This window comes from Desmodus rotundus, chromosome 2, assembly GCF_022682495.2.
Source record: "Desmodus rotundus isolate HL8 chromosome 2, HLdesRot8A.1, whole genome shotgun sequence".
NCBI lineage: Eukaryota > Metazoa > Chordata > Mammalia > Chiroptera > Phyllostomidae > Desmodus > Desmodus rotundus.
This window is the reverse complement of record NC_071388.1, coordinates 106,200,939-106,345,117: the sequence shown is the minus strand read 5'-3', so window position 1 is coordinate 106,345,117 and position 144,179 is coordinate 106,200,939. Positions and strand designations below refer to the sequence as shown.

Below are 144,179 nucleotides of genomic sequence, written 5' to 3'. Positions count from 1 at the left end.
TCCACATGGCCCAACTCTCAAGTCTCCCCAGCCAGCGCCCACAGTCTCCGTGTGTTTACCACACTTTGTCCTTATTCCCCTCCTTGGGCCTTCAAGCAACCAGGTCTCTCTCAGTGCTACTCAAGCCTGTTTTGCAGGGGAGGGAGCTGTTAACCCGGCTCTCTCCCAGGAGTCCTGAGGCAGGCCCGGTGGCGCGCATTGGCCTGGGGCTGCAGTTGCCCTGGTCCCTGCGCTGGTCCCAGGGACCTTTTTGTTCTGAAGCAATCCCCTTACCTTCTGTTTTTTCAGTGTCCTCAATACTTTTTGGTCTCCTATCTTCCTAAATGCTGGGGTGCTATTGGCTGTTCACTTTGTTCCTCAGTAGATCAGCTAGGTGTTTCACCCATGTGCGGGGGGAAGTGGACTCTGCTCCCACCTATCTTGCCGGCATCTTTCCTCCGCTTGATGATATTTCGAATTGAATTGTTTTCTTTACTTCCTCTTTGGATTGTTTATTGCCAGTGTGTAGGAGCACAACTTAATTTTGTATATTGATTTTTGTTTCCATTAATCTTGCTAAACTCATTTATTAGTATTAATGGGTTTTATGTTGTGGACTATATAAAATTTATAATCATCTTGTCAGGGTCCCCAAAGAAACCTGTTGAAATTTTGATTGGAATTGGACTGAATCTATAGACAATTTGGAGTTGAATTGACATCTTTGTAATATTTAAATTTTCTTATCAAATACCTCTCTGGTTCTTTAGGTCATCTTAATGCTTTTAGGTTCCATTTTAATTTCTTGTGTACAAGTCTTGCACGTGTATTCTTGAGTTTATCCCTTGGTAGTTTTAATTTTTCTTGAGTTTACAAATTTGTCTTTGAAAAATAACGCTTTGAAATGTTTTTTGTTGGTATATAAAATACAATTGCCTTTCAATTTATTTCCAATTGTGTTTAGTAACTTTTCTATAGGTTCTATGAGGTCCTATTAATCAAATATTAAAATTAGTCCAATTCTGGACGTTTGAGACTGAAAGAAAGGAAAGAGCCAAAGCTGATATCAATGTAAGAAATATGTCATTTGTTCGCTGATAGTATCACTGAACTTTAAACATGCAAGCTGTGCAGTAGCATGGGCCATGCCATTGAAAACTTTATCTTTATTGCTTCTTTTACTGATCACGGGCTTGGATATAATTCAATAGGTGCAGGGTCTTATCTTCACCATGGGTGGAGATGGAGCCCACAGAGTGCTGGACAGGAAGAAGTGAAACATTAGTGGCCCTAAGCCTCTCCCAGTTAAAGTTTCAGGGGGCAGGGCAGTTAATGATGTTAGATGGGAAGTTTCATGGTGCCATGCAGTGGGGGATTCATTTTCTTTTTGTACTCAACCAATAAAAGACTCCTCCTCAAAGCTGTTGAAGATCCTTATCTTCAGGTGCAGAGATTTCAGGGGCTATAGACCACAGCCATGGGTGATTCTGAGTGAGGAGACATCATCCTTCACTCCTCAAGCCAAGACCCAGAACACTTGCATCTGGAATCAGCTCCTGGGAGAAGTGGGTAGAGCACTGCCTTGAATAGCTCCAGGACACGCCATCCGTGTTGCATTCCAGAATTACCATTTATGGGGCACTTACTCTGGGCACAGCACTATTCTAAGCACTGTCCTCCAAGAAGTGGAAGAACAGGATCAGTCACCAGCAGAGCAAAGGCAGATCCCAAGACCTCAGCTTTCAGGTGTGGTCTTCAATTCTCAACTGCTATGTCATCTGTGCCTTCCCAGCCGAGAACAGTGCATCCCTGGACAGAGTAGAGAGAATCTGCTCAGGTTCCCTCCAAATCAGGTCTTGGATCTTTTTATTTATATTTTTACTTTGGATCTTTTCAAAAAGTCACTTTAAATTAAATTTTTGAAGTTTTTTCTTTTTCTTTTTTGCTTAGTCTCTCTCAAAGGGGCTTCTGTGACTTTGGTCAAGATGTTATACATGTGAGCTTAAGGTCAGGGGTGGAATTCTTCTCTACCTTTAGAGCCCTGTGCTGGGCTTGGCATATGGTTGAGACTGACAATATTTATTAGAAGGATAAATTACCAATTTTCACAGGGATACTTCTGGAATAAAACCAGCTTACATTCACTGAAAGTTCACTACAGGTTAGGGATCACTAGTATTTAAAAATGCAGTAAGCCATTTAATCCTCACAACAACCCTGTGAGCTAGGTACATTATGATCCTCACTTTATAGACCCAGAGGCTGAGGCTCAGAGAGGTTATGTCCTTGCCTGAGTTCTCAGCCATAGTAATTGGGAACTGAGTCAGAACTGAACTTGGGCAATTGAATCCCAAACCTGTCTCATAGCCTGTACATACGGGCACATACTGTATGACTCTATGTGGTTCTATGTGACTCATGCCACATAGATAAAGATGAAGTCTTCTTCTTCATCTTTATCAGTGTCAACCAGCCACTGTTTGGATATCTCCAGTAATATTTCAGTACAGTGCTGCTCCCAACGCACCTTTCCTGCCCTGGTTGCACTGCTCCTGGCCTCTTCTCTGCCACATTGAACCAAGTGCAGTTCTTTGAGGCAGAACTTCCCCAAGTTCTTTCTTGTCCATCCCTCTTCATGATACAGTTTCATTGGAAATGTCAGGCCACATTTGCCTGGATAGAAAACTGACTTCAAAATCTGGTATATTCCACTGAATTGAAAATGTCACTGGTTGTAAGATAAACCTTTATTTTATGTGCACTTGAAAAAGAAAAATGCTGCCAGTTAAGCTTTTTAAAAAAAGATTTCATTTATTTATTCTTAAAGAGATGGGAAGGGAGGGAGAAAGAAAGGGAGAGAAACATCGATGTGTGGTTGCCTCTCATGCACACCCCACTGGAGACCCAGCCCACAACCCAGGCATGTACCCTGACTGGGAATTGAACTGGAGACCCCTTGGTCTGCAGGACAGCCCTCAATCCACTGAGCCACACCAGCCAGGGAATGACAGTTTATGCTTTCTTATCTCTTGGAATTCTTATTTCATTGTCATTGAAAGACCTCTTTAGACCAGAGTTTATCATTTTTTACTCTTGTGCATAAAAACATAAGAAAAATAAGTTGCTTAAATTAGTCCTAAAAGTTGTTCACTTTCAGAGTCTGTTTTGAATAATGTTTGTCTTGGTTGGAGATATCTGTGGTTTTCTAAATAATATTGTCCTCTGTGTCATTAAGACTACTGAGGTTGCAGCACTTCTAACAAGAGTGCTCCACTGTTATCTCTGGGGCCCTCTTCCAAATTTCTGGCACACATTCTGGGAGTTTTGATGCTGGTGTTTTCTCATGTGGCATGTGATGGCCAACCACCTTCCTGTATCTGTAACAGAAAGTGACAGCTCCATCTCTGTGCACAAGGCTTCTCTTTCTGGAAATGGTAAAACATTCAGTGACTGCTTTGCAAGAAAATATGGTTATTTCTCCTATGACAAACATTTGCTTTGTACAAAGGTCATCTTTATACTCCGTTCCCTCTTTTTGCATATACAACTTCTCACTTGAATGCCAAATCATAATGTAATCTTGTTGAAGACATTTTAAGTGGCAATTAAAAGCAACATGTGTAATTCCAACAATGCACAAGCCTCAACAGAGTGATGACAAACGAACAGCCTTGGCCTAGCTCACACAAGCCTAGGCAGTGAGAGCTGCAGGCCGGCTGCCACCTCGTGACAGGTACAGTATCCTTCTCAGAGAGCTCCCTGAGGGCAGGGGCGCTGGCTCATCCCTCTCTGTACCCCTAGGGCTTGGCACAGGGAAGTGTTTTTCCAGGGAGTAGATGAATTGAGCAAGACAAACTGTAGCTGGTGACAGTGATGATGTAGAAGGATTCAGGAAGACACAAAAAAGCAGATGTAAGAACTCAAATCAAAGAAGGCAGGGGTCAGGTAGTTTAGGGGCAAAGTGCCCCCCTTGCCAGAAGTATACCCTAAAAAGATCGCAGTTTCATGCCACAGGAAACAATTGGTTGTGAATGATGCAACTAAGAGAACTTGTTCAATCCCCAACAGCTAACTTACAGAGGAGTCAAGATTCAGACCTGAGGGCTCAGCCCCAATGTTGTCCTGCCCTGCCCTGCCTTTTGTTAGGATGGTTGCCTCAGGCAGCACGGAGCTCCCTGACACTTGAGGTTTATGATCAGAAGCAGGGAAATTGGAAACCAGACCCTGCTCCACATTTGGCACTGAGGAAATTTGTCTAATAGTCTATGGATGAGGAAACTGAGGCTCCTATCACCTCCTTTTGGAAGACTCTCCTTCTCTGAACTCCCCTCCATTCTCCAAACCCATTGCCACTGTGTTAGTGGTTTCTCTTCTGCCACTGTGTGTCAGTTATTTGTGTCTGACTCCATAATAAGCTTCAGTGAAGATACCATCTCCTTAGGGTGGCCATAGGATCTGGTGGAGAGAGTGTTGACCTTGAGCTACTTATATAGCTTTGGAATACTGGGAAAGTTATTTACAACACCTATGTCTCAGTTTTTCCATTTGTAAAATAAAGATGTTATCAATAGTACCTACCCCCAACTGTGGTAGAGAGGAGTAAATGACATAAGGAATGTGTTAATGCTTAGAAGAGTCCCCAGCACATGGTAAATGTTAATAAATGTCAAGTTTGAGTTATCGTCATCATCATCACCATCATCATTATCATCATCTAGACCTTCTCCATAATGGGAAACATGTTTGTGAGTTGAATGAATTTGTGTCTATAGAGTGGACACATTTGCTTGTTTCTACAGCACTCCTTCTTTGGTAAGAGCCCCATTCCATTTGTGAATTCACCCTCTCCCATGGTCCTGGTGGGCTCCACCTTAGTCCATGACCCTGGCCTATCACAATTTGTGCATCACCTGCCTACCCAGTGGTTCATTCCAGAATGGTCACATGATTGAGGTTTGGGTAATCAGAAATAACAAGACTCAATTCTAGGTCTTTGATCTCTCTTGGCCCCAGGGACCTAAAGCTGGAAAAGTGGAGCGTGACTCTCTAGCCCTCCTTCACCCAAATAGGAGAGCCTTCCCAAGAATAGAGCCAGTGCAGAGGGGGTAGATCCCATAGATAATGTGAGAGAAATCAGTACTGGTGACATAATTTGCCCTCTTGGGCTGAACTACACTAGAAGAGATGATAAAGTTGTCAAATGATTGTGCCTGTTTATAATGAGTGCGTGAGAGTAAACCGTGTGTTTGCACCCAGGCAGTGGACGAACCCCGGGTCTAACTGCTGCAAGTGCAGAGGGACACGGTTCTGCTCTATGGGGACTGGGGGCTGCTGGGGACATTCTGAAAGGGAGAAAAGCTTTTAGGAAAGTCCTGGGAGATAAAAAGCATTGCCTTCCCTTGAGCTACACAGTAGTTCCATCCCTGGCAAGTTCATGTGTGTTAAACAACCTTGCAAAAAATAATAAAACGACTTTGTGTTTAAGTGCAAAGTAGAGTGAGATTCTAGGCTCTGGTAATGACAAAGAGGGCTGCCGACATTCTGCCTGGGTGGGACAGTGTGCCATTGAGGTGTCCCAGCTTCCAGAATCTTGTCTGTCAAAGGAGACTCACTCCACCCCCAACTATGGCGATGAACATAAACACACTGTAAAAGTCCACATGTCTCTGTGGTGATAAAACTCCCTTTGAGAACCAGAACTGACAGAAAATCGAACTCTATGGAAGTCTGACAACCAGAGGTAAAGAAGAAACATTCATTACGAGGGGCAGAGATGAGCAGCCAGGGCAGACAGGGCACACAACAAGGCAGGGCTGGTGGAGCGGGTGATCCCACATTCGCTTGTGGATAAACCAGGAGGAACAACTGGAGAAAAAGACAGACCTCACAACCCAGGGTACCAGCACAGAGTAATAAAGCCTCAAAACCACTGACTGAAAAAATCTGTGGGGCTTGAGGTGGTGGAAGAGACTTCCAGCCTCACAGGAGAGTTCACTGGAGGGACCCACGGGGTCCTAGAACATGCACAAAACCACCCATTCAGGAATCGGCACCAGAAAGGCCCAATTTGCTTGTGGGTAGTGGGCAGAAGTAACTGAAAGCTGGCCAAGAGCTGAGCAAGCAGCATAGTTAACTCTCAGACCCCTCACCCACATACAGCACCACAACTGCAGCCAAGTGGGTTGCCTCACCCTGGAGAATACCTAAGGCTCTGCCCCTTACTATGTAACAGGCCCGCCAAGACAAAAAAAGTGGGGAGGGGTCCAAATGAAAGAACAGATCATAGCTCCAGAAAAAATACAACTAGGCAATGAACAAATAGCCAACCTAGCCATCTGCACCTAGATGCACAGTTCCAAACACTGGTAATCAGGATGCTCACAAAATAGGTTGAGTATGGTCGCAAAATAGAGGAAAAAGTGAAGGCTATGAAAGTGAAATAAAAGAAAATGTACAGGGAAACAACAGTGATGGAAAGGAAACCGGGACTCAAATCAACAGTGTGGACCAGAAGGAAGAAGTAAACATTCAACCAGAACAGAATGAAGAAACAAAAATTCAAAAAAAAAAAAATGAGGAAAGGCTTAGGAACCTCTGGGACAACCTTAAATGTTCCAATATCCAAATCATAGGGGTACCAGAAGGAGAAGAGGAAGAGCAAGAAATTGAAAACTTATTTGAACAAATAATGAAGGAGAACTTCCCCAGTCTGGCAAAGGAAATAGACTTCCAGGAAGTCCAGGAAGCTCAGAGAGTCCCAAAAGTTGGACCCAAGGAAGCACACACCAAGGCACGTCACAATTACACTAGCCAAGATGTAAGAGAAGGAGAGAAATCTTAAAAGCAGTAAGAGAAAAGGAGACAGTTACCTACAAAGGAGTTCCCATAAGACTGTCAGCTGATTTCTCAAAAGAAAACTTACAGTCAAGAAGGGGCTGCAAAGAAGTATTACAAGTCATGAAAGGCAAGGACCTATATCCAAGATAACTCTGTCCAGGAAAGCAATTATTTAGAATGGAAGGGCAGATCAAGTGCTTCCCAGATAAGGTCAAGTTCAAGGAGTTCATCATCACCAAGCCCTTATTACATGAAATGTTAAAGGGACTTATCTAAGAAAAAGAAGAAGATCAAATATACAAACAGTAAAATGACAACAAACTCACAACTATCAACAACAGAACCTAAAACAAAAACACAAATGAACTAAGGAAACAACTAGAACAGGAACAGAATCACAGAAATGGAGATCACATGGAGGGTTATCAGCAGGGAAAAGGAGAGAAGGGACAGGGGAAAAGGTACAGGGAATAAATAGCATAAGTGATAGGTAGAAAATAGACAGGGGGAGGTTAGGAACAGTATAGGAAATGGAGAAGCCAAAGAACTTATATGTGCAACCCATGGACATGACATGAACTAAGGGGTGGGAAGGAATGCAGGTGGAAGGGGTTGTGCAGGGAGGAGGGGAATAAAGGGGGGGAAATGGGACAACTGTAATAGCATAATGAATAAAATATATTTTTAAAAAGGGGGGAAAAACCTTCCTTTGAGAAGCCCTGGTTTAGAAAAGAGTCTGGCAGCTGTGGGGACCAGGATTGACTCTCTATGGCAATGAAAAACCACTTCCTGAGCCTCAGTTTTCCACTCCATTAAATGGGGCTTTTTGATATGAGGTAAGATGGTGTGGCGACACATGGCAGGTCCTCAATGGGCAGGAGGTCTCTCCTCACTACCCTATGGTCTTCAGTCAGGCCTCAACACCCACCCTTAATCTCACTGCAGTCCCCCCTAGGCCTGCGTGATTCCAGAAGCTTGTGAGTTGGCCTTGCATTGTATGTGAGCTCCTTTGCCTTCATAAAGCCTGTGGCATCCAGAAGCCTGAACTCCTGTTGGTCTTTAAATCTTTCACACAAACATTGTTTCTGCACCTGCTGTGTGCACTGAAAACCCTGTAAGGGTGTGAAAGGAGTCACGGACTGGGGCTTAGAATCAAGGCTCAGCACAAATGCTGTGCTGTCTGAAGAGAGCAGAGAGGGCTTCTTGGAGGAGGCAGTACCTGAGCACAGCCCTAAGGGCAGGAGGGGTTTTGACATGAAGTTCTGAGGAGAAAAGAGCATCCTGGGTAGAAGAAGGGTTAGAGGTCAACATCTGAAAAGCTGGGACATGGAAAATAATTAGAAAAGCATTTTGTTTGTCACTAGCCTAGTTTAGTTCCTATCTGCTCTGGCCGCACCACTGCACCAACACCTCCCTGATCTCCTGGCCTCCAGCAATGCTGCTCCAATGTATCCCTTCTGCCAAGAGGAAATCTTCCCCAAATTTACGTTTAACCTTACATAGCCCTGCTAAAACTCTCCCTGGCTCCTGGCTCCTGCAGGACGTTCCGTTTCTTGGTGACTTGGACTGCTGATTGTTAATGCCTCTACCTATTTACTTCCTGATCACACCTTCTAGTTTATTTCTTTCTTCATTCAACAGCTACTTTGTGCCAGATCTTTCTCTAGAGGCCAGGTAATTAGTAAAACGCAAACAGAAGTTCCTGATCTCATGAAACTGATATTATGGTGGGGAGGCAGACAATCAAGAAAACACAAAACTCTAAGATAGCAGTTGGAATTAAAAGCAGATAAGACAAATACAGCAGTATCAGGGAACAGAGACTAGGGAAAGAGTTTTAAGCATGTATTTTAAATTTTATGGCTTACCTTTGCCCTTCCTGGCTTAAAAGAATTCAGATTTTGTTCCTGTGGCAGTTTTGTGCCTAATTCTGATGAGGAATTCTGACTGGACTTGGCAGAACTACTCTCCTTTGCCTGGGATTGGTCCAGGGATGGGCATGTAACCCCACTGGCCAAAAGTGTTTAAGGGAATGACTTCCAGGAGCTTCTGGGAATAGTTTTCCTAGAAAGGGACATACACAGAGAAAGTCACTTCTGCCATAACTCCCCTTATCTTTTGCTCAAGAGGCTCTCATGAGGGGATGTGGTAGCCATCTTGTGGCCACAAGGGGAGATATCATGGCATGCAAACAGTGGCAGAGTGGGAAATTAGAAAACTGTGTCCTCAGTGACTTCAGTGAACTGCTGCATAAGTTCAGGGTCCTTCCCTTGGAACTTCATGTTCACTAAACACTAATGTTTTTAGATAAAATTTCCTTCGTAGAGTGCTTTACTGGTTATAGATGTGCTGAGACTTCCCTCAGAACTCAGGCAGCTAGAGAGGGCTGAGTGTCTGGAGCTCCCAGGCTGTTAGCCTCTGACCTCAAGCAGTGCCTACTCGTTCCCATAGCAGCCAACTCGTGCCATCATCTCTTTGTGTACCACGGAGGGATGGGGTGGAGTTTGGGGAAGCCCTGCTTGAGGCCCTGAGAGTAGAGTGTCCTGCTGTGGACGACCACACTCATCTTCAGCAATCACCCTCTGCTGCAGTCATTTAGAGTTACTCACCATTCCCCAGACACCCAGAGCCTGTCTATTTCTACGCTTTGCACTTGCTGTTCTCTCTGCCTGAATGCCCTATGTGCTCACCCTTTTCTGGTAAACTCCTACTCACCCTTCAAAGCCCAGTGAGAGATCAAGTGTTGCCTCTTCTGTGAAACTTCTCCAAGCCTTTGCTCCAGTGTCTTTTGTTCTTTCTTCTGCCCTGCAACTCACTCCCATTATCTGATTGTCTGTCTTGTCACACATTAGGCATTCCACAAGTCCAGTGACTAGGTTTCATTTATATTTGTGGTCTTTGTTCCTAATGCAAGGATTGGAGGGCTCAGACCAGGGGCTAACAAGTTTTGTTGGTTAGGTGAATGAGTAGAATTAACGAGTGAATGAATGCTTTAATTTTCTCAGCTGCCATACCGAAGGCAGAGGCAAGGTTGGTCTTTCCTGTGTTCAGGGCTAGCTAGACCAGGTGGCCTTGCTACTTGTGTGTGGGGGAGGGGGCAGGGGGTTGCAGGTGGAGACCTTCCTGCTTCCCATCCTCCCACTTTCCACTTCCTTTAATCTCCACTTCCCTCTCCAAATCAAATTGGGCAGGAAGCCTCCCGGGGGCCAGGCCCACCATTGTTTCTCCTCCAGGCCTCTGCCAGCTGAGTTATCTTCTCTGTCACCTGGGACTCAGGACTCAGGGGCTGAAGTGGGACTCTGGAGAGTGAAACAGGTGACAGTCCTTGATAAGTTGGGCAAAATTAATGTTCCACAAATCATTTGAAAATTAAAAAAAAAGAGAGAGAGGGAGGGAATACATGAACTTATCTCTTATGGGCAAGATTATTACCTTGAGGCCTACTTCTCCTCTTTGCTAGGGCAGGGTCTATCCCCATTGTACTCCATAGTCGTTTCTCTAGAAAATCCAACTTCTGAAACCCAGGTGCTTCTGTGCCCCGTGTGAGGAAAGGTGTGTGGGAGTCCTCTCTGGGCAGGTCCCCAGCTGGAAAAACACTGCTTCCAGGTTGATGCTGGGATCCAGGAATTCAGATGTGACTTAGGATCCTGAGCTAGGTGACCTCTGGCTTGGACCTACCCTCTCTAAACCTCCATATTTCAGCAAAATAAGGATAGTAATGCTTCCCTTGGGAAATGGCATACAACAGGTGTTCAATAAACAGAGTTCCCAGCCTCTTCTGACTTTTTTAAGATAGAACAGACAGAGCCCACATACCCCCCACATAAAGGCTAGGCCTGTTGTCTGGGCTTGGTTTCCCAGGTACCTCCCCAGGGACCACCCAGCCTGCCTGCTACAGGGCAAACTCCAGCTCAGAACCACAGAAACAGCTGACAGCTGCAAGGATGCCAGCTTCCTCCCTACAGTTGGAAGGGCCATTCCCAGCCGGGCAAGGCCAGGGGTGGGCAACGTAGTGGATCCTTGGCATCACACCCCCAGACTGGAATCATCTTGAGATGGCCTAGAATGTTCCCCCTGCCCTTTCCGGAAATGGAAACTGAGGCTCAGAGAGGTCTAGTCTCTGGTTAATGGATCCTCAGCTAGGCTGGGTGGGAGCATGGTGGCTGGCTGGCTGACAGGTGGGCATGAAGATGAGGTTTGGCAGAGGGAAGGTCTGTGAGCTTTTATGGGGCTTTCAAAGTTTGGCGTGGTTCAGCTGTAGTGGGTGATGCTTCCTTCTTGAGGATGCCTCCCCCTCTCAAGTTCTGGCATACCTGCCAGGCAACAGGTGGGCCTCAGAACCAGCTCATTTATGGCACCAGGTGAGTGACTGTGGACCCCCCACCAAGGAGTGGGGGAGGGGCCTCAGTATCCAGATGAAAGACCAGGGGTGCCCTCCCAACCAGCTCCATCACCCGGAGCTCTGGAACCTGAGTGAATTCTGGGAGACCAAAGTGGTTCTCTTTACTCCACTTCCCACACATGCCCCTTTCCTCTCCAGCTGGGTCCTTTCTGCCTTGAAAGATGTATTACAAGTGCCTAGTAAGTGTGAGACCTGTAAAGGGGGCCCATTGATAAAATGGGAGGGTGGGAGGGATGGGTGGAATTGGTCTAGAACAGGCCCCTCACCTCTCTGAAACTCAGTTTCTTCTTCTGTAAAATGGAGATAAGAATGCTCCCCCTCCACAGGGGTGCTGAGGAGTTTAAATGAAAGAGAGTAATCACTGAATCAGGGGGGTTCCCAGGCCATGGTTCACAGCAGCCATAGACCCATCCTATGCAAGGCACAGGGGATCAGAGGAGAATGTGCTTGGGGATGCCATCTCCTCAGGGCCTCAGGACAGCTGTTGTTAGTGTCTACCTACTGACAGATTTTGAGCAGGCCTTTGCCCTTGAGTAACTCTCAAAGTACCATGGGAGATTTATTTATTGAGTACCTACCATGTTCCAGCCCCTGTTTTAAATGTTTTTAACTCATCTAATGCTTTTAAGCATTAAATGCTTTTAATTCATGTTTTAACTCATCTAATGCCCTCTTACCACACCATCCCAGGAATTTGGTATTTGATGGCCATTCTCAGTTTTGGGGTGAGAAACTGAAGCACAGAGAGATGGGGTCTAGCCTGAGGATACAACACACAGGGAAAGAGTGACAGACTGACAGGTCCCAAAGCCACAACTTTCAACCACTGAGTCATGCTGCCTTTCAGAGAATACTGAGGATTGTTATACTACAAAGAAGAACAGATCACTATCATAAAGGAGAAGGGAAGAGGAATCAGGGAGATGCCCCATTGTTCCTTCTAACCATAGCATTCTCTTAACACCATTAGTGGCACCCCAGTGCCCACAGGAGCAATACAGCGTCCTGGGTCTTCTGACCCCTTTGTTATCCTCACCCTCCATCACCCTCTGCTAGCCACTCCTTGCCCAACCTGGTCTTTCTGAACCCCGTGCTTTCCCCCACATTGTTCTCTCCGCCCAGCCCTTCCTCCCTTTCCACAAGCTCAGTTCCTGGCCAAACTCCTCAGCCGGCTCATTCGGTGCAGTGGCCACAGCACCAAATGAGCCAGTGCTTCTCTGGCCTCATCTTTTGTCTACTCTGCTCCAGCTTTAGACACCTGCCCGCCTGGGGATCTTTGCACTTGCTAATCCTGCAGCCTGAGATGCTTCTCCCCTATTTAACTGCTTGGCTTACTTTCTTGCCTCCAGGTCCCTGCTCAGAAATCACCTCCTCTGAGAGGCCTTCCCTGACCACCTTTCTATGACCAGCACTGTGTAGACTTGCTCTGTCTAATACAGCAGCACCAGCCACATGTGGCTCCTGAGCACTTGAAAGGTGGCGAGTCAGAATGGATATGTGCTGTGAGATTGCTTCAAAAAGAATAAAATACCTAGGGATAAACCTAACCAAAGATGTAAAAGACCTATACTCAGAAAATTATAGGACACTGAAAAAAGAAATAAAAGAATATGCAAATAAGTGGAAGCACATACCGTGTTCATGGATAGGAAAAATTAACATCATTAAATGTCCATACTACCCAAAGGAATCTGTAGATTAAACACAATTCCTATCAAGGTTCCAATGACATATTTCATAGAACTAGAACAAATATTTGAAAAATTTATATGGAACCTCATAGCAACAGCAATCGTGAGAGAGAACAAAATTGGAGAAATCATGCTACCTAATATCCAAATATACTACAGGGCCATAGTAATCAAAACAGCTTGGTACTGGCATAAAAACAGACATGTAGATCAATGGAACACAGCAGAGACCCCAGAAATAAACTAACACCTTTATAATCAATATTCGACAGAGGAAGCAAGTACATACAATGCGCTAAAGATAGTGTATTCAATAAATGATGTTGGGAAAATTGAATGAGTGCATGCAGAAAAATAAAACTAGACCACCTTCTTATACCACACACAAGAATAAATTCAAAATGGATCAAAGACTTAACTATTAGACCAGAAACCATAAAAATCTTAGAAGAAAACATAGGCAGCAAAATCTCAAACATTACTTACAGAAATTTTTTATCAGGTATATCTCCCCAGGCAAGGGAAACAAAAGAAAAAATAAACAAATGGGACTACATCAATCTAAACAATTTTTGCTCAGCAAAGTAAATCATCAACAAAATAAAAAGACAACCCACAGAATGAGAGAACATATTCTCTGATACATCTGATAAGGGGTTAATATCCAAAATTTTTAAAGTAGTTACAAAACTCAACACCAAAAAAACAAACAACCCAATTAAAAAATGGGAAAAGGACCTAAATAGACACTTCTCAAAGGGGACATATAGATGGCCAACAGACATATGAAAAGATGCTCAATGTCACTAATCATCAGAGAAATGCAAATTAAAACCACAATGAGATACTATTTTACAACTGCCAGAATGGCCATCATCAATAAATCAACAAAAAACAAGCACTGGTGATGATGTGGAGAAAGGGGGATCCTTTTGCACTGTTGGTGGGAATGCAGACTGGTGCAGCCACTGTGGAAAGCAGTATGGAGATATCTCAAAAAATTAAAAATGGATCTGTCTTTTTAACCAGCAATCCCACCTCTGGGAATATATCTGAAGGAACCCAAAACACTAATTCAAAAGAACATAAGCACCCCTATGTTCATTGCAGCATTATTTACAATCACCAATATATGGAAGGAGCCCAAGTGTTCATCAGTAGATGAGTGGAAAAAACAACTATGGGACATTTACACAACAGAATACTATTTGGTGGTAAAAATGAAGAAACTTTTACCTTTTGCAACATATGGATGGACCTGGAGAATATTACGCTGAGTGAAATAAGTCAGTCAGAGAAAGACAAATACCATATGATTTCACTTATATGTGGAATCTCATGAAGTAACTGAACTAACAAGCAAAACAAAGACTCATAGATGGAGAGCAGATGGCATCTAGTGGGGAGGGAGATTAGGGGCTGGAGGGATTCAGCAAAAAGGAAAAAGGACTCATGGACATGGACAACAGTGTGGGGGGAGGGGTGTAGGGGAACTAAATGGTAATGGAAAAAATACAATACAGATTAAATTAAATATATTTAAAAAGGGAATAGCCAATAAAAAGAGAGAGAGAGAGAGAGATGCTGTGAGGATCAAATACACACTGGATTCCAGACCTAGTATTACAAAATAGCTCATTAATAATTTTTTGTGTTGATTATATGTTGCCATGATGATATTTGGATCTGTTGGATTAAATATACTATTAGCATTAATTTTATCTTATTCTCTGTACTATTTTCAAAGTGGCCCCAAGAAAATTTAGAATTACATGGGTGGCACCTTCACCTTGATCTTTGTTTCTTTCTAGCTCTCAGTCCACTGGCTGCATCACAGGTTCACTGGTCTGCTGTTAGCAGGGCATCCTCAAGAGGAGGACAAGGATGTGTGCCTGTCCCCACTGCTGGGCCCTAGTACATACAGTAGTTGTTGTCAGGTGAATGAAGTGCCTGCTCTGTGCTCATGTTGCACTAGGCTTTGTTCCTGAGTTTGGATCTTTGTGACCTTCAATTTAAATCTGTCTGGTGTTTTCTCACAATCAGAATGAGGACTTTTGGCAAGAATGCCATTAAGTGCTTCTGCAAGTATCTTATCAGAGGTATAAAAGGATATCTTCTTATGGTCATCTGCTATCATTTATATTTTTATCTAAATTGGTCCTTTTTCATAACTTACTGCCTGATTTAATCTAACCATAAGAAACACTACCCCCAAATTGTGATAGGTTCTATATGCTATAGCTATTAAAGTAAAGAGGTTTTTGGGGGTTTTTTTTCCCTTGTACCACTCAAAATCATCTCAGTGACCTCCAGGGCTCTGTGTACCACTTTGGACAAATGTTGCTTTAGATTATGTAGGCTCTTTGGAACTGCACAATGTTGATTTTCAAAGAATCAGCAGAACCATCAGAACTGTTCACTTGCTGAATTTCTCTTAGATTCAGTAGCTGAGAACTTTCAGAAGGTAAGGTGTGAATCTTCCAGGCTCACACTCCTCCCAACTTGGCTTCCTTAGTTTCCCATTTGCCTGGAGGGCCATGGCTTGTTAACATGACAGCTTTCTTGGAACTAAGAAATATTAGCTCACTTAGTAGCTTTCGGGTGAGGTCCTAGACTCAGCCACTTTATCAAGCCCCTGCCCATAGATGAGATCTCCACCCATGCTGAACTTTTCCTGTCCCTTCAGCATCCTGCAGAGGTGTTTATTATACTCAGGTGATATGTAAATTTCCATTTAGGAAAAGCAGAGAAATCTGAGAAACTACAGGATCTGGCTCCCAAAAGTAAACCATCAAATGCAAGCTCATGTTGGAATCTGTGGAAGCTGCCATGTCAGCCCAGGCCACCACTCCTGACCCCACCACACCAGAGCCACATCCACTCTGCTTCCCAGTGTCACAGGCACACCACTCACTGGAAACATCTTCCTGAACTGGACAAGAAAGAGATCCTGGGAAACACTGTTCCCAGATTTTGTGGCATGCAATCCATCATAGCTGTGTTTTATCCAGTTGGCATTCTGAGACAGTGTGACCATATTAACTTCTGAATAAAGACCATGATGTGACCTGATACAACTACACTTTGGCCACCTGAAGCCATGCTATACCTCTCCTGCAAAGTGCAAACATCTCGTGTGGCACTTGATCTCATCTAGCTGAGCCACGTGCCCCTTTGATGTCCACGACTTAAATGCCAAGATACAGGGTTACCACCATTTGTGTACCTTATATCTTGACAGGATGAAAATTGGAGGGGGGAGAGAAAAATAATGGATTAATATATACAAGTATATTTATATTTAAGCAAGAAAAAATACATAAATTGTACAGTCTTCATTTCTGCAACAGTCATGTGGCCTCAGCTGTATTTGTAATTTCCTTCTTCCCTCCCTGTCCAATATGCCCTTAGCCCTCATCTGACCTTGGTTCTTAGACTTGTGGCTGCATTCCTGAGGTGCTTGTGCCATTGGCGGGTCTGCCTCTACTGGATCACTGAAGTTTTCTAGTAACTACAGGGCAAAGGTGGACCCAGAGGTGCCCCAGAGAATCCTTGAGTCGAGGTTCCTGCACTGTGATTCTGCTGTCAGCACCCCAGGAGGGCCCTCAGAGACCCCTGCTTTAGAGGTCCCAAGCTGCCCTGCCACTCAGCCCAGTGGCAAGGCAGCTTGGGACCTCTGTATCCATATTCCACAGATACAAAGAGTTAAAGAGGAAACATTCATCCAGTTGGCAAGGGGTTGGGTGGGGAGCAGGACAGCAACCCAGAAGATGACCCGCTTCTGCCAGGCTTGAGCCCAGGTGTTCTGGAGTGGGGGAGGCAAGCTGGGCCCTGTGGGGACTGCTCTTGAGCCCTGCCAGTCTGATATCCATGAAGCCAGGCCAATTCTGGGGCTGGAGTGTGGGAGGAGGGTAGGCTGGCAGGGCCCACCGGAGGTGCTCTGTCTCTTGGGGATGAAGAAGGCATGCACCATAAAGTTGAGAAGGAACCAGGGCATGAGCACAGGGGCCTGAGCATGCAGCTGCAGGCTGTGGTCGAGACATACAGAGTCCATGCACTATCTCCCAGCAGAATCCCTCATCAGCCTGGGGGAGAGGGGAAGCCAGTTTCCAGCAGACAGCTCCATGCCAGTGTGGCATAACATCTTGAGTGGGGTGGGATTTGTGTAAGCTCCCCCTCTAGGACTCCCACACAGAGCCTGCAGCAGAGGCCCCTCCCCAAATAACTGTGCCAGGCACTACTCTCAACACCTTAGTTGTATGTAGTCATTGAATCTTCATAACAACTCTTATGATATTTGAACCCCAGCAGGCTGATTTCAGTCCATGTTCTTCATCCAAAAACTGTCCTACCTCCAGAAACTGTGAGGCACAATTTTGGCTCCAACAATGATGCTGGAACTATTAGAATGTGGAAACTGAGGCCCATAGAAGCCAGGATTCAAGCCTGTGAAGTCAGCCTGAAGAACTTGTGGTTTCTGCTGTGCTGCTTCCACAAACTGGGTCTCATGGAGAGTGAGCACTCATGGATCAAGAGCCCAAACCTCAACCCTGAGCTGGAATTTGCTACTCTGTACCCCATGCATGTTGCCCTCTACCCCTGCTTGCACCTCTTCTTCCTCCCTAACCAAGACACACACCTTAGGCAGCCCATTCGATCCTATCTGGCTCTAAGATGGAGGCATAGGTAGATACACTTTGCTTCCTGCACAACCAAAAGAAGGACAACAACCAGTTTAAAAACAAAAAACAACCAGAACTACCAGAAAATCGAACTGTATAGAAATCCCAACAACCAAGGAGTTAAAGAAGAAACATTCATCCAGACTGACAGGAGGGGTGGAGATGGGCAGCCAGGGTGGACAGGACATGCTGCAAGGCAGCAGCTGACAGACCAGGCAGGCCAGGTGGCAGCTGGCAGGCCAGCAGTCCCACATTCGCATGCAGATAAATGTAGGAACAGCTGGAGAGGGAGACAGACTATGCAACCCAGGCTTCCAGCAGGGGAAACTAAAGCTTCAAAACCTCTAGCTGTAAAAACCTGTGGGGGTCGCGGTGGCAGGAGAAACTCCCAGCCTCACAGGAGAGTTCCTTGGAGAGACCCACAGGGTCCTAGAATGTACACAAAACCACTCACCCAGAAATCAGCACCAGGAGGGCCAAATTTGCTTGTGGGTAGCAGGGGGAGTGACTGAAAGCAGGGCAAGAGCCAAGTAAGTAAGTTGTTCCCTCTCTGACCCCTCCCCCCACATTCAGCACCACAACACAGCAGCGGTGAGTTGCCCCGCCCTGGTGAATATCTAAGGCTCTGCCCCTTACAATGTAACAGGCACCCAGAGACAAAGAAATATGGCCCAAATAAAAGACCGGATCAAAACTCCGGAAAAAGAACTTAGCAACGAGGAGATAGCCAACCTATCACATACAGAGTTCAAAACACTGGTAATCAGGATACTCAGAGAAATTATTGAGTACAGATGCAAAATAGAGGAAGAAGTGAAGCCTATGCAAAGTGAAATAAAGGAAACTATAGAGGTAAATAACAGTGAAGGGAAGGAAACCAGAACTTAAATCAATGACTTGGAACAGAAGGAAGAAATAAACATTGAAGTGGAATGGAATGAAGAAACAAGAATTCAAAAAAGTGAGAAGAGGCTTGGGAACCTCTGGGACAATTTTAAATGTTCCAACATCTGAATCATAGGGGTGCCAGAAGGAGAAGAACAACAGCAAGAAATTGAAAACTTATTTGAACAAATAATGAAGGAGAACTTCCCCAGTCTGGCAAAGGAAATAAACTTCCAGGAAGTCCAGGAAGCCCAGAAAGTCCCAAAGAAATTGGACCCAAGGAGGAACACACCAAGACACATCATAATTACATTAGCCAAGATTAAAGAAAAGGAGAGAATCTTAAAAGCAGCAAAAGGAAAAGAGACAATTCCCTGTAAAGGAGTTCCCATAAGACTATCAGCTGATTTCTCAAAAGAAACCTTACAGTCAAGAAGGGGCTGGAAGGAAGTATTTAAAGTCATGAAAGGCAAGGACCTACATCCAAGATGACTTTGTCCAGCAAAGCTATCACTTAGAATGGAAGGGCAGATAAAGTGCTTCCCAGATAAGGTCAAATTAAAGGAGTTCATCATCACTAAGCCCTTATTATATGAAATGTTAAAGGGATTTATCTAAGAAAAAGAAAATCAAAAATATGAATAGTAAAATGACAACAAACTCACAACTATCAACAACCGAACCTAAAAAAACAAAAACAAAAACTAACTAAGCAAACAACTAGAACAGGAACAGAATCACAGAAATGGAGATCACATGGAGGGTTATCAGCGGGGAAGGGGAATGGGGGAAAACGTACAGGGAATAAAGTATAAATGGTAGGTACAAAACAGACAGGGGAAGGTTTAGAATAGTATAGGGAATGGAAAAGCGAAAGAACTTATATGTGTAACCCATGCACGTGAACTAAGGTAGAGGGGATGCTGGTGGGAGGAGGGTGTAGGGCGGAGAGGGACAAAGGGGAGAAAAAATGGGACAACTGTAATAGCATAATCAAAATATACTTTTTAAAAAATTTTTATTGTTATTCAATTACACTTGTATGCCTTTTCTCCCCGTCCCTCCACCCCCCCCCAGCTGAACCCACCTCCCTCCCCCACCTCCACCCTCCCCCTAGATTTTGTCCATGTGTCCTTTATAGTAGTTCCTGTAATCCCCTCTCCTCACTGTCCCCTCCCCACTCCCCCCTGGCTATTGTTAGATTGTTCTTAACTTCAATGTCTCTGGTTATATTTTGTTTGCTTTTTTCTTCTGTTGACTATGTTCCAGTTAAAGGTGAGATCATATGGTATTTGTCCCTCACCGTCTGGCTTATTTCACTTAGCATAATTCTCTCCAGTTCCATCCATGCTGTTGCAAAGGGTATGAGCTCCTTCCTTCTCTCTGCTGCATAGAATTACTTTTAAAAAACTTTTTTAAAAATCCTACATTGCTCTAACAATGAGGGTGCTCTTTCTTGGAAGGAGCTAGAGTCTGCCTCCTTATGACTTCCCTTATATTTCTGGCTCCTCCCAGGCTGGGGTCACCAGCCCATATCATCCTCTTTTCTGAACATACTCTAGGATAGCTCAGAAAACTATCTAGGATAGAGAACCTCCTGCTTCTCTGCTAGGGTCAGACTCAGTCCATTTCAGGGATACTCTCCATAGTACAGAACAAAACTGAGTAATCACCTCCCTTATGCTGGGTAGACATCTTAGTAACTATGACTGGAACTAGGCCTTCCTTCTTGGAAGCACTATCCCATTGTTGATTCCAATAAGTTCTCAAGTAGGACTTAAAATTCTTTTCACTTGACATAACATATGGCCTCCAACTCTTGAGAATTTTACTTTTGCCTCTTTTTAGTCCCATGATGTTCAAGGATATCAGGAGGACATCTTTGGGGGGCCTGGCTGTAATGATCTCGCCATAACAATAACCAAAGCCAACACCTGCTCTCCCTACTGGTATCTCATGGATGCCCCTTAACCACCACATCAGGAAACTAAGTCTGAAAGACACAGATGAACCCATGGTTACATGGCCAAAGACAGGCAGTGCTCATTATAAAGCTGACTCGCACTTTTTAATTGCTTACTTACTGTGTGCTGGGCATTGGGCTGAGTCGCTCTTACAACCCTCTGAGATAGGTGCTGTTTTACTCCCTTTTATAGGCAAGGAAACTGAGGCACAGGGTGGTTTATTAACCTGCCTAAGCTGCATCAGTGTGTGGCTAAGCTGCGATATGAACTCCAGCAGACCAGTTTGGGTCCATATTCTTCATTTAAAAGGTTCTTCCAGAGGCCGTGAGGTACAGGTTTTGGCTCCAACAATGACACTAGGTCAGGCCAGTTTCCTTGGAGACTTGCTTTTCTCACTGTGGTTTGCTTTAATAGCAGTTTCCCCATGTGGTATGAGACAACATCCACCCAGCTCTCAGCTGATCTCACAGCACGGAGGGACCACTCAGGAAATGAGAGTTTACAATGAAAGAAAAAGAAAAGAAATGTTTAAAAAGCCTTTTTGGGTAGCTAAATGGAATTAAACTGCCTCTCACTTTGCTTCCAGTTTCATCCATTCATTCCTTCAACAAGTGTTTTTTTTTTTTCACCTTCCTGCCAAAGTCTCTCCCTGGCCTACAAGCCCCCATGGTCTGGATCCTGTGACCTCTTACCTCATCTCCTTCACTCAGCTCCTGGTCCCTGCGTTCTGGCCGCAGTCTGCCCAACCCGGCACACTCGTGCTGTAGGCTGTTTGCATGGCTCTTCTTGCTCTAGGAAAGCTCTTCCCCACAAGTTCATTGGTGCACTGGCTCATTTCCAAAGAGCTTTTCTTTCTCAGGGAGACTTTCTCTGATTACCACCTCTAAAATTTCAGCACCTCTTCCATGCATCTTGTGCCATCTTCCTTCCCAGTTTCATTATTTCTCTTTAACCTTTATTGTGCTCTAACACACCAAATGTGTTATTCATTTTTGTGGTTGTTGTTATTCAACTATCAGCTCCATCAGAAGAGGGATTTTTGTCTAATACATTCACTGCTGTAACCCCAGCACCTGGTGAGTGCTTTGCACATAGAAGGTTCTCAATAAACACTTACAGAATGAACAATGAATGCCATGGTCTTGGAGTAGATATGTGTGGGAAGCTATCTCTGTTTTCGAGGAGCTGAATCCTTGTGGATGACAATGGAGGCCCACACTGGTTACCACCGCCTGTGAAGTGGCAAAGTCTCTGGCTGAAGTCAGCCCAGGGCCTCCGAAGAACCAAAGTTGGCCTTGGGACCCCGCTGCCAGGGGTAGAATTTAGAAATGTGACATTAATACCCCAGGACCTAATTTATAAAACATGTAATTATAGGGCGACAGTGTTTAATTGTAATTTTGGTAACGACCTGCAACTGCATACTAATTATAGGGCGATCACCTCAGACGTGCTCACAGCCACTGTACATGCCCATCAGTCCAACAAGGGAGCTCTCCAGCCAAGGTCTCTGGGACTCAACAAGGGCAGGGCACTGGGGAACACCCTCCATGTGGCCTGTAATGCCATGCCAAGGTGACTAGCATGAAGCAGGGCTGCAAACACTAGCTGCCACAAATTCCTACACCCCCACTCCCCATGAAGGGTAGCCTCCTCATAGGCCCTAGTTTAAACTGCAGCAAGAGGGACTTTGGCCACAGAAGACTGAACCTGGAAAGGGTTTTAGGGTGGGGTGTGGAAGAGGAAGGTAGGCTTCCTGCTGAGCTTGGGCTGGGTGGGGGGACCCAGAGTCAGGGGTATGTCTGGGTTGTCTTTCTTTGTACCTGAAGTGGGGTGAACCAAATTAGAAACTGAAAACTGGTGGCCCCTGATATGTTTTATTCAGGCTGCACAGTTGTCTAAAATAGGGAATCTGAAGATCCTTAGAAAGAGTATATGCTCTCCTACAACTGCACTTCACACTGCTCCCTGCGACTCTCTCCCCCGCAGTCCACTTCCTTTCATTTGTACTTGCACCTTTACCACCTGGGCTCGGTTGGCACCAATTTGCCTGCACCTTCCCAGAGGCAGTGTCCAATGTAAGATGGACATGGTCACTGGGGCTAGACACCCAGTGGTTGAAATCTATACTCTGTCCCTTGACAGCTGAGGGGCCTTGGGGGAAAAAAGGGATCTCTCCAAGCCTCCCCATGTATGAGAGATTATACACATGTATGCAATGCCCAGCTTGCAGGGTTTGGCCAACATGTTCTCCAGCTACAATAGGCAGCATAATGTAGTGGTTAAGAATGTGGGTTCTAGTGCCAACTTCCCAGGACCACAGCCCAGCCTGCTACCTGTGAACTTGCTCAACCTGCGTGCTTCTTCGCCTCTTGAAGTTCTCATTTCTTCATCTGTAAAATGGGGATAATTGTAAAGACTGCTATCTACATAAGAAAGTTTATTCAATGAGTTCAGAAATATGAGGACTTAGAATAGTGCCTGGTACACAGTAGCAATCAAGAAATGTTAACCATGAGTACCTACCATGTGCTGGGGAGCTGTGGATAGAGAGGAGGAGAGGAAAAGCCAAGTTCCTTCAGATACACACACATGCATACAAGTCACATCGCACTCTTTCTCTCCCTCTCCTTGAAATTCTCCCTTGCTGATCTATCTGGGGAACTCTTATTCATCCTTTCAGTTTCTCCTCTGTCTAGCCTTTGCTGCTCCCTTTCCTCTTCTGGAACACTATCTGTTGGGTGCTGACTGCTCTTGTGGCATCTCGCTCAGGAGGCCATTGGCTTTCCTCTGTCTCTGAGTGGGGGTGCTGGTGTCCTGTTGGTGGCTGGCATCATAACCACCAGGGCATGGACCTCAGAAGAACTTGCTATATTTTGATTGAAATGATCTTATTGAGTTAGTAAGAAGGATCCCCAGAGGACTTCTGTGCTAGCATAGGTACTTTTTAATTAAAAAATTTAAAGAAATGCATGTTAATAAGGGAAAAAAGATATAATCATAATGAAATACATATTATATAAAAGAAAAATTTCATTCTCAACCTCTTGAGTTTTCCAGAGGTAGCCAATATTAGTAGTTTCTTGTCCTCCACTGCAGACATTCTCCATGCATGTATCCTCACACAGTGTACATTCCTCTGCAAATGAACCCCTCTAAACAAGCTCTCTTGTCTACATTTCTTTTTATCATTTACTAATTTCTTGAACATCCTTCTAATTCAAATCTCTCAGACCTACCCCATTCATTTCAGTGTGGTCTGGTGTTCCAAGGTATGGATGCCTCATGATTTCTTTAGCTGGCCACTATTCATAGACATTGGATGGTTTCTGGTTCTTGCTACCCCAAGCCAGGCTGATTGAGCATATGTGTACATACATCTCAGCATTTGCACCTACTAGCAGTGACTTGGTCAGGTCCCCTGAGTGCTGGGCCAGGCCCCCACCTGGGATTTGGGTTGCTTTCAGTCTTTGGGTATTTTACATGTCTTAGCTGCCAAGTATTGATTCTAAACTGCTTTAGAAATATAGCCTTCTCTCTGTGGCTTCCCACCATAGGAAGCTCCATGGTGCTAATGGGAAACACTCTCGAGGGTGAAAAGGGGGATGCATAGGCACATCTCTGCCCCTACTCCATGCCTCACCACCACCAACAGGGCAACTCTGCTTTGGCCAGTTTTATATGGATTTTTTACTGTAAATGTGGAGCTTCTGAGGTACCGAACCACGTTTTAAGGCTTTCATTTACTCAGGAATTTTCTTCCCCACCATGTTTTAGATCCAGGGGAACTGAGGCTCAGTGAGAGGTGCTTTCATGGGTGTGAGGCTGGGCCAGGCAGCAGCTGACACTGGCCTTTGCAGGGTCAGCCCCCATTAGGTGCCTTCAGCCCTGTCCCTTGGCCTAATCTCATTTTCTGCCTTGCTGAACTTTGGACAAGGCTTATTTCTCATCCAATTTTAATGCAAAGGAGGCTGCCAGGCTGGCTTGTTCTGAGCACGGTGACAGTAGCCGTGAATGGGAACCCCAGTAACCGAGACAAAAATGTGACAGGGCCCTCCATCATGGCATTGCCCAACAATTGGGCATTATGGTTGCTACTGGAACCCTTTTGGGGAAGGGGAGGGGGTGTCCGCCTAATATGCTAAGCAGAAAGAGGCCAGGCTTGCTTTGGGCCACCTGGCCTTGGCCTGGTCATTAATTCCATTGTGTTAGGCACTTGGACCTGAGCAATTCAAAGGGTCTCCCAGCTGCCTCCCTCCCTCCACCTTCATTCACTTCCTGCCATCAAGGCCTGTATGTCCAGTGTATGGGTGCAGGGACCCCCAGACCTTCATCTTGGGGAGGCTGCTTATCCCACTGCTCTGCTATGTGACCCTAGGCCAGGTGCTGGATCTCAGCAAGTAATAATTGCAGAGACAAATGTAATAATCACCACACAATCACGAATATTTCTGAGTGACTGAGTTTGCCATAAGCAGTTGGCATGCATTCTCTCTGGTAATTCTCACAGTAACCTTGGGATGGGATTTTTTTCTGCCTCCAGCTTACAGAGGAGACCCCGCAGTGAAGGGACCAGGCATCAAGGGATATCTGTGGTTTGGGGGGTGAACCCTATACTGTGAAAGTCTGGAAGCAGCACAAGCCATCAGAAATAGAGGGCAAATCACGTGTGTAATCTCAAACTTTCTGGTAGCCTCATTAAAATATATATATAAAAGAAACAGGTAACATGAATTTTAATAGTATAAGTTATGTAGCTCTACTCCAAATTTCATTTAAACATGTAATCTATATTTATATTAATGAGACATTCTACATTTCTTATCTCATACAAAGCCTTTATGCTCTAGTGGGTATTGGACACTCAGCATGTCTCCATCCAGACTTGCCTCACAGCGTGTGCTTGGGGCACCTGTGGCTGGTGTTTGTCATGCTATGCACAGCTCCCAAGGGGACCAGCAGATGCACTCACATTCTGCCTGGGCTGTTCACCTACTCTGTGACACCTGGTAGACACCCCTGGTAGGCCACTTGCCTCTCTGGGGATCAGTTTCCCCTCTGAAGCTGCCTTCTTAGTCTGGTGATGAGGAGGAACAAAGTGATCCAGGAACCCTGGCTCATGGGTGTTCAGGTGTAGGCACCCTGGCAGGGCCTCTCTGGGACCCCTGGGTCATCTGGCAGTGCTCCCCCCACTGCACCCAGGGCCGTTTCCTCCAGACTGTGGCTGGGTGGCTTCTCCTCCCTTCAGGCAGCCACTCTCTTTTCATGCCAAGCAGAGCTAGCCGTTGCAGCCTCTGTACACTGTCCCTCTGGAATATGAGGGTGGGGCCATGTGCAATGGTAGGTCGGGGTGAACTATATAAATATCTCCTAGGCTGTGGAAGAATCTCAAAATGGCTTTCTTTTGCTAAACCTCTTCATGGTGAACCCATTTTTCAGATGTGGAAACAAAGGCTTGCTCACCCAAATACTCATGGAGAGGTAGTGGCTGAGTTGCTCTTCTACTGAAATCTTATGGAAGTTTAGCTAGGAGAGTTGTGCTTGCCCCAGTTTCTTTAAGGCTATGAGGCTCCTTCACTGCCCAGGGTGAAAATTCAGAGAGGCAGCTGAGAGGAGCTGTGAGCAGCAAACGGGGCTGCCTAAACTCAACCTCGGCTGATTTTCTATGATGGGCAACTTCAGGCAGTAAAATCACGGGATCTCCTCACAGGTAAGTCCTGGGTCTCTTTATCAAGGACAGGGAGACCAACATTTGCAAACTGTAAAGGGCAGTTCCCAGGTCAGGGGTGGAAGAGCAAAGAGAGCAGGTGTGGACACAGCTCCTTCTCTCACCCGCATTCCCCTCCCCAGACCCCACTGATCTAAGGTGGCTCCTGTCCTGAGAACCACAGACTCCCTGTTCTGCTGACCACCCCTGCCTCCCTTGGGTTTTGGGGTTTTTTTTTTTTCCATTTGCGACTGGACAACTTCAAGGGCTGGAGTCGGGACAGGTGGTAATGGACCACAGAGTGAGTTATGGAGTCTTGAGGGGCAACTTCTAAGATAATGGGGGCAGCAATGGGGGATAGCTAAAGTGTGACATGCCTCCTTTCCTCCTCTGTCTAGCTCCTCCTCCATGCCCCATACTCCTCTGAGCTACTCTCCAGCCCTCCCAGATTGGCTTGGTGACTCCATTTTTCAGAACTGGACACTGAGGCTTGGAGGAGGGAAGGGGCTTGTCCAAAGTCACACAATAAGGAAACTCCAGAGTCCAGGGCCTTCAATTTCTGGTCCAGAGGTGCCTGGGGACCCTCCTAGTGGCCTGAGCCATGAACCCTCCTCACACCTGCTCCAGTGCTATCAGCTCCAGCCTTGAGGCTCCCAAGTCTGCTCTCTTCCTGACTTTGGATTGAGTATGCCTGCTTTAGGATGCTGGTTCTATTGCTGCCCACCTTTACACGTGTGACTTTGGCCAAGTCACTTTTCACTGAGTCTCCATTTCCTCATCTATAGAATTCAGAAAAATGATTTTTGCACCTGGTCACAGAGCTGTCAGAAACAATGTGAGTATGACTATTAAAGCCTTGGGCCCTTCAGGACATGCTTGCCTGAGCCTTGACCCTGGGACATCCTGGACCCCAGATTCAGACTGAGGGTCCTGACAAGCCCTGGGCTAACCCAGAGGAGAAGAGTGTACCCCTGCCCTCTGAAACTTCTCTGGCCTAGAACCGGAAGTTGCCCTTGACCACAGAAACTTTATGGGCTCTCTGGTACCTGAAGGGTGAAGAAGCCACCCCAGCCACAGTATGGAGGAAAGGACCCTGGGTGCGGTGGGAGGAGCACTGCCAGATGATCCAGGGGTCCCAGAGAGGCCCTGCCAGGGTGCCTACACCTGAACACCCATGAACCAGGGTTCTTGGATCACTTTGTTCCTCTTCATCACCCAGCTAAGAAGGCAGCTTCAGAGGGGAAACTGATCCCCAGAGAGGCAAGTTGCCTGCCAGGTGTCACAGAGTGGGTGAACAGCCCAGGCAGAATGTTGGCACACTTACCGGTCCTAAAACACAGTGAGGATGTGGGAGCCACACACTCATTCTCGGAGCATTTATTGAGTACCAGTCATTGGGATAGACCAAGCACAGCAGTCCTAGTCCCTGCCTTCAGGAGCTCCCAGCCCAGCCAGGACCTCATCAACTAGGTAGGGACAAAGGAACAAATGCAGTGAAAACCTGTATCAGTGACAGAAGAAATGAAATCTATGCAGTGGTCATAGATTTCAGTGGTCATAGATTTAGTGGTCTAAATCACTGAGCGTGGGGGTGGGCATTAGGGGTTGGGGACAGCCCTGGGTTTGGGGATCAAAGAGGGACCCTCAGAGAGGAGACTTAAGCTGAGATTGGACAGCAGAGTTGGGAAAAGTGCATCCCAAGCAGAAGGAGCAGCAAGTGCAAGGGTCTTGCAGTGGGAGAAAGCTTTGGGGGGCCCAGAAACAGAAACATCCTGTGTGGCTGGGGTGCAGAGGTGAGGGGCAAGGGCAGAAGTAGATGCTGGGGACTCAGTGAGGCAAAGGGGAACAGTCACACTTTATTCCCAGTGGGCTAGGAAGCACTGGGCTGTTTTCAAGCAGGATAATAGCATCTCTGCTTACTCAGTGGGAAATATCTGTAGGAGGTATGAGAAGCTGGGGAGTTGCTAGGAGGCTCTTGCAGACACCTGCATGGGTCCAAGATAGTGGTGGTGGAGGGGAACAGAAATAGATGAATTCAAGATCTAGTTATGAAGGAGAAGCAGCAGGCTTAAGGATAAGATGTGGGAGGTGAGGAAAAAAGACAAGTGAGGAAAGATGCAGAAGGTTATGGTCTGAGCAGGAAGACATTGGGGGATAACCAGGAGTTCCATGTTGGCCTTGTCAAGTTACCTGAGAGACCCTCAAATGTACAGGACACATATGCAGGGAATGCTTGATCTCGTCGGGGTGGATATCTCAGAAATGAATAAGGTCACCTGCAGACAGACATGGAGAGAGGGAGGGCAGCCTTGCACTTAGGCCACTTGTACTCAGGTACCATTAATAAAGGTCTGTCCTAGAGTGAGGGAAATGACACCTGTATTTTATGCTGTTCAGACTCTTCCTGGATCCTGTGCCTGGGGCTGGTGGAGAGGAAGCAACTCGTATTGGGAGGAACCTGCAGACAGCATTTGTTAAACAGGCTGGGGACAGGCTGCACTCTGTCTAGGGTCCCTTCAGGCTACCCTCTGCAGGGGAAGGAGATGAGACTATGGGGCCAGAGGGCCAAAGCTCAGTGAGGCAGGCTCCAAATGGATGAGGCCATCATACAAGTAAGGAGGGAGCTCCCCTCTCAGGGAGCTATGTGAGCTGTGAATGGACAGCCTCATGTGGAAGGTGCTCTAGCATTGGGTAGTGGGCTAGACTCCAGAATCCACAGGGCCCATCCTGCTCAGAGAGGTGGCCTCCAGCAGGGACCAATGTTCCCAGGGATCAGGAGGAACCACCACTGATTACAAATTGCTCTGTGATTTTTCTCCTGTTACCAGGGTGACAGCAGGCTGAGCATCTTAAGTAGCAGTAGGATGCAGCCAGATCTTTGAAAGCCATTTAAGATTTCCCCTCAGGGTTCTTCAGTGCCTTTCTCTACTTCCTCATCCTCCCCTTTCCCCGTAACCCTGTCTCCTTAACACTGTTCCCCTCTCTCCCCCTCTGTTTTTCTTCCATCCCTTCCTCTCACTGAGCCTATACTTAGTGTTAGGGACCATACCTATTCCTTATTCACCTTCTAAACACTGTGCCTTCTCCTTATAACTCATGACAAAGCTTTTTGCTCACAATTATGTGGGCCTCATTTTCCCTACCTGTAGAACAGAAAGGACATGACCTGGTATGACCCTTCCCATTTCCACATGTCCAAATCCAGTTCACCCTTGGCTATCCAATGCCGATACTTCCTACCAGAGTAAGTCTCTTGATTTCTCTAGCCTGAAGTAACTCCTTCATTCGCTCATGTTTGCATTTGTTCATCACCCTGTGCTATCTGATGCAGTAGCCAGCAGTCACATGTCTTTTGAACCCTTGAAATGCGGCTGGTGCCAAGTGATGAAATAATATTTGGAATATATTGGGTTAAATAACATATGTTAATTAAAATTAATTGCACCAGTTTCCTTTTCCTTTTTAGAAAACTTTAAATGACCTACATGACTCATATTATATTTCTATTGAAAATAGCATTGAACTAACACTTGTGAAAGCTACCATGAACAAAGCACAGACTCACCCTGATGAAATGCTGCAGTGTGCATTCGTTGGTATTCCTTCATGACAGGGAGGGAAAGGAGACTTGGAGACGGGAATGACTTGTGAAGGGCACAGTGCTGCGGTGCTGGGAGCAGGTTCCCATCTCAGTTCAGTAAAGCCAACAGACATTGTGGTTGGAGCAGAGATGAGTGATTTCAGAGGTGGGAGGGGTAGGCCAGGCAACTTGTCTTGGCCGGTGTTCAGGTTGGTAGTAATGGCTCATTGCCTCCCAGGCCTCCATGGTTTTAGGTCATAGTGAGCCCTGAGGGGTCCTCACCAAACTTCTCCAACCCCATCACCAGCCACATTGCCCTGAAACTCTAGTGTCACCTGCTAAGCCAGGTGGGTGTCACATCCAGGTTCTACCTGCTAGTCTGTCCAGTTTATGTGGAGGTGACCTGGCCCACACGTATGCTGTCTCACTGCAACTTGTATGACACTCTGGTCTGTGACCAAATTTGGTTCAGAGATTCTACCCTTTGTCCCAAGGGTAGAGCTGCCGCCCAGATCCCATCTAAATGCCTCCAAAGACCTTGCTTGAAAACACTCTGCCTGCTGCCTGCTGGGCTGGCCGCTTTTCATTTACCCAAACCATCGCCTCCTCCCACCCCCAACCGCCCCAATACACACACTCCCTGCCCTTCTCTGCCCTGCTCAGCTCCAGAGGCTGACCTCTGTGCACCCTGTCACCCAGGCTCTCCAGCTCCCTGCTTCTGACAGGGCTCACCCATCTCCCTCCAGCCTGTGTCACAGTGAGCTGCCTGTGTTCCTCCACCTGCAGTCACAGCTCCTATGTGAGGCCCCCTTGCGTGATTCCAGATCTTTTCTGTGAACCAGTCCCTGCCCTGCCCTTTGGGGCCTATGGCATTCCTCTGCGGCTAGCCCCAACGCTGCTCTGTCCCCTGGGGCTTCCCAGGCCCTGCACACTCCCCTGTAAGTAGTGCCTCCATCTGATGCTCTTCAATCGTCTCCACTGAGAGAGGATGTCTGTGTCTTGTCTACACCTGCATGAATCCACCCACAGCCCATCCAAGGCCTAGAGCCCACTGGCCACCTGGCTCTGGCTGCTGGCCTTGGCCTTGGCCTTCCTCATCCCACTGTCCTCGGCCTGGCAGCCCTCCCTATACATCTAGGTCATAGCAGGCCACCTTATGATTATTGTTTCCCATAAGTCTTGGCCTTCTCACTGGGTCCTGGTCTGACCCACAGCTCATAGCTGATCATTGCTTGGTGACCTGGCTCCAGGGCTTCTCAGACACCATGGTTGTGTCCAGTTCTTTTTCCATCTTCTCTATCCAGGACCTGGCACTCAGATAATGCCTGTACATTTTGTTCAGTGACAGACTAAATAAAGTGATACAGAATATCCAGAGTCTGGTGTCTGTATGTATGTCTCTGTGTGTGTGCACATGTATGTGTATATATGTACACACAAACATGTGCATACATACACCTAATGTGTGTGCACACATCGGCATACTCATATATCCATATCTCTATACATGCACATAGACATATATGTATGTACATTGAGAACATCTTCAATCTGTAAATCTATTTTAAAGTGCCACATGCATGTCCAGACTCTCTGTCCATTCTGCACCCTGGCGATGTCAGTTTGATGACTGGGTAAGAGAACTTGTGGTGGATGGAGAAGCACAAGCTTCCTGCAGCCTCCACATCTTTTTTTGTTCACTCCGTGCCCAGCAAAGCATCCAGCATGAGGCCTACAGCCTACTTGGCATGAAGAAGAGTTTAGTAGGTGGAGGCACCATATGTCCATGGGACTTATTGTCATCTCTGTGGCCAACTCCAGACCTGAGCCCTGGGCCTGGTCCCCAGGCAGTGTGGCGAGATACTGGACTGATGAGAAGTGCATGTGCTCTGTGGGAGCCCAGGTTCAGGCACTCACCAGCTTCGTGGAGACCGTGGGCTGGCTCTTCTCCATCAGCTCCTCCAGAGTTATTCTTGGACTGTTCTGTGTGTCCTGGGGCCTGACTCTATGGCTGCACCCACCACCTCCCAGCCCTCTGGTTTCTGTTGACCTGAAAGGGGGTCAAAAGGTGAGCAGAATGCCCTGGCCCCTCCCTCAGGGCACGGGTGGCTGTGGCTGTCCACCAATGCCTGTGCTTCCTGCCCAGCTGCCTGCTCCTCCAGTTGCACCTGCCTTCAGAACCTCAGTAGGTTCAGGAATGGCTCTCTGTGCCTCAAGCCTTGGGAGAGAACAGCTCCCCACTGTAGCTAGACTGCAGGTGCCTCACCCTTTCTTGCTGATTCCTTTGAAGCCTGCTCATGTCTCTGTAACTAGCCTTGTTATTAGTTGCCCATCTGACTATACTGTCTATTTCCTGCCAGAACCCTGCCTGACTCACCAAGCATGTCACTTCCTAGAGCTGAGTTTTGGTTTCTGTAAATTGGGAGCAATGACAGTAACCAGCTCATAGGGCGGTTGAACAGGTCAAGTGAGAGGATTCATTTAGCAGATGGCTGGCTGTCCACTAGTGCTCAGTACGTGGCTGTCATTTACCCATGTCGTGGGGGAGGGGGATATGGTAAGCTAGTGGTTGAGAACATGGACTCCTGAGCCAGACAGAGCGGGTTCAAATCTCAGCTCTACCATCCATATCACAGCTGTGTGACCTTGAGCACATTTGTCAGCTTCTCTGTGCCTCACCTATAAAATGGAGATGGTAGTAATTATAAGACCTATCAAGGGGGACTAAGCACATGAACAACTTAATAGCAAGAGCCATTATCTAGTTGTTGGTTAGAAGTTAAATGTCAGCAGTGATGCTGCAGCAAGCACCAGCTGGCATTGTCACCACAAAAATTTGCAAAAACCACAAACTGGAGTCACCTTCATTCCCCACACACAGTTTAACACCTAATTTCCTCAGGTTTTCCTCCTCTTCCTTGTTGAGAGCTGGATAGATGCGGTCCTGGAGAGTGTGTTCATGTTCTCTACTTCCTCCTACGTGGGCTTCGAGGCTGCACAGGCAGCATGGCCCCTGCCCCCAGTATCACCACTCCTGTGGCCTCATGCTTCTCACCTTTTTACTTTAGGCTGGGCACCCCATCCCTTCTGCTGTGGACATGCCAAGGACCTTCAGCTGAGCCAGCAGCTCCACAGGCCCTTCCCAGGGTTGGCATGCCCCCCTCGCCTGCTCAGCACGTTATGTAACTGGAGCCGCAGCCCATGGAGCTGGTCCCAGCGGCCGGATCGCACAGGTATCAGCTGACCACCTGTGTCCCGTTTTTCTTCACGTGAAGTGCAGTCAACAATGGTCGACAGTCCTCACAGGGGGCCCGGGCCCCCCCAGGGAGAGGCCCAGGGCATGCTATCAGGCCACATAATCTTACCCCTTAAGAGGCCTGCCCTCCTTACTGACATATAGCACAAATGGGGCCTTCACTTGCTGCCAGCAACCATCTGCCGCCCTGGGAGCACGGGCCGGAACCCAGGCTCCCATGCCAGCCAGGCCTGTTGAGCTCCCTCTTTCCCTCCATGTGAACCTTCCTCCTCATACACCTGACCATTCTTCTCCCCTCGGCCTGGGTTACACCCCATGAAAGCCCTTTGTTCCTCAGCTCTGGTCGAAACTGGGCCTGGCATGACATGAGTCTGCCCTGCTCCTGCCAATGTAGCCATCCGCCTGTGGGCAATCCCTTGGGCTCCTGACCTGTCCTTGGTGGGACACCAGCTCCAAGGCCAGAAAGCGGATTGAGAGTTTTAGGAGGGGGTGAAGGGTGCTGCTATTGCCTCAAGTAGCCCTGATTCCATCTCTTTCCTGTCCCAAGAGGCTGGGCTCATTTGCTGTAGAAGTTTCTCTGCAGCTGCCTGGGTGTGTGTTCTAGTGCTGCCGTTCTTTCTGGATTAACTGGGGAAGTCGCTGGACCTCTCCAAACCTCCTCCCCATGTAAAAGATAGAGAGAGATTGGTGCTACCTCCTGCTAGCCAGGGTTGAATGATAGTATTCAGCACACAGTAGGCCCTCAGTTAATGCTGCCAAGGGTGGTGGTATACCTGTCATGGCTGGAACAAGACTGTGACTTTCAGCGGGGAGGCTTTTTACCTAAGGACAATAAGAAGAACCAAGCTCAGGTCCAAAAATTGGGATGGAGACCTTCATAACACAGGTGTGCCTTATTTTATTGAGCTTAGCTTTATTGTACTTGCAGATATATTTTATAAATTGAAGGTTTGTGGCAACCCTGTATCCAGCAAGCTTATTGGTGGCATTTATCCAACAGGCTCAGGTGATACTGAGAATTTTTTAGCAATAAAATATTTTTTAATTATTGTATGACTTTTAAAAACATAGTGCTATTCACATAGATTATAGCATAGTGTCAACATAACTTTTATATGCACTGCAAAACCAAAAAGTTCATGTGACTCTTTCTTTCAACATTCTCTCTACTGTGGGGATCTGGAGCTGAACCTGCAAGCTCTCTGAAGTCTGCCTGCACCTATGGGTGGTGGGGAGCAGACTGCAGAGCTACAACTTTGGCCGGGATCCTGGTCCTTGAGAGAGAAGTCAGCCCAGGTGGAAGCCTGGACCTGAAGCAGGGTCTGAGTTTGTAGGACAGCCCAGGTACCGGGAAGACTTTAGAGTTGCTCTTTCCAACACAGTAGCTGCTAGTCACATGTAGATACTTATATTTAAAAAGAAAACTAAAAATGTAATTTCTCAGTGGTTGCACTGGCCACATGAGCACTCGTGCATGGCAACATTCTATCATCACAGAAAGGTCTCTTGGATGATACTGCTGTATAGAGCTGGGTTACTTAATTTGATGCGCACTAGTGAAGCACCTACAACGTGCCAAACTCCACATCCTTTGCCTGCTCTCTCCACACACGTTTATTAGATGCATACTGTGTGCTGGAGCTAGAGGGAGGGCACCTGAGCTCGGCCCTCGGCAAGCCTGCAGCAGGCAGCGAACTGAAGGCTGGACCGCATATCACAGGAACATAAAACTGGGTGTGCGGAGCCCCTGGAGAAATGTGCTGGCCACCTGCTGGGGCCTGGAGGAGGAGAAGTCACCCTCACTGGAGTAAGGAGTCCTTCTGTTTCTTCATTCAGAAATATGAAATGGGTTGACAGTGAGTTTTGAGGCCTCCAAGTTCTAAGGTAAGCACCCGTAACTCCCACTACCAGAGTTTTGAGTGGGCCTAAAATGTGCCTTCATGCATCCAGGAATTAGGAGTTCAGCACCTCCACTTCAGCAAGACATAGCCTAACCTCACTGTGGTAGACAGGATAAGGCCTCCAGGCTCCCCTGGAGCCTGACCATATGTTACCTTATGTGGAAAAAAGAAATTTGGATGTGTGAATAAATTAAGGATGTTGAGATGAGGAGAGTATCCTGGATTATGTAGGTGGGCCTGATATAATTATAAACATCTTGGAATAGAAAGGCAGGAGGGTGATGTGATGATGGAAGCAGAGAATGGAGAGATGTGCTCTGAAGACGGAGGAAGGGCCCAGCAGCCAGGAAATAATGTGCCCCCTAGAAGGTGAAAAAAGCTAGGAAAGGGATTATCCTCTCAAAAGCTCCAGAAGAAAGCATCCCTGCCAACACCTTGACTTTAGCTTTGGGAAAAGAGATTTCTGACCTCCAGAACTATAAGAGAATATACATGTGTGCTATTGTAAGCCACTGAGTTTGTGATAATTTGTTACAGCAGCAAGAGGAAACTAATACACTGGCACAGCAGTTAACACCAGTTTTGGCACTGGACCAAAATAGGTTTGAATCCCAGGTACTACCTTTTCTGACTGGGTAATCTTGAGCAAGTGGCTCAATTTCTCTATACCTCAGTTTACCATAGCTGAAAAATAGGGTCCATAGTGATACCCACCTAATAGGGTCACTAAAGGACTTGAGAGAGATCATGCAAACAGATTATTCAGAAACAGTTCCCTATTGTAAACCTTATCATTATCTCTTGAAAGGCAATATGAGGTTTATTGAGAGTGTAGTGCCCAGAGCCGTTCTCTCTGGTTTGTTAAATTACTCGATCCTGCCCAAGTTTCTTTATTTGCAAAATTATGGTAAAATAGCCTGCTGTTATCATTATTGTTAGGAGGGTTAAATAAAATATTCTGCCTGTAGAACTAAGAATAGTGTCTGGCCTGCCCCTGGTAAGCATTTAGTCAATGCTAATGGTTATTATTGATGTTATTGTATTCCCAGCCCTGGCACTCCATCCTGGCCAGAGCCGGGCATAGGGCCAGGAAGGTACAGCATGCCCTGCAGAGAGAGCAGGCAGGACAGGGCTGAGGCTGGCCTGGCCAGGCCTGGCTCTCTGCACCTCTGCTTTCACTGCCCCTGCACCACTCAAGCTGTCCAAACACGGGCTGGGTGCCTGAGGAGGACTCTCAAGGAACAACCCTGGGAAATGTTGGTGTCCAAAGCTTGTGGTTGAAGGAAGTGGCCCTTGTTTGCTTTTCTGCAGCCCCAGGGAGCTTCCTTCTCTCTGCATGTTTGCCTTGCTTCCCAGCAGCTGCCTGTTGTGCAGGACTAGACACACGATGGACCCGAGCCCAGCCCGAGCCTGGGGTAGATGCTTCCAGACCCAGAGAGGCAGCTTAGAACAACAGCTCCAGCTCTAGCCTCAGCTCCCAGAATTCAATCTTGAAACCCCGGCTATTAAAACTAATTGAAGAACAAACATATCTCACCTTTGCTGTCCACCCATTGGGTGCCTGGCTCCCTTCTTGGTGGTCCATGTGTGCTTGAATCCTCCCAGGAACACTATGGACCAACATCATTCTATACCCATTTACCAGCCAGGAAGTTGAGGAATGGAAAGCATTGTGCCCAAGTTCTTAACACTTGTATGAACTGGATTTGATCTCTAGTAACCTCACTCTGAAGCCTTGTGTGGGCCCTCTGGAATTTTAATCAGAGGCTCAAAATTATTAGATTAGAGCATTTTAAAACAGTGTAGAATTCAGGGAACTGATGACAAAAATTTCAACAGTATCATAGGATCTTGTAATAAAATCAGAGATTCTTATTCTCAGGCTCACTACATGTCATTGCTAGGAGACCCTAAAATTTCCGTGTCCCCCTCCATTTAGTTCCTCCTGCAATGCACTTCCCCAGCCCATCCTGCCCATCCTCCTAGCAGCTGCCATTCCATCTACCCCTTCCTATTTGCTTGCATAAATTAGTACCCCTGCCTCCAAACACCTGGTGACACACAGTATCACTGATTCTACAAGGCTTGTGTGGACTCCACAGGGCCTTCCCAGGGGAGTATGGGAGATTTTTCACCCTTACACTGGGTGTTCTGCTGGAGACTCCCCTGGTTCTCCAGCAGGCCACCAGGAGAAGGAACTTCAGATCATGGCTATGAAGGAAACTTGTACAGATCTCTACCAGGATCTGTCCCCCAAAAATGTTTGTACAAAAATAAAATCTGCCAGTGGAAACAAATGAAATGTTGTCCAGGGCAACCCAGAATTTGATGGGGGAACCGCCTCTGCAGCACACTGGTGGGTGGTTGTTTAAAGTCCTTTGAATTCCTCTAGGAAAGCAAAGCTCTCTGGAGGGTTTATCCAGAGTCACTCTGCGACAGAATCAACCCCCTTCTCTGGGGAAATCTATCACAGCGTTAACAGCCACTACTGATTGACTCATAAACCCCACTTCTAGGACACTGTCTTGCAGCAAGACTCACACCAGTGCAGACAGGCAGATGTTCAAGGATCTTTGTAACGATGTTGTATGTGTTGGTACAAAACAAATGGAATTCTTTTCAATGTTCACCAACAAGAGGCCGATAAAATAAACTTGGGTACCTCCATGCTATGAAATACTCTACAACTGTTCAAAGAATAAGACAGGTCTACTTACGTGTATTGTGAAGTTCAGAAAACAACTTGCGAAGCAGGCATATAGCAAGGTGTACGTGTGTGTTTGTATTCACATGGACAAACTCCTGCTTCCCTCTGGAGAGGAGGCTTTTGGAGGAGACGTACCTATTTTCACCTTTTACTTTAGACCTCCTGTATACTTTTAAACTAGAGGGCATGTATTAGTTTTGTTGTTGAAATATATAAAAACATACACATTTATGAAATACAAAGAAAGAGAACATCTTTCCTTGTCCTGAGACAATCTGCCTGGAAAGAGCCCATAAGAGGGAAGGCTGGCCCACTTAACCAGTTTACAGGCTCCTTCACTGAGACTGAGTCAGGCACTCGCTTCTCGCTAATGAGGTGAACATAGCCCCAATCTTATAGTTCTAGTTAGTAATTCCAGTTGCTCTGGTAGTGAAATGTAGGCATTTCCATGGCTTAATGCAATGGAGGACAGTGCCTTGCTTTTCAGTAGTCTGGAAGGGGCCTGTGACACACTTTCCCATGTGGCAGGCTGGTCCTGGGCCCCTGCTACCTTGTTGCTCCTCTGTACAGGTGGCTGTAGGGAAGGAGCAGCAGGTGAGGCCCACTGACTTTTTCCTTGCATGGGTCTGGGTGGGATGCATGTCCAGGCTTGCTCCCAATTCCCAGAGGAGACTCAGTCCCAGGAAGCATCTCAGAGATGCAGGAGGACAGGGACCTGCAGGATGTGGCTCTACTCTGAGACAGTGAGCACAATACTCTGGGCCTCTCTACCTCTACTACCAGCATCTTTTCTTGGGCTAATTAAGCCACCAAGACTTAGAAACAGGCAGTGGGTCTCAGGAAAAATATTGGGTGGATTCTCCCCCTAACTACCCAAGTGGACTTGAGTAAAACCTGCCTTAGAAACTCAGTCAGGGTGGTGCTGCGGAAGGCACATGGGGTCCGCCCTGGGCCCTCGCCCAGGGGCTACTCTGTGTTTGTTGTGGACTTGGCATTCCTCAGCTTCCTCACCTCTAAACACCTCTAAGCAAAAATATGTATGACTTAGCGACCAATATTGATACATGCCAGAAAGAAAAGTAAAGCTGGGTTCAGGATTAGGGCAGCATATGGCGATAAGCTGACATTTTAGGCAGGGTGGTCTAGGGGTGCCTCTGTGAGGAGGTGACTTCTGAACAGGCACCTGCCATGTGGAGTCCCCCAGGTTGGGGATGAGCATGACAGGTCAGACTCAGCCCGGAACCCTTGGCCTCGGCAAGTAAGAAAGCCCTTCAGGAGAGAGACACCAGCAGAAGCCAGATCACGTGGATCCTCTGGCCACGGTGAGAAGTTTGAGTATTATTCTAATTGTGATGGGAAACCAGTAGATGAATGAACAAGGCAGAACAGTAAACAGGGGTAAGATTGCAGCACAGTCTGGCCCATCTCTGGAGGGAGGGGGAGCACAGGGAACTGCAGGAGTCCAGGGCACCCTGTGACACGAGGCCAATACAGGCTTCCTAAGGAGACATGCCTGGGGAACAAGGAGGCTGACCAAGAGGAAGCTCAGAAAAGTTTCTCAGGTAGTGGCCCCCATGGGAAACTGGGCCAAAAGATGCAAACAAGCCATTTACAGAAGAGGAGACAGAAAAAGACAAGAAGCACATGAAGAGACGGGCAAACTCATTAGCAACCAGAGAGATGCAGCACATCACTTTATGTCTCAATTAAATTGGCAAAAGTTGGAAAGCTGGGTATTGCCAAGTTCTGGCATGCTCATGAGCATAGAGGACCCCTGGTGCCCTGCATGGGAACAACAGCTGGTTGTCTATCTAGAGAACTACCTCCCAGGTGACACCTACTTGTGACTCAGCAATTCTGCTCCTGAATACCTATCCAAAGACATTCTCACAGGCCCCTAGACAATATGCAATTCAAGACCACAAGAAGACACCCTACAGTGCTATTTGGGGCAATCAGCTTTGCAGGCAGCTTGGTGTCTGTCACTCGGGGACTGCTGGGGTGGACATGTACTGAGCACCTGCAGGCACTGTGCAGTGGGCTTGACATCATTATTTAGTTGCAGAAAGGACATTTTATTATCACCATTGTACTGCTGAGGGGGCTAAGGCTCAGCAGGTGGAAGCCCTGGCTCAAGCCACAGAGAGTCAGGAACTGAGGCCTATGTGACTCAGTCTCCCCCTAAGTCACCCGTGCTGGGTGGTTTCAGCTCCCTACTCAGTTCCCCATCCCCAAAAGGGGCAAAGATGGTGGCCATAAGGCCAGAGGTATGTGGTCTTTCAGGATAAAGCCCTGGCTATCATCAGGAACCCACGTATGAGTCCCGGGTTGGTCGCACAGCAGCCCTGTACCTTCAAACAAATGGCTCCTTTGCTCAATATCTTCAGACTTCTCACCTGTGAAGTGGGCACAATAAGACCCACCTCAGAGGCTTTAGTGAGCTACCTTATGTCAAGCTCCTGGTACAACAAATATCTGTTTCCCTTCTCCCTACTCCTCAGGTACATAGAGAAAATTTAAATAGGGAAGGCTTCTTGGACAGGGTGTGTCTAATCATGGAAACTGGTTTTTCAAAAATCAAATCCAGGCAAACTGAGGTCTCATCCCTGCTGTGTGGCCTTCATTAAGTGCCTCCCCTTTTGGGGTCTCTGTGTTGCCCATTTTTAAACCAGATGATCACTCTCTGACCCAAACAATGTTACTGGTCAGGGCCAGTTCTTGGTACTTTCTATGAAAGGGAGGGAAAGCCCAAAGGAGTATAGGTTAATTCCCACACTGACATGTGAGGTATGCTGAGGGGTTCACAGCAGCCAGTCTGTGTCCTGGTGTGTTAGACCCCAGTCCTTCTATGACCAACAGACCTTCTCCCTCATAATTGTCTTAGCAAAGCCACTTGGACCTGGCATCCACTGCCTTCAGCCTGGGCTCAAGTATAACAGAGATGGCAGGCCGCGAGCTACACACCTTCCTCAAGCTGGCCACTGGAACCTGAAAAATGACAGAGGTGGGAGCAAGAGACATCTATGGTATGCTCACTGTGAAGAGTCCAGGCAGAGGAGCCTGTCTGCTTAGGGCCAAGCCCTGGTCCTGCCACCTCACAGCTTCCTGGGCAAGTATCTCATTTCTTTGTGCATGAGAGGGGAAAAGTGCAGTGCCTAGTCTGGGTTGTTATGGCCATGCAATGGGACAAGTTAAGGTCATTAAGCATACAACACTGATAAGCCACTGTCATTGTTATTGTTGCAGGCCCACCTCCCCCATCTTCCATCCCCCAGTGCAAAGGGGAGTGAGCCCTCAGGGTAACCCAGGAGCTGCAGAATCTGATTTGTCAGGACCATCAGTCAGGAGAGGCTAACTTATGCTGCAGTAACAAAAGCTCCAAATCCTAGTGGCTTAATATAATGAAAGTTCATCTCATTCATGCAACATGTCCAAAATGGGTCAGCTGTGGCTTTGCTCTTTGTCTCTGAGTCAGGCTGATGAAGCAGCCACCATCAGGAACACTGTCAACCACTGTGGCAGAGGGGAGAAGGGAGTGAAGAGTTGATATTGGCACTTAAAGTTTCTGCCTGGAAGTAAGATACATCACTTCCTCTTCCATCCAAATTGGCCAATGCAAATCACATGGCCAACCTCAAAGAGGCAATGAGCATGGTCCTACTACTATGTGCTTGGAGGATGGAAAGGCAGAATATTTGCAAGCAGTGCCAATGACTGCCATACCATCCAACCTTCTTTATTACTATTACTATTGCTGCTATTATTTTCAATTTGGAGCTCAGAGAGTTCAAGGAGTCAGCTTCAGACCACAGAGCAGTCATTGGCGGAATAAAAGCCATTTCCTTACTCAATAATTGTTTATCAAACAGCTACTAGGTACTAGACTGTCTTAGGCATTTGGGAAATGATGCAAAACAGTGAGTCAAAAAATCTCTGTGTATAAAAAAGCTTTTATTTTAATGATGATGGTGGAAACACAGATAATAAGCAATCAACATAATAATCAAGTGAATGACAGTGTAAGTGAGGAGATGGAAACAACAGTGCAAAGGAAGGGAGATCTGAGTCCTGGAAGGAAAATCACATTTTCTGTTTTAGGATCTTCAGGTCAAGTCGAAAAGATGACATTTGAACAAAGATTTGAAGGTGACGAAATGAGCCATGGGGATGTGGGGGCTAAAATAATAGCACTTTTCCTTTCACCTTCTAAGTTCTTCTGGCTGGGCTAATAATCAAATTATCAGAGTCAGAGTAACAGGAGAAAATCAAATTTTAATGCATGTGCATGGGGAAATCACACAAGCATGAAAATTCCAAAGACAGTGACACAAAATTGGGTACATATGACCTTTAAAATTTTTTTTATTGATTGATTTTAGAGAAAAAGAGAGAAACATCAACTGTTGTTCCACTTGTTTATGCGTTCATTGGTTGCTTCGTGTGTGTTCCCCAGCTGGAAATCGGCCCCGCAACCTTGACATATCTGAACGATGCTCTAAGCCAGGGAGCGAGCTACCTAGCCAGGGACTATACGACAATTTGAACTAAGGAGAAAAGGTTGGGGGTGGGTGGGATCTTAGATTTCAAAACTGAGAATAAATGATTTACAGGTAATTGGGGAAGAGCAGAATATACATGGCAGGTAAGTTTTTGCTAGGCAACTCAGAAACAATGGGACACATAGGGGGAGATGTAGGGGGACACATAGTAAACATATTGCTGTTTGACACTCCCCTGTCCACCATACTCAATTCAAGTTAGGCTCAAGAAAACATTGTAAGATTTTCTTCCTCTAGTAGGTCTTTCCTTCTTAGGCAGGAAAGCTGGGAGTTTCAAATGTTCTGAGTCCTTTGTTTCTTAGTAACCAGATTAAAATCAATATCCCAAAAGGCAGCTGTAGGGGGACAAAACTGTGGTCCCCTTGAGGGGTGTCTGGGGCGGGGAAAGCATTCCAGATGGAGGGAGCAGCAAGAGTCCTTTCCATTATTCAATCAACAAACATTTACTAGGGCCTACTCATGTTGGGCGGGTAATAAGAACTTGGCACACAGAGCAGAAGGAAATGATCTCTAACACTGAAGATTTCAGAGCCCATGGAAAAGAAAGGAAAGGCCTGGTCCTTAATGAATAAATTCATTCATCTATCCACCAAGCATTTATTTAGGGCCCACAGAGTGCCCTGCCCTGTGTGGGAAACTGAGGCCTTGGTGCAGGATCAGATGTGGCCCCTGTCCTTGAATTGCTCCCAGTCTGGTGGGGGAGGCAGCTACTCTCTACTGCGAGATAGAGAGCCCCAGTGGTCAGGGATGCCCAGAGGAATGTCTGAAGCTTGGAGAGTTAGGAGACCAGACCATCATATTGGGAGAAGAAGAGACCAAGACCTGAGTAGGCAGTAACTGTGGGCTGGGGAGGAGAGATTTAAAAAGGAGAGTCAGGAGCATCTGGTGAATGAATTTGGGTCTGGGAGGAAAAAGGAAAACCAAGGGTGACATTGGGGGTCCCACTTCAGGAGCCTGAGAAGCTTGAGGAGGGGCTGTTTTCTGTGATTAAGAATGTGGGATGCAGAAGAAAATAATGAGTCTAGACCTGGCCACAAGGGGAGTGACATGTCTGGTGGGAGAGTGTGCTGCTTAATAGTGGGGCTTGTTGGGCTTCAAACCTGGGTCTGCCCTTGCCTAGTTGTGTGGTCTGGGACAAGTCAGAAGCCTGTCCCTCTCTGAGCCTTATTTTGTCTCTTATAACCTGGGAATAAATATCATGTACTTTGGGAAGTTCTGGGGGAGGGAACAGTGCCGTGGCAGTGGTCCCCAGCCTCGGCTGCTCAGAACAGCAGGGAGCTTTGACAGGTCTCCACGCCCAGTTTGCCCCCCAGCCCCATTTAACCACAGTTGTCCGGCAGGGGCAAGGCACTACCTTTCCAAAGCTTGGTGGGTGATGCTGATGTGCAGCCCAAGTTGGGGGCCCCTGTGCTACGTGCTCTACCTGGCACATTGGGAAACCTGATAATAGAGTTATTTATATTTTTAGTTTGGATGCCATTATTTTCTGTACCACTATTTAGATATGGTGACATCAAGAGGCAACTGGAGAGCCTGCACTGAGGGGTTCCAGCTGGTGCTACAGAGCTCTGTCTGGGGCCAGCACATTTCCAAGTGGGAGTTACGCTGCCCTGGGGCTTCTTGACCAGGGTCCCTGTGGGGACCAACTTCAATAAATGAGTGAGAAAGGAAAACAGGCCCCATACCCCAGTGTAACCAGGGTCTTTATTCTTAAAGTAATTGAAAGTTTTTGCACCAAATAAAAATAAAGTAAGATTACAAAATACAGATAAGCAAAAAGAACACAAAATGCCTAAGTTCACCACCTGGTGTAACCACAGTGAATGTCCTTAAAGGCAAAATCCATGTAAATATATCCAGTATATAGGCATAGATTCTTATACCTACATGTCTGTGTGTGTGTGTGTATATATATATATATATGGATATATATAGGGGTGTGTGTGTATATATCCACATATATATATACACACACACATTTGTAACTAATATTTTTATTTCCAACAAAGACAAAACCAAACTCTAAAACTTCAGGCAGAGCTCCCCAGACCTGGAATCATACCTGCCTTCACCTTTGTTAGGCAGGTGACTTAAACTTAACTGTGCCACATTCTCCTCATGGAAATTATAACCCCCACAACAGATGGTTAGTGTTTTTTGTTTAGACAGTCAATTATTTTTTAAAGATATTTAAGTAACATGAACAATCACTTTTTACATTTTCCCATGGAATCATTGTATCCAATTGTCTTCATTCCTTTATGTAACCCCAGGTTTCCCTCTGAACCACTTTCTTTCTTCACAGAGGGTGTCCTTCCACATTTCTTGTATTCTTTGTTTGCTGCTGATGAATTCTTTTCACCTTCGTGTCTGTAAAAGTAACATGTTTTTCCCTCTTCTGGCTTCTTTTAAGAATTTCTCTTTATCACTGTTTTGTTTTGTTGGAGGGGCGGGGTGTTTTGTTTTTTAGGGAGGGGGAGGAAGAGAGAAAGAGAGGGAGAGAAACATCAATTGGCTGCCTCTCACACACCCCCAACCGGGAACTTGGACGGCAACCCAGGCATGTGCCCTGACTGGGAATCGAACTGGCGACCTTTAGGTTTGCAGGCCAGCACTCAACCCACTGAGCCACCAGCCAGGGCTCTTTATTACCGGTTTTGAGAAATGCACCTTGGTGTGATTTTATTAGTGTTTCTTGTGCTTCGGATTTGTTGAGTTCTTGAGTTTGTGGGTTTATAATTTTTCATAACATTTGCAAAGTTTTCAACCATTATTTCTTCAAATGTTCTTTTTTTCTGCCTTCTTCCTACTTGTCCTTCCACATTTCCAATTACTTGTGTGTTAGGCTGCTTAAAGTTGTCTCACAGCTCAAAAATGCACTTTTCATTTTTTTTAATTATTTTTTCTCTGTGTTTCATGTTGGATAATTTCTCTTGCTGTGTCTTCAAGTTTTTAACATTTTTTTCTGCATTATCTAATATAATGGACAGTTATCCCTGTCCACTATATTCTTTATCTCAAATCTCACATTTTACATGTCTAGAAGGTCTTTTTTATAGCTTCCATATCTCAACTTAAGTTTTTGCACCTATGGCATCCAGTCACAATAATTGTTTTCAGGTCCATCTCTGCTAATTCTAGCATCTGTGTCCATGGTGGGTTGGTTTGGATTGGTTGACTTATTTTCTTCACCATAGGTGTGTTTTCCAGCTTCTTCGAATGCCTGGTGATACTTGATTAGAGCCAGACATTGTGAATTTTTGGTTGGGTGTTGGATATTTTTGTGTTCTAATGAATCTTCATCAGAAATGCAGTAAAGTCACTGGGAAACTGTTGGGATCTTTTGAGTCCCATGTTTATAGTTTGGTAGAGGGGTCTGGAGCAGGGCTCAGTCCAGAGGTAATCATGCCTCAGTATTGAAGCAAGGCCTTCCTGAGTGCTCCACCCACTGCCCTGGGACCTGGGAAACTTTTCTGTCTGGCTGACATCTCTAATCTTTCAGATGCTTCTTCCCTGGCCTCAAATAGTGTCCTAACGTACATGCATTGGTTATGGTTGGGTGCTCAAGAGAGTCCTTGTGGATCTGTAGGCTTTTCTCTTTGAGTATTCGCTCCTTGTAGGTGCTCTTCCCAGCAAACTATAGTTTCCTCCATCTCCATGGACCCCCAGTGAGTTCCCTGGGCCCTGTGTAGTTCCCCTCCCCATGGCCCAGCCTGGAAATTCTCAAGACAGCAAGCTGTACAATCATAGGGCTCATCTGGTTTGTTTCCTACATCACAGGGATTGTTGCCCTTTGTGACCTGAAATCCAGTGTCTTGACAAGCACTGTTTCAACAGTTTTGTCTGTTTTGTTGGTTTGTTTCAGGCAGGAGGCTAAACTGGTCCATGTGGCTCCAACTTGGCCAGAAGCAGACATCCCCAATGATTCCGTGCCCTCCTCACCTGAATTAAACTCTATTCTTTTCTCCTTTCCCTCTTCTTCCCTCTGCCAATCCAAGCTGATGTGTGCCCTGAGTCAGACACTCACCATAACCCAAGGGAGGCCACCTGGAGGTGTGGTGAGGAGGTCCAGAGCACCTCAGACCTGGATGAGCCCCAGCACCTGAGGAGAAGAGGTTGGGGTTGGCATCCCAGCCCTCTCCTGGCACTGGCAGATACGCTCAGAGAGCATCAGGAAACCTAGCAGACACTCACTGTAGAGATCTGGGTAAGGACTGCTATCTCCCTCGCCTTTCATAGATGAGAAAACTGAGGCCTAAAGAGGTAAAGCCTCTTCCAAGTTCACACAGAATGAAAGGTCAGGCCAAGATTTAAACCCAGCCTGGCAGACCATTATATTACCTACCATCATGTGTTTAGTACTATTCTAAGCCCCGTTTCCATGGCTCTGCCATTTCATCCTGGCACGGCCCTTTCAGGTTGTAGCCATTGGCTCAGTCTTAAACAGGCTACACTGCTGAAGGGTTGTCAGCGATGGGGGCTCAAGAACCTGGAATCCTGCATCTAGCTTTTAAAGCATGTGTGATCTCAGATCAATCACTGAAATTCTTCACCTCAGTCTCCTCACTTACACCCAGGTGTTATAGGTTAAATTGTGCTTCCTCCAAATTCATATGCTGGAGTTCTAACCTCCAGTACCTCCGAATATGATCATATTTGAAAATAGGATCTTTAAAGAGGTGATCAAGTTAAAATGAGGTCATTAGCATGGGCCCTAAAATGTCCTTATAAAAAGGAGAAATTTTGACACAGAGACATGCATTGAGGGCAGACAATATGGAAACTCAGGGAAAAAATGGCCATCTATGAACCAAGGAGGGAGATGTAGAACAGATTCTCCTAACAGCCCTCAGAAGGAACCAATTCTGCTGATGCCTTGATTTTGGACTTCTAGCCTCCAGAACTGTGAGGAAATAAATTTCTGTTGTTTAATCCATCCAATTTGTGGTACTACATCACAGCAGCCCTAGGAAAGTCATATACCTGTGCTGATAACAGTATCTATATTATATTGTGAGGATTGCATGTGAGAATATGGGAAAGTGCCTAGAAAAGGGCGTGGGACACACTCAGTAACAGATGAGGAAGCTGAGGCCCAGTGAGTTTAAGCAACTTGACCAGGATCACACAGCTCACAGTGTCTGAACCCAAACTCTACACTCTTGACAACTCTGTTGCTCTGTGTGAACTCCATTCTTAAATTCTCTCCTGATGGCCATTCATTCGCTGGGGTTCCTGACAACCTGGTGCCTTCTTTGTCTGTAGTTTATGCTCAACCACTTTAATCGATCATCCTCAGAGGTCAAAGGAAAAACAATGAAAGAGCCAAGAAAGGGGCCAGGTTGGTGGGGAAGAGATCTTACTCAAGGAGGTAATTATATATTAAGTGAAAAAAAGTCCACCTCATGCTCACAGATTTAACACCACCATGTCCCTGGTGGATGTGCGGCCCTGGCTGCCTCCCAGTGGCAAGAACTGCATCAGAGTGTCTGCTATAAGTCACCTGTCTACCCCAATCCAGGTATGCTGTCCAGCAGGTGGGCTGGAGGCTGTTCTGGGCAGAAGACAGATGTTCCTGTAGAGAGGATGGCCTGACATTTCACAAGAGTGAAGTGGCCTGGTGCCCAATAAAGTGCTAAATGACAGGCCCCAGGAGCCAACCCTTAGTTTCCTTGTCTGTAACATGGGTGTCATTGTGATGGGGGATAGTCCCAGGACCTGCAGATGTTCAAGATCCTGTTGGTGAGTGACAACTCTCCAGCCATATGTTGCTGTAAGACAGAGAATGTCAGAGCAAGGCTATAGAGAATGCACCCCTTCCCTGTTACCCAGGGCAGGGTACAGAGGCAGAGGAAGAAAGGCTGCTTTGGGGGATGGCAAGGGGTGGGGATTGGGTAAGTAGATTGCAGCAGCTCCAGGGCAACCTCTCAAAGTACGACTGACTAGCTACAGGGCATGGGGAGGTAGCAGTGGGATGCTAGGTGAATTTGAATTTCAGATAGACACGCTATTCTTAGAACAGAATACCCATGCAATGTTTGGTACGCACTTGTACCACATTTTTGCTGTTGTTGTTGTTGCTGCTGCTTGTCTGAAATTCAAATTTCAATGTGTGTTTTGTATTTTGTCTGGCAGAGGTGGTGGGGTTTGGGGTGGGCCACCTCTCAGGTCATACTGCCTGGGTTTCAGTCCTGACTCTTCCACTTTCTGGCTCCACAATCTCATCAGGCTCCTGGAAACTCAGCCTAGGTTCCCTTCTCTGTCTCAATAGTACCTTTTTCATAAGGCTGGTGTAGGGACTACACGAGATGACCTTTCTAAAGCCGCTGAGAATAGGGCCTGGTGCACTGCAAGGACTCAGCATATACCCCCATTTTTATTATTTACCGACTTTGCACGAGTGGTGGAACTCTAATCAACTGCTCCAGTGCATCTTGGGCAGCAGGCCTCAAACCCTGGGGTCTCGGGAGCCCCTAACATTTTAACAGATTATTGCAGACCCAGAGCTGTCACGTATGTGTGCATCTATCAATATTTACAGTTATAGAAATGAAAGCTGAGAAAAATGTTTGTGTATTAGTTTATTTAAAATGATAATGAACCCACCATGTTTACATAAATAACATATTTAATGAAAAAGAGCTTCTTGTTTTAAAACCAATAAAATAAAACAAAACAGTGAGCAGAGTGGCATTGCTTTACATTTTCTCTAATTTCTTTAATTCTCACACCTGCCACTATGTTCAGTTGCTATGGTATCACTTGTTACATAACCTCTGGAAACTGCACTGCGCACCTGTGAGAAAATGAGTGTGAAAAAGGCAAATATCTTGGTGTTCCTATAAAATTAGCTTTGACCTATTGATCTCCTGAACCCCCGAGAGAGGTCTGAGGACTGTGCTTTCAGAAACTCTGTCCGAGGTGATTTTTAAGTAAAGGTCCCCCATAGCCCTTGGCACCCACTCAGAACCCGATGGCAGTGGGGACTGAACGCAAGCTTGAAGTTTTGAGGTGGTACAGGGTGCTGTCTAGTCATTGGTGGGTGCTCACAATTGCTGTCTGCTTTGACAGCACTAGGGAGCCCCACCCGAACTCACCCACACACTTTGCAGTGAGAGTGCAGTAAGGGTGGAAGGCCTTCTCTGATCTCTCCACAGTAGGAGGGGCAGGGCTATGACTAGAGCCCGGAATTTTGGGCTGAGAGCAGGGGCTTTTCTGGGGGCACATTGTTCTGTGTAAGGCAGGACTGGAGCCTCAGAAGGTACTCTCTTGGGCCTCAGAGGTTGTGTCTCTTCATATTCAACTATCTCCTGTTTGGCTGTGGCCTCCCTCTTGAGAGAGATGGCACTGGGTCTTCCTCCAAACTACACCCATGACTCCCACCATCCCCACCCCCCCACACACACACTGGGGGCCTGCAAGTGCCAGGACCTCAGATGAATAGTGAAGGTCAAGCCATGGCCTCCCACATGAGACAAGCTGCCCATTTTGTGGCCAGACTCTGGGTGGGTGGCATCTTGTAAGTGTGACCCTGGACCCCTTGCAGTGGTCTGTTTGTATTTCTTGGGGTCCCTTGTGAGGGTTTGTCTGAAGCTCTGGCCATGGCAGATGTGTATGTCTACACCGCCTTTGTGAGGGTCCCACCCTTGGCTATATGTAATGTTTTGGGTGTGTGCAGGCCCCGCAGGGTTTCTTGCTCAGTGTCCATGTGCAACCACGGGCTTGTGTGTGCATGCATGAGCAATGGTGTGACACTTTCTCTGGGTCAGAGGCAGCTTGCCATCCTGGAGGCTAAGCTGGGGATGACCATTGTCTCCAGCACATTCTTCCGGGGCCAGGAGTGTTGTTGTGGCAACCAGCAGCCACCTTATCAATGGAGCAGATGTGCCTGTGACCACGTCAAGGGGATTTGATCTGTCTCCACACCCCCCACCCAACCTTTTGCCTCTTGTCCCCCAGCTCTTGGATTCAGAGGGCCCCTTGAGCCCCCCGTCCCCCAGGAGGGGCCTGGTGATTCTGGAAATAGTCTCCAGCTCTTTATTCATTTTTATTCAACAAACGTTTGCTAACCCTGACTGTGTGCTGCACACGACAGACCCAGTGGCACCAAAGGCAGCCAAAGTCCTGCACTCATGAAACTTAACAAACAGTAGTATCTGAACCTCACACGTCCATGGCCCTTTCAATGTACCAAGCAGTGAATTCTACAATTTACATGGTTAGCTCATCTAACCACTGTGATGTTTTTCTTGCTGCCCCATTTTACAAGTGGCGATATACAGATACAGAAAGGTTAAGCTACCTGTCCTAAACTACACAGCGAGAAAAATAACAGAACCAGGTTTGAACACAGGGCATCTGGCTCCAGGGTTGATGCCCTTAACCACTGTACTGTACAACCTCTAATAAATGATAAATATCATTTTAGATAGTGATAAATGCTACAAAAAAGAAAAAATAGTGGATGAAAGGTGCTGGAAGCCTGGGTGGTTGCAAGTGCAAACTGAAGTGCTGGCACTTGAGTCAAGTCTTTTTAACCAGGAAAATCCAGCTATGCAAAAACATCAGAGAGAACAGGACATGCAAAGGTCAGTCCGGAGGCAGGATGAAACCTAGCATGTTGGAAGAACAGAAGGAAAGCCACCGTGGCTCGAGTCTAGTAAGAGAGGGGCTCTGTGCTGTAACAGATGAACTTATCTGTTGAAATCAGATAAGTTCTTATCTATTGAAAACAGATGAAATCTCAGTGGCTTTTCACAATAGACAGATTTTCTCACTCATGGGTGTTCCTGATTGTCGGGTGGTTCTCCTTCAGGTATTCAGGGATCTTGGGACCTTTTCTCTGTAGCTCTACTGCCCACACCTCACAACCCTAGTGGAAGGGGAAGAGCATAGGAGGTGTAGATGGGCTTGGAAGTGGAGCACATCATCCCTGCTCCATGGTGCCAAGCCCATGCACATGGCCACTCCCAACCACAAGGGAGACAGGTAATGTGGTCTAGCAGTGAGACCTACATGTGGTGAGAATTCGACCCAATTCGGACACACAGATGGCTGGTGGCTATGCAGACTGAGTGGTGAGATTTGGGTATATTTTGAAGTATACTCATTGGGATTTTCTGATGGACTGTGTAGAGGAAGATAAGACCCAAGATTGACTCCAGAACAAGGTGACTGACAGAGGTGGAGAAACTGAGGCTCAGAGTGGCTGTATCCCTGCCACATGATCAGTGCTGATACTCTGTCCTGCTCAGGGCAGCAGAGGTGAATGTCTCCACCCTGGTCCCGCGGTTAAGTCCCTTCCCTGTCCCATGCCCATTGCTATGTTGAGAAAAAGTCTCCTTCCTAACACCTTGAATCTGGGCTGGCCCTGTGGCTTGCTTTGGCCAATAGAATGTAGCAGAACTAACCTGGTGCCAATGCTGAGCCTGGGCATCGAGAAGCCTGGCAGCTTCTTTTCTTACATTTGGAATTCTTCCTATCTGGTGTGAACAAGCTTGGAGTAGTCTGTTGGAGGATGAGATCATGTGACAGATGACCCATTTGTCCTACTGAAAGCCATTCTAGACCAGCGCAGTAGCCAGCTGAACCCAAAACACATGACAGAATTTTGCCAAGATCGGCAGGGTTATCTACTTGACCCACAACAGACCATGAGGGAACTCAGCTGAGATCAGAACAACTGGCCGACTCATCCATAGACTTAGGAACAATGATATGGTTGTTTGAAGCAACTGAGTCTGGGAGTGGTTTGTTACCTAGCAATAGCTAACTGATACACTTCCCCAAGAAGGCAAAGAGCTCTGGTCATAGAGGCTGGCCAGTGACTTGTGTGGGTGAATTCCTTCATCTCCTGGCCTTTGGCTGGAAGATGGCTCTGGAGCACTGTGAAGGAGTGTGTGGTTCCGATTTCGGAAGGTCAGGATGAGAATAACAACAGGGCTCTACCTGCACACGGTGGCTCCAGATTCCATCTTTCCTGCAACAGCACAGAAGGGCTCCTCAGAGGAACAGGAGCCTGTAAGGTAGAGGGAAGAAAGGTGAGTGCTCCTGGCAGAGAACTCAGCAAAGGTACAAGATGTAGAGGGTGGTGTGAAGATAAGAGAGAAGCTATGAAAATTGCTAGGACCTTGCCTGGCACGGAGCAATAACTTCACAAATGGCAGCATTGTTACTGCTGTGCAGGGGAGGCAGAGGCAAGGCTGCCAACGTGGCAAAGGCCAGGTTGTAAGGGACTCATGAACTTGCTCTTCATCTGCAGGAAAATGGGGAGCCACATCTGGGTATAGGCAGGGAGTGGATGGGTCTAGCCAGACCTTGGAAGGCTGGTTTAATGGGGCATGGGTAGAAGCAGGGAGACCTGGGAGGAGGTGGTGGCATTCTCCTAGGTGAGAGACAATGGTGGCCAGAGTCAGTGAGGAAGGTGGATTGGCTGTGCGGTGCCCCCAGGGAAGAAGTGCCAGACCTTGGTGACCTGTTGGATGCATTCAGTAAGGTGGGAAAAAGTTGACAATGACAATCTGCATCAGACTTGGGTGCCCTGTGTGGCCCACATCGAGTCCTTTCTCTCTATCTTCCTTAAGTTTCTGTTAGAGGGCAGAAGGCTCAGAACAAAGTGCCAGGGGCTGATGTGGGACAGCCCAGATTAAAGCCCTTGTTTTCTCATTTCCTGGTGATAGAGTCTTGAAGAAGTCACTTCTCTTCCCTGAGACTGGCTCTCATATGGAAGTGGGAATAGGAGCCTTCCTAGGGTCTCAGGAAACACGTCGCAAACTTGCCTTGAAGATTATAGGGGACAGCTCCAGCTCAGGTAGAGAAATGTGTCAACCCAGGACTCTCCTAACCTGGGTCTTGCTAAGGGATTCCCTTAATTGAAGGGATGTGGGTGGGCGAATGAAAGGTTTGGGGCTCCCCTGGCTGGCTGCCAGGGCACCCCCACAGAGTGGTTCAGGGCAAAGGCCCATCACCCCACAGGGCCTTGAGCTAGCTCTGAACTTAAGTCCAAAGGGCTGTGAGTGCATGTGCACACACAAGTGAAAACACACACCGGGTGCGGAAAAGTAGATTTACGGCTGTTCATAAGGAAAACAATATACTAATTAATAACAATACAGGAATAAACTCTGCTTTGCATACTTACAACTGTAAACCTATTCTTGCCACACCCTGTATGTATGTTGGAACAAGTAGGAACTTCATCCTTCCCACCCCACCCCTCCACATTATTTTGTTGACTTAGGGTGCACCATGTTGGCCTTTCTAGGAGGCCCAAGTCCTGTCCTTGGCCTTCCCTCTGCTAGGCTTGCTGCGTGGCCTTTCATAAAGCCCTGTCCCTATCTGGGCCTCAGTTTCTCCATCTCTAAAACAAGAGATTTGGTCCAAGTCAGAGGCTGCACCCTGGTGGTAGAGATGCTAAGTTCAGCTTGCAGTCATGATTTGCTCCTTCCTTACGGTGTTTGTTAACATATCAAAAGAAAAAAAAAAGGAGCTCTTACTTTAAAAACCTGGATGTTCAGCCCTTCTTGAAAAATCAGAGGGTCTGGCTATGAGGAGGCCCACACTCCCATGCAGCTACGATGGGCCTGTGTTGAGCGGCTCACTTCCCAGTTGTTATGCACCAGGACCCTGAGCTTTTGACACTCTAGTCCCGTGCTTTCTAATTTTTTTTTTCCTCTTAAAATTTTTGCCTTTTTAATGTCAGTGTTATTGAAAATGCACTTTAGGAATAAAACAAAGGGGGCAAAATACCTTTGCCTAACACAGAGTGAAATATTTATTATCATAAGCTGTGTTTGATGAATCTTATCATTGTGGAGAGAAGAGTAATAATAGTAATAATTAATAATAATAATAATAAATAATATTTAACATTCATCCATTACTTTGAAACTCAAAGTGCCATGCAATCACAACAGCCGTGTAAGGTAGGTATTTTTATCCCACTTCTAAGGATGGAGAAACTGAGGCTCAGAGCACAGCTGAGCTCGGTACCTCAAAGGGAGGGCAAGCCCTTAGGTTGGAAACTAACACTTTGATAAGGAGCCAAGTGATAGGCCAGCAGCTGACCCAGCCATTCTCCTCACGAGTCCAGCTGCTCTCCTGCCAGGCCCACTCCTCATTTGAATAGCAAGACAACACATAGGGATGACTTCTTATCATGTTTATGTGATTAACATTAAATGGTCATCTGGAGAGGCTGATCAGAACCTCACTCATTCTCAGGTGCCAGGAAGCCAGCCTACAGCAAAGGCACTGAAGGCTTGGGGAGCCTCTTTGCTCATGGTAGACACTGTAGATTTTCCAAGGCAGAGATAAACTGTGACATGGGGGGCTTCAAGAAACTTCTGCATTTCTTCCTCCCTTATCCATTGACCCACCCACCCACTCGCCCACTCACCCATTCATCTATCCATCAATCCATCCACCCAGCTATTATCCACCTATATATCCATCCACCCATGCACCCATTATCCTTCTATCCATTCATTCATCCACCCATCCATCCATCCATCCATCCATCCACTCATTCCTTCACATGCCTATCCATCCTGACACCAAAGAAGAAAAACATGGTCCAAGGGAAGAAATCAACCAACTGTCCAGCCATTTTATTTGTCCATGCTGTGATCCAGGCCCAGTGCTGACACTGGAGTGTCCAATACAGCCTAGACATGGAGGGCTCTCAGGGCAAGGGAAAATGGGGCTGTGGTCTCAGAGGTACCTGAGTTTAACCAGTTTCTGTGGGCATAGAGTTCAGAGGTGCCATCTCTTGGTGGCTCAACACAATTACCAAAGGTCTCTATAGTTTGACTCAATACCACAAGCCCTCCCCAACAAGCAGAGATGTATAGGCACACACCCGCAGGCACACACCACCCAAATATCTCAGGCACACAGATGGAGAGACAGAGATAATTGGGTGCACAGAGGAGCACACAAGATATACACACATCAGCACCCCAGAGGTACTTGAAAGCACAAAGTCACGTGACTACCCCAAGACTCCCTAAAGTCACACAAACACAAATGGATGCAGAGCACACACAGCCTCCTTGAGGAAAGCTTCCCAAGTTCAGAGGCACTAGATGAAGGTGGACCCAGAGCAGAGAGGCTTTGTCCACCCCTCTCTTTGATAGTCTGTCCTGGGACTGAGACATCCAGGAAGCCCAACTGCTCATGGGACTCCTCACTCAAGCTTTTCTGCCCCATAACTGAGGACTACATCTCACCCTTACCCCTTGGGACACACAGCAATGACAGGGGCTTTCTGGCAAGGAGTAGGCTCCCTGAGCTGGGTTCTGCCGAGTAGCAATGACTGAGTCCCTGTGAGGCTCGCACGATGCTGAGAACACACAGACCTACCTACCACATGGCTATCATGAGGTCACCACTCAGTGACGTTACTCTAAAGGCCTGAGCTTAATAGGCTGAACTGAGGATCTAATTCCTTTCCCAGGTAACATGGATGACACCACAGACCTGGCACCCATTGGCTGCTTTTGCCCATTTGGCCAACAGAACTCGAAAACCCAGCCACGTGAGGGTCCTCGTGGGGCCTGCCCCCATACCCAGGCCTTGCCCTCCTTACCCCAAAGCAAGTCCTAGAATTAAGAAGAAGCACAGGCCTTGGAATGATATAGTCAGGCTTAATATAAATAAAATATTCATATAAAAATAGTCTCTTACAAAATATTCTCGCTTATTCAGGGGCTCACTTTCCAAAGGATGGAAACTGCTGGGAGTTACTATCTTTCCTCTTTCTATATACTCCAAACTGGGTTTTTCCAATGGTGAAGTTTGAGTTGGGGAAAACTAAAGGGTAGGAAATGTTTTCTGAAAAATGTCTCCAAATCTGGACCAGCTTAAATTTCTGGATTAGTAGCAGCAAACAGCAAAAAAAAAAACACCCAAAAACAAAAAACAAAAATGTGTATGTATACCTATATATGTAAAGGACATGGACATCTCTGTTCTTAAACATGTAGTGCAGGGATATTTGTGGAATCAACTAGTAGAAATGTCTGCATAAAGAATAATTTTGTACAGTTGTACTTGACTTCTTGTCCTAGTGACAAAGTTTTCCTGCAAAGAAAGCAAACAGCCCATTTTGCAGAAAACGGATCCCAATGAGTGGAAGGACTTTTTTAATTAAATAAATTAATATTACTTTTAAAATCAGAATAAATTGTTAAATATTGCTATGAGGCCCAAAGATCCAGGGTCCCTGCTGTGGAAGGCTCTGCTGCAGCTAAGGAGGGCCCCAGGCAGGCCCAGAGTAGTTGGAGCAGCACTGGGTGTGGACTAGAACCCTTAAGGGCTCTGGCGAGCCCTTTTCCACAGGTCCTGCAGGAAACCCTGCAAGTGGCTCTGCAGCAGAAAAGACAAGCTCAGCATTCTGGCAGTTCCCTGTGGAAGTCTGGGAAGTGACCTGCCAGAGTAAGTGCAGCTTGGAGACTGGTCTTTCCCACAAGGGACCTGACTTGAGGGCACACGCAGTGCGGTCTTGGGCTCACTTGCACGTGTACACCTCCGTGCGCTCACTGCAGGTGTTGCACTTGACATAGCAGCACCAGTGGAATTTGCAGTTACACTGCCACACGCGGGCATACTGGTGGGTGTTGTAGCCACGGCCACAGCACATGAGGTCACAGCCGCTGGCCTGGGGGGCTGTCTTGTTGCAGGCACGGCCCTGTGTGCCCATGCTGCCTGTCACGGGGTCTTCCTCACAGTAGTTGGGTGACTTCTCGATGTACACCAGGTCTGTGTCCATGGGCTTGCGGTATGACAGTGGCTTCTTGATCTTCAGGAAGGTGGGCCGCTTGTTGCGGCTGGCACGCACAGGCTCCACATGTACAGCCTCATTGTACTTGTCCTTGAGCACGTAGCCCAGCTCGCGGAACTGTGGCAGTGTGGTCCAGCACGTCTTGGTGGTGCAGGAGCCTGACACGCCGTGGCACTTACACTCCAGCTTCATGTTCTCCTCCAGGATCTGCAGAGGCGGGCAGGGAAGAACACAGTGCACATCACTGCATGCACCATCCAGACCCGCCCACCCCTCCCGCAGCTAGCTGGGTTTGGTTTTTTTCTTTCTTTTTGGTGCAGGAAACTCAGGCCTGGATTCAAATTCCTCTCATCTCCAGCCCTTGTGCTGTGCCTTCCACCTGGAACTAACTTGCCTTCTTTGCCTCCCAAGCCCTGTGTGGTCCTTAGATTGTTCAGGCCAGTCCAGATCACACATAAGTTCTCTTTGGTCTGCACAGGTTTAAAATAATTTTGGAACCAGGAGACTTTAAAAGGTAGACTTCCATGGTTTTCTCTCTCTCTTTTTTTTTTTTTCCAAACAGAAAGTACATCTGGCAACTCTGGAGTGACCGTTAAATTATTTAATAACTGGTGCAGATGGGCGCTGACTTCCTGGCATAGAATCTGGCCACAAATGCCAGCCTGGTTGCCCTGCTGTGTCCTGGCTCACCACAATCTCTGCCAGTATTGTCATATGGCAACAATACTTGGAGCTATACCAGCAGCTGTCTTCTTGGTTGGTATCTTTCAATTTGCCATAGTCCTCACTGCTCCCTATTACATCCCTGACCTTAAGCTATGGTTTTTCAAAGGTCAACTGCTTTGATTACTTACAATACCTGCCAGGCCCTGTGGACATATAAGTATGGAAACCATGGCCCTGATTGAAGCTTCCCTGGCATATTTCCCTGGCTACCAGGCTGGATGCTGTGTCCCTTCTTCTGAGTCCCTGAGACCCTTGGGCTTCCATCATCATTACATGAGAGGCAGCATTGTATGTGGGAGGGGTGGTTGCAGCAGAGATTCTAGACTCTGGGTTCAAATTCCAGATTTTACACAAACCTGCTGTGTGTCCTTGGGCAACTTACTTGAGTCCTCTGTGCTGCAGTGTCTCCATATATAGAATGGGGGTAATAATAAATAATGATTAACTATAATCATATGATCAATTACTAGATAGCAGTGAAAAAGAATGAACTACCAATACAAGAAGAACAGATCTCTAAGATGTAATGTTAAATGAAAAAAGTCGGACACTGAAGAGAACATACTGTGAAGTTCAAAGACAGGCAAAACTAAATGGCTGGTTTTCATTTAATCTTTATTTATATATATAGGGTCAGACATGGTCCATGGGCTGTGTTTTGCTAACCTCAGCTTTGGAATATCCCAGTGATAAAAGAAGGCAGCATTTACCAAACCCCTCATAGCATAGGGTATTTACACTGTTTTCAGGTTGTTTTTTTTTTAACTTTTCTTTCCTTCCCCCCACCTTTCTCTCTTTTTAACTATACATAATGTGGAAGTAATTATATTTGGATCTGAAGCTTCTCTTCCTTCCCCATCATCTTCATCCTATTTCATCCTAATAGACATTTATTAAGCCCCTACTATGTACCAGGCACTGGATGGGGATGTGTGAGTGAGATAGTTTCTGCGTCACAGTATATGAGCATTTTCATAGTCCTTCTTCCAGATGGTCAAATTACTTTTGCCTGTTGCACAGTGAAAGAATAGGTGAATAAATTAGTAAATAACTGAAGTTATTAATCACCTGTACACACACTGGGCCCATGCTTTTACATATGCCATCTTATTTAACTCCTTCAGGTGAGCATGATCCCACTTACAGAGAAAAGCTGAGGCTCAGCTAACTCCTAGAGCAGGCACACTAGTGGGCGTGGCATTCAGAGGCCCACTGTTGAGGAGCCACTCAAGTGCTTGTGCCTGCTTACTTGTTATGTGCCCAGGGGCTGACACACCCCATCTCTGGGACTCAGCTGCCTTCACTGAAACGTGAAGGCAATTTTATCATTTCTAACAAAGGCAGAGTGCTAGAACAGAATCAGACGTTCAAAAAGTAGTCATTAGTGCTACTGTCTGTGCTGGGCCTGTGTGGGCGTTGGGGACACAGAGGTTTGTCACCAAGAATGAGCCTTTATTTATGGTCTGACCAGCCCTAGTTGCTCTGCTTCCAGGAAGAGGTGACCAGTGCCTGGTCAATATACACAACAGGAAGGCGGGGTCACCTGTGTTTCAACCATAGTACTTGCAATCAAAGAAGCCAGCAATGCCACAGACATCGCAAATGTTGAGATTCTGACTGATTAGGCGCTCAACTAGCAGGGTGCCTAGTGTGACAGAGCACATACTAGGTGCCAATACCCTCATGTGACTTCCACACACTTAGAGCTGGTACCGATGAGTAGCCACCCAAATAACACAGATGTCCATTTTGGTCATCAGTGAGGAGAGAGTTCCCAGATGTCCAGCCCACCTTTCTGCCTTGGCCTACAAAGCATGTGGAAGGAGCGAGGCTCAGAGGTGTAATACATGCTGGGGGCAGGGTTCGGTGGTGTTTCTGAGGCACGACTGCTGGCTGACTGAGGTCTTGGTGTCATCAAAGACTTTGACACAGAAATGCTGAGAATGACAAATAAATTCCAATGCTGCTCAGCTCTGGCAAGGACATGGAGTCCCTGGGATCTGCACGCACTGCTGGCTGGAAAGCAGACACAGCGGTGTTCCCAAAGATGAAGATACACAGAAGCCGTGCAAGTTGTGTGGCCTAGAGAAACATACACTTGTGTGTGCAGGAAGCAGGCTCCAGGATGCTCACAGCCACCAAACTGGGCACCATCTGGGTGTCCATCCATCATGGCAGAATGAAAGAACTGAGGCGTGTGTACTCAACAGCACACTGTAGGGCAGTGTCAGCAAACGGCCACAGAAGCACAGCAGGGAGGAAAAGAAGCAATCGAAAGATTTCCATAGAGTTGTTTCATTTGTATCAAGTTCAAAAGTGGGCAAAACTGGATTCTTCAGGACACATACAGAGGGGATGTATGGAAAGTAAAGAGACGAGGAACACAAATACCAAGACAGTGCTTGGGTCCGGGGCAAGGGGCTGTGGTTGGTGAGAGTCACCTAGACAGTTTCCGGGGTCCTGGCAATATTCTGTTCCTTGATATGGGTGCTTTATAATTATTCTTTTAAATAAACATAAGTGGTCTTTGTGCCTTTTTTTGCATGTAAGCTATGTCTTGCAGTTTATAAAAATGTAATGGGTACAATGCCCAATAAGCATGTGAAAAGATGTTCAACACCTCTCATCATTAGGGAAATGCCAATCCAAATCACAGTGTGGTCTATCCATAAATGCAGTCCTACTCGACCATAAAAAGGAATGAAGTGCTGACACATGCTACTCATAAATGGACCTTGAAAACACTATGTGCAGTGACAGAAGTCAGTCAGAAAAGGTTACAAATTATATAATTGCATTTATAGTGGATGTCCCGAACAGGCAAATCTATAGAGACATAAGATAGATTAGTGGGCTGAGAGGAGTTGGGGAAGTAGGGAGTGACTGCTAAAGGGTACGGGTTTCTTTTTGAGGTAATGAAAATATTCTAAACTTAATTGTGGTGATGGCTGCACATATCTGAAAATATTTTTTGAAGTGTTGAACTGCATGCTTTAAATGAGTGTGCTGTATGATATATGAATTACATCTCAATAAAATTATTTTAGAAAAAGTCATTGGAATGTTTCAGTAAGAACCTATTGGGCTGTATTTGCAAGCGTGTGACACCAGATGTTTTTGCTGAGGTGGACCCTGGGCTTTGAGTGCCAGTGCTGAAGACCAGGTTTCTTGTGGTCCTGGGTGCATCTGCCACCTCAGCGTGCTGCCTCCTGCACATTGTCTCCCTCTTCTTCTGTGGCTGCCTGAGGCCGTGTGGCATTTGTGTGGGCCCCTAATCATATGGCACCAGCCTGTTAACCCTGCAAACTCTGCATTTTGAGAGCCCCAGTGATCGCATTATGTCTGAATTAAGCTGGGTGTAATCACAGCCCTCCTGGCCAGGACTAGTGACCCAGATGGAAATTACAGAAAGGCAGCAAGCCCTCCCCCTGAGGCAGGGACAACAGCAGAGGAAGTGTGTCTGGGACAAAGCTACATTCTTTACACACTCTGTACCCACCCTCTGAGACCAGGCTGGCTACCAGCTTCTGAGCTGCCCAGGGGGACTTCCAGGATCCTTTTAGGCTTGAATGGTCTGGATTGTGAATCAGGCAGTTGAAGGGTTTGCAGGATCTAAGTGACGTGAATCCATGTACCTTCCCAGTCTTTGGCATGCAGCAGGTTCTCTTAGGAAATGCCCGAAGGTAAATTCACCAACAGATGCTCCAACTATTCCACAACTGGTATGCCCAGTCCCCCCAAATCACCCTGAGTAGCAACCCTGCATTCCTGGTTGGACGGGGAGTCCAGAGGACCTTGGGGAGTAACCAGGTGGAGGAGGAAGGGGCTTGGAACTGCTGGTATGGATCGTTGTCAGTATTCTATGTCCCTAGCTGCACTCCTGGGCCCCAGCTTAAAGACCAGTGACATAAGACTACTCAGGGTCTACCAATTTACCATATGGGGATGCAAAGAAGCCTCAGTACAAAAGGCAAAGAAATGAGAAAATAGACCCATGAGGTCCAGATGTCTGGTCTCAGCAGGCTCTTTGCCTCTCTCCTCAATGGTGGTCTGGAGGATCAAAACCACCAGGGCCTCAGATGACATGATGAGGAGGTTGTGTTCTCATCTCACCTCTAGCTCCGGCCACAGGCCCCACTCATAGCCACCTGTCACTGCTGGTCAGTGAGTGCAGGCCTGGGAACTGACCTTCACAGGAACTGAGGGAACAAACTGAGCATGTACTATGTGCTGGCATCATGTGAGTATTGGGGACTAAGCAAAGAAAAGGGGGATGGATTGTGCCCTTATAAAGAGCACATTCTATGGGATAGAGGAAAACAAGTAACTAGTTCAAATAATAAAATAAGTGAGGAGAAGAAAATGGAACAGGAATAAGGGCCAGAGAGTGAAGGAGGTAGGGGAGGCTGTGTGACCTTGGTGACGAGGACAGCTTCTCTGAAATGACACTCAAGCAGAGGGCAGAACCCAAGAGGACACCAGCACGTGGCAGCACAGACTCACTCTCTCATTTCATTTCCACTTGAGGAACAGCAGGGCAAAGGCCGGAGGCTTCCGCAGAGCAGGACCGAGGCCTGTGGCTACAGCATGGTGACTGCAGCCACAGGGAAGGCGCTGAGGTGGCACAGGTGGAGGTCCCATCCCACAGACTCTGTGGACTATGCTAAGGAGGTGGGATTTTCTTCTCATTCAGTTTTTTTAAAAATGAACTTTATTTTTTAAAAGCAGTTTTATGTTTACAGAAAAACTGTGAAGAGAGCTTCCATACACCCTGTATCCAGTTCCCCTAACACTAATCTTCCATCAATCAGTACAGTGAATGTTACAATTAATAAGTTAATGTCAATATGTTATTGTTAACTGAAGTCCATACTTCATTCAGCTTTCCCTGGTTTATACCTAATGTCCTGTTTCTGTTCCAGGATTCTACCTAAGCCAGGGCATGACATTAGTTGTCCTGCCTCCTTAGGCTAAAAGGTGAGATTATATTGTGAGTGGACAGGGAAGCCAGTGGAGCAGGATGTATGATTTTAAAAAGATCTCCCATTGGTTGTAACACATATACCTCTCATATGAGGGAGATTGGATGTATGTGGGGGCAGGGGGACATGGAAACCTTCTGCTCAGTTTTGCTGTGAACCTAAAACCACTCTGAAAAATAAAGTCTATTCGAAACAAGATCTCAGCAGAGAAGCTGTATGTAGGGAGTTGAGACTCCGTTGTCACTGGTGCTGACTGGCTGGGTGCTTTCCCTAGGCTTTGTTTCCCCATTTGAACTTAAGGGTTTGAACCAGGTGGTTTCCAAGGCTGCTTCTGTCTCTCTCTAAGAATTTTAGCCTTGGATCCATGCTGCTCTTTAACCTATACAAAGTGTTTTCAGAGCTCTTAACGGAGTGAGATTTTGCTGTATCTCCTGAGGGATGGGCATTTTCATCCCATTTCACAGGTGAGCAAACGGAGACTCAGAGAAAGGAAGAGACCTCAGTTCAGAGTATGCAGGATCTCCTCCACACTTCTCTCCAGACTACTCCTCACACTTCCCCCTCCCGCTCCATGCCCCAGGAGGCTAGACTGTAGAGCTGTACCAACGAGCTTGCTTGCTCTAGGACCCAGACCATTTCAGGTGATTGATTGGGCCCAGAGCATTTGGGTTGTGGGATGGTTTGAATATAGCTGTCACTTCCATATGGGTCTAGCCAGTGGAAGGTACTGGAGGGAATTAAGATGGGAGGAGGAAAGTCCTGGTAGTTACTCCTGCTCATCTCCGCTGGCCCCACAGGATGGCTGCTGTCCCTCTCAGAGGTCGCAGCTCCTGCTTGAAAGTCCTCTGAGTACAGTCCCCCAGGAATCTAGCAGTACAGACTCTTGGCACTTTAGGCCTAAGAAGTCCCATGCTCTTTCCTCCATGTCCACTTTTCAGCTCTGAACCTGCTATTCCTTACCTAGAAGGTCAGTATTTACTGCCATTACAGATGCTAGACCCTACAATTCCACTACTGACTATGTACCCTCTGGGGAGGTTTGTGCATGTGCAAAATGACAAAGAGTCTCAGGAGGCAGTATCTGAAATATCAAAAAGCCAAAAGAATCTAAAGATTCACCAATGGAGACTAGTTATGTAAATAATGGTGTATCTATAAACTGGAACATTCTGCAGCTGTTAGTACAAGGCAGCTCTGTACTCACTAATGAAGTCCGATCTGCAAGATACATGGTTAAGAAAAACAAGCAAGGTGCAGAAAAGTATGCAGAGCATGAGCTCATTTGTGCAAGGAAGAAAAGACTTGTGCATGTGTATTCATAAGAGCACCGAATACTATCTCTGGAAGAATACAGGAGAAGTTGGTAAGAGTGGCTGCCTCTGGGGCAGGCACCTGGATTGGATAGGATGGTCAGATGACTGGGAGTCTTTTCATGGGATTGACTTTTGTACCTTTTGAATATTCTACCATGTCAGGAAAAAAAGTCACTTCTTCCATAAAGCCTTCCCTGATTGCCAGAGCAGTCAGTGACTCCCTCATGGTTTCCATAGTTGTCCCAGGCTATTGAGTAGTTGTCATCTTGGCTCTGTGATGACTGTTCACCTGTCAGCCTCTCCACATCAGGCCAACAGCTCTTTGTGGTGGACATGGAGATATCCCACCCAGATCCCCCTTCAAGGGAGATCTTGTTTCATTGCTATAGGTAGTGGTGTGCTTGTAATCTGACTCTAAAAAAAAAAAGTAATAATCCCTGATTTTAAGCAACCGAAGGCTTAGCAATATGCTCACAAATCCCTGAATATGAACACCGGCCTTGCAAGCCCATGGGAACCAGCTCCAGCGGACCATGGGACCAGGAGTGGAGTCAGCACATATCGTCCAATTGTCCGATCTTTTAAGGTCTGTGCCAGCTGCAGAGAAGTGCAGCCTTTCCCTGTGGCTGGCAGCCGGGGACAGAGAGAGAGAGGCACAGGTCTCAAGGTCTGGCCACTCTGATGGGCAGTACTTCCTCCAGAGTTCCCACTGAAGCATTGCCTGGCCAGCATCACAGCTCCACTTCTGCCCAGTCCTGCTCTTCCCCTTTCCCTGCACTGATCCCTAATAAACAGCTTGAACCTGGAACTCCATCTTAGCCTCTGCTGCTAGAGAACACCACCTGTGACACTCCTAAGAGACCAGGGCCAATACATGCACCTCCATCACCTCAGCCTCTCGCAGAGACTCGCCTGGCATGGAAGAGGTGCTGCCTAGGTGCAAGGTGAAATAAACACCTAGTGTGAATTTTTCCCTTTGTGAAGCATTTATTCATTTGCTCTCTCATTTTGCATTGAGCACCTGCTGTGTGAGACCTGGCATCATCCCTGCTCTGATGCAAGCAAATGCTGTCTCTGCCTTCTTGGAGCTTACAGACCCAAGCCAGAGCAGCCCTGGAATTGATCACCCCAAAACCTGATTATAGATTGGTGAGTGCTGTGAAGAAGTAGAACAGAGGGGCTTCCCCAGGAAGGCAAGCTGGCAGCCGGATAACAGAAGGATAAGTTAGAGTCAGTCAGACTTAGCAGGATGAGGTAGGCATGGCTGGCAAAGTAAGAGGGAGATGGAGCTGGGAGGCACTCAGAGGGCAGGAAGCTTCGGAATCATCCTTAGTTCCAAGGATGCCAAGGAGGGGCTATCGTGCAGGGGAGTGATGGGGTCCAACTGACAACTTTAAAGATCATTCCAAATGGAGAGGCCATTAGGTTAGAAAAGGTCAGAGTGGTAGGATGGAAATCTGGTGGGAAGGTATCCCCGCCACTCAGGCCAGAGACACGATGGTGGTTCTGACACAGGTTGTGGCAGTGGAAGGGAGAGAAAGAGCAAAATCGTAAGACTTGGTGGTATATGATTGGTGGAGGATTACAGAGGCCCAGGGTTGACTCACAGGCTTTGATGCATGCTGAGGCTGTGCACTAAGACAAGGAATGGGAAGGGGAACTAGGCATGGGAAAGAGTACGTGTTGAGGGCAGAATGAGGAAATTTCAGAGAGTGAGTAGTCAGGAAGAGGGACATCTGGGGAGCAGAAGGGTATTTTGGTGCCACTGAAATCTGGCTCCAGTCAGCTCAGGTGCTCAGTCAGAATTCAGTCACTTCGACAGATTAAAACATGTGGTTGAAATGAGCCAGAAGTGGGGCAAACACCTATGGTTTTTTGTATTAAAAAATTGATTGCAGGGAGAACCAAGATGGCGGCGTAGGTAGACACACTGCGCCTCCTCGCACAACCAGAACTGACAGAGAATCGAACAACAAGGGGGACCAACACCAAGAAAATAGAAAATAACCATTCATCCAGACTGGTAGGAGGGGCGGAGACGGGCACCGGGGTGGAGAGGACTCGCGCGGCTGTGGCAGGACTGAGACTGGCGGAGTGTGGGTCAAATGGCGCAGGCAGTCCAAGCACTAGCAGACCCTGCGGCCCCACATCTGTGCAGATAAACCGAGAGGGCCGGACTCAGAGTGGCGGAGAGTGGGGCAGGCAGAGCAGCGGGTAGCACCCCGCGCGGCACCAAATTCGCCCACAGATAAACCTGACGAACGGCGGGCAACAAAGCAGACTGTGCAACCCAGGGCTCCAGCTCCGGGAAATAAAGCCTCAAATCTCTGATTGAAAGCGCCCCTGGGGGTTGGGGCGGCAGCAGGAGAGACTCCCAGCCTCACAGAAGAGGTTGTTGGAGAGACCCACAGGGGCCTAGAGTGTGCACAGGCCCACTTACTCGGGAACCAGCACCAAAGGGGCCCAGTTTGATTGTGGGTATCGGAGTGAAAGATTGAAATCCGGAGGAGAGTGAGGAGGGCGCCATTGCTCCCACTCGGCCCCTCCCCCACGTACAGTGTCACAGCACAGCGACCAGCATTACCCCGCCCCGGTGAACACCTAAGGCTCCGCCCCTTAAAGTAACAGACGCGCCAAGACAAAAAAAAAAAAAAATGGCCCAAATGACAGAACACTTCAAAGCTCCAGAAAAAATACAACTAAGCGACGAAGAGATAGCCAACCTATCGGATGCACAGTTCAAAGCACTGGTTATCAATATGCTCACAGACTTGGTTGAATCTATTCGAAAAACAGATGAAAAAATGAAGCCTATGCTAAGAGAAACAAAGGAAAATGTACAGGGAACCAATAGTGATGAGAAGGAAACTGGGACTCAAATCAATGGTGTGGACCAGAAGGAAGAAACAAACATCCAAGCAGAAAAGAATGAAGAAACAAGAACTTGGAAAAATGAGGAGAGGCTTAGGAACCTCCCGGACGCCTTGAAACGTTCCCACATCCGAATTATAGGGGTGCCAGAAGGAGAAGAGGAAGAACAAAAAATTGAAAACTTATTTGAACAAATAATGAAGGAGAACTTCCCTAATCTGGCAAAGGAAATAGACTTCCGGGAAGTCCAGGAAGCTCAGAGAGTCCCAAAGAAGCTGGACCCAAGGAGGAACACACCAAGGCACATCATAATTACATTACCCAAGATTAAACGCAAGGACCTACATCCAAGATTACTGTATCCAGCAAAGCTATCACTTAGAATGGAAGGGAAGATAAAGTGCTTCTCAGATAAGGTCAAGTTAAAGAAGCTCATCATCACCAAGCCCTTATTATATGAAATGTTAAAGGGAGTTACCTAAGAAAAAGAAGATCAAAAATTGGAACAGTAAAAATGACAGCAAACTCACAGTTATTAATGGCCACACATAAAACAAAAATGAGAGCAAACTAGGCAAACAACTAGAACATGAGGGTTGTCATTAAGGGAGTGGGAGGGGGAGAGAGGGGGAAAGGTACAGAGAATAAGTAACATAGATGATAGGTGGAAAATAGACAGGGGGAGGGTAAAAATAGTGTAGTAAATGTAGAAGCCAAAGAACTTATAAGTATGACCTATGGACATGAACTATAGGGGGGGAATGTGGGAGGGACGGGGGTGGGCAGGATGGAGTGGAGTGGGGGGGGAAATGGGACAACTGTAATAGCATAATCAATAAATATATTTAAAAAAAAATTGATTGCAAAAACACAAGATGGGAGACACTGAGAACAATTTATAGATTTAGATAACTACAAGTTCAATATCAACTAAGAGTCTGCTAAAAAGCCAACCATCTGAGGCTGTATTAACTGAGGTCTATTGCCCACAATAAGGGAGAAGATGGCCTTGTTGTGTGATTTTCAGAAATGGGCTACACCCCAGCAGATGGACAGAAACAGATAGAACGTGTAGAGAAGGGGGCTAAAGACCCACACTGAAGAAGCTGGAGCTGCTTAGTACAGAGAAGGCAGTTTCTGCCCTGATTACTGCCCCCCCACACTCTTCAGACCTATCTCAGGGCAGGGTGGGTGGGAGGAACTGTGCATCCAGAGGGCAAAACTGGGACCCTAGTTGGGGGCAAGGTGGGAGGGGGGTCACAGGGCAGCAGATACCAATTCAGGGGGATGCCAGCTGTCTCCACCAAGCTGACCAGAGGTGGAGGGAGCTGCAGAGGTAATGAACTCCTTGCCCTGGGAGTGTGTGGGAGCAGCAGCTGGGGTCCGCAATGGAGATTCCTGTATTGGGTGGGGGTGGCTGTTCTCAATCTGCTTCTCTGTCCCTCAGCCCAGCCCCAAATCTGTCTGGAGCAACAGGAAGGATTTTTCCACTCCACTGGAGAAAGAAAATCAATTTCCTTCTGACAGGTCCCCCATGAAGTGCCAACAATGTACCAGGTGCTGCCCAGAGCCTGGAATTACCAGGGTGGGGTTCTTAGGCCTGGGAGGGGCCTTGGGAGAAACTTGGCTCCAGAAAATTCCTTGATTCATAATAGCAAATAGACACTGTAAAAGTGGCCTCCCGGCTGTCCAAGACCCTTGGGGTTGCCCAGAGGATCTAGGGAGTGAACATCCTAGAGGAGGAAGGGGTTCTGAGGGGAGAGAGGTGAGACAGTGCCCTCCCACATGGTCCATGCCCCATGGTGCTCTTGTGACCAGACTACCCACCCCCTGGTAGTCTGAAGGGCATCAAATTTTTAAGAACCAGAAGCTGTTTCCTAGCATTGAATTCCACTGCTCCCATTCACCTCCCCTGGGAAGAACCTGAAGTCCCAACACAGTGTGGGAGAATTTCCTTACCTTGTGGGGTCCCGTCATTCCTGCCGTGTCCTCCTGCTAGAATGTGGTTCTACTCATCCCCACATAGCCTGGCTCAGTCCAACCCTTCAAGGGCCTCCACAAATGCCACCTCTGCTCAGAGCTGGCCAGTCCCTGGCCAGTCCCTACCCTGCCCAACACCAGCATGACTTCTCCAGCATAATCCCTCCTGCTCGGGACATCCTTCTCTTCGTGCCTGGTTTTATAACAACCCAGCCGTGGCTTTCAGCCTCTGCAAACACAGACTCCTCAGTGAGGCTTTCCCTAGACACTACAAGTAAAGGAGCCCCACCTGTCATTGCTCCCAGTTCCCACTTGTTATCACTCCAAGATCCCACCACTCATTGTGCCCAGCTCCCCCCAGTCATCACTCCAGTTCCCCCCAGCCACTGCTCCAAGATTCCACTGCTCACTGCTTAGGACAGGTTGGTGACTCAGGCCAGTAAAGGCCAAGCAGAGTGAACCCTGGGGATTCATGTGAAACAGCAGACAAGAACTGTTGGTTATTTCCCTCCAGATATGAACAGGAGAGGATGCGGGGGTCAGAGCTGTGGACAGGCTTCTTGTAACTACATGGGCCTGAGAATGGAGTTAACTAAGAAAGCAGAGCTCAAAGAGAGAGAGACTGCAATTGTTTCCTGGGACTATCATTTGCACCGTGGATCAAACTGGTCCTCAATTCATTACCCTAAGATCATTCAATTCCATAAATTAATGAATTCCCTTTGTTTTTAGGCCAGTTAAAGTTGGGTTTCTGTTCTTTACAGCTTAAAACACCCTAACTAGTACAGAGCTCCTTTCATCTGTACAGAGGAGATGCCTTTTGTAAAGCCAATAGCCAGCCCTTAGTTTGTGGGTTTTGTCAAAGCATGGAGCAGATCTGGTGAGCTGAGGACTGGTTTGCTTGAAAGGGCCTTGGGGGGTCCTCAAGGGCTGGAGACTGAGGCTCCTCTGCAGGAAGGGGTCAGTTTTGGACCATTTTCACCCCAGGTGATGAGCAGTGACTCAGGTAATCAGACTCATTCTTTATATGACAGCACATCGTGCAAAAAACAGCCAGAAGCGGAGGATAAAATGCCAGTGTCAGGGCCAAGTAACCCAAGAACCTGGTTCAAATTGTACCTCTGGCTGCCACATGCAGGTGATGGCAGAAATGGCCAAAGGGATCAGGGTTCACTCTGGCTTGGATCTCTATTTTCTCATCATAGCCTACCTGCCTCTGACCATGGAGACTGAAAACATTATGCACCACCTGATAAAAAGAGAGACCTGAGAGAAAGAGACTTCTTATTTCTTATCTTTGGATACTGTGGTATGAGACCATGATTCTTTGAGCTTAGGCAGCCATCTTGTGATCAAAAGGCAAGAGACTCAGAAGCAGGGAAGGTGACGATGGCAGACTGGGAGAATGGAAACAGCCTGGGCCCTTGAAGTGATTGTAAACCATTTGAAAGGAACTATACCCAGACTTGCATTTTGCAAGAAAAAGCAAACTCCTATCATTGAAGCCACATTTGTAAGGTGTTCTGCTACTTGGAAGCAAATGCATCTGTGGTGATCCTTTCATTGTTTAAAGTAGGAGCAAGTCTTTCCTCTGGGGGAACAATGGGATTAAATGAGAAGAGCTATCAAGGCTTGGTGCATTGTGTCACCTTACGGGCCCCCAACCTGTGTGAACTTCCCTCATCTCCCTCAGTGAAAGTGAGTATGAGCTGGTACAGTCTGGAAAGGCAGGGGAAGAGGAGCAGGGTTGTGAGGTGGAAGAGCAATCAGCTGGAGGTCCTGGCTCTGCCTCCACATGGCTGTGCAGCTGCAGGCAAGTCCCTTTCTTTCTCTGGGCCTCAATTTCCCCCACCCTGTACAGTGAAGGGGCTAGAGGGGATCTTCAAGAGAAACTAGGGACACAGAGGGATAAGGAGGGCAAGGGTCAGGAGAGGAGCAGGTTGAAGTCTACTACATTCTCCTACATGCCCCCAAGGGAGGAATCAATTTCAGGGTGGCACAGTGGCTACAGACTTGCAGACGTGTCCTTTTCTCCCAGAGGTCATTGTGAATGCCAAATGAACCCTGCTAAAGAAGCTCTGACCTTTCATCCTCCCTTCCACCTTCTCCCACATCCAAGCCGACTCATCCCAGAATCCCATTCTGTTATAAACACCCCAGCCCAGGTCCTGAAGCTTATCTATGCTGCTGCCTCCTGGCGTGGAAGCCCAGGACATCTTTCAGAAGCCCCCAAGATAGCCACCACCTTCTCCTCACACACCACCTAGATATTCCGGGTCCCTGCAGCATCTTCTTCCGTGCATGTTACCACTGGAGCTCTCCCCCACTGTCAGATCCCAGCCACCCTTTCCCTGGCAGGACCCCTGGTTCATGAACCTTCTCCGAACAAACCCTGAGTCAGATGAGTCACCTGGGAAAGTTGGGCACCAGCCAAGGAGAGGCACAGAAAGCAGTAACAGGTCTGATGTGCATGTAGTCTTCCTCTTCCTAGGCTGATGTTTCCACAGAAGGCCCTGCCTGGGTCAGATTCAAGGGTACTTGAGGCAGGAGGACTGTCACCAAGTCTGGCTGGTTTCTTCTCCCAGGTTTCCATGCCTCAGTTATCCATGTTCCTCATCTCCAAGCAGCACCTGATCCAAACCACCTGTACCAACCAAGTTGAATCCTCGACCCCCTTAGCGCACCAGTGCCACACGTGGGCCACGTCCTGTTCTAGGCACCTCATGGGCATCACCCTGAAGAGCCCTACTGGAGTCAAGGTAGGGCCCCATGAGAGCCCAGGTGTGCTGAGAAGTCCCTGTGGAACCCTTCTTTGCCCCCAAAGGCCATCTGTGCACACTACATCCATGGGCTCCCTGCCCTCTGGCCTCCAGTGAGGTCCAGACTGCTGAAATACCGCAGAAGACAGGGCAGGAAGAGAGAGAGACTAGGACATTAATTCCCAAGTCCCTCTGTGTGGGGCCATGCAGCGGCTATGCCTGGTTTCCCCTAACTGTAACCAAGGAGCCAAGTGGCTCCTCTCTTCAGCTACACTGCTCCCTTCACTGTCCCTCAGTCTTCCAGGCAGTAAGAGCTCCACACTGTTGCCAGCCCTGGTGTTGTGAAATCCCTCAGAGGATTCCCTTAACACAGCCCACACTCCTGTAAGTAACCCCTTCATTAAACTGTTCTGTTACTCCCAACTGTGCCATCTACCAGACCGGGGCTGGGGCCCTGGGTTGATTAGACCATCAATGAGACCACCTCGTGAGCTTCAGTGGTGTCTCCTCATTCAGTGAAACGCCCAGTGGTGGCGGTGTCAGGACTGAAAGACTGAAGGCACAGTGCTGGACCAAAGAAGGCTCTTGGGAAATGTGGCTGGGTTATTATGGTTATTAAATTATTTATGGCACGATGTGAAATTTTTGTGTTGGTCTTGCAGAAGAGTAAGGACAATTTCTCAGAATAGAGCTGCATGCTGGCTTCATGCCCAAGCTGCTCTGTGTTGTAACTTCCTATTTGCACACCTATCCCTCCCACCAGATTGTGAGCCCCATGAGGGCAGGAACCAGGCCCAACTCCAATAAAAGCCCCTGACTTGGCATCAGCTGCTGTTTTAAGTGCTTAACATAAAGCAACTCATTGAATTTTCACAGAAACCTATGAGACATTTATTAGTAGTAGTAGTAGTATTTTACAGATGAGGAAACAGAGGCACCAAGAAGTCACAGTTAGGACGCGTTGGAACTGGTATCAAACTATGTAGTCTGGCTCTAGAGCTGTGTGATGCAGCTGAATACATGGAACATGGAGGGCAGGGAGGACTTTGCTCCCTCAGGCCATGGTTCATAGAGCAGGGTTGTGCAGTGGGCACTGTGGTGCCCCCTCAGGTCCCCCTCCAGGACCAAACACTCACCATCCAGCTGCCTGGAGTGTTGGTTGCTGATGCTTGCAGCCAAGATTCTCCTAAAAGATGCTCTTATCATAGGATCTGTCTACTCAGGGAAGCCTTAGCCAATGACTGGTTGCTGCTGGCTACAAAGGCCTGGTCTCCCTGAATCAACTGGGACAACTCTAAAGGGCAATTCCAGTCCTAGAGCTTCTGGTGGGAGCCACCTAAAGCCTCTGCTACCTCACCACAGCTCAACTTCTCTCCCTCACTTCCCTACAGGTGCATCTCCCCAAGGCCCTTCCTGGGTCCCACCCCCAGGAAACTATAGGTGTGAGCACCCCAGGAGGGAAGCTGTAGACTACAAGCCCAGACACTGCACTGCCTCTCCCACTCCTCCTCCTCCTGGTCCTCCCTCTGCTCTTCCTCCTCCCTTCGCTTCTCCTCCTGTTCCTCCTCCTCCTGCTGCTGCTCCTGTGTGTCAATCCATCATGAGCAGAAAGCTGCATTTCATTCAGCTGCAGCTGTATTCCTTTGGGCAACTCAGATGAAAGAGGAGAGAAGAGAGCTTTTTCTTGGTAAACATTTGGAATATTTTCTTCTTGGTCACATTCTTTAAGTAATATTGGATGCACTGACTTCAAGAACATATTCCTGTCTGCCTTGGGTGCAATGATGGGGGTGGGGAAGGCTGCATTCCATAGAACACGGCCACTAGAGTGCAGCTGGGTTGGCCTTGACTGCAAGGGAGGTGCAGAGTCTTGCCTAGGCCTCAGGAAGAGCAGTGTCAATCAAACCACTCAGGAAATCTTCCTGGTCTTGACAGAGACCTCCTGAAATTCAGGGTTGGCCAGGTTATCACTGTCCAAACACCATCTGTGGCACCTACTGTCCTGGGGTGAAAGCCCAGAGTTTGCTGCCTGGCTCTCAAGACCTCCATGAAGTGGGGTCTTACAGACAAACAACGCCTCATTTCCAGACTTGTCTTTCTAGGTTCCCACTTCTGCTCCACACACCTGTCCACCCCTGCACATAGTCACACACATACCCAAACACATCCCCTTGTGATGTACACACAAATGTGTCTTCCCCACATGCATGGTCCCCAGCAACCTCACATTTGTCCATATACCCTCCCACTTGTCACCACATACTGTCACATATGTGCTCACATTCACCTGCTCCCTCCCTTAGAGTCACACACACAACCCACATGCTCATACACAAACCCCCATACATGTCCCCCTAAGCCCCACATGCTCATACACATGTAGATCCTTACATACACCCTGATACACACAATGGCACACCATTCACTCCTGCACAACATGGGCTCACACAATCCTTCACCCCTCCTGTGCTCACATATGCACACACATACACATCCCCACCTACAAGTTCACATAAAGTCATACATATATCCTCACACCTGAAGGGAACCCAGACAGTACAGGCCAGCAGATGGGCTCCATCCACTGTGCTTGCTCACCAGGGCTCTGGGCCAGGCCTCAGCTTTGCTCACTTACTGTGAAGAGACTAACACAGCCCCTTCAGAGAGCTGTTGTGGGCATAAAGTAGAAATCCCATTTTAGACGTGAAACAGACAAGCTCCAAGACAGGCAATGGCTGCTCATGGTGCAGCCTCCTGACTCCGACCAGTTTCTCCCAGACACATGCCAGCTGTCTCTCACTCATGAGCTGACTCACCTGGAGGGAGCTGGGCTGACTAAGGGGCAGAGGCTGCCTCTAATGGGCTCCAGCCTGGAGACAGGGTTTGGGTGCAGAATGTGCACTGTGGCCTAGAGTGAGGCAGTCAGCTGACTCCAACCATAGCATGAGAGGCAGGGAAGCTGGCAGAGGGGAGGTGGAGTGATTGGATCCCCATGCTCCTTCCAACTTCTGGAGTATCAGTGAATTGGCCTTGTCATTCATTCATTCATGCATTCATTCATTCACTCATTGGCTCATTCATTCATCTTTCATCATTCACTCATTAATTCATCTTTCATCATATGTTAATTTAATCCCTGTCCTGGGCTAGGCCCTGAGGTTGGTGGCCAAGCAGGCAGAAAAAGGCAAGCTCCCTGCTCTGTGGAAGCTTATGCTCCAAAAGGGAAGTCAGGTGTGCATCCTGTGCATCCAGTTGTCACATGGGCATGAGGCAGATGCCAACCTCTACCAACAGTGCACACCTGCCTCTCCAGCGGTCACAGTGGTTCCCCTTCCACAACCCGACCGGAAAGTGTTTTCCATGGAGGAATCTGAGCTGAGGTATTATATGGCATTGAGGAATTGTTCATGTTGTTCTCAGTAATAACAGTGTTATTGTTACATTTTTAAAAATCCTTATTGATTAGATATTCATGGGTGAAATAACATAATGACTGGGATTTGCCCAAAAATGTTCCAGAGTAGCAACTAAGATGACATTTATGTTTGTAGGTCAAATGCTGGGGTTGTTGAAGCTGGGATTTGGGTATGTAGGGCTCACAATACTGTCCTCTCTCCATCTACCCCTATATATGCCCTGCTACCACTTTGACCTCACCTCCTATGCCTGTTCCTTTCACTCCAGTCACAATGCATCCCTTGCAGTTCCTCCAACACACCAGGCATGCCCCTGCCTCGGGGCCTTAGCACTGGCAGTCCCTCCGTATGGAACACTCTTCCCGGCTCTTGATATGGCTCTTTCCCTCCTTTCCTTGGGCTTTTGCTCAAATATCACCTTTCCAAGGACACTTTTTCTGACTCCTGCCCTGGTTTCTTTTGCTCCCTCGCAGGTATAAGTATCTGACATAGTACACATTTTCCTTGTTTGGTTTCTCTTGTCTCCTACTAGAATGTAAACTGCTCAAGGGCAGGGACCTGATCTGTCTGCTCCCTGCCATGTCCCGCATCCACACTGGTGTCTGGAACATAGCTGCTGCTCAGTAAACACTTGCTGAATGAATGACTGAGAGCTGTAACAATGGAGCCACTGAAAGGAGGTGAGAAAATGACTCCCTGAGCTGAGGACATTGGTTAGACAAAAAGAAGGAAAGAGCATGCTGGACAGAGGGAATGGCATGAACAAGGGCCAGAGCAAAAGGGAACAGAGAGCAGGGAGCAGTCAAGAAACTTAAGGACAGTGGGTCAGGTTGGAGGGCTAGCCAGGTCCCTTGATGGGACAAAGGACTGTTTGGCATTTGACAGGTCCCCTCAGACAGCCACATGGAAGACAGACCAGAGGCTTGAGCTGGTGCAAGAGGCATTAAGAGGGAGGCTTGGCCAGAAGAACTGCAGATTAAGAACAAGGAAGCACAGAGAAGCCAGACGATTGCTTGGCCTTTTTCCGGGGAAGGCCCCTGTGAACCCACTTTGGTAGTGAATCAGCCTCAAGCTGATGAGGACCAAGTCAAGCGTCCACAGCACCTGCTGACCTGCAGAGCCCTGGGCAGCCCCATGGGAATGCAGAGCCAAAGAGCCCAAGGTAGGCCTGGTCCATGTTGCTAGCAGGCCAGTGCCTACACCTGTCCTGATCCTCCTTGTCTCTTGACTCAGAAGCCTGGGCTCTAACAGGGACAACCCTGAAAATGGTGGACTTTAAGGACATGTGGTACCTACCCACAGGGATGGTAGAACAGTCAGACCAGAAATGTGTATTTGTACATCCACACAAAACTTGTATGTGGATGTCCACAGCAGCACTATTCACCATAGCTAAAAGGTGAAACAACCCAAATGTCCATCAGCTGATGAATGGATAAACAAACTGTGGCATATTTGTACAATGGAATATTACTCAGCCATAAAAAGGATGAAGCATTGATACATGCTACAACATGGATGAACCTTGAAAACATTATGTGAAGTGACAGAAGCCAGTCACAAAGGATCCCATGTTATCACAAAGGATCCATTTATATAAATGTCCAGAATTGGCAAATCCACAAAAACAGAAAGCAGGTTAGTGGTTCCCTGGGGCTGGGGAGTGGGGAGTAACTGCTAATAGGTATGTAATTTCCTTTGAGGGTGATGAAAAAGTTCTAAAGTTGGTGTGGTGATGGTTGCACAACTCTCAGTCCCCTCTGTGAACACCTAATGTCAGGTCTTTGTGAACCACATCAAGCCCACGTCTGCCTTGGGGCCTCTACAGCTGTCTGCTTTTTCCTCCAGTTCCTCGGCTCCAGCTCTGCTCCTTAAAGCAATCCTCACCAGCCAACCTCTCCATGGTGCCCCACCCACTCTCCCCCAAGTCACCCCTCTCATATAACCCAGGTTCACACTCTCAAGCACTGAGGGCACTTGAAGATCACTTGCTTGCCTCTCCCCTCCCTGCCTATATGTCAACTCCAGAAATGCATTGCTCAACTGTTTTGTTCAAGAGGTATCTTGCCTCATAGATGTTCAACAACTATTCACTGAATGAATGAATCAATCAATCAATCAATGAGTGAATGGATGAATAAATGAATTCACCTTAGTTCAGGAGCCTAGATGGCCATTTCCTTCACAGTGAGGTATTGTAGAAGAGGCCCTGGCTTAGTCCACAGATGATCAAGACTAAAGCCCCCAAGGAGGGGCTTTGGGAAAGGGACAGGGACAAAAGGGGCAAATGTTCTAGAGCATGGAGGAAGGACCCAAGAGCCAGGTCCTGTTGCCTAAACACCCTCTATGCCGCTGGCCTCTCCCAGATGAACTGCCCACACCTCAGCAGGGGCTTGCCTTGGCAATCAGGGACCGATGAAGCCCTTTGATGTCCCCATACCAGAACAGGAACTCCCTTTGTGTGGGTGTCTGGTGCAGGAGCTGGTGTCTGAGAGGGTGGAGTGGTCTGGCCTGAAGTTCCATGCTATCCCACAGCCAGCCCAGAGGACATGGATACAGGGTCCCCTCCCCTGAGATAGCCTTTCTGACCATGGCAGAGTCAGGATTTTTCCAGCCAGGTGACTGGGGAAAACACCCTCGGTTATCTCTACCCAGGGCAGTTTCCAGTTGGGATGGGGTGGGGCCTCTCCTGGGAATGCAGGGGGTGGGTATGGCTGAGGAATAACCAACCCATTCCTTACTGCTCTGAAACTACAAGGAGCTGCTGTAGGAGCTCACACCAAGGGTTCAGAGGGACTTGGTTTTTTGTCCCAGGCTGACCACCAAGAGCTGTGTGGCTTCTGATGCTCACCCTCCTGGTCATCTCTGAAGCTGTGTCTGTACCATGTGGGCTGGTCCTGTGTGTCTGGATGAGAGTGAATGGGTCTGGGTAGGTCCTCCAAAACCAGGTCATGCTGAAGGAACCAGAGCCTCTCACAACAAAGGGAGAAGAGGTTTAACTCCCCGACTTGGAGTCCCAGCTCTGGGGGACCACTCAACCTCTCTGAGCCTGGTTCTCCAACAAGAAAACGGGCTTAAGAACAGCAACAACATGAGTTGTCTCAGGTTTGCTAACTGAGGCAGAGTATGTAAGGTGCCCACCACACCGGAGGGGGCTAGAGGACAGGACTTCAAGGGGTTGAAGCGTCCACACCTTTGCAAGACTATTCTCTGCAGAGGATGCCCACCAGCTTGGAGATGCAGGGAGTGAAACTGGCCCTGACAACTCCCAACTGAGAGCCTGCAGGGACAAAAAGGACTTCCCAGAAGCGAGTGAGGCATTCTCCACCACCAGAGGCACTCAAGCCAGAATGAGATACGTGCTGTCTAAAACAGGAGCCACCAGCTACAGGGCAGCTTGAACTGTAGCTCATCTGAACTGAGATGTGCTGTAAATATAAAGCATATTTCCAGATTTCAAAGATTTATTATGGAAAAAAGAACATAAGATATATTAGCATTTTCATATTGATCACATATTGAAATGACAACATTTTGAGCAAATCAGATTAAAATATATTACAAATTTAATGTCACCCTTTTTACCTTTTTGATGTGGCTACTAGAAAAATTTAAATTTACAAGTGTGGTGCATATTAATTTCTATCAGACAGTGCTAATTGAAATTCTTGTTGCTCAAAGAATGATCCCAGGGCATCACCTGGGAGCTTGTTGGAAATGTAAATTCTCAGGTCCCGCCCTAGACCTACAGAATCAGAAGTTGAATTTTCCCACACCCCCAGGTGATTTTTGCACATTAAATTTGGAGACACCCTGCAGATGATTTGGCTGGAGGTCTAGAGGTTGCCCGCTTCAGGAGGGGATGGGAGCCAAAAACCTGAAGTCCAGCCCGGAGTATGTAAAAATTAGGTAATCATGCCTTTGTCCCCTAGTCACACACTTGGTGCACAATGTTTTTAAACCCTGCTTTCTCTTGCCAGGAAGCAAACACATACTTTCAAGAGAAAAAGGCAGCATAGCTAAGGACTAGGCTCTCTTGGAAATGAACAATATGGAACACAACATTGGTTGGCATCCTGTAACTTTTTAAAAGCTGGGAAATCATCTCAGGAAACAAGTGAAACATAGATCTATGTGTTAAAAAAAAAAAAAACCCTTAACTAACTCCCTCCAAATTCCTCCTTCTTTTTTCTCTCTGAAAACTTGGCCCACAGGCATTAGATGGCACTAAATATGGAAATGGCAAGAAGTAAATCACTCAGAGGTGCCACATGTTGCCCAGGGCCTGTTTTATGGTTGAGTTGTAAACCACTGATCACTGGGAGCTGTAATTAAAATGCTGACAGCCTCCTAACTGTGAACATGCCAGGAGGAAGCAGGGCTGGGAAACCATAGCTGGGGGACAAGGAGAGTGGTGCCTTTCCCAACTTAAATCAACCCACGTTCAAAGTTCACCTTTGGCTTCCCAGGACACAGCAGACCCACAGTCGTCACAGGGTACCAGAGGTGAACTGCCCATCTCCGCTGCTGCTGTGTCCCCAATCCCAAACATGTCCATCTGTTACCTCATCTCCCTTCTCCCTCTGTTCATTGAGTCACTTTGCCCTCCCCCCGGCTCTTGTATTTGTTACTCTATCTGTCTCAAATGCTATTCCTCAGATGGCTCACTTCCTCACCTCCTGTTCTGAACTCACCTTCTCTGAGAGGTCTCTCCAACTGACCTAATATAAATTCCCCTGCTCCTGTCATCTCTGCTCTCTCACCTTGCTTCCTTTTTTCATCACAGCACTTACTACTCTCTGACAGTAGATATAATTGATTATTTGTTTGTCCTCTGCTTTGCCTCTGGAATTTCAGCTCCCTAAAGGCAAGTAATATCTAATCCCAGAGCCTCAAACAATCCCAGGCACACAAATAGGTGCTTAATAAATATTGTTGAATGAATGAATGGATGGATTTCCATCCCTTTCTTTCTCAGCTGGTCTGGTGAGCTCACTGGGAAAGCATCCAGTAATGAGCTCAGCTTTTCACCCATCCATTCAACCAGTCATCCTTCTAAATAACTATCTATTCATCCATCCCTCTATCCCTTTTTCCACCCATCCATTCATCCACTTCTCCATCCATATAGCCATTCTCCAACCATCCTTCCAAATACTATCTATCTATCCATCCATCTTTCCTTCTAAATGCCCATCCATCCATCCCTCTGTCTGTCCATCCACTGACCATCCACCCACCTAAACCAACCCCCAAGTGGCTAAACCTCCTATCCTGCAGCCCCACTGTCCCCTATACTTCCCTTCACCAGATCCAGTTCATGCCATCATGAATACATCAGTAATTCACCCTTTCCCTCTTATTACAATATAAACACCACAAAGCAGAATTGTCTTATTTATGTCTGATTTCCAGTGCCTAAAATATAGGACTGACACTTAGTAGGTATCAGTGGGTGATTTCTGAATGAATCTATTTTTTTCTTTCCCCTTGTTTACTTTTTCTGCATTGCCTACTAGACTGTGAGCTTCCTGATGGCAGGGGCCATGTTTTAGTCATTTTTTGGTCTCTAGAATCTTGCACCTGACACAAAGGAGGCATGCTATAAATATTTAATGAATGAGTGAATAAATGCCCAAATAGAGGAACTATATATAGCAAGAGTATATAGACTCTAGAGCCAGACTGCCTGGCTTCAGATCCTTGCTCTCTACTTATTAGCTGTGTAACTTTGGGTGAGTCAGTGAACCTTCTTGTGCTTCAGTGTCCTCATTTGTAAAAGGGAAATAATAATTGTACTTAACTAACTGGGTTTTTAATGAGTTAATATGCATGGAGTACTTAGAGCGATGTATGGAGTAAGGCAAGGGCTACATAGGTGTTTAAAAACAAAACCCCCATTTAAGGCTAGCCCATAAGAACAAATATAGATGGCAATCTTGAATTTTGAAGGCAAGAAGAAAACTCCTGACTGAGCCTGCAGTGTTCCCCCAGGAGGCCTTCTACAGCCAACACTTTAAGTCTCCTGGCCACATTGGGATCATTTGGCCAACTAGTAATATTATGTCAGGTGGTCATTAGTGCCGTGTAGAAAAAGAAAACATGGAAGAGGACAGGAAGTTATGGAGCAGACAGGAGGGCAATTTCAAATAGGGTGGGTAGGAAAGTTCTCCATAAGAAGGTAATAGTTGAACAAAGACTTGAAGAGGTGGGAAGGTGAATGTCTGGAGGGTGAGTGCTCCATGCAAAGGGAACTGCAAGTAAAAAGGCCCTGAGGTAGGGATGAACTCAGTGTGTTTGAGGAATAGTGCCAGTGGAACAGAATAAGCAAAGGGAAGTAGAAGAAAATACGGTCAGGAGGTCATAAGTCATGAAGGGCCTTGTACATTGTGAAGACCTCAGTTCTACTCCTAGTAAGCTGGGAGCTGTTGTGGAGTTATGGATAGAGGAGAGATGGTTTACCTTATGTTTGCCAATGTGGAAGCAGGGAGACAAGTTATAAGGCTGTACTACTCCAGGTAGGAGATGATCATGGCTTGGACCATGTGGTCAGGAATGCAGGTTGTTAGAAGGGAAAGATTCTGGATAGATGCTATAGGGAGAACCAACATGTTGGATATGGGCTGTGGGAGAAGGGGTCAAGAAGAAAGCCAAGGTATTTGACCTAGACAGTGCCACTATTTCCTGAACTGGTCAGGGAGATGAAGGCAGGAACACATTCATGAGAAATAGGTCAGATGTGAGGTTTGAGACCACAGGAAGGGGAAGGCTGGCAGCTGGATATACCAGATTTAAGTTTGGGTAGAAGTTATAGGCTGAAGACTGGACTTCACAGAAAACTCTGCAGACTCAGATTGGGGCATATACTTGCGTACTGGTGGCAAGGGGCTGAGAAGGACAAAAGCAGGGCCCTTTCCAGGGGTTGCTGCTCAGACATGACTAAGAAACTCTGATGGACCTCACCTGTCTCATAGAGGGGAGGACCAATGTGGGATCACAATGGCTTAATCTCCTTGTGACCCTCTCTATTCAGGAAGGTGAACATTTCAATGACCTCTAGGATATCTCCTTTTCCCCAAGTCCTTCCAGCATGGGATGTGGCTGGTACATGACAAAAATGTAATCTAAGACCTAGAAATACCCTTAGGAATAGAATATAGGTCTGAGAACCTAATGTGGCCTTAAAATTACTATTACTTCCAATAACAATATTCATAATGGTACCTACTATTTTCTGAGCACACATCATGCAAGACAGTGTGGGACTCGGCACTTTATGGGTATTAGGTCATTCAATCTGCACAATGGCTCCAAGAAGCACAAATTATCACTGCCTTTTTCCCAAGGAGGAAACAGGATTGAAGTAAGAAGACTAACCAACATCATGCAGCAAACAACTTGCAAAGTCAGGTTTTTTACTGCAATTCTTTCCACAGCCACGGCATTCCCAAGTCCCAGCATGGAACCAAAGCCAAACATCCTTTCATGAGTCAAGAGTACAATGTGGCTAGGAGCTCTCCAACCTGCCTGCCCACACAAGGCTCTCAAGCCCAGGGAAGAACAACTCCCTGCAGAGCCATTCTCCCAGCAAACTGAGCCGGCACCCACCCAGAGCATCAGGTGCCTCTCCTGCAAAATGGCCCAATTACTCCATTCACTTGGAGGAGAGTGTGAAGCTTGGCCATGAAAATGTAAAAGAAAGGTTTTGTAAATTACAAAGTGTCCTACAAGTGTTGTTTTCAGAATTATTATTGTTTCAAAACACTAACAATCCACTCCGGCTGGTATGGCTCAGCGGACTGAGTGCGGGCCTGCGAACCAAAGGGTCACTGGTTTGATTTCCAGTCAAGGGCACATGCCTGGGTTGCGAGCCAAGTTCCTGGCTATGGGTGCAAGAGGCAACCACAGAGTGATGTTTCTCTCCCTCTCTTTCTCCCTCCCTTCCCTTCTGTCTAAAAATAAGGAAATAAAATCTTTAAAATTTTTTTTTTAAATACTACCAACCCTTCCAGGCCCACCCACCTCATATATGTGCACACACACAGACAGACACACACGCTATTGAGGGTTAAGAAGAGGCCGCATAGAGTGTGGGCTGCGGAGGCAGGATGGCCAGGAGGGCATCCTGGCTCCGATGCTTTCTACCTGGGCAACCTCAGTACACTACTTAACTGCTTTGTGCCTCTATTTTCCTCACCTGTAGAATGGGAGAGACGACAACAGGGCCTTTCCTGTCAGATCGTTTACAGAGAGCACATGTTGTGTTGGGCCTGGAGAGGGGCACATTGAGCAGCTGAGTGCTGCTCTCACATTCCCACACCCCACTAGCCAGGGTTTGTCCCCATGCCCCAGTGTCCTGGGGAGGCCCTGAAATCAGGTGTGCCCTTATTCTGATGCAGCTGCGACTGCTCAGGAGTCTGGAACACTGCTTCAGTCACTGCCCAGACCTCAGCTGCTCATCTGCAATACAGAGTTAACACGGACCCCCAAGCTGATGCATTGAATTAACTCAGATACAGAGAGTGTGGGCACAGAGCAGATGCTCACCAGTTCTGAGCAATGACTATTATTTGCCATCTCAAATGCACACTGCAAGGTGACAATTTAAAGAAGCCCCTTTTAAGACTACTTTCAGGGATCATTTCTATAGTTTATTAAAGAAACCCCTTTGTCAGGTAAGGACTCCTTTTTCAGTACATAACAGCACCTGGATTTCTCCTCAGAGGAGGAGAAAGTGTTCGGATTAGGGGAGATGACAGCAGCCGACTCCTGCCCATTTCCTGGCCACATCACCAGGCCATGCCCCTCCTTCCAGAACCATTCTTGCTGGTGCCCTCCCCTGCCTTCCTCATCACCACTTGGCTCTCCCCCGCACCCCACCCCATACCAGTAGATTTGATAACACCCAGGAGTCCCAGTCCCCCTCCTGAGGACAAAGGCAGCAATTGTCCCCGTGGCTGCCTTTTGACTTGGCTTCTCAGGCCTCCCCAGACTGCCCCTCCCCACCTCAGGTTTGTTTCAAATGAGCGTCTGGCTACAGTGCCAGCAGCCACACAGGGAACTCCTTCCAATAGAAATCAGATGGTCACTATTTGAGAGCCCCACCTTGGGCAGGCCAGGGGGTCAGGGAGGTGAAAGGATTTGCTGCAACCACTACAGAGACCTCCCCAGGTCCCCTTAATACAATAATAACACCAATATCTGCACCCACTGTACTGTCCAACAAACCCACCTGAGACAATGGAACTGTCTAATATGGTAGCCACAAGCCACTCAAATCATGGACTAATGACCTGAATGTTTAATTTTATTTATGTGTTTTTAATTTAAATTTGAATAGCCACATGTGGCCTGTTGCAACTATATTGGACAGCTATAAGCACCACACTTCACTGAGAGTGCCTACTGTATGCCAGGCTCCAGGCTGAGCTCCGGGAGACACTGAGGTAACTCACAGCTGCCCAGAAGGACAAGGAGGATTTTGCAAGGGGAGAGGATGTGGCTCCCTAGGCTGCCCTCACCAGGCTGAGCAAGCCCAGAAACTCCATTAAAACAGGAGGTGCCCTAGGTCTCTACACTGGTGTGGACACTCCTAGGCATGCCCCAGTCAGGGCAATTCCTCATCCAGTCTCACACTAGACCCGCCATAACAGCCCAGGCCCCTCCCTGCTGGGAGAACCCTCCTCTTCACACAGACAGGTTCCCTCCTGGCCCAGAAGCGTCCTCTCCCAGGCAGAGGACAGTGCCTGAGGACTCTCCCAGGGCCACAGTGACCATAGCAGGAGAGAACTCACAGTGCCTGAGTAATCCACAATCCCCAGACTGCCAGATAGCAGGATCTTTTGGAGGCTGAGGACTCCAATGTCCAAGTTTCCAAAAAAGGGGATCTCAGAATCTTAGGATAACACCTTAGAATCACGGTATGGCAGAACTATGGGCAGAGATAAACACATCTGAGTCCAAGAATTGCTGGAGCTGGCAAAACATTTCAGTGGTTAAGAACTGAGTCTGCAGCTGACTGCTTAGGTGCAGATCCCAGGGTGGCACCTGCCAGCTGTGTGGCCCTTGGGTGAGTTGCTTAACCTCTCTGTTTCTCCATTTTTCCATTTATAAAATGGACAGAACAACAGAGAATACTAGCCATGTAGGACTGTTGGGATTAAATCAATACATGCATTTCGAGTGCTAGTATTAGAGTCATGTCTTCATTCTCCAAGCAAATGCATGCCTGCCCTCCAGCTGATCTCACCTTCTGGCAGCAAGTTCTTTCTCACTGGACCTAAAACCTGCACCTTCCCAACATACCTCTATTTCTTGCATCCTGGACCTGCCTGCTTTCCCGCTCTTGCCCTTCAGTGACTGAAGCTACCACACTCCAGGCTGAGCCTACTCTGCGCCTGCCCTAGGCTGCCCATGTCCATCCTGTGTGGCAGTGGGGAAGTGGTCTTGGCAGTCTATCCAAAGCAAAGCGGGATACTGAGGACTAGGATGCATGATGCTGGGGTCCCACAGATGTTTCTCTTCTCCTTTCTCCATAGGAGGTGCTGCTCCTGCCCTATCTCTGCTCTCCACCACCATGGCCCCCTACTTGGTACCTTCCTTCCCAGGCACCATCCACTGCTATTACTGTGGCATCAATGATCGACTGGGCTGGGCCCTGCCCTTGCTATATCATCAGAGAAAACTGGAGAAATCTTAGGTCTCGTGGGTGTCTTTTTTTTAAGGTTTATTTTATTCTCATTTGAGAGAGAGGGGAAAGGGGAGAGAGAGGAAAAAAACATCGATGTGAGAGAGAAACACTGATCAGCTGCCTGCTGCACACGCCCCAGTGGGGAATCAAGCCTGCAACCCAGGCATATGCCCCAACCAGGAATCAAACTGGGGATGTTTAGGTTACAGGATGACATTCCAACCAACTGAGTCACACTGGCAAGGGCCATGGGTGTCTTCCATTTGGCCTAGGCTGGTTCCCTTGATCCCTCCTCAGCATCTTCTGCTCTGGACCTGTCCTGGCTTTTTCCTCCTATCATACACACCCTGGCCTACTCATCCCAGGGGGCCAATCCTACTCAGGCCCCACATCAGCACTGCATCCAGCCACAAGGAGCAGGAAAGAGGCCAAGCTGGGAGCTGGGCGCTGGGTGTGAATTCTGGATGCTCTACTCTCTAGGTGCACATGGCCTTGCCAAGGGCCCTCTGTGTCTGGTGTCAGTCTCTCATCCATTCAGTGGGCCCAAGGAAGGAAGAGTCTCTGGTTCTAAAATGATTCTACAGTTCCCCTTGGCACTGTCCAGAAGCTGCTCTCCTCTGCAGGGCTGTAGGGGCTGCAGAGAGTTGTCAGATTGAGCATATAAATAGGCAAAACCAAAAAACAAAAAACCCTCAAATGCACACCTTTTACAAAATTTATCTCAAAAAGGAACCTTGAGGACATCATGTTAAGTGAAATAAGGCAGTCACAAAAGGACAAATATTGTAGGATTCCACTCATAGGAGGTCCTTACAGTAGTCTAATTCATAGAGATAAAAACTAGAATGGTGGATGCCAGGGGCAGGAGTGAAGAACAGGGAGTCAGTGTGTGATGGGGACAGAGTTTCAGTTTGGGGAAGATGGAAAGAGTTCTGGAGACAGATGGTGGTGATGGTTGCGCAATGTGAGTGTATTTAATGCCACTGAAATATTAGAATGTTAAGGTTTTTTTTCAATCCTCACCAGAGGATATGTTTACTGGTTTGAGAGAGAGAGGAAGGGAGAGAGAGAGAAACAGCAATGTGAGAGAGAAACATCAGTCGGTTGTCTTCCGTATGTGCCATGAACTGGGGATCAAACACACAACCCAGGTATGTGCCCTGACCAAGAATTGAACCCACAACCTTCTGGTGGACAGAATGATTCTCCAACCAACTGAACCACCTAGCCAGGGATAGGATGTTAAGATTTATGTTGTGTATATTTTAATAGATAAAAAATTTAAAGATATAAACCTTTGTTGATTTTATAGTTAATTAATTTTAAAAACAGATAACAGGCTTAAATACAAAATGTAAAACTACAAACCTTTTAGAAAAAAGTATAGGAGAAAATCTTTGGGGCCTAGGGCTGAGCAAAGAGCTCTTAGACAACACCAAAAACACTATCCATAAAAGGAAAAGTTGATAAACTGGACTTTATCAAAGTTAAGGACTTGCTCTGAAAAAGATACCCTTGAAGAGGACAAAAAGACAAGCCCTAGACTGGGGAAAAATTTTGCAAACCATTTGTCTGACAGAGGACTACCAACTAGAACATAGAAAGAAATCTCAAAACTCAACAGTAACAACATAAACAGTCTAATTAGAAAATGGACAGAAGATGCTAACAGACAGACATAGATGGCAGATAAACACATGGCAGATGTTTGACATCACTAGTCCTCAGGGAGATGCTACTTAAAACCACAGTGAGATACCACACACACCTATCAAAATGTCAAAAGTGAAAAACAGTGACAATACCAAACACTGGTGAGGGTGTGGAGACACTGGATAATTCATACATTGCTGATGGGAAAGTAAAATGGCACAGCCACTCTGGAAAATAGTTTAGCACTTTAATTTAACTGGGACTGCTGTTTTTGTTTGTTTTTTAACCTGGCAACTGTATTCCTGGGAAATTCCCCAAGGTTAGAATAGATATTTGTCATTTCATTCATGGACTCAACAAATATTTCTTGAAGACTTACTATGTGCAAGGCACTGTTCTAAGTACAGGGGTAGATGCATGTCATCCCTTATGGTGCTGACATTGTAGTGGGAAAACAGGCAATAAAGTCATAAAAAGCTATGTTAAATAAGATAATTTCATAATGTGGTAAGGGCCACACAGAAAACAAAGCAAGGTGGTATACAGAGAGAGATGATGTGGACATAGGGGAACAGAGTCAGGAAGGGCATTTGTTATGCAAAGATTTGTGGAAAGAACAGGCCTGACAGAGAAAATTGCATGTGCAAAGGTCCTGAAGCAGGAAAAAGTTTGGTGGACTCTAGGAGTGTGTGGCTGCAGACAAGGTTGGCATCTGTTTGTCCTAAGTACCCTGTGTCTTCCCCCAACACACATGTCAGACCTGGAAGACCCTCTGAGACCATAAGGTCCTACCATGTTCAAGGCCATGGAAGGGTGAGGTTTGTCCAAAGCTGCCCCTGGTGCAAGTCCCTTATGTACTGGCTAGAGGCCTTTCCAACTGGAAAGGTGAAAACACACATCTGCTCCTGGATCTGGGGCAGAAATGGAGATTATAGTGGCCTGAGGAGGTCTCCTCACAGCTTGGCCTGGTCAGCCAGCTTCAGGCCAGGCAGAGCCTGGCTCCCCAGGCCCTCAACGTACTACCTCTGACCACTCTATCTGGTCAAATATGCAAGTGGCCCTCAGGACAGTGGAGAGAAGCATAGCTGAGCAAGCCTTATCAGGGCCCCACCCCAGCAGCCTGGCCAGGTCCCTGGTGTCCCCTGACTCACAGGCCTGCCTGTGACCAAGGCAAGGTGGGAATCCAGCTCCCAGCAGCACCCAGACCAGACAGGGCAGGGCAGGAAGGGACAAGACCGGCACCCTCTATGAGCAAGAGGCTGGGCAGGGACTGGGAGGTGACTTCTCACTCAGGTGGAATTCCATCTCCCTGAGCTCACCTCCCTGGGAGCAGACAGCACATTCCAGCAGGGGCCAGCCCTATCCCAGTTGGGCCCCCATCCCCAGGGCTGCCTCCCTTGAGCTCAGTCACCACACTCCCAGGAAGGGATTGCTAAGGGCCCTTCCCTCCCCTGAGGCCCCCAGAGCTCCCCACACACTTTATTCTCAGTGTACAGCAAGGCTTCCACAGCATGCCAGTCCCCACAGGGCAGCCAGGGCACCCAGGGCAGTGGCCACACTGCTCAGCCAGATCACAGCAGGAAGGTGGTCTCTCAGCCTAGCTCTGGAGAGGTCAGACCCTCACTTTCTGCTACCGGGCACCCTGAGGGCCTAGACACATACCCAAGTGGTCAGGAGCAAGGACAGCCACCTAGTCTGGGATAACTAAGGCTTAGTGTATATCAGTTCTGAGTTCCATCCCTACTTGGGGCCTCAGTTTCCCCATCTGTCAAATGGGACTACGACACATGGAACACCCCCAACCCAACTGCCCAACCATGTGTTTTTAGAACTTAATGATTTTATACATACTGTTACCTCTGCCTGAACTGCCCTTTTCTTTTCCACCTGTCTTGCCCACCTGGAGGACTCCTACTCATCCTTCAAAGCCCTTCTAGCGGTCCCTTCTTCTTCCCCTAGATGTCTCCAGACTTCTCTTCAAGGAAAGCACTCCCTCCTCTGGGCTCTTCTGAGCCTTCTGTGTGGCATTTCCCCTGTGGTGTGAGCCCTGAATCTTAATTTTTGCTCTTCTTATCTGACTCTTTCACTAGATACCTTGAGGGCAAGAATCATGGTTTACTCATCTCCCCACTGCCAAAAAGCCTGGAAAGAAGTCATTCAAAGCCACGACAATTCTACCATCCAAAGATTTCGACTCAACACTTCTGATGTCTCTCTCCCTCCCTACCAAAGACCCTATGATTCCAAATCCCACATGCGGGAATGTGAACCTAATATTCCACGTTCCCAACCTGAAAAGTCAGTGATCTCAATCCAAAGACATTATGGCCCTAAACTTTCAATAGGGAAAGACTATAATTTCTATCTTCTCACCTAGTCATTCTGATTTGACCCTGCAGACCACACAATTGCATGAGACAGTGAGGGGAGGAAAGGCTGGTGGGCCCACACAGGTGTCCCACCTCCCCAGACCTGTGGCCCACTTCCACAGGCCAGAACCTGGTTCTGCCCGAGGAAACTGGAGACCTGTGATGGCAGGATGCTCCCACAGCATTTATTATCCCCCATCTGCGAGATGAGTCAGTGGGCTGCTCCAGGTTTCCCCTCTCTGGGCCTGCCACTACCTCTGTCCCTCCGTACACACACTGCATCCCCTCCCCGACTTCTCCTGCCTCCTCCTTTTCTCACACCAGCTGCCAACAAGCCCCAGAGCCTGTGGTCAGGTTGAGTCTTGTCTCCACACAGCCGGAGTGAGGGAGCCAGTGATAAACACATCTGTGATCCTTTCCAAGACACTCAGCTAGGAGTGGCTGTGGGCTGGCCTCTTTTCTCCTGTTGGTTCCCCACCTCTGCTGTGTGAGTGCATGGGGCCCATGGAAGCCTATTGTGGGGGACATTCGGGGTGGGGGCCCATGCCTTCAAATAAATGGCACACAGCATGATCCCAGGGGACCTTCTATGTATGCCCTCACCTGGCCCTGACCAGTACCTGGGATCCAGAGCAAACTGAGGGGGTTATAGTCCTCATTTGACAGATGGAGAGACTGAGGCCCCAAGTAGGGATGGTACTCTGAACTGATATACACTAAGCCTTATATACCCCAGGCTAGGTGGCTGTCCTTTTTCCTGGCCACTTGGATATGTGTCTGGGTCTTTAGGATGCTCTGTAGCAGAGAGGGCCAGGCTGGGAGACCACCTTCCTGCTGTGATCTGGCTGAGCAGTATGGCCACTACCCTAGGTGTCTGAGGGCCAGTGGGGACTCCGCACCACAAAAAGGCCAGAACTGCAGTTGGTCAGGCCTTTTCCTCTGTATGTTGGGGAGTCCCAAATTCCAGCTCTTGGCTCTGGTTTAACTGCTGCCCAGGAAGCCACCCACAAGCATCCTCACAAACCAGAATGGAGTTGGGCAGGTCGGGGAGATTCACTCAGCTGGTTTCCCTGTGCTGGGAGAGCCCGGCCTGTGCTCAGTCTTCATCCCCCACCCAGGGCCTCACTATGCCTTCTGGGAGTCAGTGTCTATGACCTCTGCCCTTCCCTGTTCCTGAACCATCAGTGGTTCCCCAGTGACCATAAGGTATGAAACCATTAACTCTTTACATATACAGAGTAACTCTGTATGTCAGCCTTTGGGGTGCAGCTATGAATGAGACACATGGGGTCCCATGTGCCCTTCAAGCTTACAATCTGGTGTGGAGTGGGGCAGGAGGGTGGCAAGCCCAGGAACAAGATGACATCCAAGAAAATGCTAGGAAAGAATTGGAGAGGAAGCTTGTCTGAGGAGGGGCATCTGAACTGAAACCTAAAGAGCAGCCACAGGAAGATCTTGGGGACAGGGTGGGGCGTGTGTGGATCAAGGCTGTCACTCACTGACCTAGCAGGTGACCTTGCGGGCTCTATGGCTGCGGTTACCCTATCAGGGACCCACAGACTAGCCAGTCTGGGCCCCTGAACTTGCCCCAAGTCTCCACCTCTGGGCTTTTGGCCCCTACCTCCCCACACCAGACCTGGGTTGCCTTCACCTCTCTTCCCTGCCTAACAACCTCACTTGTCTTTGGAGGTACACCTCTTGCAGGAAGCCCCTGAGGTTGGTCTCATGACATCTGACAGCTTCCAGCATCTGCACCACCCCAGAGCTACCTTGAACAGCAACCATAGCCATCACACCCTGGAGCTGCGTGGCTTAGGAAACCCTATCCTACTTGGTATACAGTGAACCTTTCTTACCACAAGTTAGGAATTCTCTTCTTTAATTCTCACAGTGGCCCTACCAGGTAGCCACAGAGGAGGAAACTGAGGCTGGAAGAGGGAAGCCACTTGTCTTGATTTTTTCTGTCCCCAGGGACTAAGAGCTTCAAGGGCAGGAGGGAGTCTGTGGCCTATGCCCTAAGGAGTGATCTGACTACAGAAACCAGGAGGAATGAATAGCTGAACAGCCTGGAGGGACTGCTGGCTGTGGGCAGGAGCTCCCAGCCACAGGACTCAATAGGTAGGGCCATGGAGGACCTAGCAATCTACCCTAAGACATCATCCTGAAGCAAGCCAGGTAAGCGGCTCTGTGGGTGTGGACTCACCATGTACTCCCAGGAGGCTCTTACATGCAGGATGTGGCCAGAGGCTAGAGAAGAGGAGGGAGGTGGGCTACCTGAGGACTGGAGGAAAGGCCAGCTTGTTGCTTCCCATTCATCTGCAGTCGTGGGACCTTGCTCCCCTCCAAGATATACAGGCTACTCCCCAATACCACTTACCAGACAGGCTCCTTCCTGCATTACCCATTCTCAATACTTGGAATTATAGCCACCCTGTGATACAGACTAATTGTGTGCCAGCCCTGAGGTAAGTGCTCTCCTGCCTTGTCTCCCTCAGCCCTGAGGACACTCTTGCCAGTTCTACTTCTTTCCTGGGAAGGAATGAGCAACAAAGCTGAGATCTGAACCCAGGCAGCCAGTGCCAGCCCCCAGGCAGCCCTCTGACCACCAGGCCACAGCAGCATGTGATGAGCAAAGAATACCAGCTTGAGAGCCAGACATGCTTGGTTCTTATTCTGGTGTTATTAACTGGGGGACCCTCAGCATGTTACTTAACCACTCTGTGCCTCAGTCTTTGCTTATAAAATGGGGATAATGATACTATTGTTCTTTGAGATGCCTTGAGAATTAAGTGATCTGATATATCCAGAGCTAGAAGGCTGCCTGGCCCGCAGACATGCTCTAGCAGAACAAGATCTGCACCACTTAATACATCTGTCACCCAAGTGGTGCAGCTCACATCCCACACTTAGCCAGTAGATTTATATGTTTGAGCCTCTGAATTTTTTTTTTACCTTTTCTATTGGTGACTATCAGTTTGACACGCCAACACTTTTTAAAAAATAAAGTGACTGTACATAAAAACCTGAGTCTAAAATCACAATGTTTGGCCACTGTGGGCTGGCATTCCTGCACAGCAACAATGGCTGGGGTCAAGTAGGTGGTCTGCATGCCTTGGTTCATCATAACCTTGTGCATGGTTTCCTAGGCCTTTGTCACTCTTGCTCCTGCTCAGCACCCCTGGGCACCTGTATGTGTGGCCCCTAGTGGTATAAGCACAAGTCCTGTCACTACAGTTGTCTGCCCCGCACCCAGGCAGCAATAAGCCCTCCCTCTCTGCCTGACCTGGCTCACAGACACTTCTCTACAGAGCTCCAATGTGACATCTGAGCTTCTCCTCACCAAACACACCTCCTGGGCCTAGAGATTCCAGAATGGGTTCTGAGCACCTCAGCCTTCAAAGGCAGTTAAGAGTCCACACCCAACCTCAGGCCACAGCTCAGGGCACTACCAGAGTCAGGAAGCACGGACTTAGGTACTCTGAGATGCCTGGTCAAGCTGCTTCTGCCCAAATATTTCCTGGGATAAAGAGCTCACTTCTTTCTTGGTAACTTACTGTATCTTATGGTTGGGGCTTGTCCTCATACTGGGTGGACCTGCCTATGGGATACCTCTCACCCCGTGGGCCCTCACTCTGTACTGGGCGCCTGCAGACCCATCTGCTCCCTTGCCTTAGGACAGTCAGATTCCCATTAATCACTTAGCCCCCTTCCTATCCCACCATATCCACTACAAATATCCTAGAACATCCCTAGCTCTCTTCCAATCTGGGCTCAGAATCCAGGAAGATCTGAGGAGGCAATAAAAAGAGCATGGTCACCTCCTTTGTTTTGACCTCCAGGTTTTGGCTGAGGTGATCAATGACAGGTTAGTAGCCCTGCTCCACACGGATGACTCCTACTGAACTGGTCTCCACCCCTCCCCACAATCAGGGTTTTGTACAGCTGATTTGTGGACCCAAAGATAAGAGTTCACATTCATCCCCATTTCCATCTTGCTGAATAACATCCAATTTGTTTTAACAGATTCAGTCACTCAGCCTCTCTACTAACTGACAAGCTTCATACCATACAGATCCTGACCAGCAGCAAATTGATGGCAGAACCAAGCTAAGGGCAGAGCTCTGTGGCTCATTACCAGAGACCCAACACCAACCCTTAGGAATAAGCTGTTTTGAAACATCTCTGCCAGAGCTGCCAGCGCCCCTCCCTGGCTGCCTACCTTGCGGCCTGCCTCGTTATTGTGTAAGTTCATGAGAGTCCTGGCATTCTGCTTGATCTCCCGGGCATCCACAAAGACCTTGGCGAAGCCGATGCCGTAGCGGATGTCGGCAGAGCAGCCACCCCACTTCCAGCCCTCGTCCCGGTGGTACTGGCCTTGCTTCTCCTTGTCACAGCCACAGTCACTCAGGTTGCCCTGCGTGCAGGCAGCTGTGATGGCGTGGGCCACACCGGCAGCTATGATGGCATACGTGAAGGCAGCCTCCCGGCTCCCTGCAGGAGAAGAGTGGAAAGACTGGGGTCAGGTCCAGGGCATCCTGGGAGAAGACAGGCCTCCATAAGAGGGTGGCTGAGCTCACTGCAAAGGCTCCACAAAGACTGACCAAGTACCCATTCCTCACCTCCAAGAAAGCACCAGCTTGGATGATGCCTGAGGGCCCACGTCTTGCACATACTCACTGCATGCCCTTGGGGAGCTGACAGGGCAGGAGAGGAGAAAGACAGTGGGCTCACTGCTAGGTTTTGGCAGGCCGCACGAAGGCCTCTCTGTGGATCATCACCCACTCCACACCACGCTCAGACTAGCGGTACAAACTAATGCCACAATGCTCACAGCACCTGGCAACAAACTGCAAGGCAGTATTACTTCCCCGCCTGCAGACTGCACAGTCTTTGAGCCAGAGACTGGGGCTTAAATCTCAGGAGTCTCAGTCTCTGGTCTTTCATCCAGTGATGAGCCCTCACTGTGTCTCAGTGCTCAGATGTATAATGGAAACTCTACAACAATACTTTTCTCATGGAGATGACAGAGAACAATAAGAGTTTATTCTATAAAAATTGTTTTAAGAGTGCTCTTGTCATCAGAAGAGTTGTAGGTATATTTCAAAGTAGAACTGGTGATTTTTATAAAGTCTGAGAACTGAATGAAGGAGCAATTGTATAAATTACACACTGGAGGGAAGGGAAGGTGTCAGTGAAACTTGGATGACTTTTATATTTCTGTGCCATCAATGTAGGCTAAAATATCAATTTTGTAATTCTCTGTTTAAATGGAAACTATTCATACCAGGTAAGGACACAATGAAGAAAGAAAATTATAGGCCAATATCTCTGATGAACATAGATGCTAAGATCCTCAACAAAATATTAGCAAACTGGACCTGGCAATACATTAAAAAGATCATACACTATGATCAAGTGGGATTTATTCCAGGGATGTAACATGGTACAATATTCACAAATCAATAAATGTGATACATCACATAAAATGACAGATAAAAATCACATGATCATATCAATAGATGTAGAAAAAGCATTTGATAAAATCTAGCACCTGGTTATGATTTAAAAAAAAAACACACTAAGGAAAGTGGGAATACAGGGAGCATTCCTCAACATAATAAAGGCCATATATGAAAAACCTACAGCCAACATCATACTCAATGGACAAAAATTAAAACTGTTTCCCTTAAGATCAGGAACAAGACAAGGGTGTCCATTTTCACCACTCTTATTCAACATAGCACTCAAAGTCTTAGCCACAGAGATCAGACAAGAAGGAGAAATAAAAGGCTATTTCTAAAAGGCTAGATGATTCAAATTAGATAATTCAAATTAGAAAGGAGAAAGTAAGATTGTCATTATTCCCAGACAACATGATATTGTATATAGAGAACCCTATAGGCTCCACCAAAAAACTACTTGACCTAATAAATGAATTCAGCAAAGTAGTGAGATACAAAGTCAATATTCAGAAATTTATGGCATTTTTATACATCAATAATGAACTATCAGAAAGAGAAACTAAGAAAACAGTCTCATTTACTATTGCAATAAAAAATAATAATAAAGTACATAGGAATAAATTTAACCAAGGAGGTAGAAGACCTATACTCAGGAAATTATAGAACACTGAAGAAAGAAATTGAGAAAGATATGAATAAGTGGAAGCATATCCCGTGTTCATGGACTGGAAGAATTAACATCATTAAAATGTCCATACTACTCAAAGCAACCTATAGATTCAGTACAATTCCTATTAAAATACCAATAGCATATTCCACAGATCTAGAAAAAATATCCCAAAAATTTATATGAAGCCAAAAAAGACACCAAATAGCCTCAGCAATCTTCAGAAAGAAGAACAAAGTTGGAGGGATCACAATACCTGATGTCAAACTATACTACAAGGCCACTGTAATCAGAACAGTCTAGTCCTGGCATAAGAACAGACACATAGATCAATGGAACAGGATAGAAAGCCCAGAAATAAACCCATGTCTTTATGGCCAATTAATATTTGACAAAGGAAACAAGAGCATACAATGGAGTAAAAATAGTGTCTTCAATAGTGTTGGGAGAATTGGACTGGTACATGCAAAAAAATGAAACTAGACCACCAACTTACACCATACACTTGAATGTATGGTGTAGTTTCATTCTAGTTTACACTTCAAAACAGGTAAAAACTTAAATATAAGCCATGATACCATAAAAATCCTATAGGAAAATATAAGCAGTAAAATTTCAGGTATCTCATGTAGCAATGTTTTTGCTGATACATCTCCTAGAGCAAGGGAAATAAAGGGAAAAATAAACAAATGGGACTACATCAAATTAAAATTTTCTGCACAGCTAAAGGGACCATCATCAAAATGAAAAGGGAACTGACAGTATGGGATATTTGCCAAGAATACATCAGACAAGGGTTTATTCTCCAAAATATATTCCAAAATACATAAAGAACATATACAACTCAACACCAGGAAGACATACAATCCAATTTAAAAAATGGGCAAAGGACCTGAATAGACACCTCTCCAAGGAGGACATACAGATGGCCCAGAGACATATGAAAAAAATGCTCAAAATCACTAGTCATCCGAGAGATGCAAATTAAAACCACAATGAGATATCACCTCATGCCTGACAAAATGGTTATCATTAATAAATCAATAAACAACAAGTGTTGGAGAGGTTTTGGAGAAAAGGGAATCCTAGTGCACTGTTTGTAGGAATACAGACTGGTGCAGCCACTGTGGAAAACAGTATGGAATTTACTCAAAAACTAAAAAGGGAACTGCCTTTTGACCCAGTGTTCCCTGCTGGGAATATACCCTAAGAATCCCCAAACACCAGTTCAAAAGAATTTATGCTCCCCAATGTTCATAGCAGTGCTATTTACAATATACAAGATTTGGAAATGGCCTAAGTGCCCATCAGTAGATGAGTGGATAAAAACAACTGTGGTATATTTACACAACAAAATACTACACAGCAGTAAAAAAGAAGGAATTCCTACCTTTTGCAACAGCATGGATGGACTTGGAGACTATTATACTAAGTAAAGTAAACCAGTTGGTGAAAGACAAATACCATGCAATCTCACTTATAAGTGGAATCTAATGAGCAAAATAGATCTAGAGGCACAGAATCATGGAACAGTCTGACAGCAGTAAGAGATGAGGAAGGAGGTGGGGACTGATTAAAAGAAGATGAAGGGCCCTAGCTGTTGTGGCTCACTGGTTGAGTGCCAGTTGCAGGCCAAGTCCCAGGAAGGGGGCGTGTGAGAGGCAACCACACATTGATGTTTCTCTACTTCTCTTTCTCCCTCCCTTCCCTTGTCTAAAAATAAATAAATAAAATCTTTAAAAAAAAGAAGATGAAGGGATTAGTCAAAGAACATATATGAAACACCCATGGATATGAACAACAGGGTGGAAATTGACTATGGGTGGAGGGGGACAAACAGGGAAAAGTGGGACAACTGTAGGACAACTGTAATAGCATAAACGATAAAATTTTTAAAAAATAAAAGTAAATGGAAACTATTGGCCTCCTTGACCCTACATGAAAGGACTGATATTTGAAATTATTTTATTGTAAATTATTCCATCCTAACTTTTAAAATTTGGTTTAATGCTTTTCTTGTTAAATATTCAAAAAATAAAAACTAGAAGTGAAAAATATTTTACCACTCTCAGTTCTGTGCCTGGATCCTGGCACATGCTTGACACAGTCGCTCTTATTCTCTGTCAGCCCTATAACTACTGCGATGTGCCACCTGCCATTTATAAGTTCATCCACTCTTCCTCATTAGAGTGTGAGCATCTCTGGAGAAGGCTGGGATGTGACTCCTTTACATCTGCATCATCAGGCCTTGGTCAAACACAGAAGTCAGGGGCTGGGGGAGGGGGAAGAGGACTGCTCACAATCACGGTGGAAAAGGGCAGGTACATCAACAGGAAGGTTTAGTAAAGAGTTTGAGGAGATGCTGAGAAGTCATGTTTTCACAGCTCTTCCCAGCTACTTGACCATGGCCCTGCTGGAGGGTGCTGGGGCTCTTAGTGGGGGTGGAAGGGTCCTGAGTTAGCCAGGACGCAGGACTGCTGCCACCCACACTCTTTGCCTCTTTGGGCTTCTGTCTCTACACCTGCAAAATGGGTTCACAGCAGCATCTAATGTACAGAATGGAGATGAACCAAGGCAGTCTGCAGGAAACCCTATGTGCAGTGCAAACCCCAGTGAGCAGTTAGCAAGCTGGCTCTCAGAGCCAGGGTAGATAAGGCTCAGGTCAGGCATCCTGTTGGAAAAGGCCTCTGAGCCCAGAGCAAGCCAATGAAGCAGCACTGACCAGGCATGATAGGTAGGGAGAAGTGTTTAAAGATGTTGGGATGAAGATGTCTTAAGCAGTGGGGGAGGAGATGGATAAGGCAACCTCCAAGTTGCTTTGAGCCTCAGGGTACCCTGACCCACATTTAGACACACCCATTTCCAACCAACCCTTCATCTACTTCATGGCCTCCCTCACCTGGGCTGCTAAGACACAAACAACCTGTATGCCCCTCCCCACACCCTAATTTCCACTCCCCACCCTGCAGACATGTAAGCCTGTTCACCTGTGGGCTGGATGGCTTCACTGCCAGAACCACTTTGCTCCACCTTCTATGTCAGCTGAACCACAGCACCCCTGTTAAAACGGGGGCTCAAAATCCAGCTCCACCACACACCTACCAGGGTCCTGACTCTGCACACATTCTCATATTGGTATTACAAACCATATGTGTGTGTCACACATGCCTGACAGAGGGCTGGGACAGAGCCATGTTGAAGGGGGCAGGCACTGGGTGGACATGTACACAGGTCTGACAATTCGGCAGGCTGGACACCTGAAACTATGCTTGCTATGCAAATTTAAGAAATGGGGCACAAGACCTACCAATGCTTTTCTGGACTCACAGGAAGGCAAGGGAACCTGCTGGGGCCATGAGATGAAGGCAGAGCTGACCAGATAGGAACAGAGTGGCCAGCTCCTGTTGCTGGGCTGTGTGAAGGAGAGAGCTTTGAAACTTAAGGTCATGAGGGAAGGAGGCCAGGCCTCAAGATCCACTGAGCAGGACATTGGAAAAGAGCACTTAATGGTCAGACTTCCAGGGAGAGGGAGAGGGTAGACTGAAAAAATACGCTCCCCACCCCAACAAAGCTGGGCAACAAGCAGGTGAGTCTGACTTGGCCAGAACAGGAGGTGAGAGAGTGAGTGTGGGCAACCAGAATCTCCTGGGATCTGTAACTTCATTCCTGCCCTGTGCAGATTTAAGGCTTAAATTTATTCCCCTGCATGTCCCAAGCCAAGAGGAAAGACTGGTCCCAGGCCAGTGATTCCCTGAAGGGGAACAAAGGGTCCTGGGCAGTAACTCACTGCTACAGAGTGTCAAATGGACAGGTAAAAATGTACCGGAGGGGACAGCCAGTAGTGAGATTAGACCCCCAAGGACATCAGAAAAAAGAATAGTCAGATGGAAAGTATAAAGAGAGCAGGATGGGTGTTGGGGTCTCCGTGTTCCATCACTTCCTACCTGTGTGACTTTGGCCAAGTTGCTAACCTCTCTGTGTTCCAGTTTCTCCACTGTAAAATAGGAAGGCTAACCACCCACTTATTTAGGGCTAGAAAAAAAATTAACCAAGGTAAAGCATTTAGCACAGAGCCTGGCATGAGAAAGTGGCCACATTTATTGCAATGTCTATTGATGATTTCCTTCTAAGAGAGCTGTGAGGTAAGGACTAGAAGTCTTCATTTATCTTCAATTACAGTTGAGGAAACTGAGGCCAAGAGAAAGGCCTGGCTTGCTTTGGTCACCTAACTGGTGGGCTACAGAGCTGAGCTGCAGACTCAGCCTCAAACACCCACACAGACCAAAAAAACTGTCCCCAGGGATTAAATGACTCCAAGAAAGGAGAATGGGTCCCTTAATCAGACCAAGAGTGGAGTATGCACATTAAAAAGATCATACACCATGATCAAGTGGGATTCATCCCAGGGATGCAAGGATGGTACAACATTTGCAAATCAATAAACATAATACATCACATAAACAAAAGGAGAGACAAAAATCACATGATCATATCAATGGATCCGGAAAAAGCATTTGATAAGGTACAGCACCCATTTATGATAAAAACACTCAGCAAAGTGGGAATAGAGGGAGCATTCCTCAAAATAATAAAGGCCATATATGAGAGATCTACAGCCAACATCATACTCAACAGGCAAAAACTAAAATCTTTCCCACTAAGATCAGGAACAAGACAATGATGTCCGTTTTCACCTCTTCTATTCAACACAGTATTGGAAGTCCTAACCATAGCAATCAGACAAGAAAGAGATATAAAAGGCATCCAAATTTGAAAGAAGTAAAACTGTCACTGTTTGCAGATGATATGATAGTATACAGAGAAAATCCTATACTGTACCAAAAATTACTCAACCTAATAAATGAATGAACCCTGGCAAAACAGCAGGGTTCAAAGTCAATATTCAAAAATCAAAGGCATTTTTATACACCAAGAAAGAAAGACCAGAATCAGAAATCAAGAAAATAAATCCCAGTTGCTATAGCAACAAGAAAAATAAAGTACCTAGGAATAAACCTTACCAAGGAAGTAAAAGACCTGTACTCAGAAAACTACACAACACTGAAGAAAGAAATTAAGGAAGACACAAACAAATGGAAGCATGTACCATGCTCATGGATTGGAAGAATCAACATCATCAAAATGTCCATATTACCCAAAGCAATTTATAGATTCAATGCAATCCCTATTAAAATGCCAATGACATATTTCACAGATATAAAACAAACACTTCAAAAAACATTTATATGGAACCGTAAATGACCCTGAATAGCTGCAGCAATTTTGAGAAAGAAGAACAAAGTAGGAGAGATCACAATACCTGATATCAAACTGTATTACAAGGCCACTGTAATCAAAACAGCCTGGTACTGGCATAGGAACATACACATAGACCAATGGAACAGAATAGAGAGCCCAGAAATAAACCCAAGTCTTTATGGTCAATTAATATTCAACAAAAAAGGAACAGAAGCACAAAATGGAGTAAAAATAGCCTCTTTAACAAATGGTGTTGGGAGATCTGGACAGTTACATGCAAAAGAATGAAACTTGATCACCAATTTACACCATACACAAAAATAAATTCAAGGTGGATAAAAGACCTAAATATAAGTCGTTACATTGTTCTTAATTTCAATGTCTCTGGTTATATTTTGTTTGCTTTTTTCTTTTTCCTTTTAATTTTTATTGTTATTCAATTTCTGTTGTATGCCTTTTCTCACCATCCCTCCACCCCACCTCCACCCTCCCCCTTGATTTTGTCCATGTGTCCTTTGGTGAGAAAAAAAAAAATACACACAAAAAATGAGTTCAAATGTGAACTCAAATTTTAAAAAAAAGTTAAAAAATTAAAATATAAGTCGTGACACCATGAAAGTCCTAGAGGAGAACATAGGCAAGAAAATCTCAGATATTTCATGCAGCCATATTTTCACTGATATGTCCCCTAGAGCAAGAGACATAAAGGAAAGAATAAACAAATGGGATCTCATCAAAATAAAAAGCTTCTGCACAGCCAAAGATAACACCATTAAAATGAAAAGAGAACCAACCGTATGGGAAAACATATTTGCAGATGATACCTTGGACAAGGGCCTGATCTCTGAAGAATATGAAGAACTCAGAAACTCTACTACAGGAAGACAAACAACCCAATTTAAAAATGGGCAAATGACTTGAACAGACACTTCTCCAAGGAGGACATACAGAGGACCCAGAGACATATGAAAAAATGCTCAAAATCACTAATCATCAGAGAGGTGCAAATTGAAACCACAATGAGATACCACTCTACACCAGTGAGGAAGGCCATCATAAACTAATCAATAAACAACAAGTGTTGGAGAGGATGTGAAGAAAAGGGAACCCTAGTGCAGTGTTGGTGGGAATGCAGACTGGTGCAGTCACTGTGGAAAACAGTATGGAATTTCCTCAGAAAACTAAAAATGGAACTGCCTTTTGACCCAGCAATACCACCACTGGGATTATACCCTAAGAATCCTGAAACACCAATTCAGAAGAACCTATGCACCCCAATGTTCATAGCTGTGTTATTTACAATAGCCAAGTGTTGGAAACAACCTTCAGTGCCCATCAGTAAATGAGTGGATTAGAAAACTATGGTACATTTACACAATGGAATGCTAAGCAGCAGAAAGAAAGAAGGAACTTCTACCCTCATGACAGCATGGATGGAACTGGAGACCATTACGCTAATGGAAATAAGCCAGGTGGTGAGGGACAAATACCATATGATCTCACCTATAAGTGGAATCTATTCAACAAAACAAATAAGGAATCAAAATACAACCAGAGACATTGAAATAAAGAACAGGAGAACCAAGATGGCGGCGTAGGTAGACACACTGCGCCTCCTCGCACAACCAGAACTGACAGAAAATTGAACAGCAAGGAAGTCTGACACCAAGGAGATAAAAAAGAAACATACATCCAGACCAGTAGGAGGGGCGGAGACAGGCAGCCGGGGCAGAGAGGACTCGCAGGCCCTGGCGGGACCGAGACTGGCGGAGTGTGGGATGAGCGGGGCAGGCAGTCCGACCACTAGCTGACCCTGCAGCCCCACACTGGCGCACAGATAAACCTAGAGGGCCGGACTCAGAGTGGCGGAGAACTGGGCAGGCAGAGCGGCGGGTAGTACCACGTGGCCCCACACTCACGCACAGATAAACCAGGACGAACAGCAGGGAGTGAAGCAGACCGTGTAACCCAGGGTTCCAACGAGGGGAAATAAAGCCTCAGACCTCTGATTGAAAGAGCCCGTGGGGATTGGGGCAGCAGCAGGAGAGACTCCCAGCCTCATAGGACAGGTCATTGGAGAGACCCGCAGGAGCCTAGAGTGTGCACAAGCCCACTCATTCGGGAACCAGCACCAGAGGGGCCCAATTTGACTGTGGGTAGCAGAGGGAGTGACTGAAATCCTGTGGAGACTGGAGCAAGCGCCATTGCTCCCTCTCAGCCCCTCCCCCATGTACAGCATCACAGCACAGCAACCAGCGTTACCCCGCCCAGAGAACACCTAAGGCCCCGCCCCTTTAAGTAATAGACTCGCCAAGACAAAAAAAAAAAAAAAATGGCCCAAATGGCAGAACACTTCAAAGCTCCAGAAATAATTCAACTAAGCAGCGAACAGAGAGCCAACCTATCAGATGCACAGTTCAAAACGCTGGTAATAAGGACACTCACAGAATTGGTTGAATTTGGTTGAAAACTAGATGAAAAAATGAAGGCTATGCTAAGAGAAACAAAGGAAAACGTACAGGGAACCAATAGTGATGCGAAGGAAACGGGGACTCAAATCAATGGTGTGGACCAGAAGGAAGAAAGAAACATCTAACCAGAAAAGAATGAAGAAACAAGAATTCAGAAAAATGAGAAGAGGCTTAGCAACCTCCAGGACATCTTGAAACGTTCCAACGTCTGAATTATAGGGGTGCCAGAAGGAGAAGAGGAAGAACAAAAATTGAAAACTTATTTGAACAGATAATGAAGGAGAACTTCCCCAGTCTGGCAAAGGAAATAGACTTCCAGGAAGTCCAGGAAGCTCAGAGAGTCCCAAAGAAGCTGGACCCAAGGAGGAACACACCAAGGCACATCATCATTACATTCCCCAAGATGAAAGAGAAGGAGAGAATCTTAGAAGCAGCAGGAGAAAAGGACACAGTTACCTACAAAGGGGTTCCCATAAGACTGTCAGCTGATTTCTCAAAAGAGACCTTACAGGCTGGAAAGAAGGGGCTGGAAAGAAGTATTCCAAGTCATGAAAGGCAAGGGCCTACATCCAAGATTACTGTATTCAGCAAAGCTATCATTTAGAATGGAAGGGCAGATAAAGTGCTTCTCAGATAAGGTCAAGTTAAAGGAGTTCATCATCACCAAGCCATTATTATATGAAATGTTAAAGGGACTTATCTAAGAAAAAGAAGATAAAAAAATAGAAACAGTAAAAATGACAACAAATTCACAGTTATTAACAACCACACCTAAAACCAAAACAAAACTAAGCAAACAGCTAGAACAGAAACAGAACCACAGCAATGGAGATCACATGGAGGGTTATCAATAGGGGATTGGGAGGGGGAGAGAGGGGGGAAAAGTACAGAGAATAAATAGCATAAATGATCGGTGGAAAATAGACAGGGGGAGGGTAAAAATAGTGTAGGAAATGTAGAAGCCAAAGAACTTATAAGTATGACCCATGGACATGAACTATAGGGGGGGAATGTGAGGGGAAGGGGTGGGCAGGATGGAGTTGAGTGAAGGGGGGGAAATGGGACAACTGTAATAGCATCAGCAATAAATATATCAAAAAAAAAAGGAAATAAAGAACAATGTGACAGTAACCAGAGAAGAGGAGGGAGAGGTGTAAAAGGGGATAATGGGGGTGGGGGGTGCATCAAGGAACATGTATGAAGAACACATGGACAAAGTCAAAGGGGTGGGCTCAAGGGCGGGAGGTGGGGATGGGTGGGGCAGGGGTGTGTGGGTGGGGTGAAAATGGAGACAATTGTACTTGAACAACAATAAAAAAATAAAGAATTTTAAAAAATAAAATAAATAGTAAATGAGAGAAGGAAAAAAAAAGAGTATAGTATGCAGATTGAAGGGTCAGGGCCTAGCCTGTCATCTGAGATATTCCTTTTTCCCAGGGTCCTTCTTGCACTTGGGGCCAGGGGTAGGGTAGGGGCTGTCCTACCAGGCTGTTTCCTGGTAATTTTGTGTGCATGAGCTCTATCACCAAACAATGTCCAGCCCCTGCAGACTCTCTGAACTCCATGACTATGTAGATAATGAGGGACAGACAACTAACAGAACACAGTGATGATGGCTTCCGTTCCCAGCAAAATCCTCATCAGATCCCCTGAGGTGGGCAAAGGGCAGCTTCACCACAACACATTTAACTCCCCTGGGTTCAAGGTGGACCTCCAGACCAGAGTGAAGTCTCATCATGGGCCTTCCTCTCAGCACCTACTGCCCCTGAGAAGTGACGGCAGTGGCCTAGAATCAGAAATGTTGAGGTGTGGTCTTTCTTGGCTTCAGATTTCCCAGGGACCCAGGTACTGGCTGCTAAAGTCTAATGCTTCCAGATGCTAAAGGATCACTGTTGACCCCTGCCAATGACCTTGAGATTGGTCTTGCCCACCAACATTAGGCTGGCACTGCCCAGTCCCACCTCCTTTCTCCTCCAACACTGACGGTTGAGGAAACTTCCCCAGGCATCAGACTGGCTGTATAACTAAGGTCAGACCTGTTAACCTCTTTAAGCCTCTGTTGTTTACTCTGTGAAATGGGAATAATAATAGCATCTAACATCATGGGCTACTGAGTGGACTGGATCACAGAATGAGGGGAAGTGCTGAGCCTAGCACCAGACACGTAGTAAGTGTTCAGTAAACACCAGCCATTGTTGCTGTTATTATTACCACTATATTCCATTTCACCACATTATGTTCCACGATTCCTTGAAGAACAAGACAGCCTCATGCAGAGGCAAATCAAGGGTACAGGGACCATGTCTATCTGGCTCCCACTGTTTACAACCCCCACCATAATGTGTGAGGATAAATGAATGAACAAACCTAAATTCCAATTTCAACACTGCCAGACATAGCAAGTCACTGAGCCTCTGTTTCCTTACCTGTTAGTATCCACTACCCTGTAGAAAGTAGATATCACCTAAATAAACAACAGTATTATAATGATTGCAATGGATGAAGTTACAGGCACTGTAGAAGGTACAGAGAGAGGCTTCCCCTGCTTTAGTTCTCTCCATAACCTTCCTTCTATTTTAGACTTATTTGTTTGCTGTCTGTTTCTCCCACCACACCTACCACCTCCATTGCCCCTCTAGAATATAATTTCCTTGAAGGCAAGTACTTTGTCATGTTCCTTGTTGTGCATACAGTAAATATTTGTCAAATGAATAAATAAATGAATGAATGAATGAAAGCTCCAAACAGTGACCGAAACCATATGACCTTTATTTAGTATTCCACGTAGGTGCTTTGGAAAGTATGCTCACACGTTCCTAAAGAAAGCAACCCAACTGAAGTTCAGAGAGGCTCTGCAAGGGTAGTGATCCAGCAGGACTGCCCCCAGGGTGCCAGCGCAGAGTTTGCCAGAGGCCTGGGGTTTTGGTTTTGTTTTGTGGTGGTAGAGAAGGGTGGAAAGAAAGTAACATTTGTTGAACATCTCTGTGTGCCAGAACTGCTTTTGGCTCTCTGTGTGGTACTGTGCAACAGTCCCTTTGGAGAGACACCATTTCTCCACAATTTTATAGGTGAGGAAACTGAGGCTCTGAGAAGAAATGTGATTCTCTGGGGCCACCCACCTAGAAATTGGCCAGAACTGGGATTCTAGGCCCAAGTTAGCAGTGTCCTTCCTCATCCTAGTCTACCTCCCTTCCTGGCTCCTTGCTGCATCTGACAGCTTACCATTCCTTTGGCTTAAGGTATTGACTCTTATCAAAATGCCTTCATTTTTGTCAATAGATGCCACTCAGCTTTTAGTAGTTAAGACTTACCAATTAATAATTTTTAAGACCCCATCCACTCAGATGAGCTAAGCTTGCTAAGCCAAGAACAGGGTTTGATGGTAGTGAAATGGTAGAAATAGATCCCAGAATCTTAAAATATCAGACTCTCAGGGTGTGAAGCCACATTGATCTCCAGCCATCCGTACCTTCTTCACCGCATCCCCCCCAAGATGACTAACAACTCCTTATTTCATTAGTGGGGAAACTGAGGCTCAGAGAGGCAACCTGCCCAGGAAGAGTCAAGATGCAAGCCCAGAGGTCACACTCAGTCTCTATCAACTCCAGAGGACTCCCCAGACCCTGACCATGCCCAGTGTTTGGAGAAGGACCAATCCCTCAGCCTGTGAATGCCCCTTCCCCCCCAAGTTGGGTAATTTCCTGAATGCCATCTCATTCGTGTTTTACAAGAAATCTGCAAGGATGGTTCAAAGACATATGTTTTATTGTTGCAGAAATGGAGTGAGACAATACACCCAATGGCACATAGTTCATAATAAGTATAGCAAAGTTATAAAATTGTTTACTATTTACCAGGCTCTGTTCTAAGCATTCAGTATAGATCAATTCACTTCATCCTGCAATAGTGCTATGAGGTGTGGGCCATTATTATCTACATTTTACAGATGTAGAAATTGAGGCCCAGAGAGGTGATGTAACCTGCCAAGGATTCTAACTTGGTCAGCCCAACTCCAGCATCTGAGTTATTCTCTCCCTCAAGGGCATGACATCCACTCCAGTCTTACTGACCCCAGCCCTGGCTCTTTCCTGGATCTACCCCAGGGGGCCAGTGAGCAGCAGACACTGCACTTGGCTATCACTGACCACATGCTCTCTAGGGGCAGACCCACCCCTCCTCTGCTCTGACCATCCACCTCTTACCTCACGCCCATGAGCAGAGAAAGAACCTGAAGCAAAGTCAGTGCCCACCCTTGGAGTGATTTAGACATGCTTTGACTTCATGGGGGCCAGACAGAGAGATCAAATCACTCAGCAGTACCTGAGGGCTCTGAAAAATGCAGAATAGGACAGTGTCTGAGTGGCGGGCATCTGGTGTGGTAACTTCTGACCATGGAAGAGACAGCTATGAGGCTCTATGTGCAGGGAGAGAGGGCTCTAGGCCCAGGGCAAACTGTTTGATGATGGCCCTTGACATGGTGTAGCCCATGATGGGAGCAGGTGAGCTAGGGCCTGTGGGGGTAGCTGACACTATAGAGAGGGCAGTGGCAGGTCCTGCTGGCCCCTACCATCCAGCTCTGGGCAGAAGCCCCGATATCCCTGGAATCAGAGTAGACTCTCAGAGCCACAGACATGAAGCCCATGGTTCCTCCTGGGACAACAGGTTCAAGGAAGTCAGGAAACTTGCCCAAAATCTCCAGTGCTTCAGTGAGACCAGGGGGATTGGAACCAGGGCCTCCTGGTTCCCAGTATGGAATCCCCCTCCTCATCTCCACCTCATCCTTCTTAACTCTCAACATACCCCTATCTCCAAGTAACTTTTCCATCCAGAAGCTCAGGTGGCTTCAGCTCATAACTCCAATAAAATGGAACTTGTCAGTCCCTCCTCTCTACTCCTTATTAAGCTGAATGACACTGAGCAAGGATTCTGCCTCCCCTGAGTCTTAGCTTCCCCGTATTTGAAATGGGAACCACCAAAAAGACACTTCCAGGTTGCCCTGAAGATTCAATGAAATTCCTGTGTAAAAAGCCCAGGCCTCTAGAAGTTGCCCAGTAAAAATCCATATTATCACTGAGATGAAAATGAGGAGCCCAACTGACACCCTCCACACATTCCAGCTCCAGAACAATCCTGGTAGGTACAGAGGAAATAAACTGATGTCCAGGCCTGCCGAAAGATTCCATTGCACCACCCTGTGCAGCCACTGTAAATGGCTTGCACCGGAATATTATCTGGGTGTATTTACGGTATCTTACTGGAAACCACAAAGTGCATTGTATTTTTTTTCTTTTTCTATTTAAAGCCAATAGGTCAGAGAGTGAGCAATCTGCAGTGACACAAGCTAAAATATATGATGATTTGGAAAATATACAGATGGAAAAAGGCTGCTTTTGCCAATCCTGTGGCAGGACAATTCACAGCCCTACTGGGCTCAGAATGCCACATCTGGCTGTCTCCATCTAAAGGAACTAGAGAGCCTCTCAATGAACAACCAGGAAAATTGGGGAAGCAGGGAATATGTGTCTGGACTGAGCCTGGTTAAGGCAACAGGCCACTGGAGCTGGGATCTAGGGGAGGGGCACATGCGGGCCCCCACCCTTTAACCTTCCCTCCTACCTGGGTTCCATCCAAGGGTCTCTCTACCAGGCAAGGCAGAGAGCTCTGCTGACCTCCCATCAAGGATCAACACCTGCTTCTTCCTGCCTCCGTGCCTTCGCACATCTTGTTCCTTCAGCCTAGAGATGCCCTTCCTCTCCCATCTGCTTGGAAACAGAAAATATAGCCCAGTGGTTTCAAAGCAGGGCCCTGTACGCTGATAAACCTGGGTTCACATCCTGGCTCCACTTCCCAATGGCTGGATCTTGAGTAAATTAACTGACCTCTCAAGGCCTCAGTTTCCTCATTTGTAAAATGGGAATAATAAATGCCTGCCTCCTAAAGGGATTAAATAAACCAAGACACATGACGAGCCCGCACAATACCTGATAAGGGATTAATAAGCAGTAGCCCTTTTTCAAAAAGATTTTATTTATTAATTTTTAGAGAGAAGGGAAGGGAGGGAGAAAGAGAGGGAGAGAAACATCAGTGGGTGGTTGCCTTTCATGCACCCCCTACTTGAGATCTGGCCTGCAACCCAGGCATGTGCTCTGACTAGGAATCAAACCGGTGACCCTTTGGTTCACAGGCCCATGTTCAATCCACTGAGCTACACCAGCCAGGGCAGCAGTAGCTCTTATTAGGTGCATTATTGGTTAACCATACCTATCAAGATGCAGCTCCTGTATCCCTTTTCTGAGAGACCTTCCTGAGTTCCCTCCCTTTGCTCATGGCCCAGCACCTCAGCCATGCTTATTTGGTGTTGAATTAAATGATCGGTCTCTTCCCACTAGGCTGTGGTAACCTGGATTATTTATCTGCAAAGCCTCAACAGCTGAATGAATGAATGACTGTGGATGTAATAGCATCTGTGTGTGTGTGTCCACCATAAGAAAACTGGACTTATCTCAAAAATAGTGTCAGGACGAATAAAACCCAGGATGGTATAAGGCTTGCAAAAATGCAAATGAGAGAAAATGTCCTTAGTTAGCTGTGTTCGAGACAAGAATAGGGAAAGAAAAGGTCTTTGCTCAGGCAGGATGGCACATTGTTAACAGCAGAAAGAATGCGGAGCTGGCCCCATCCCTCGCTTCTCTCTCTCACTGGAAAGGTCTTCCAATCCACCCCTCCGAGCAGTCCTTAGCTCACCAGACATGTACTCCATCCACTTTCAGAGCCCCAAAGGGGTAAAAAGATGGATTTGTGCATGGCATGCAGATTCCCACACTAGGGATCCTAGGCCAGCCACTCACCCAAGGCAGAGAGAGGGGAGCTGCTGAAGTGACTGCTCAAGAGGAGAAATGGTAACAAATGTGACAGCAGAAGAAGCCCAGAAATGTACCAAAGTTACCCAGTCTGTAGAGGAGGGTGGCCCCCAGAGCTGAATCCTAGGTCATCTGTGCCCAACCCTGGAAAAATTCTGGCAGGGAAGCACCAAACAGGAGGTCATGAGTATTTGGGAAAGAACGCAGCTGTCCCCAGGAGCATACATCAGGAAATCACCATTTCTTTGTTAACAATAATGCTGGAGACAGAGCAAATCTCTGTATGTGCTAAGAATTTGATTATCTTCCCACTTCCTGTCCTCACCTGAGACAGGGGAGAGAAACTCTTCCAACATTTCCCCTCTCAGGCAACCCCCAAGTCTTGAACATAAAACCCTGCAGCTTGACTGTCCCCACCTTTCTCTCCAGCCTCCTTCTGCCTTCCCTACACCCCATCCTGCAGTGCAGATGCCCAAGGACTCTGGACCCCTGTCTCCTGGCTGGGTCACTCCTAGGAGCTTTTCTTGGCAACTCCTCCCCTGCCATCCCCTTCCTCTCCTGGGTCATGGGCCAGCCCTTTCCAGGTGAGCCCTGCAGGCAGCCTTCCGTGCTCCAGTCCACCTACTCATCCACCCAGAGCCCTCTTCTCTTCTACCAGATCCCAGAGCATATTGCAGTCCTGACCTTGTGGTCTGTCCCCACTACTCCATGGGCCCTGAGGGATTCATCAGCTGTTTACCACTCAGAAGATTCTAGTTAATATCTGTGGGACAGATAAATAAATAAATGGGTGGACACATAGGGTGGGGGGCATGGTGTGTGATCCCATGAACATTAATTTATATGAATTCAAGAAAATGCACATAGGGAAAAATAAATTAAAATACTGTATGTGTGGGAATATAAATTGGTGCACCCACTATGGAAAAGAGTATGGAGGCTTCTCAGAAAGTTAAAACTAGAATTACCCTATGTCCAAAAAATCCCACTCTGGGTATATATCTGAAGAAAATGAAATCACTATCTTGAAGAGATATTTGCACTCCCATGTTGATTGCAGCATGATTTACAACAGCCAAGGCATGGAAACAACCTAAGTGTCTATTGAAGAATGAACAGATAAAGAAGAGGTGGTACATATGAGCAATGGGATATTAGTCAGCCATAAAAAAAGAATGAAATCTTGCCATTTGAAGTAACATAGATGGACTTTGAGGACCTCATGTTAAGTGAGATAAGTCAGACAGAGAAAGACAAATACCATATGATCTCACTATATGTGGAATCTAAAAAACTCAAAAAATACTCTGTATATTTTGGATGCGTGCTCTTCATTCTCTACACCACTGTACAAACCTTATACAACCACACGAATGTTTTACTGTACTTGTATATAAAACCAGGTATTCTGAATGTTGTGGCTTATTTAAGGGACTTTCAAGGGTAATGTTGATTAGAATTACATTTCGCCATCCACAGCCATGTCAGAAGCTAGCATGTGCCTCTGCTGTAGCCTTGGGGAAAGATGTTGGACTTGGGGGTGAGTGAATATACATTGGTGGATTCTGACTAGTGCAAAACCCACATGATAAGCATGGTCACCCTGTGAAGGTCTCCAGCGCAGTGTTTCCTGATGTGGGTGCCTCTGAAGAGCAGCTCCACCAGAGTAGCACTGAGTCCAAGGTCAGAGAGGAGAGGACCCTCCAGGGGAAGCTGCTCTCTTGTCTGCATGACTTTTGCAGACAAGAGAGCAGCTTTAATTTGCTGGTGGAAACCCTGGCTCTCTTGGGCAGGGAGTACAGTACTCTAAGTTCACAAATTTATCATTCCAGGACCACCCCCACCCTTATTTTCCCAGAGAAGCTGGTGAGGGTTGAGGGAGTGGAGACTAGTGTTCTGATGACCAGATCCTGGGAATAGATCCTCTTGAGTCATGCCACTGGGGAGGGGTCTTCCCTAGGCCTTGACTTAGTCAACATTTTTATCCCACTGGAAGGCAATCTAGAGTGGAAGGGGGAGCTAACACAATGCTGGGCTAAAATGGATGAACATGAAAATGTGCAGGAATGAATGTTCGATCCTGTATTTGGGTCAGAAATGAAAAGTTTTCACTCACACAACAGAATGAACAGAGTGTTTCCCGTGTGTGAAGTGCCTCCAAGACCTGAGAGTCCTCAAGGGCTCAGAACAACTGTTAGCACGTTGGGCAGAGAGGAGCTGAACTGCCTGGGAGTCATGCATTTCCTCATGTGTTTCCTGATCACCTACTGTGTGCCAGGAGAACAAGACTGACAGTCCCTGGCTCCATGAACTTCTCCATGTCTGGTATGAAGACTGATGCTGGACTCATTATTACAAAGTAAGAAAAGTCACTTCTGAAAGAGGTAAGTACTGTAAAAGCAGCAGCATCTGGGTGAACTGCTGGTGTGGGGGTAGGGGCATTCTCAGGCCAGATGGTCAAGGAAGGCCTTCTGGAGGAAGCAGCATTTGAGTGGAGACCTGCATAATGCTGGGTGGGCAGGTTACCCACCATCATTCAGCAGCTTCTCCCTGCCACTCTTCTGCTCCTCCTCATACTCCAGAAGGAATTAGGATAAGGGTCTGTCCCCACACCCACTGAGCCTGTGGTGAATATGCCCTTAGGTGCCAGGCACTGTATCAGAGGTCTTTGCTCCCTCAAAGACATACCTTCTGCCCAAGAGACAGATGATAACAACTCAACTATGGTTTACAGTGCACATGCAGTGTGCCAGGCACAGTTCTGAGTGCCTCACAGGGAATAAGTAATCTCCTCCTCTCACACCTAGGACATAGGCACTGTTATCATGGCCATTTGGTCACAGTCCTTGGCCGGGAAAAGAACCAAGCAGTTGGCTACAGGGCTGAACCACTGCAAAACACTGCAGAATGAATGAATAGATCAAGATTACACCCTGGAGTAGTGAAGTGATAGGAAGAAATGGGGAGGTACAGGATGGATAGGGATGGGCATCTCCACTCCACAGGAGAGCCATAAAGCTTACCCAAACAGAGGAAACAGCCAGGGCAAAGGCCCTGAGGTTGAAAGCACTTTCACATGCTTAAGGGTCAGAGGAAGGCCAGCAGGGCTGGGATGGAGATAGCATTGTCATGAAAGTCACAGAAGTCTGTGATGGTAAGGGACCAGGAGGGCTTGTCAGTAGTTTATTCTCAGAGCAATAGGAAACCATGGTAGGGTTTTACACAGGGGTGTCATGATCAGAGCAACATGGGAAAGATGCCATGCTAAATGGCCGTGTGGACTGGGGAGGCAAGAGTATATTAGAAGGCTGATGGAGTCGTCTGGGCAACAACTTTCTAAAGATGGAAGACTGAACCAGGAGGGGGTTGTGGAGGTGGTGAGAAGTGGACAGGCTGGTAGAATCAAGACAGTGAGCTTAGATTAGCAATTGAACCAATAGCTTCCCCCCATTCCATTCTACAACTTCCCATTCTGTTGCAACAAAAATCAAATCTAGAGAGGCATCCCCAGTTCCTCATGCTCATCTTCATCTGAGATGGGTGTGCAGGCTTCATGGGAGGGACAAAGGGATGTCCTCTGATGGCCCTAACCCAGCAGGTGCCAGGGCCTTACATCCTGTATAATGCTGCTGCCACTTGGCAAGGTGGGCCACATGACTCCCCAGTTCTGCAGATGGCCACACTGAGATCAGAAAGGTGAGGTACTTGCTCAGAGGCACCAGCAAAGGAGTGGTAGGGCTTGGATGGAAACCTGTCTGTGTGACTTGGATGCCTGTACTTCTTTGGCTGCCCCACAACCCAGCAACAAGACAAGGTTCTCAAGGTCATGGCACGCTTGACAATCTCAAATCTGGCAGGTGCACACAAACAGAAGAATCTCTCAGGAACAGTGAACTGCTATGGATCTCAGTCCTGCCACAAAATAGTCATCTGCCTTTAGTCATTCTCCACCTTGTTCCAAGCCTGAGATGAAGGTATCCTTTCTGGAATGGATGAGACCAGATGAGGTAGCATACGAAAATCACATGTAGGGGAAGGGCTGTGTCAGATCCAGGCCCCTACTTGTCCTCAATGAAAATGTAAAAGACAAGAGATTGAAGCCCTTTCTATCTCAGCCTCCCTGAGGTGTTGCTGAGCCAGCCCATACTCTACTCCCTGCACCATGATATAACCATGATGGCCCAAACTGAGGGAAAAACACACAACTCCAAGGAAAAATGGGCAAAAGCATGAATAGGCAACTCCCAGAAGAGTAAACATACACAGCCAGTAAATGTAGGAAGAGATTTCAACAGCATCACTTCTCGGTGAAGTGCAAACCAAGATGATAGTGAGAAAGCATCTCACACCCATTCCTTAGGCAAAAATGAAGAAGTCTGGATGACCCCAAATGTTGGAGAGGCTATAGATCAACACTGTTTGCTGATGGGAGTGGCATTTGGCACAATCACTGTGGAAATCAGGTTGACGTTCTTACCCTGTGACCAGCAATTCCATTCCTTTGTATGTACCCAAGAGAAATGCATGCACATGGATGCCAGGAGACCTGTGGTGGCACTGTTAGTGACAGCAAAGGTTTAAGGCAGCCCACATGCCCCACAACCCAAAGCATGGGTGTGCATTGGGGTCTATTTACCACAGCTAAAATGAATCAACAGCCCAGAGTGGTGTGGCTCAGTTGGTTAGAGCATCATCCTGTAAACTGGGTTCAATTCCCAGTCAGGGCACATTCTTAGGTTTGGCTGCAGTTGGCAACCAACTGATCGATGTTCTCTTACCGATGTTTCTCTCCCTCTCTCACTAAAGTACCTCTCTCCTTTTCCCTCTCTCTGAAATCAATAAGGATGTCTTTGGGTGAGGGTAAAAAAAAAAAAGAATCAACAGCAGCTACCAGGAAGATAAATGAGTGAAAAATTCCAAAAGATTGCATATAGTTTGATAATTTTCTTTATAAAATTAAGTATTGGGTTGGCAAAAAAATCCATATGGTTTTTTCTGTAAAGTAAGAGACCCATTTTTCATTTTCACCAATAACTTTATTAATTTGAATATTTTCAGTATATCAGCTATTTCTCATGTGGTATAATGTTGATTGGTCTCAATTAATGTCTCAATTTGATTGCTGTCAACTTCAGCTGGTCTACGCAACAGACTGTGGAGCATCATCCAGCGAGAAATCTCCGCTATGAAAATTTGCAAACTACCTTTGACATGTTCGATCAGCCACACTCCATACCTTTTCCATACACTGCACAAATCTTTTCTGCATTTCAGTTGCATTTTTACCTTTCTTGAAATAATAAAGCATAATATGCTGAAAATTTTGCATATTTTCTTCTGTCTTCATAATGAAAATGACTACATAAAAATTCACCAATTTTGATTAGCTTTTTTAAAATGCACACTGGTGTGATAGCTGTCACAATACAATCTAACAAAATTATTTTGAATGAAGTTAAAGACAACCAAGCACTACTAGAGCCATCTTATGGAAAAATAAACCAAATTAACTTTTTTGGTCAACCCCATACAAATAAAACCAAATAACTGACTTCTGTGGAATATATCAATATGATAAATTAGACACAAGCAAGCAAGCAATGGAAAACCCAAGATCTAGGGTAGAGAAAGTATGGCTTGGGAGGGATAGGCAGGGAGTACATGAAGGATGTTCACAGAAGTGGATGTAAATTGCCTGTCCTTATTCTAGCTGCTGTGTTGGGTAGTATAGATTGAAGGTGGGGGCAGGGGAGTTATTGTATTATTTAAGGGAAAAAAAGCCTGGACATGGGTGAATGTCTTCTAAAGTCAGCAAGGGCCACACTGGGTAGCAATTGATAAAGTTGATGTGGGCCACACAAACACCCAAATAATCCCTGTCATCTTAAGACCCTGAATAGACAGCCTGTCATCTCCCTTGAGGCTAGTGACACCTTGCCTCCTGGGGCTGCAGACCCCTGTTCACCATACCCTTAGCAATCAAATGTCCATACATTGAAACCACTGTTCCCTCAGCCTGGGATCCCATTCACTGACCAATGAAACTCTTCACACCCTTAGAGACCCAGGTCAAGGCTCATCTCCACTGTTCAGTTCACTCTTCCCACCTTGGAGTCTCACCTCTGAGTACCACCTCACCCCATATGCCCTTCCCTTTAAGCACAGACCAATGCTGCACTGTGGTTGCTCATTGTTATGGACCAAATTGTGTCCCCCTCCCCCAAATTCATAATCCCCAGTCATTCAGAATGCGACTGTATCCAGAAGCATGACCTTTAAAGCAGTGATTAAGTTAAAATGAGGCCATTAGGGTTACCCTAATCCAGTCTGACTGGTGTCCTTATAAGAAGAGATTAGGACACACAGAGACATCAAGGGCATGCACATAGAGAACATACATTGTGAAGACACAGTAAGAAGGTCACCATCTGCAAGCCAAGGAGAGAGGCCTCAGAAGAAACCAAACCTGCCAGCACCTTGATCTTGGACTTCCAGCCTCCAAAACTGGGACAAAATAAATCTCTGTGTTTCAGTTTCCCAGCCTGTGGTACTTTCTTACAGCAGCCCAAGCTGACTAATAGACTCATGAGCAGTCCCGCTCCCATGAGAAATGTTCTAGGTGGAGCTCCCACTCCTGGCCAACAAAAGCATTCTTGCCCTTGGCCATTGTGATTGTTGTTGATGGACACACAACCAAAAGTCAAGCCCTGTTATCTGATACAATCAGAGTAAACCATAGGAATTCTGCAGGTGCTGCCAGAGAAAGGTTAAGGCCTTTCTGCAGGACTTGAACTTGGAAGTTGTGGTGCTGGCAATGCAACAGCCATCTCACTGTTCAAAGAGGTGGCTCTGGGGTTGGTAGAAGCCAACACCACCTTTGGTCCGAGCCATTCTGAAAGTCAGCACCATCCCTGACTTTCCAGTTACTTATGCAAACATGAATTCCCCTTTTCTTCTGAGGTAGCCTACATTGGGTTTCAGTTTCTAGCATCCAAGAGGCCCTTGCCCATGGCCATCCTCAAATCTATGCAGTAAAATCTGGAACACTCAGAAGGCAAAACAAAGCCATGAAACACAAGCAGAGCTCAGGACTGGAGTGGAAGTTGAGGGGGTGGTGGAAGGAGAGCCTTTAGGTCTCAGCATGGGATGGAAAACCTGTCGTGGACTGGCTTCCCACCCCCTCCAGTGTTAATGTTTCCCTTCCTCCTCAGTCACGGATTCTTAGCTGGTGTCAGCTGTTCTGAATAAAAGACTATATTTCTCACCTTCCTTTGTAGCAAAGTATTGTCATGTGACTAAGTTCTAGCCAATAAGATGTAAGAAAAACATGGGTTGGAGATTCTGGGAAATCTCTTCAATGGCAGATGTGCCCTGCTGCTTGGAGTGTGGATTTGATGGCCAGAGCTCCCAAAGTCAAACACTGCACTCCTGATCTCTCACCCCACAAGGCAGCCCTTGTTCACCCATGGGGGCAAGAACGCTGAGGAAGAGCCCAGAAAGCCTAAATTTGAAACTTGCTCATGGTGTCCTCAAGCAGGATAGCTGTTTATACATGAGGAAACCAAGGCTCAGAAGGAAAGTGACTGCTCAGACTTGCAGGAAGGGGTCCAATCCTGATCTTATCTCTTCTGCTCCCACTACAACCACCTTAGAAGGGCAACTCCTTCCTAAGTTTTAGGTTGTCAGTATCCCTCCAGCCCGTCAGCTCCCTTCCAAAGCAGATCTCCACTGCTATCCACAGTCACCAGTCACCTCCTGCCTGGAAAACTGGACCAGACTCCCAACTCCCACCTTTGTCCCTTAACAGTTCATTCCATTTCCAACACCCAGAGCAATGCTGCTAAATCTGAAGTCAGCCCCTGTCACTCTCTTGCTCTCCACTCAATGGGGGGAAATCCAAAACACTGCCTATGCCTGACCGATGAAGCGTTGTCCAGCTCCCGGCTCCTCTGACCTCTGAGCTTTTCTTTCTCCCCTCTTTAGCTGTACTCCAGCTACACCAGCCTCATTGCTGTTCCTCAAACATGTTCCTGCCTCAGGGTTATTGCACATGCCATTCCTTTTGCCTGGCAGGCTCATCCCCTCAACGTGCCTGAGGTTCACCTACCTCATGAATTCAGAGGACTTCCCTGACCACACAGGTAGAACAACAGCCTCCAGCCACAGTGGGGGAATGTATGAGTGAATCAATGAATCACAATGAATGAATGAATTTTGCACCCACCCTTTAATTCAGAATTCCCATTGGATTGAATCATATGATGTTGCCATTTTATGGGCCAAAAATCATTGTATAGTGGCTATGGTATACAATGTGACTTACTTTGGCAGTCACACCCATGCTCAAAATTTTCCAATTGCTCCCACCAACCTAGAAACTCACACTGCTCAGATTGACCACATACCTCCCGACTCTGGCTCCCATCCTCTTCCAGGCCCAGGTGGGACTATCCCATGGATTCTCTTGGACTCCTTTCTTTGCTTGAATTCCCTAAGGCCACCTCTGCCTATCCAAGCCCTCCTCTTGAAAAAGGCTCCCTGCCTCAGGCCTCTGCTCCACTCCGAGTACACTGGATGGAGTCATCTTCCACTTCAGCTTGAAATGGATCCCTCAGTTCTACACCTCTCTCCAGCCAGGGTGGGGGGCGTGCTGTTGGATGGCAGGGCCCCCATCACCATGGCCTTCCACTGCATCCCAGTAGGTACTATTACAACGACACCAACGGGCTGGTTATTCCAAGACTACAAACTGTGCTGGAATCAACCCAGTTCTGGGAGACCCTACAACTCACTTTTGTTGACTTTGGACAGGTCTCCTCTGAGCCCCAGTTTCCCCATAATTGAAATAATGCCAGAGCACAGAGCTGGGTCCCAGAAATGGAAGACAGGGGTATGAGCAAGTGAAAGCAGAAAAACAACAGGTGACAAAAAGGAAAGGAACACAAAATGGGGATTTCAGCAACCTAAACTGGAGTCTTAGTATTGATGCCATTTCTGGGCACAAGCTGTGGCAGCCCCTCTTTTCTCTGAGCCCTGGTTCTCCCCCTGAAAGGTGAGCCCTGGCACTGGGCAGAAGGGAAACAGGGGCAAGTGGTGCAAGGCAAAATTCTATCTCACAAAGATATTGAAAGGGGTATGCGTGTGAAGACGGCCTGCAGCAAGAGGCCACCATATCCCCACCAACCTCATCCTGAACCTGGGATCCTGTTCTGCAGTCCCTTCAGGTGTAAGAAGGCACCTACAGAGGGTGGTGATAAACTGAGACCTTTGGCGGGACTAAGATTATGCTGTTCTTCCTTGCAAGAAGAAATGGGAAGAAAACATTCACTGGTGACAGGGGGTCCCAACACCCACCGAGCCAGCATTCCCAATAGATGAGGAAGAGATGAAGGCAGTGCCAAGTGCTTGAATGATGGGATAGGGCTTCGTGGCTATAGGGGACCTCATACAGGGGTCTAGAGGAGGCTCTGTGAGATCAGGATGCTGAGATGGAGCCATGTGCACAGAGGATGAGGCTCAGGAGTAGTATGGGGTTGTGGGAAAGGAACTCCTGTGGCTGTATTCCCAAAGCAGGACCCAGTGTGATATGTTTGGGAAACAGAATGAGGCTGGGTGGGCAAAGGGGAGGGAGAAGATGGTGGCAGAGGTCAGCAGTTGGGATTTCATTCTGATTCCAGGGTTTTAAGCAGGGAAATGACATGATCTGATTTCCATTTACAAAGGATGACCCTGCCTGCAGAAGAATCTGCAGGAGGATCAGGGAGCAGCAGGATGATGGGGGTCGGGGTGGAGGTGGGGGATGGGGGCCTGGCAACCCAAATACATACATCAGCTGTGTGATCCAGAAGGGAGGAAGTGAGGACTCAGAGCAGTGGCTGGGTTTTGTGTGAACTTTTTCAGTAACCAATGGACTTGTTGATGTTGGGGCTGATGAAGAGAGAGGACTCAAGAATGCCCAGTGAGCAGTTGAGCAGACCAGGTGAAGCACTCCATCCCAAAGAAACCCGAGGCTGAGCAGACTTTCAGGGGAGTCCACAGTTCAAAGCAAGCCTTCAGAGATCCTGGCCTGCCAGTCCAGACACACATAAGCAAGACACACAACACAGCCTTCCCCTCACTGATCAGAGCCTCCTGGTGGCCAAACCCTTTCCACTAGGTTTTTCTCACAATCGTTTTGGAAACCCAAATGTGTGTCCCGACACTTTGTGCAAGACTATGTGTGCATGTCCAAACAACACACAATTCCCATAAAACAAGGGTTGCAAATAGAAATGCCCAAAGTGTCCAGGTAAGTCTTATAAGGCTGGCTATAACATGAATAATAGGGAGTGGTGAGGACTGTGGCAGTGAATGGGTCTAAAGGAAGTTGTGTTCTCAACCCTAGCCCATTATAACTATGGTAATACATGTGTAAACTTATTTTTCAAAATAAGCCAGAAATTTGTATTTTTAGGTAAAACAGCTAATTTTAAATTTTGGGCTTCAATTAAAAAACAACATAAGTGTTATCTCAGCCAGTTAGTATTTGGGCCACACACAGCTGGCATGGTCTAGATTCAAACCAGGGACTGACCTTCATCAGATCTGAATTCCAGTCACAGCACCTTCAGGATCCCATATTGGGGTCATCCCAGCATGGGGCATGTAAGGGGGTCCCAAAGAGCTCCCGAGAGAGTATTCTGGTCTTCGCTAGGCCTGTAAGACCCTGTTTGCAGCGTCTGGGGAGCACTCACCCACTTTGAGCTCCTTCCCGAAGACCGTGCGCTCCCCCAACGCTGAACAGTTCCAGCGGCCATTGCGGAACTGAAACTGACACTCGTCGAGGCCCATTTGTGAGCCTTCTCCTATGACGATGATGGCGTCGGGCCTACTCTGGCAGATTGCCCGCTGTCTGGGAGCCAGGCCTGGGATCTTGTTACAGATGATGCTGGCGCCCAGAGCTACCACCGAGGAGAAGCCACTGGAACAGAGAAAGGGAGCATTAGCGTCTCAGGGTGGGGGCATGACCTACAGGTCCTCCCTGGGTATTGGCCCTGGTCACCTCACCCTGCAGCTGCCAGCAGGAGTCTCCCAACTTTCTTGATACCCATGTTTATTCATTAGTGATTCCACACTGGTATCTGTGCAGTGTATATATACAGTATTAGTAAGGCATGATTTCCTTTTCAATACCAAAAAATAAGGTGATGTATGTCAAACATAAATGCTGAGTGAACTAAGCAAGTTTCCTTTGTAGTTATGGTAGGATTCAATTGAGATGAAGTTTAAAATCATGCAAAATGAATCTCAATACTGTTCAGGAATCATCTCTATGTGGAAAAACTACAAAGGAAAACTATTGGGTTGGCCAAAATGTCCATATGGTTTTTTCCATGAAATAAAAGACACACTTTTAATTTTCACAAATAACTTTATTGATTTGGATATTCTGAGTATGTCGGCTGTCTCCCATGTGGTTTAACATTGATTGCCCTCAATTAATGTCTCGATTTGATCGCTATCAACTTCAACTGGTCTACCTGGCCGTGGAGCATCATCCGAGAAGTCTCCAACACAAAACATTGCAAACCACTTTTGACACATTCAATCAGACATGGCACCTTCTCCGTACACAAATCTTTTTTTGCATTTTAGTTGCACTTTTACCTTTCCTGAAATAATAAAGCATAATATGGTGAAAATGTTGTGTATTTACTTCTACCTTCAGTATTAAAATGGCTGCACAAAAATTCACCAATTTTGACAATTTTTTAAATGCATGCTGATATGACAGCTGTCATAATACAATCTAACGAAAGGATTTTGAATTAAGTTAAAGAGAACCAACACTACTAGAGCCAGCGTACAGCAAAACTGAATGAACTTTTTGGCCAACTCAATATAGAGTTTCATGTAGCAGTTGCCTCTGAAAAGGTGGTAGGTGCACAGATGTTCATTAAAAGACCAACTGTTCATACATGGCTTATATACTGTCTGGTATGTATGTATATTTTTATTACCAAAATGTATTTAAAGAGATATTGTTGGTAGAAGCTCTAAGTATTTTCTCCCCACAAGCCAATGGAGTACATGTATCTATATCCCCTTCTGGACACGACAGACCTAAAAGAAGGTTATGACTATTCTGGTGAAAGTCATTCACTGAATAAATGCATATTGAACATCTATCAGGTGCCAGGCCCTATGCTGGGAGACAGGCAAAAGCCCTGTCCTCAAGGAGCTGTAGAGCTGTAGCTCTTACCCCAGATGCCTTACTCTGGTTATTCACATCATAAATGAATCCAACAGGCTATTCCAGACAGTGACACACACTATGAAAACAGTAAGTAAAGATGCTGTGATGGCAATTAGGAGTGAATTTGGGAGGGAAGGAACAGGGGCCACTTGAGCTGGGGTGGTCAAGGAGAGAGACCTCCCTGAGGAAGTAACGGTGAAGCAGAGATCTGATTGGCCAGCAGTGAGAAGGTCTGGGGAAGAGCATTCTGGGCAAAGGGAACAGAAAATGCCAAGTTGTGGGAGGGGAACTGTTGACAAGTAACAGGAAGAACCCCTAGAAGCTGGTGCAAACCGGAGCTTGGGAAGGAAGACACCCTGGGGACAAGAGATGGCCCAGGGCTGGAATTTTCTCAGATGCATCAGGAAGCACTGAAGGTCTGCAGGCATGATATTGACAGGATCCCATCTCTCCAGCCCCATAGGAGAGGACTGTGGGATGCCAGGCAAGAGGTGGGGGTAGTGGCATGGCATTGGTGGCAGTAATGGGGGTGGCTGCAGATAGAGCTGACCAAACTTGCTATGGACTGATGGACTGATGGATAGGGTAGAGCTAAGGGGAGAAATGGCAAAGGTACATGGGGAAGATAGACATTAGTGTGACTCGTGGTTATGGGCCTGAGGTTGGGGCCATTTCCTAATATCAAGATAACCCCGAACAGGCTCCAATAGTAACCCTGATGATGTAGGTAGCCCTTCCTTTATATAAAGATGAGTGACTCATCTGTAGTTTCCTTTTGTACAATCCTCAAGACTACTTAGAAAGAAAAGATCTTACCCCAGATGCCTCACTCTGATTATAATAATAAGAGCTTCCATTTAATGAGGGCCATGACCAGCCACTGGGCTAAGTGCCTCATGCTCTCCATCCTGGAGCTCAGGTGTGAAAAGTTGTTCTGGAACTGAGATTTCTTAAAGCATAGTTACCCTGTACCAACAGCACCCGAGGTTCCACGCCTTTCCAGGTGCATAACTGACCACTCCTGTCCTCTTTCCCTCTGCTCCTGCCTCATGCCAGCCTTCTACCTGTCTTAGGCCCTTTGTCCTTGCTGGTACCTCTCCCTAGAAGCTCCCACCCTGTGAGCTGCACATGCTTGGCTTCTTGTCATTATTTATGGGACCTCAAGAGTCACCACCCTGACCAACCCAGCTAAGGGAACCTTCTTCTCCACCTCACCCCTCCTAATTTTCCATCACAACCTCTATTTTGTTTACTTAATACTCTTGCTACTCATGGTCTGGTCTTCTGAAATGTCTTAATATATTTGTTTTTAATTTTCCTGCTCACATGTTTATTGCCTTTCTCAATAGACTATGAGCTCTCTGAGGGCAGGAAGGCTGTCTGCCAGTTCACTAAATGGCTACTGAATGAATGGATTGTGGAGCTTCAAAAATGTCACTTAGGGTGAGCACCTGCTCCCCAAATATGCATTGGACACATCAATGCATGAACTTTTGCAGCATCCCTAATATGTGCCAAGGCAATATGGTGGGCACTGTCACAAACATTAGCCCATGTGGCTTTTCTAAACAGCCCTGTTGGGCAGGACTCACCCTACCCATTTTACATATCTGAAATAGAGGCTTACAGAGATTGAGACATGAAGACTAGCAGGTGATGGATTTGAAACAGGAGCCCAGTGAGAGCTACTGGCCATTCATCTCAGCCATTAAAACAGAGTCTAACACAGAGCCAGAATTCTGAAATGTTTGAGGAAGAGGTGGCATAGAAAGATTAAGTGCATCTTCTTTCCACAAGTCAGAATGAATCTTCGAATACCTAGCTGGCCACAAGGAAATCCCTACACCAGTAGAGAAGTATAATGATATATTAGGGTCAAAAATTCACAGGAACAATAATGTAGCAGCTAAAACGTCAAAACTAGGGTGCCATCTACTTTTCCTTCACCTACTAGCTGTGCGACATTGGGCAAGTTACACCCCCTCTCTGTGCTTCCATGGCTACAATGAGAATATTGATAATTATTGGGCCTGATAATTATTTTACCTCATAGGATTGTTGTAAAAATTAAACGTGTTAAAACACGGAAAGTGCTTAGAAGACCTTGTTGTTAAAGTTATTATTATTATTGGATCTGACTGTCACAAGGGGCTAGTGCACATAAACTATCCAGATAAATAAGAAAACCGCAGATGCCCTGCCATCAGTCTTGAGCAGGAAGGAACCAGCCACATCTGGGGAACCAGAAGGCCTGTTAGGGACTTTACCCCTCATGCCCATTTTACAGATGGATAACCCGAGGCCCATGGAGCAGCAGAGCCTGGCTCCAAATCACCCTGCAACTCCTTCTCCCTACCTCGACCTCTCTCTGCCCCAAAGGGCGGCTGCTGAGCCGCAGGCCGGCTCTTTCCCGGGGTCCCTCCCTCCGGGACAGCTGGGCACCTGAGGAGTCAATGAGGTCTTGGCGCCGGGCGGGAGGTCGGGCAGGCGCGGGCCAAGGGAGGTTATTTTTTGTTGTTTTTCCCTTTCTCTCTTCCCTCCCTTGTCCCTCCACCCTGTTTCTAATTAAAAAGGAGATAAAGCCGCGAGCGGCCAGCGCCGATCAGCCGGACCGGCTTCCTGGATGCTGGATGCGCGCGTGGCGGCGGGTGCCGCAGCCAAGATGAAGATTAAAGTAGAGGGGAAAAGAAAAGCCACTCAGCCGCGGGCGAATCAATAACACTTAAAACACACCGGCAGGCAGACAGAGCACGGCCCCCAGCCGCCTCTCTACCCGCGGTTGCGGCTGGCGGGCCGCCTCGATCGCTCTGTGCGCACCTGCTGGTTTCCACTGCAGCTCAACTTGAGAAATCCCCGCTCCAGAGACACGGGGTGGGAAAAGGGGTGGAATAGTGACGAAACACAAAGGATCTGCAACACACCACCCCTAGCCTGCCCCCTTGCCTGGCGGAGCGGTAGGGACGTTCCCTCCTGGGGGTGGGGTAGCAGATTGGGTGCAACCTGCCAAGGTGGCCCATTAGTGCCGGAACCTCTATCAATCCCTGCAGCCCCCCACCCTCACCCCATCCGGGCTTTCACACGCATTATCTCCTAAGTACAAAGTGTGACCAGCCATGCAAATGCGGCTCCAAGATCCGTCCCGATACGTCCCCCCACCCCCACCCCGGGCCCCAACCTTCCAACCAGGGCACGGCCCCACCTCCGTAGAAATGCAGTGGTGAAGCGGCGAGGGCTACCCTGCCCTCGCTTATACAGACTCCGGCACCCAGTTTTAGAGGGCGGTGTGTCCTGCTTCTTCTAGGCGCTGGCCCTGCGAGCTTGTCTCCCTCGGTGTGTCAGGCTAGCTCTCGTCCTACCTTTGTGTGTGTTTGTTTCAGCTGGTAGGCGTTGTCCCCTTGGCCTAGAAGGGGCTCTGGGAGTCTGAGGGTCCTTGGAAATCGTGTAGTGCCGGGGTTCTGAGCAGGGTTTGTGTTTTTTGTCAGCGAACGTCCCTCCCTCTGGGTACCTGTTCCCTGTGGCACGGCCGGCTCCACCTGCCACCAGGGACTGCCCCGTCTCTAGGAGAGGCTGTGCTGCGCCTTTTGGGCTCTGGGGGCTGAGCTCCCTGGGGGGCGGTTGTGGTCCTGGATCCCGGCTAAGTGTTCCTGCTGGACCTGCTGGCCCGTGGGGACTGGCTAGCCCTATGCAGCGGTTAGCCCTCTTTTGAGTCTCCCAAGCTGGAGCGTCCCTACTGGCTGTCTCTGCTTCTGGGGGCTTCCAGACTCAGATGTCCTCAGGACGGCCGGTCTCCCTGCGGGTGCCGCTCGGACTGTACGTACCCCTGGGGCGCCCGCGTGCGAGGGACCTTTGTGCGCTCATCGCTCCCGCACTGTGCCCACCCGGCCTCTCTGAGGGGCCACGGAAATTGGTGGCCAACGGTGGCTCTCTGGAGGCACAGTCTTTCCCGGGGCCACGCCAACTTTACGGGGACACGCGTGCAGGGGCTGCGAGCGGCCCTTACCCGATCCGGAGGTAGACCATACCCAGGCTGAGAAAGAGGTGGCCCAGGCAGCGCCGTGCTTTCCGGTTCATAGTCCCCGCTGGCCGCCGGGGCCGCGGGCCGAGCTGTGCTGATCCCGCCAGCCAACCCCGGTAGGGCAATCAACATAGCCCGCCCGGGAGGCGCGGGCCGAGGCGTCCCCGGGGCCGTCTGTCTGTGCGCCTGTCCACAGACTCTGCTCGTGAGCCTCGCGGGGAGCGCAGGATCCACCGAGCCGAAGGAGAGTGGGAGGAGCAAACGCCGCGCGGAGCGACGCCGGGCTGGCTGGGCGCGAGCTGCTGGTGAGAATGTGCGAGGCGCGGGGAGTGCGAGGATTCAGCACCCACACGCCCCTGCCTCTCCCTCCCTCTTTTCTCCTGTCCCTCCCCGGCCCGCCTTCCCCGAGCGCCCGCCCAGCAAACCCCCCCCCCCCCCCCCCCCCCGGTGCCCACGGGACCCTGCAGCGGGCTCCCGGCGCGCGCTCGCGGCTAGCCCCTCGCGCTCCCGCGGCGCCCTCTCCCGGCTCCGCGACGTTGAGCCGGGTGCGGGAAGGTGGGAGTCCACTCGATCCCCAGAGGTCTCTAACTCCCAAGTTGCCGGGGGAGTGGGCGCTCAGGGACTGCGCTCGGGGCTGGGTGTGTGCGGGGGAGGGAAATCCGACCTCGGCTGGGAACCCTTGGCTCTGGCCTGTCTCCCTCTCCTCCGCTCCTAAGAACGTGGAACTGGCTGTGCGGTGTTAGGTCGCACTCGGGTTCCGCCTTCCCCCGGGCTTTCGAGGCCCGCTTCGGGGCAGGGCACCCCCTTCCTTAGAGCTTTTGGTGGAGCGAGGATAACTGTCTCAGCATATTCCTCCCCTACCCCTGTCTATTCTATTGGGACAGCAGGTGGGTGCCCAGGTCAGGAAGCCTCCTCTAGAATCCCGCTCCTAGCGGACAATCGGAATAGGGTCGAGGGTTGGGTGGCCAGCACTGAATCGAGAAGCCGGGCGACCGAGAGCAGGATTCAGACGGCTGCTCAGCACACTCTCAGGGTGACACCTGGCGGGCATAACGGGTGGTGCAGCTTGGCCCCACTCGCCGGAACCCGCGTCCTAGCTGACCAAAGGTGCTCAACCGGACCTGTGATATACGCCCCCGTTTCAATGTTGGACTCAAGTTTCAACTGAAGAAGTTGAGGCTCAGGGGCGCGAAGGTGTTTGCCCAAAGTCTCCAGCTAGTGAGTGGCAGTGCCCCAGTCTAGTAAGCCACTTCTACCCCGCTAGGCCAGGCCTGCCTGTCTGTCCTCTAGAATTGCTTTTCAAACCACACACCCATTTCTTGAAAACTATTGGTCATGCCTTCATTCACAATCCACAATGTCTGTACCAGGCGCCACGGTGGGGAATCATGAGTATAACAAGGAACAAGGACAAGGGTCTTTCTCTCTTAGAGCTTGTGAGGCAGGCAGACCAAAAGTAAACAAATACATAATTTCAGGTATCCCAGGGACAAATGGAGGTAATTAAACAGAGTTATGGGAGAGACAACATGGGGTGCTGCTGGACAAAGTGGAGCCAGGCAGACCAGAGAGCAGACGACCCACCAGTCCAGGTATGAGACATTGATGGTTTTGGTTTGGGTTGTGGTTTTAAAGTATAGGCACGGAAGTATTTGACACGCCTCCCACTGAGAGGTGCATCGTCTGTGCGCTCCCTGCTTGAATCTGGACAGGTTTCTGAGGGCTTCAACTGATAAGGTGTGACCAAAGTGATGCTGCGAAGCTTGCATGGCCTTGTCATACGAAGCAATGCATTCTCTGACTCAGCTGGAACTCCTGTTTGAGGCCTCAGCCATCACAGAAGGATCTGGAAAATTCCATGCTGTGAGAAAGCCCAGGCATATTTAGAAGCCACATATAAGTGTTCCGGTCTACAGTTCCAGTTCAGTTCAGCATTGGAGTTAGCCCATCCCTGGTGCCAGACAGTGGGGTGAAGAGACCTCCATCGAGTCATCCCTGTCTTCGAGTCTTCCCAGCTGAGGCACTGTAGACAGTGGCTTCTGTAGTCATCCCCCATATGTCCTCTCCAAACTCCTGAGCCCCATAATTTCAGTGGGCATAATGAAATAGTTGTTTTATGCCACTATGTTCTGGGATCACTTGTTACATGGCAATCATAATTGGAACAACTATGGTGGAAGTGGGTGCAGAAAGGAGGGAGGGCACTGGGCCTAGGGCACAAACAGCACAGACAAAATTTGGAAGGACTCAGTGGAGAAGGGGAGAGGAAGAGAGGAATGAACAATGACTCTTATGCTAGTTGGAGTCCTTGCATGGATGGAGGTGTCAGTGAACAATGAGGGTGGGGGTGGAGGGTGAATTGAAACAGCGGAAGGTTTGGGAGGAAAAGTCACAAGGGTTTGCCTTGGCCATGTTCTTCCTCCTCTTCCTCCTCCCATATCACCCACGGACTCAGTCAGCATGGAGCCCCTAGCAGTCCACCTCCAAAGCATGGCTCGAATGTGCACTTTCTTTTCTATATGCACCAACATTCTCTGAGGCCATCGGTTCGTTTGGGTCACACTCATGACCAGGACGTTGGGGCAGGGGCTGGGGACACAGCAGTGGATCAGATCAATCCAGGGTCTGCTGTCCTGGAGTAACTAGTCTGAGGACTGACTGAATCACCACACACAGCACTTACGCTGAGCCAGGCACTGTCCCTGAGAATGCAGCATATCACTCATTGAGTCCTCTAACAGCTGTTCTTCTTGTTAACATCGTTATCATCACAACCACCATCACTTTACAGTATGGGGAAAGCAAATCACAGAGGGACTAAGTCAAGTTCCAAAACTCCCTCAGCCAGTACATGGCAGAGCTGGGATTTTAGCCTAGAGAGTTTTGGCTTTGACCTCTGTCCTTAGCCCCTCAATTATACCGCCATCTAATGGAGAAGACAGACTTGGGCCACTGAAGTAAAAAAGAAGGTGGTAGGTATGAAGCTGGGGTATTCCCAGTGGACTGTGGGCACACAGAGACAGGGGCTCCAAATCCAGGCTGGATAAATCAGGAGGGGCTTCCTGGAGGAGATGTTCCTACACTGGGATCCAGAAGGAATGAGTTGGTGTTAACTAGAGAGAGGTTTTGAAGCCAAAGGAAGCAGAGCCCATGGAGTTCTGATGGGTCTGGAGAACAGAGTGTTAGAGGTAATGGGGGTGGGGGAGAATTGAAGAGAAGGGACCTAACATTTAGGGAATATTAACAAGTTTGGGCTCTATATAAAGAGAAGCAGTGTGTCACATGATCCGATCTCTTTCAGAAGGCTCATGGTGGCAGCTCTTATGGAGAAACAGTAGAAAGGGGCAGGCGGTTGAACAGTTATCTGGAGAGAAAAGGCCCAGCCTTCACAAGGGCAGATGGCACAGAGAGAAGTGGATGGAATTGAGAGCAGATTAGGCAGGATGAGGAGGTCCCAAGGACACGATTCTGTCCTGTGACAGAGTATGCAAGACTGGTGAGGGCAACATGAAGCTGGGACAGGGGAGGAACCTGGCAGAGGGAGAACTTGATTTTGGAGTTTGAGATATCTGTAGGTCACTGGAAGGGCAGCTGGTTGTATGTGCCTGGCTCAAAAAGAAGGGTGTGGGCTTTCAAGGTGATGGATCTTCACAGCTGGAAGTGGGGTGTCCTTCAACCCAAGGCATGGATGGGGTGCTGTGGGAGGCCTAGAAGGCCCAGTGAGGAGAGCCCTGCACAAAGCCCCAGGAACTCAGAATGATTTAGAGAGCCAGCTGGGGAAAAGGAAAAGCTAAAGGCAACTGAAGAAGACTAGCCAGAAAGGCAGGAAGCTATTCAAACTGCTAGAGAAGGAGCCAGGAGTTTGCAGGGTCCGACCATGCAGGGGAAGCAAAGACTGAAAAGGGTCCAAATCATCACCCTAGCTTCCTAAGGTCTCTACAGTCTGGCTCCAAATTTCCCTTCCAGCCTCCATCTTTCCCAAATCTCTTGTGCCCATATCACAACAAATTAGTGGGTTGCCACTAACATTTACAAAATGGAAATAAACCAAAAAATGAGAGGGCATTGCACATAACAAAGTTCTAATTGTGTGTGTGTGTTGGTGCACAATGTGTGTACATGTATATATTGTATATGTGCATGTTGTGGGTTGTCATTTTAAAAAGTTTGAGAGACTTTTTATTCCACCCTGTTATTCCTTCGCATATGCCTGAAATGCCTTTCCTCTCTTTTCCACCTAGCAAACTCCTAACTCATCCTTCAAGGCCCACCCAAATAGGAAGTCATCTGACAAGTCTTTCTTGATTAACCTTCCTTCTGGCCTAGGCACTTTAGTCTCTTCCTCCTTCACAAATTCATCAAACTCTCACTGAAAATGAAGGTGTGCCAGGCCCTGTGCTGGGTACAGGGTAGAGCAGGAAACACAACAGACAGTACCCCCTCCTTTAAGGAGAACATGTTTCGATACATTTCTTTCTTTGTGCTCCATGACCCCTGAGCTGATCGTGGCAGAGCCCTTCCCATCCATGAGATGTCTGGGTTCACAGCCTGCCCCCCTCCTTTACCACATGAGCTCCCTGCCAATAGGACCTTGCACCTCTGTATCCCAGCACCTGGCATCAACTGGGGACCATGACTTGATAAAAAGATCATAGACCTGGGGTCAAATTAGCCTGGGTCTGAGTCCTAGCTCTGCCACTTAACAGCTGCATGATCCAGGGAAGTTTTATTTTTTTAAGTTTTGGGGCTTCCTCTGGGATTAATAATTTCCAGTTCATTCCATCCTGCACTCAGTTGGGAGCTCCCCCATGGGGGAGCTGTATCGGATGCATTCCAAGCCCCCAAACCAGGTATAAGTAACTGGGCGCGTCTCTTTAGTAGGTGCTGTTCCACTGTCAGGCACACAAGCGTGCCCGGGACACAGGCACAGTGGGCCAGGGGCTTTGACTCCTTCTGCTGAACACAGAAGAGGTGGCCAGTGTTCCAAGGACTGCACTGATGATTACTTACAACGAGCATTGACCTCTGCTCCTTACCAGACCCTGTTGTAAATGGGGGCTCCAAAGGGGTTCAAATTCTGGCTCCACCCTTTGCTATTTCCATGACCTTGGAAAAGTTACTGAAATCTCTCCTTGCCTCACTTTCCTCATGTGTAAACTGCAGATGATAACAGTTTCTACCTCTTAGGGTTCTGAGGTTTGTGATGCTCCATTTCCAGGGCTTAGAGCACTGCCTGGAAGTGGTGAGTGCTGTGTCCATGTTTGAATAACATTAAAAAAAAAAAAAAAGAATAGTAGCCATCATGCAAACATTAGCTTTTGTTTCCACTAAAGAATTTTTCTTCTTTAAAGTTGTTTTCCATACATTAATATTAATAAAAACTCTAGATAAACAAGTTTTAAAAAAATTCATGGGGACGCTGCAGCCACCTCTTGGTGTCACCATCCATCAGGAAAGGATGTCCCTGTTTAAGACAGTTCCACTGAAGGATTCTGAGGCTGGGGTTGTAGAGTATTCGTAATTTCTTTAGTTTTCTTTATCTGTACTTCTAAGAAAACTTCAGCAACACAACCCAGAGGAAAAACTTTTATTATTTCTAAAGTATTTGGAGCTGCTGGGAGCAGCTGGAAGGAGTGGAGATTCCCAGGAACCAGGCTCCCAGTGACCTGCATCTAAGAAAGGCTGTTGAAAAAATATGGGCCATTACAGCATCAGAGAGAACTGGGCACGTGGAGCATGGGGCAGAAGCTCTTGTGTGGAAGCCAAGAGAGTGAGAGTTTCCTCTCAGCTTTGTCAGTACCGTGTGGAGTACCGTGTGGCTTTGAGAAAGTCCCTAAAATGTAACTTCTCAGATGTACCTTTACAGGGCACTCAGTCTGAAGTAGCCTCGTCTCCAGGTACCTTCTCTCCCGTCATCCACTTCACCCCCCTGTTCAGCTCTGGCCACTGCAGGGAAGCCTGCCTTCATCTCCATGCCCACTATGGCTGTCTCGTCCGCATCCAGCACTGCAAGGGAGCACTATGAGGCCAGGGCTAGCACAGTGTCCTGGTCACCATCACAGCTCAGTTCATAGCAGGAGCTGGGAAAGTGGCTTGCTGGGGAACCTCCCCTAGTGAGGCCAGAGAAGGCCACTCTGAAGGGGAGGCCTGTGCTGGGAACTGAATAACAAAAACACCCTTTAAAATTCCTTCTTCTCTAGATGTCATCCCTGGCAGACTCCTCAACCTGGATTGTTTGTCTACATGGCCCCCATGCTGGCCCCTGTCACAGAAGCATTGTCCTGAGTATTGGTCTGCCCCCCTTCCCCTGACATGATTACCTCCAGAAGAGTGCCCACACCTGAGACACTGATGTGATGCTCACAGGATCCTGGGATAACCGGCCCACGGACGCAAAGAGTCAGGAGGAGGAGGAGTGGGAAGAAGTTTGCAGAAGCCTTTCAGGAGTTGATAGCCAAGCCTAAAAACATCATTCCACAGATGTGGGAAGCTGCTCACATCACCCGTGTCTGGGAAGGGCTATGACACAGGGAATGCGAGCCTGCTTTACTTTGTGGCTGCCCAGCATTCAGACCTCTTTCTGTCTCCCCAACATCTCTCCGCCCCTGCTGAGAATGGCCCTGCACTCTGATTCCATCTCCACGGTTTTCATTCACCTCCCATCCCTGCCACAGCTGTGCACAAAGTCTGCTCACTGCAGGCCTCTGAGTCAGTGCTTAGCACAGGAAGGCCAGGACAGGCAGGGCCACAGCATCCTGGCTGGGAGCAGTTGGAACAGGGGCATCAGGACTGGCAAAACAGCTTCTTGCTCCTTCTGCTGCCAAAGTCCTGTTGACTGCCAGGCTGAGCCGCAAACCCAAACGTCCTGTTTGCAGATTTGGGTAGAGATAGTGGAGTACAAAGGGCATATAGAGACTCTGTTCCATAGATGGGGAGGCTGAATCCCAAAGCAAGGACAAGAGGCTCCCAGGACACGTGGCCAGCTAGGGGCAGAGTCAGATAAGAAATGTTGCTGAGGTCATTAGGGCAGCACGCTTAGCCTTGAGTCCTGGCCAGCTACTTGCTATATGATGTTAGGAAAATGATTAATCTCTCTCAGCCTCAGTTTCTTCATCTGTAAAATGGAAATGGTAACAATAATGCTACTGCATGGGTTACATGCAATCATACATGTAAAGCATTTAGCAGACTGTCTGGAGTTATATCATGCCTTCAACATACAATAACTATTTGGTGATGGTGCTGATAATGAAAATGATCATGATCACGATGGCAATGGTGTACATTGGAACCTACCCCACTTAGGACCAGAAGGAATCTAAAAGGACTTCTTGGCAAAGGTGGACATAGCTTCTCTACTTATAAGCACCTTCCTAGGTGCCAAGTCTGGCTTTGCCGGAGCAGAGGCCTTTGGGGATTCCTGCTGTGGCTCAGTACTGACCTAGTGTCCATACCCTCTCTGTGCTGTCCCCACTGAGTGGTGGCCAACCATGCACAAACCTCTCTCAGGAAGGGCAACTCACTTCATTTAGGGGAGCCTTTTGCATTTGGAGGCAACTGTGGTTTCAACGCAACTCTTCAAATCCATGTGAAGTCAGCTGACAGACATTAGAGGGACAGTAGAGGGATCAGAGGAGGGAAGAGCAGGTCCCCACTTTCCTCTGGGCCAAGTTCTCCTGCTAAGAAATGGGGCCAGGTGTGGCAGCTCTCGGTCAGCATCTCTCTGAAAGGGATTCCTACAGACTCTTCATTTTCCAGGCTCCAAAAGTGAAAATTTAAAAATTGCCTCATTTTACATCAATGTAAATTTAATATCCACAAATTTTGTGCTATCAAGATGCTATCTTTATGACTGAGAGCTACTCTCCAGTTGAATTCCCTACTTGTCTGCTTCTGTGTTTACAGTCAGGAGGTTGTCACCTGAAACCACGGTCATGATTTAGAGTGAATGAGAAGAAAGCAGAAATTGATGACCCTGCATAAAATGCACTGAAGCCCCTGTTCTGTATAAAGGAAGGGTTAAAAGGAACTGGGGTATAGGAAAGGGATAGAGTTGATTCACTCATGGCACAGGTAACATGTGGTGTTGAATTGAAAGGCTGCCCAGTGGTGGTGGGCCGTGCCTTGGCCATGCTGTGAGCTGCCATTTGGCCTCAGTAAATCAGCATTTTATGCCAGACTGTTGATATCATTAATTTAAAAGTTAGGTTTTGTAATGTTGATTGTAGTTGTCTATATTAATCTGGAACTTACTGATTATAGAGCTGTATAAGGGCCTAAACTTAGTTCTATGATAGTACATATTTAAACAATGGTAGAGTAAGAATTAGTCAGCCCACACCTGTTGTACACAGGCAACAGCATGCAAACAGCTTTCCCTTTTAAAGGGAACTACACATTTCTCAAGTTTGTGAAACACATTTCCAAGGACCTGTGCACTTTCAATGTTTATGAGTCAATGGATGGGCCATCAGGTAAATGGGATTTTTTTTTTTTGCTGAACTTGGGGTTAAGGCATGTGCGTGCACGCACGTGCACGCGCGCGCGTGTGTGTGTGTGTGTGTGTGTGTACTAGAGTTTTTGTGGCATCAGAATCCCCTGGAGGGCTTGTTAACATACAGAGGGCTGCTCAACCCTAGGTTCTGATACAGTCCATCTGGGGTGGGGCCCAAGAATGTGCATTTCAAACAAGTTCCCAGACCATGCTTATGGTCCAGGACCACACTTACAGATCCAGAAAATGTTTCATAGTAATACTTTAATAATACCCAAATAATAGTGCAGTGCACAGACCCATGAGATGAGAGGCAGGAGTCAGATGAAGTCAGCTTCTGCCAGACTCACTATGGGATCCTGGGTAAGCCCTTTGCCCTCTAAGACCTCTATCCTTTGTACAATGAGGCATTAGGACTTTGTGTCTATTGGCTTGCATCTAGAAGCAAGCATTAGACCTGAAGCCTGATTTGCATTATGAGTTTAGAGCCTGGTGGATTTATTTGTGAGGCTTCATGTCTCATGGAGGTCTCACCTCCATGTAGGGAGCACATGGAGAGGGAGGGCAGTGGCAGTCTTAGCTTCCTGCTTTGGAGAGGCAAGCTGGTAGCCACAGAAAGGCAAACTCCCATTTCTAATCCCATCTCTGGCCATGTGACTTTGAGGAAATGACTTATTTCCAAGGCTCTAAAGTGGAGGTGCTCATCCTCATGCAAGGTCACTGACAAGTCACTTCTAGAAAGCACTTGGAGCCCGTGAGAGCCCTTAGATAGATCTGAGTGCTCCTGCCACATTTAGCCTCACTGACCACTGACCAGATGACCCTGGGCTCCTGGCCACCTTAGGAGGAGGGTGCTTATCACAATTCCACCCCCAAGGTCTTCCTCAGGATAATCTGTCCCGGGTGATTCATCTCATGGGCTGGGTCCTTCCTCTCAGGCCTGAAATATTTCCCTCCCTTCATCATTTCTGGGTCAGGTCTGTGACCCCCACCATGTGACTTCCTTCAGGACTCGCCTTGGAACCCTGCCTGCCTGCAGCCCTCCAGTCCCTGGCTAGTGACCCATTCTGGGCCTGACATATCAGGCAGAGCTCAGCTGTGGGGGAGGAAGCCCACAGCTTGTGCTGGAGAGAGAGTACGTCCCTACATGTAACTCCCACCTTGGCCCAGCCACACCTCTCCATTCAGCAGGTTGAGCTTCCGCTATACCTCCTGGTCTAGCCTGGCCTGAATATCACAGGCACACACTTACCCAAGGAGGCTTCTGTGCCACAGGCTAGGGCAGAAGAGTTGGCCTGTGTACTCACAGAACTTACAGAAGCCACCTTTTTCTGGAGCCAAGGACAGCTCTTTGGAGAAAAGAGAGATGTGGGTACACATCCCAGTTCCATTGTGGACTTGCTGTGTGATTTTGGGCAAGTGAAGCTTCCTCTCTGAATTTTAGATTCTCTGATTTTAAATAGAAAAATACCTCCATCTCCAGTTGTGAGGATTACATTAGGTAATATAATACTGATGCCTGGACTCTATCTCCAACCAGCTAAATCAGAATCTCTGAAGGGTGGTCCCAGATACTGGGTGAAGCCAGGGATGGAAACCAGAGCTGTGGGAGCATTGTTAAGAGCTGAGACTTTGGAGTAGACCAACATGGGTTTGAATTCTGGCTATGTTATATAATTACAGAGCCTCTAATGGATTATTTGCCTCTTAGAGCCTCCATGTCATTGTTCATAAGATGAGGTAATCAATCATACTTACTTCTCAGTGCTGTTATGAAAATTAAAAGGAGTAATAGATATTAGGTGCTTTGCACATAGTGAGCACCCTAAACGATCCATGCGAGGACAGACTGTTGTCTATTCACTTCACTACTGTATACATAACAGCTCTGTGTGCAACCCATTCATAATTGGCACTTTGAAAAAAATATCTGTAAATGAACAACTGTTGCTGTTATCATTATTATAAGTTAAAAAATGGTTTAAAAAATCACTTACCATGAGGATAGAGCTCCTCTGTCTTTGACAGACTTCGAAAACTCTATTTCCCAGCATCATTTGCAGCTAGGAGTGGCCATGACTCTCTTCTGGCCCATGAGAAGTAGGTAGAAGTCAGTGGGTCTTTAGTCCCGTGGTTTTCCCCTTCTTTTCTGTGCACTGGCTGCCATTTCAAGGTGTGGCAGAACAGAAAATGAGGAGGGTCCTGGGAGACCTGGCATGGGTAAGCTGTCATTGCAGCCCAGACTGCCCTGCTCTGGGCTTTTTTTTTTTTTCCCAAGTGAAATAAACTTCTCATGGGTTAGGCCTCTAGTTGGGAATTTTGTTTTCTACCAAAAGGAAAACAGATTGCTTTGGCCTTCCTCATTGTCCTACTTTCTGTCCACAGTCCTCAGGTTCCAGATAAATCTGGGACAAGAGGACCAAGCAGCCTGACACTAATTCCCTTCGTGGATGTAAAAAGGAGTGAGGGGCTCTATGGAAAGGAATCTCACAGGGTGATCTGATCATAAATTCCTAACTTGGCAAGTTATGGTGGATAGTCACGCCCCAGGCATATAAATTTTTAGTAAAAGTTTTTATCTTTGCCTTAAGCAAGCCTTGTCCATTGTTTCTGTGGATCTAAATTAATACACCTTAAAGTTAATCTATAACCACCCTCAGGAGAGCACGTAATCTTATTAACTATCCTATAATCCAATACTTGTTTTGCTTTCCTCCACCAACATGTAATCTTCCCCATTTCAAATGCATAAGAGAAACTGCAAAACTTATTCTGTGAAGCATTTGAGATCCTGCTCCCCAGCATATGTGCTCAGTTTGGCTCAAATAAACTCACAAACATTCTCTACAGGTGTGGGCATTTCTTAAGTTGACAAGGATCTTTTTCCAAAAAATTAATAACACCTATTTTTGGAGGGTTTTGTAACCATTGAGTAAGATGACCAGGAAAGTGCCTGTCATAGTGTGGCAATCAGAATTTTGAGGTGGCCCCAAGATCCCATGACCTACATGCTGCTCCCACCTAGAAGGTCCTTCCCTCTTCCTTTGGCAAATTTCTATTCACCCTTCAAACTCTACTCCAACGTGAAGAATCTCCTGACACTTATGCCCCATTGATCACATCCTGTCTCTGGACACATACAGTCTGAGCAGCAACAACAGAAGAGGCTGTAGTACCTTCAGATAGCAGCAGTGTCCAAGGGTAACTGTTTAGAGGTTTTTGGTACCAAGACCACTTGAGATAGCCCAGCTCCTGATTTCCTTACCCTTGTCTTCAGATTTTCTAACTTCACTATCTCTCCTTTCAACAATTGTTTTTACTTAAATTAGTAAATTCAGTTTCTGCCACTTGTCCAGCCTTCAGTCCATCAAGATTCACGGAATGAATCTCAGTTACACTGAGGGTCATTATAAGAGGCCATCTTTCCCCTAACCCAACCCTCTGAGGAATGGGTTATGAGACTAACACCTGGGCATCCTCATTCTGAGATGTCTTGGACAGGAGGGCAGGTCCCACACAGATATTTCTTGCTGGCCAAGGTGTTATGTGCATTTTAGGGACAAAAAACCAGGCTCACTGCATCTAAGCAACCTGCTCAAAGCCACCCAGCTAAAGGAAGGCAGAAGGCCAGGTATTCTCCCAACCTGTCCTGGGATTAGTCCTCTGTTCACTGGAGGGTGCAGGGCCAGGGCTCTCTCCACCTTGTCACCCAACTCTCCTCTGTGTCCACACTGTGCCTAGAAGACAAGCCCTGGGAGATTGGGATTTATCAGCAACTTCATTTTGCAGATGGGGAGACTTGAGACTCAGAGGCGACTGGCCTTCCCCAAAGGCATCCAGTAGCTATGTGGGGGGCCTGGACTTGATGCCAAGTTCCCGAAGATCCACAACCCAGGTCCCTTTGTCGCGTCCCTTTGCCTCGTGTGATGATGGAAATCCTGGGAGACTTCTGCAGGGTTGTGTGGGACAGACTCCCTCAGCATGGCCCAGTAGGTGGGGGATTGGCAGCGGCACAGGTGCTTCTTAGATAGATGACTGAGACCGGAGTGAGGAGGGCGGGTGAAGCCATGCAGTGCAGGGCACTACTCAAGGTGGCAGGATGGGGCCCTGCGGGACCAGCAAATGGCTCCACTGGCCGAGGCAGAGGAACATGCGAATCCACATTGTTCTTCCTGTTGAAAGAGGTCAAGCAGGTGGGCGGAGCGGGGCCAAGCCGGCACTGGACCGAGTGGAGCCAAGCTGGTGGGCTGAGCCGACAGAGTGGATCGAAGCGGGACTACGTGGTTGAGTGGGTCCAGCCAGCGGAGCTGGTGACAGGAAGGAGGCCAAGTGGGTCGGGCCTAACGGAGGGGATGGGAGTGTGTAGAGGTGAGGCTGTTTTGGAAATCCATCACCCGTGGAACCTATCTTTCCAGGACCAATGGAAAAACAGGGCACTATGGTTTCCCAAGCTTGCAGAATAACCTCAGAGAGAATCTCTTACTTTGGGGGCCTCAGTTTCCCCATTTGTAAATTCAGGGTAATGGAGCGAGGCAGAAGACGCTGTGTGCAGCCTCTCTGAAGCCCTCGCCATGGCGGGATAATACAGACTTTTCATATTTTCTAGTGAAATTGGATGTTACTTCTCTCTTGTGGGTTTGCTGGGTCCCATTAACTTGGGAGGGGTCCTGGGAAATGTTACTTTGTCACCATAGAGAGTCAGTTGGAGCATTGGGGAGCCTCCCCCATTGGCCAAGATGGCACTGGGGGCTTGGTTCTAACACTGAGTGGACAAAGAGCTAGAAAGATCAGTGGGTAAGGGGAAAAAAATCATTCCCTCCCTATCCTTATAAGAACCTCCCTCTTGAGCGGGAAGACTGAGATGGTCTCTGAGACAGGAGTCCACCATTGTACCAGGTTGTGCAGCACCTGAATAAACCTCTTCCCTTTTGCACCAGCACCTGGCTCATGAGTTTGGCTTTTGTTGCGGTATGCAACTGAACCTCTGTTTTGTTCAGTTACAACTTGAAAGGCTGTTTTTCTGGAAAAATAATTGTCCCTTATGTTGTTCGGAGAACATTTTCCTGGCTCCTCCTGTGACAGCTGCCTTGACCTGGAGGTCCAGAGAGGGTATGTGACATGCTGACTCCCAGTTAAGCCTGGTCTGGTCCCATGAAACAGGCAGGGGCTTTCTGGGGCCTAAGCAGGGAAAGAGCCATAAATGGGGGAGGAGGCAACCTCACTGAGTCTCATTGTTTTCATCTGTAAGATGAAGATCCTGATGCCTGCCTCTCAGAAGCCCAAAGCTACTTCCTCATTCTCAAAAAGGCACTTTGGGAATGGGTGGGGTAGAGGATTTGTATTTGACAATGTTAGCATGTAGTCTTTTATATAGTAAAATATGCCCCTTTTGATTCTAAGTAAAAACTATTCTGTACCAGGCACTGTTCTAGGCAGTGGGGGTATAGACTGAACAAGTAAGCCAATAATCCTTGTTTATGTTCTAGTGGGAGGTGGCTGTTGCAGTGGTGTGGCCCAGGAATTCAGGCCATAAGCAGCCTTGGGCACGCTGACCTCATAGGCATCTGACCCCTTCTCCCAGTCTCTCCCAGTCTGTACCTACAGCTGAATTGTTCTAAAACACACACTTGATCATGTCACCTCAAGCGGTGACATGAGATAAAGGCTTCTGTCAGGAGCTGTTCCCAACCCACTTCTCCAGTTGCATCTCTCCCCACATTTTCAGGAATTCATGACTACTCACCCCTTCCAGAGCATGTTATCTCCTTCATCCCTGTGCTCTACACATTTTGTTTCAAAGTGCCAATCTCAATGTTAAACACAAGATGGCATCAGAACTATACTCAAGGCTTTGTCCAGTGCCCACTGGGTATTGGCTACCTATAAACTGGCTCGCTTGTTTATTGGACCTTTTTAGAAAGCCCTTTCGACTTGTTTATAAGCAACCTATATATTTTTAGTACAACTTTCAATTAATTTTACGTATCTTAATTTCCCAGATATAAACAAGAATGAGAGTAGGAGTATAAAATTTGTCTGCCCAGTGTCTGAGTAACATCATCTAGCCCTCAGAGAGCCGGCCACATAATTCTACTCAGAAACCACTTCAGGGTCCAAATTCACTCACAGCCTGTTTATACAACCTTTGTTGCCTGGGTGCTTTAAGGATGTTGGCCAAGGGAAGGGATATTCCCTTCTCTTTTGGGAGCTCTGTTTTTCATAAGATAAGAAACAATTCAATCAGAAGGATCAAAGTCCTACTTATTTTTCACTCAAGTATTATTAGGTAAAAATCAGATATTTGTACTGTTTCTCATTTTAGGATGAGCCACAAAACAGATTTTCACCTGATGTCAAAAAGTGGTCATGGCCTGGTCTCTGCTGCCAGGTCATTAGAGGACATACACCCTTTTATTGAGGAGTTTTCACTGAGGAAAGTCCAATAGAGTGGGGGAAATATGAGCACAATAAAAAAGTTATTTTACTTTGCCTTTAAATATTTATGTTTCTTGTCATATTGTGTAATGTACATAATAAATCTCTGTTGCATTCATCAAGCCTGTTTTGCAAATGACTGGAAGTCTTATCAGTCATTCCATGATCTCCTGGCCCGAGTGAAATTCATGGAATTTCAGTAGTGTCTCTTGGAGAGTTTTGTCTTTCTCTACCTCTCAGCCTCATTTCTTCATTTGTGAAACTGTGCTTATAATCCCCATTTCCTGGAGGTGTGAGAATTCAGTTAGATCCTGTGTGAGAAAAGGCTTTGAAAGTTGTGGTGTTGGGGATAGGATAGGGTAAACAAGGTAGCTGTTAGAATACACAGCACAATTGGGCAGATTAGAAAAAGGTGTCTCTTTCCAATGGTAGACCCAAACCCGTGCCAGGGTGCATGGCTTGGTGAGAGAGCTTGACTGGATTTCTGCCCCACTTGCCCTCTTGGCAAGGCACCCAAGAACACAATCTACACAGTGGTGTGGTAGCCCTGTGGATTGAGTCTAAATTCACACAGAAGGGCCTGGCCTAAGTGCATGTCTGATGACACACCCTGTGTTTCTACCAAACTGAAGCTACCAGTGACTTAAAAGTAGAGGATCCCTTCACCCTTCAATTCCCTTGCACATGAGGGTCCCACTGCCTTGCATGTCACTTCTCTTACTCTTGGTGTCTCATTGAACTCCTACTCATTCATAAAGATGTACCTTAAGTAAGTCTTTAAGTCTTCCCGATTTGATCACTCGTACTTTTGTAGCCCCTCCCTTCCATCTGAGCCCATTCCTATGCTAGCCCTGATGCAATGATCTGTTCTGTTCTGCTTCTCCTGGTAGCTTGGGGAAAACATGAAGAGACTGAGACCCAGAGAGTGGACTTCCTCATATCCCAGGCAAGTCTTCGTTCAGCATGTGAGCTTACTAAAGCAGCACAGTTCCATGTACAGAGTGGTCACTGAGGAGGAATTGCCAGACTGTGGAATGGCTCAAGTCCAGGGAACATGACTCATTTTCCTCCTGATGCTTGCTTAGCACCAGCCCAGGGCCCAAGTGATTGGTTCTAGTAAGTATCTGTTGGCTGATTCATAGACTATGCCTCCTGCCCCAGCTGACTCTAGGTCGTGGAGACCAGGGAACCATGGAGATGAGTGAGGGAAGGGCAGTTGGCGGATAGACAGGGTTTTCCAGGAACAAGAGGAAGGGAATGCAGGATTGTCCTTTAAATTTACTTGTTATTAGCATAGGAAATCCACATATTCCTTATCCTTGAGAAAATAAAAACATTATAGATTAGGCTTAAGTTCACCTTTCAGGATGTGTCCAGTTCAGGCACTGTCACAGAGGTGTCTGCTTTTCTAAATGGATCAATCTCTACATGCACTTTTTATATGTCTAGTAGAGTACATGCTGGCTGCAGTTCCCAAAAAGCTTCCAAACACCAGTTGTTTAAAATAAAAACGTTTATTTCTCACTCACTGCACAATGTGATGTGGTTGGAACATGATTCTGGGCAGCAACTCTAGAAGGTGTCTTGGGGTATGGGCTGCAACAACTTGTGACTCTAACAACTCCTTGATCCCTGCTTCGAGCCTGTGAGAGGAAGACTTGGTGGGACATTTTAGGGATTGGGCTTTAGGCAGCATGTGCTACTTCCTTCCGTGAACCAAAATACCTAAAAGAGAATCACTAATATCAGGGGCCCTAATATAGAGTCAGGAGGTCATTAGGGAAGTAAGATTTATGCATTCTTGAACCCAGATGAGGTTTGGACTTCTGGAGATCAACGCTTGCTGTAAACGTACATCCCGGAACTTGCTCCCTCTTATTTTTGTGACAACATTCACCTTAGAGTTTCATAATCTGGACTTGACCAATCCTTTTTGAATCAGCCGTCACACATGTTAAATAGCTAATACAAAAGGTTTCCTTTGTTCCAGCTGGTGATTTTTGCCTTTATCAGCTCTGGCTTTCTTTGTTCTCCTGAAGCACAATTTAGGTTGCTACCCGAATCTGTGTTTCCTGGCTGCGGCTTCTTTTGCTCAAATAAGTGCTTTTTATTCTTTGTAACAATCTAAAATTAATTTTGGTTTACAGTAATGGTGGCAGCAGTGGGATACAGACTTACCATTCTCCATTTCCCACTGTGGCCATGGATCCTTGCAAAATACCTGTCAGAGACAGGTTCTCTACCATCTCCTCAGGCAGTCCTGGCTTTTGGTGCTAAGTCCTCCTGGATCCAAATCTCCCTCCTTTGTCATTGTTTCAGCCTTTATTTGAGCATTCTCTTTCCTTCCATCCTCCCTTCCTCCCTTCCTCCCTTCCTTCCTCCCTTCCTTCCTTCCTTCCATCTTTCCTTCCATCTCCCAGCCTCCATCTCCTTTCGGTTTCAAGTTGGAGATTTGGTTTTTGGTTTTTCTGTCACCATTTGTCTAGAGTACCTCAGGTGAAGGACCCTTCATCCAGGTTCAGGTTTAACCATACGGCTCTTCAGATTTCATCCATAGGCTCAGACGTCACCCATACAGCTCTCCAGACCC

The 144,179-nt window shown here is 47.2% G+C and overlaps 1 protein-coding gene across 3 annotated transcripts; it reads right to left on the bottom strand.

Annotated features, from left to right (window-relative positions):
* Positions 1–50,098: 50,098 nt before the first annotated feature.
* On the bottom strand, positions 50,099–126,956 carry WNT7A (Wnt family member 7A). 3 transcript variants are annotated; one of them, XR_008426158.1, is made up of 5 exons: positions 126,646–126,956; positions 121,144–121,370; positions 93,911–94,182; positions 56,091–57,139; positions 50,099–52,168 (listed from the first exon to the last, which is right to left on the bottom strand). XR_008426158.1 is itself a non-coding variant. In XM_024578199.3 (4 exons), the coding sequence occupies exons 1-4, from the start codon at positions 126,714–126,716 to the stop codon at positions 56,660–56,662; spliced, it is 1,050 nt and encodes a 349-aa protein (XP_024433967.1). In that variant the 5' UTR covers positions 126,717–126,956; the 3' UTR covers positions 54,551–56,659. The 3 variants fall into 3 exon arrangements, 2 of the variants coding, with proteins under 2 accessions (XP_024433967.1, XP_045041983.1); XM_024578199.3 differs by lacking the exon at positions 50,099–52,168 and having other exon boundaries at positions 54,551–57,139; XM_045186048.2 differs by lacking the exons at positions 50,099–52,168; positions 126,646–126,956 and adding an exon at positions 126,002–126,130 and having other exon boundaries at positions 54,551–57,139.
* Between the last annotated feature and the right edge of the window lie 17,223 nt (positions 126,957–144,179).

Coding starts and splice junctions, on each gene's coding strand:
- WNT7A (XM_024578199.3), bottom strand. CDS start 126,716: ATGAACCGGAAAGCACGGCGCTGCCTGGGCCACCTCTTTCTCAGCCTG. Junction 121,371..126,645: donor ATGGTCTACCTCCGGATCGG/GTAAGGGCCGCT, acceptor TCTCTGTTCCAG/TGGCTTCTCCTCGGTGGTAG. Junction 57,140..93,910: donor ATAACGAGGCAGGCCGCAAG/GTAGGCAGCCAG, acceptor CCGCCTCTGCAG/ATCCTGGAGGAGAACATGAA.